This window comes from Boleophthalmus pectinirostris, unplaced genomic scaffold, assembly GCF_026225935.1.
Source record: "Boleophthalmus pectinirostris isolate CB_2022bp ecotype Guang Dong unplaced genomic scaffold, ASM2622593v1 HiC_scaffold_14, whole genome shotgun sequence".
Taxonomy (NCBI): domain Eukaryota; kingdom Metazoa; phylum Chordata; class Actinopteri; order Gobiiformes; family Gobiidae; genus Boleophthalmus; species Boleophthalmus pectinirostris.
In genome coordinates, this window is record NW_026571047.1 from 28553042 (window position 1) to 28690351 (window position 137310).

Genomic DNA, 137310 nt, shown 5'->3' on the forward strand with positions numbered 1-137310 from the left:
ACATTAGCAGTGTTGGGAAGGTGACTTTTAAAATGTATTCCCCTACAGATTACAGATTACATACAACAGAATGTAGTTTGTAACATAATCCATTAAATTACTTCAAGTGAGTAATGTAATCTGATTACTTTGGATTATTTGATTTTCTGTAGAGAAGCAAAGACGAGGAAATCTTCACTTAAGATGTTTTGTCTGATAAAAAGTAAAATCTGGGCTTTTTATTTTCTAACAGTATTAAAAATATTATTGATAGAAAACAAGGAGACATTGTTCATGCAGCATGATCTAGTCCTGTTAAATCCTGTTTTAGACCTGGTTTAGTTCTGGTTTAGACCTGGTTTTAGTTCTGGTTTAGACCTGACTGGTTTACCTGGTTTAGTCCTGGTTTAGTTCTGGTTTAGAACCTGGTTTAGACCTGGTGGTTTAAGATCTGGTTTAGACCTGGTTTAGTTCTGGTTTAGACCTGGTTTTTTAGATCCTGGTTTAGACCTGGTTTAGTTCTGGTTTAGACCTGGTTTTAGTCCTGGTTTAGTTCTGGTTTAGACCTGGTTTAGTTCTGGTTTAGACCTGGTTTTAGTCCTGGTTTAGACCTGGTTTAGTTCTGGTTTAGACCTGGTTTTAGTCCTGGTTTAGTTCTGGTTTAGACCTGGTTTTAGATCTGGTTTAGACCTGGTTTAGATCTGGTTTAGACCTGGTTTAGTTCTGGTTTAGACCTGGTTTTAGATCTGGTTTAGACCTGGTTTAGTTCTGGTTTAGTTCTGGTTTAGACCTGGTTTTAGATCTGGTTTAGACCTGGTTTAGTTCTGGTTTAGTTCTGGTTTAGACCTGGTTTTAGATCTGGTTTAAACCTGGTTTTAGTCCTGGTTTAGTTCTGGTTTAGACCTGGTTTTAGATCTGGTTTAGACCTGGTTTAGTTCTGGTTTAGACCTGGTTTAGTTCTGGTTTAGACCTGGTTTTAGTCCTGGTTTAGTTCTGGTTTAGACCTGGTTTTAGACCTGGTTTTAGATCTGGTTTAGACCTGGTTTTAGAGACCTGGTTTTAGTTCTGGTTTTAGACCTGGTTTTAGACCTGGTTTAGTTCTGGTTTTCTGGTTTTAGACCTGGTTTAGACCTGGTTTAGACCTGGTTTTAGTTCTGGTTTAGACCTGGTTTAGATCTGGTTTTAGACCTGGTTTAGTGTCCAGCAATGAGTGGATTTACGAAAAAAAGAAAAAAGGGGGATATAGCCCAAAATGTGAAAACAGGAAAATCCCTCTGTGTAATCCATTTATTTCAACAAAGTAACTGTAATCCAATTACCACTCACTGAAACAGTAACTGTAACTGAATACAGTTACTCATAATTTGTACTCTGATTACATAACTCCGGTACATGTAATCTGTTACTCCCCAACACTAGACATTAAACAGTTTTATTTTACATTTATTCAATTACAGGTGGTTTTATAGCTCAAAAATACCTAGAAAAACAAGGATTGTGACTGTGAGCGGGGTCGCCTCTCCACAGATCTCACCTGTAACTTGGTCTGGTTTGGTCTCCACAAAGATAGAAAGTTTTAATGCCGTACTGTGAAACATTCCAGACAAAGCAACAACATCTCTGTGGAGAAAACGTACACAATGAACGCACCTTTTAAAGGTTGTATGGAGGAATTATTTTTTTGTTTCAAATTGTCAGTGAAAGTTTAAAACACCATTACAGAGACGCAGCAGCTTTGTAATTATGATGACCAAAAAAAAAAGAATGAAAATCTTTCAACTATGGACGTAGTGACGCCAGATAAACATCAGCCAATAGAAAACGAGGCTCCCTCATTTTCTATTGGCTGTTAGATCGTCAATCAAACTTTTTACGTTTCTAGTGTAACTGCGCGGGGATTTCGTGGTTTATGTGACGGTTCTTGGCGGGTTTTTCAAACTGCCGCTTCCTCGCAGTTCGCACAAAGTTTATAGCGATGCCGGACGAGAATCCACGACCGGTTCGCCGCAAAAGAAAGTCCGTTTTTGAGGTCACCGAAAGAAGAAGAGAAGAAGGGGAAAAGGAGCGAAGCCAAACTGAGGTGATTCTTGGAGATCTCTTCCAGCGATTACGCAAACGAAGCAGACGAAGGGTCTAAAAACTGACGCGTCGGTCGCTAAATTATTTCTAGACAGGTCACTTCAACAGTAATTCTGAACGCACACTGGCTGTAAACAAACGTGATTTCTAGAGTAAAGAGGCGGGAGGAGGAGGTGTTTCTACTGAGGAGATGTGGAGGAGGAAGGTGGTGTCACGCATGCACGACATTTGAAAAAGGACTGTCGCTGGATTTGTTTTCCCTTAAAAAATCCTCCACACAACCTTTAACGTCAGAGCAATAACATCTCCATGGAGACGAGCGCACGTACGGAAAGGTTACACAATGCGGCTTTACGCGATCGTGATTAGTCCGTGTTTATTCCCGGCGTAGTTGCTGTTAAATCTTGGCTCGCGCTGAGTAAAAACAATGGTAAAATGTTGTGTGCGGTGGTTGGCGTGGGAACACTGTGGAAAAGTTCAGATTTGCAGCAGTGAGGAGAACCAGGGCCAGAGACACGTGTGCGCTGTTTTTCGTTTTAAAGACAAATGGTAGCTGGTCGGTTTGGCCCTCTCCTCCCTCCTCCTCCTCCTCCTCCTCTTCCTCCTCTTCCTCGTCCTCCCCCTCTTCTTCTCCTGCATCCCACAACTCCTCTGCCTCCACACGGTTACATAATGTGAACCCACACAGCTCCACCCGGCAGAGAAGAGAAGAGAGAAGAGAGAGAGAGAGAGAGAGAGGAGAGAGAAGAGAGAGAAAGAGAGGAAGAGAGGAGAGAGAGAGGAGAGGAGAGAAGAGGGAGGAGAGAGAAGAGAGGAGAGAGCAGACGAGTGAGGAGAGAGGAGAGAGAGAGGAGAGAGAGAGAAGAGAGAGAGAGAGAGAAGAGAGAGGAGAGAGAGAGGAGAGAGGAGAGAGGAGGAGAGAGAAAGAGGAGAGAGAAGAGGAGGAGAGAGGAGAGAGCAGACGAGTGAGGAGAGAAGAGGAAATAGAGAGGAGAGAGAAAGGAGAGGGGGAGAAGAGAGGAGAGAGGAGAAAGCAAAGAGGAGAGAGAAGTGAGGAAAGAGAAGAGGGGAGAAGAGAGGGCAGGGGAGAGAGAGAGAGAGAGGGAGAAAGAGAGAAAGAGGAGAGAGAAAGGAGGGAGGAGAGAGGAGATGGGGGAGAGGAGAAGGGAGGAGAGAGCAGACGAGTGAGGAGAGAGAGAGGGAGGAGAGAGAAGAGGAAATAGAGTGGAGAGAGAAAGGGGAGAGGACAGAGAGGAGAGAGAGAGGAGAGGAGGAGAGGAGGGAGAAGAGGAGAGGAGAGAGAAGAGAGGAAAGAGGAGAGAAGAGGAGGAGAGAGGAGAGAGCAGACGAGTGAGGAGAGAAGAGGAAATAGAGAGGAGAGAGAAAGGAGAGGGGGAGAGGAGAGGAAAAAGAGAAGAGAGGAGAGAGGAGAAAGCAAAGAGGAGAGAGAAGTGAGGAAAGAGAAGAGGGGAGAGGAGAGGGCAGGGGAGAAGAGAGGAGAGAAGACAGGAGAGGAGAGAGGAAAGAGGAGAGGAGAAATTAGAGAGGAGAAAGGAGGGAGGAGAGAGGAGAGGAGAGAAGAGGGAGGAGAGAGGAGAGAGAAGAGGAGAGAGCAGACGAGTGAGGAGAGAGGGAGGAGAGAGAAGAGGAAATAGAGTGGAGAGAGAAAGGAGAGAGGAGAGGGGAGAGGACAGAGGAGAGAGAAGAGAGGAAAGAGGAGAGAAGAGGGAGGAGAGAGAAGAGAGCAGACGAGTGAGGAGAGAAGAGGAAATAGAGAGGAGAGAGAAAGGAAAGAGGAGAGGGGGAGAGGAAAAAGAGAAGAGGAGAGAGGAGAAAGCAAAGAGGAGAGAGAAGTGAGGAAAGAGAAGAGGGGAGAGGGGAGGGCAGGGGAGAAGAGGAGAGAGACGAGAGGAGGGAGAAAAGAGAGGAAAGAGGAGAGGATAAATTAGCGAGGAGAAAGGAGAGGGAGGAGAGGGAAGAGGAGAGGATGGAGAGGAGAGAGAAGAGAGGAGAGGAGAGAGAAGAGAGGAGAGGAGAGAAGAGGGAGGAGAGGAGAGAGAGGACTGAGGAAAGAGCAGACAGCGAGAGAGCAGAAAGGAAAGAAGAGAGAGGATTGAGGAGAGAGGGAGGAGGGGGAGAGGAGAGAGAAGAAGAGGAGAGGAGAAGGAGAGGACAGAGGAGAGAGAAAAGAGGAGAGGAGAGAGCAGAGAGGAGAGAGGTATGAAAGGAGTGAGCAGGCAGGCCTAGAGGGAGGGAGGGAGGGAGAGAGAAAGAGAGACAGAGAAAAGGAGGAGGAGAGAGAGAAGAAGAAGAGAAGGGGAGCGGGCGATAGTGGGAAAGAGAGTGGTGAGAGCTAGTGAGAGAAAGGGGAGAAGAAGAAGGGAGAGGGAAGACAGAGAAGGGGGAGAGGAGGATCGAGAGGAAGAGAGAGGGAGGAGGGGGAGAGAAGAGAACGGGAAGAGAGGGAAGAGATGAGAAGGAGGAGAGGAGAGAGAAGGTAGAAGGAGAGATGGAGGGTGAGTATAGAGGAGAGATGTGATAGAAGGAAAGAGCGTGGGAGAGAGAGGGAGGAGAGAGAGTAAGAGAAAAAAGAGGAAAGAGAGAGGGATGATTTGGTTAACACTATTATAATAAGTACAATGTTTTTAAGTCAGTGTTTGTCAATCTGTGGCTCCCTCTAGTGGTATTTTGGTCCATTGCAGGAGCTTCAGATCAGGTCACCTTTATATTCTTACTGTGGTGATGCTGTAGTCCTGTTTGAGACCTGGAGTAGTCCTGGTTTAGATCTGGTGATACCTGCAAATCCAAGTATTTTTTTAAGTGGTACTGGGTTTGTAAAGGTTTTATTTTATTTTTTTTAATAATTTGCAATTTATTCAGTGCTTTTTTGTCCACATAAATCATAATATACATGCTCTATTCTATTATTTTTTTAAGCTTTAGTTTTTGTATTATTTTTTTTTAAATTGTATAATTTTTTTTTTTGCATAAAATTGTTATTTTTATATCTGACCTTATTTCTGTGAGACAGCAGTGCTAATATCCAAGTAATCCACCGTACCACTTTACCAATTGTCTGTTTCAGTCAAAAATTATTTCATCTTTTTTTCCTTGTGACGTCTTGTATTTATATTTGTATTATCGAGTGAGGGGAGGATGGAGCGTGAGATTGACAGGTGGATCGGTGCAGCATCTGCAGTGATGCGGTCGCTGTATCGGACAGTTGTGATGAAGAGGAGCTGAGCCGAAAGGTGAAGCTCTCGATTTACCGGTCAGTCTTCGTTCCTACTCTCACTTATGGTCATGAGCTCTGGGTAATGACCGAAAGGACGAGATCATGGACATCCTTCGCAGGGTGGCTGGGCGCTCCCTTAGAGACAGGGTGAGGAGCTCAGTCACACGGGAGGAGCTCGGAGTAGAGCCGCTGCTCCTCCACGTCGAGAGGAGCCAGTTGAGGCTCGGGCATCTGTTCCGGATGCCTCCTGGGCGCCTCCCTCGGGAGGTGTTCCGGGCATGTCCCGCCGGGAGGAGGCCCCGGGGAAGACCCAGGACACTCTGGAGGGACTATGTCTCTGGACTGGCCTGGGAACACCTCGGGATTACCCCTGGAGGAGCTGGAGGACGTGTCTGGGGTGAAGGAAGTCTGGGAGTTCCTGCTTAGACTGCTGCCCCCGCGACCCGGCGATAAGCGGAAGAAAATGGATGGATATTTGTATTATTATATTTCTATATTTTATTTTTACTTGTACATATACATTTATAATTATGCCAATTCTTTTGCTGCTTATTTTGAATTTATTATTATCATTTCCATGTTTTCTCTTTGTTATTATGTTATATTGACATGGGTGAGCTTCTGTGTCCAAATAATTTCCCTTGTGGATCAATAAAGTTTGTCTAAGTCTATGTTTCTTAAGGTCTTATTATAGCATTTTATTAGATTCCTTTAAAATATAAAATAAAAGATGAATGAAAGAGACTCTGCAGGACACTTTTGCTTTCACCATTTACATTTTAATACTCCATGACTTGGCACGTTACATTGAACAGTGGATGTAAAAGCAGTTCCCCAAACATCGCCGACTTTTCAATCCTTTTTATCTCCAGTATTTACAGTTTTCATGGCAAAACATCAAAAATACCGACCAGTATTTACACGAGTTTAACGAGAGTCTCTGAAGAAGCAGATCACGAGATGCAGCACGAGACGACGGGGCACAGCCAGACGAGCACTAAAGTCATTAACAAAAAAAAAAAAAAAAAGGAAGGAGGAGGAGGAGAATAGGAAGAGAGAGAGAGGAAGAAGGAGAGAAAGGGGAGAAGTTTGTAGAACGGGAGAGAGAGAAAAGGAAAACTGGAAGAGCGAAGGAGAGAAAGATGAACCGGGGAGAGGATGAGGAGCGAGAGAAGTGGAGGGAGAGATGGAGGAGAGCGGGAGGGGGACAGAGAGCAAGAAGAGGGTGGAGGAGAGAGGGAGGGAGAGAAGAGAGACAGAGAACGATAAGAGGAGGGAGAGAGAAAAGGGAGAGAAAGGGGAGAGAGTGGGTAGAAAGGGAAAGAGAGAAAAGGAGGAGCGGAAGAGAGAAGAGGTGAAAAGGGGGAAGATGAGAAGTGGAGGAGGAGATGGAGGAGAGAGGGAAGGGGATAGAGAAGAGTGGGAGAAGGAGGGAGGGGGGGAGGGGAGAGAAGGAGCGCTTAGGAGAGAGTGAAGGAGAGAGGGAGGGAGAGACAAGGAGAGGAGAAAAAGGGAAGGGAGGAGGAGGAGGAGAGAAGGAGAACAGGAAGAGATGAAGGAAGGAGAAGGAGTAAAAAGGAGGAGAGGGAGATAAAGAGAGAGGGGGAGGGAGAGACAGAAAGAGAGGAGAGAGAGGGGGAGAACGAGGGAAGGGAGGAGGAGAGAGAAGAACAGGAAGAGAGGGAGGGAGGGAGAGGGAGATATATAGAGAGAGGGCGGGAGAGAAAGATAGAGGTGAGAGAGGAGAAGAGGGTGCTAGACAGAAAGAGGGAAGGATGGAGAGAGGAAAAAGAAGGAAAGCGGAGAGTGGGAGGAAAAGGAGAGAGAAAGAGGAGAGGGAGATAAAGAGACTGGGAGGGAGAGACAAGGAGAGAAGAGAGATAAAGATAGAGAAGGAGGAAAGGGGAGAGGGTGGTAGAGCGGGAAGGGAGGAGAAGAGAGGAGAGAGAAGGAGAACCGGAAGAGAGGGAGACAGATGAGGGGAGAGAAAGAGAGAGGAAGGAGAAACAGGTAGGAGAGAGCAAGGTGTGAGCGTGGAAAGAAAGGAGAAGAGGAAGAAGGAGAGAGAGAGAAGGAACTGGAAGAGCAAGGGAGAGAGATGAAAAGGGGGAGGGATGAGGAGCGAGAGAAGTGGAGGATGAGAGAGAAAGAGATGATGATGAGCGAAGGGAATGAGGGAGAAGGGAGACAAAGGGAAGTGAAGAGGAAGAGAGAAGTTGGAGAGAGAGGGGAAAGAGAGAAGAAACGGGGGAGGGAGCGGAGAGAAAGAAGGACGTCATAAAAATCAAAATCATTCATCGTCCTGACGCAGAAGTAGCCCTCAAAAACAGAGCAATGTCGCCACCTTCTGGTCACGTACGGCTAATGCATGATTCACGCGCACAATCTAAGGACTTCAAATGACCTAAAACCTATTCTCTATCGTATCTAAAGCCATGTGTCGAGTCGAGTACAAAAAGAGACATTTTCAACTTCCAATGGCTTCGGAAAATGTACAATTTAAAGGACCGTGTCTGATTTTTTGCATCGAAAAACCCCAACTACAAAACAACAAGAAATACTTTTGAAATTCTGGTGATTTTACAAGCAGGGCTGTACTTACGGAGGGGAAAAAAAGACTTGAAAACCTATGTGGAGCTATTTTTAAAGTTCCACCACGTAGCTTTTCTGGTAGAGAGTACGCCGTCTGTTTTTCTCCGTAAAGATGTAGTAGCTTGGCCCGGAATATTCCACAGTACGGCATTAAGCGCATTTCTAATAATGGAGCAATGCTGTGCTTGTTTACAGAAAAAAAATACTCATGTGGATGTATTTTAAAGCTCCACTACGTAACTTTTCTGGTAGAGTGCCGCCACACGCATGCTTGTTTCCATAGTGATGTTGGTTTGCCTGAAATATTCCTCAGTGCGGCATTAAACAGGTTTAATAAAGGAGACAAGCGACGATGTAGTGATTTAGTTTAGAAATAGAGTAGGAGAAAACCTGCAAACCTGTGTGGACCTGTTTTAAAGTTGTACTACGTAACTTTTCTGCTCTTCTCTATAGAGATGTGGTAGCTTTGCCTGGAATATTCCACAGTACGGCATTAAGAGCACCTGTAATAATGGAGCAAAGCTGTACTTCTTTAGTAAATAGATAGATTAGCAATAAGTATGAGAATAAAAGAAAGGCTTACGTGGACCTATTTTAAAGTTTCACTATGCAACTTTTCTGGTAGAGTGCTTCCACTTGCATGCTTGTTTCCATAGCGATGTTGCTTTGCCTGAAATATTCCTCAGTGTGGCATTAAACATGTTAAATAATGGAGACAAGCAATGATGTAATGGTTTAGTTTATAGATTAACAATAGATTAGAAGAAAAAAAGACTCATGTGGACCTATTTTAAAGTTGTACTATGTAACTTTTCTGGTAGACTGTTTGCCACCTGCTTGTCTCCATGGAGATGTTATTGTTTTGCCTTGAATGTTCCACAGTATGGCATTACTAGGCCTATATGTACAGTATCTATGTCCATTCATGAGACAAGCAGGTGATGCTGAATGGCAAAGTTACAGGTCAGATCTGTGGAGAGGTGACCTCGCTCACAATAACAATGCATGAATAAATGCAAGATAGATAAGTTAAATGCCATACTGTGGGACATTTTGAGGAAAGCAAAAACATTACTAAGAAAAACAATAACACCATAAATGTTACACAGATCACTTTTCAATTGAAGCAAATCTTGAGACATAGATCAGACATGTCAAACTCAGGCCTGGGGGCCAAATTTGGCCCGCAATATAATTATATTTGGCCTGTGAGATCATGTGAGATGTATTAGAGCTGCCTGCCGGCTACAGATAGACTATAGAGACATTATTTATTTAAAATTGTGTTGTTATTATTTTATATTTAGCTTATTCTGGATTCAATGTTTAATCAAAACTATTATTAAACATTTATTTTAAAAAGAAAAGGTTTAACATTACATATCTCGAAAGAAGAGAAAACATGCAGATTTTTCAATAAATATTTAGTTTGGCCCACAACTTAGTCCCAGTTTTTAATTTTGGCCTCTGTGTGTGTTTGACACCCCTAAGACAGAGGGATAAGATCAACTGTTTTTGATGAACTTGATGACAATAGTCATCAGTAGTGTGTCTTAAAATTTGCGTTTTTTTTTTTTTTTTTTAACTCTTTAAATTGCATTGTCATAGGCCTGTGTGTGCTTTAAAAGATTTTAGGTACATTTTAGGAGTACAAGTCGTTCCAAAACATCGTGATTGTCCAACTACATTTGGTTTTCATCCTGCCCTCTTCTCTCACTTAATGTCTCTTTCGTTTTTTTTAATTTTATGACTATTTATGTTTTGATTTATTTGTGCCGTGACTTTAATGTACAGTATTTCTTACTCTGTAAAGCACTTTGAATTATTTTGCGTACAAATTGTGCTCTACAAATAAACGTGCTTTGCTTTGCCTTACATGCATTTTTTTACTTATTCAAACCAACAACTTAACTACTAATATTTTATCTCTTTATAGCTTTATATTTTAATTTTCACAATCCATCACCAGTAGATAAAACGACTTAGTAACTGTGCTGTTTCTATCGAACTCCATTGGCTTTGAAATCAGCGTAAACTACTGCACATTCTTACCGATAATGCACGAATCAGCTCCTCTCATATCAAAATACAATCAAAACAAGAACATTCTAGTAATTTATCAACTCTATTAAGTACACCGCTGCTTGTAAAGTCATCCTCCATTTTGTATAAACACAAAATGCACTAAAATATGCACGATAATTCCCAACTTCAGTGGCCTTTTTGAAACTATCTACGCTAAGAATCACTATGACTATTGTCTCTATGGGCCTTACATAACATGGCTTTGAATACTGCGTCACCTATGGGGCAGAGTCTATGTACAAAATATTACAATTTCAATCAGGAAATGCTTCGTTAGATGAAATTAAGACGTTTTAAAGCTGCACTGTGTAGCTTTTTTCCGTTGGGGGTCTGTCGCCTCCACCGGAAAACGACGACAACGCAGCTTTAAGTGAAATCAGCTCATCGTCCAAGTACAGTTTTTTTGTTGAATACGTTATTTTCGAGAAACAGCATGCCAAAGTTTTTAAGCACCACTCAATAGCAAAAATGCAGTGTCCAGTATTGATCAGAAAATTCAAAATATAATATAAGACTGACAAAAGGCGACCAAAGAGAGCAGATTTTGGGCCAAGAAAATAATAGGCTTTGTGCACAGTAGCATGTCTAGCTCGAGGCGGCTTTCATTAAAATCGTAAAACATGAAATAAAAGCCTATTAAAATTCAAATTCATTATAGTCCAAAAGTTTGGACATTCGCTCATTCAGTGATTTCAATTGTTTATAAGATTTGTCGTAGTTTTTGTTGGAAAAAGTCGACAACAAATCACTTTAGCTGGTTAGTATCCGATAATAACAGCATACAACAAGTTTAAAAAGGTTAAAGCCGCACTATGTAACTTTTCTTGCGGAAGGTGGAGGTCAATCGCTTGCTAGTCTCCTTGGAACTGTTGTTGCTTTGTCCAGAATGTTCCGTAATGTGGCATTAAACTGATCAATCTTGCATTTATTAATTTACAGATGTTTGTGTCACTAAAACAATTGGAACAACTTACAAGCAGGCTCACTTCTCCACAGATCTGACCTATAACTTGGCCTAGTGGCGCAACCTGCTTGTCTCCATGGAGATGCTCCTGCTGCTTTGACTAGAATGTTCCACAGTGTGACATTAAACTTATCAATCTTGGATTTATTAAGACATACAGATGTTTGTATCACTAAAACAATTGGAACAACTTACTATCAGGCTCGCCCCTCTACAGATCTGACCGATAACTAGGCCTAGTAGCACAACTTGCTTGTCTCCATGGAGATGTTGCTGCTGCTTTGCCTAGAAGGTTCTGCAGTGTGGCATTAAACTGATCAGTCTTGCATTTATTCATTTGCAGATGTTTGTTAAATGGCTAAAATCTTGGAAAAACTTACTAGCAATCTCGCCTCTCCACAGATCTGACCTATAACTAGGCCATGGCTGTCTCCATGGAGATGCTGTTGCTGCTTTGTCTATAATGTTCTGCAATGTGGCATTAAACTGATCAATCTTGCAATTATTCATTTACAGATGTTTGTATCGCAAAACACCTTGGAAAAATATATTAGCAGGCTCGCCTTTCCACAGATCTGACCTATAACTTGGCCTAGTGGCACAATCTGCTTGTCTCTTTGTCTAGAATGTTCCACAGTGTGGCTTTAAACTGATCAATCTTGGAATTATTCATTTACAAATGTTTGTTAAATTGCTAAAACTTTTGGAAAACCTTCCTAGCAGGCTCGCCTCTCCACAGAGCTCACCCATAACCTGGTCTCCATGGAGATAGAAAAGTTTAATGCCTTGTGTAACATTCTAGGCAAAGCAATAACATCTCCATGGTGACAAACATGACAAACATCTCCCACAGAAAAGTTACACAGTGCAGACTTTATATATTTTCGTTGACATCTGCATTAGCTGGTACTTTTATTTTTTTATTTTTTGCTGCAATTTTTTGTTGCTATGGTCACAAAATGGCTTAGTATTCAACAAATTTGGTATTTTTTTTGCTCATACCGAATACAAAAAAAATCACGTTAGCTATTGTATCTAAACTATAACTTTACCCAATTATAATGACCAATTTCTCTTTTTTTTTTTTTCTTTACGCTATCCACTAAATACCTCTACTTCCTGTCTACGGAACAATCCAAACACCGATATTTAAGCACCTTTGCCTAGCTCTTCCATGATTGGTCACATGGCACAGGTGACCGGCCAATCACGTCGCTTCGTCAGACCTCTTCTTTGACGTTTGTGTGTTGCTTGTGGCGACTGTGCGCGCTCTTCAAATGCGAACGACGCGTCAACTTGGCCTCCCCCGCTTGCGTTTCGTCTCGTTTCAGGTCCACGTTTGAATCCTCGACTTTAAAATCATTCTCCGTGTCTTCTTGCGTTTGGACGTCGATCACGTCGTCGATCCAGCTCCGGAAACGCCCGATCCGCGTGTATATCGACGGCGAGGAGGGTTCGCGGCACCCGTTTCCCCCGGCGACGACCCCGGACAGCACCCATCGGCCGGAGTCGTTGAGGCAGACCAGGCCCCCGCCGGAGCTGCTGTCGCACCCTTCGCCGTGCGCCCGCGTGGTGTTGGGGGGGCTGCCCGCGCAGATGCTGTCGTGGCTGTAGAAGGAATCGCCGTATTGTTTTTTACACTGCCAAGACGACATGAGAGGGACCCAGGTCGCAAAAACTGGCTCTGGAAGAAAGAAAGGAAGATTGTCGAGAAATTATAAAACCAAAGAGAAGACGAAAATATTATCGGGGTCGGGTCGGCCGTATAACAGAACTGTTTGACCCTAACGATGCAGATTATATTCTTTGAGAACTGCCACACTTTCTTTACATATCAGACAAACCGCATGCTCCTTACACTGAACAAAAAAAAGATTGGTCGTCCACTGTTCTTTGAAAACTCGACACTCTCTGCCAACTTTTCGTATTTTAACACTTGACATTTTGCTCTCCTTAACTGCACTACAGAACTCTGCACGTGCATCGACTCTCACCGTTCGATCTCGAGTTTTTCAGGTGATGAAAATTTTGAGGCAAATTTGACAGCAAATGTAAATACTTCATATAATTATTTTAATAAAGGGAATGTGCAATAATTATAACTAAAACTGCACATAGGCTTAGGGAATGTGCAATAATTATAACTAAAACTGCACATAGGCTTAGGGAATGTGCAATAATTATAACTAAAACTGCACATAGGCTTAGGGAATGTGCAATAATTAATAGAACAGAAGAATGCAAGGGTTTGCCTGTTAAGGATAATTTAAGGGTCCTGTTGGTGCATCACTCGTGGTCATACTGGTCTCATATTTATTTTTTCATGTTTTATGGTGTTTGTTTATGTGCTGCTTTGTGTTGTGTTGTCCTGTTTTTTGATAAAACATGTTACCCCCTGTCCCAAGACAAATTTCTCCCATGGGAGACAATAAAGGATTATCTTATCTTATCTTATCTTAATATAAATCAAATAAATATAATTAAAAGAAAAGAAAAAACAACAAAATACAAGATGCATATGTGTTATTATTTGCCAAAAAGTAATTTAAAGAAATTGGCCATGACAACTTTTGAGGATTGCCTCATAGGGCCAGGTGAAGTGACTGGGGTCAGCCCTTGGACCTTAGTTTAATGAACCCTGATTTACACAATGCATCTCCAAGCTGTGTTATAACGCTGTTGCGTCATTAAAAACATACCTGAAGTTGTCTTTTGTTTCATTCATACATCCTTTATTATTAGTCTGTCTACATCTCCAAAGCTCAAAATGCTCTGTTCCACGTTGTGATGTCACGAAGCTGTTATCAGCTACTTTTACCTTTTGTTCCATAGAGATCGGCAATTCCAGGTCTGAAATGATCCAAACGATTCTAATGAAGGTGTATAGAGTTTAAAAGTGCTTCCTGTATTACCACATGACATCACAAGGTGGAACAGAGTGTTTTCAGTTTGAGAAAAGAAATCAAAACACAACTCCAGGCATGTTTGTGATGAGTAAACAACATTATAACATCAGAAATTAGATGTGGGGCCTTTTTAATCCGAGATCTTCACCTGGGCTGTTCCACGCGGCCGTCACAGTCACCACACACGAGGAGAGGCCGTTCTTCTCCGCCGTCTCCACCGGGGGGAGGCAGGCGGCGTTGGAGTTCGGGTCCAGGGACATGCAGCTTCCTTTGGGGCTGAGCAGTCGGATCAGGGCCAAGTCGTGTTTCCCCCGGTGACCTTTGAACTTCCTGTGGACCACCACCTGCTTGGGGATGAGGGTCTGGACGGTGGAGCCGACCCGGACCAGAAGACGGGAGGAGTGAGGGATCGCCCTAAAAGAGAAAGAAACAGAGACAGAGAGAGGTGGATTTTATTAAGTTTATTAAGCGTTCAGTAAAATTTAGGGTCATAATTATACTGTTGTGCGCCGTCTGCATGTAATTATAAATCTTTTACAAACCGTGAACAAGGAAGCAAGACTGGTGCACTGTTGAAGGGCACATATTTTTTCTGATCTATGTTATAATGTTGTTTCCTCATCACAAACAGACCTGGAGTTGTGTTTTGTTTCATTCACACCTAGTGCCTCCGCTCAATTTCATTTCTCTCCAGCGTCTAGGTCAGGAATCAGTCAGAATACACGTTTTGCAAGAACCCCGGAAGCTGTAGACCGCGCACCAGCCAATCAGAGAAGAGCGGTGAAGCCATGACGTCAAACTCAAACATCTGTCTGAGTCCCTTTTTTGGAACAGCACAACAGTAAACAAAGCGGTCGAGACGGATGTAGACGAAAACAGATATTCTGTGTTGGCAATGAGATCGAGGATTTAAAGACGGAACAAAGAGAATGTTTGGATGAATTTTATCAAGAGGAAAGACGTTATTGCCCTTCTTCTTAGGGGATTTGGCGCATTACATACGTCACGACCAAATAGCAGCGACCGGTTAAATAAAAAAGTACCCCTCTACCGTCGAGCGCAGGAATCCTAATGCTGCGAGGTCAGACGGTTTCTACGAAGTGAAACCGGCTGATGAATCAGACTAGCCCTATGTCTCCTTGTCCCAGAAGATTTATACAAAACCAATGATTTGTCCCAGTTTTATACAAGACACGTCCCAGTTGTCCCTATTTTGGACCCATTTGATCTAAACCAGGGTTAAACTAGGACTAAACCAGGACTATATCAGGTCTATTTCAGCTCTAAACCAGGTCTAAACTAGGGCTAAAATTAGGACTAAATCAGTTCTAAACCAGAAGAGCATAAATTGCATTTGTTTAGCCAAAATACAGAAGACTTAATTTCTGTATTTTGTCTTTCAGATTATACAATGACCCACATGTGAGTCGAGATTGGACAATGCTACAGGCTTTTTTCACAATTTTATTTATACCTGCTGGTACCACCTAGTGCCTCGGTCAGGAATCAGAATAAACTAGACGGTTTGCAAGAACCCTGGAAGTTGTAGACCGAGTTGTGATAGCAGACTGCATACGTTCTCCTCCTCTGGACTTTTTTTTGTGAAATACAAACTTTGCATTTTTTATTGCACCTTTAATTTGCAAGTTAATCTCGCAGTAACAATAATGATCGTTGACAGACATGTTCACTCTCTGCTTTGTTTGCTGTTGTGCCGGAAATTACTTGGACACCAATGAGCGTTCCGGTGCTACATACTGTGTACATCACGACCAAATAGCAGCAATGGGTTAAATAAAAAAAAGTACCCGCCTAAAGTTGAGCAAACGAGTCCTAATGCTGCGACGTCAGACGGTTTCTACGAAGTGAAACCCGGGTGTGTCACTGTTTTAATTTTGAAAATCTGGTCACCCTAAGACAGACTAATAATAAATTGTTACTCAGACATGTGTGAATGAAACAAAACACAACTCCAGGTCTGTTTTTGAGGAGGTAACAACATTATAACATGGATAAAAGCTCACAAGAATCCATTTTGCGTAATATAGGACATTCTGGGCAAAGCAAAAACATGTCTGTGGATACATCTACGTCTAAGGAATAACTTATTTTTCTATTATATTACACATGTTATATAAACCGCATGGTGTGTTTGTTGAATATAAGTGTTCCCAGACCTGGTGAGGCAGGAGGCGGAGGTGAGGGCCCAACAGGAGCTGACCAGAGTCCCGCTGCAGAGAGGAGTGAGCCCCTCCTGCGACTGTCTCCACACAGACACCTGCCAAGGCCAAGTGTTCCTGAACAAAAACAGAGCAGAGAACTGACGTCAGGGGCTGGAGGACGGACTGGGCAGAAGAAATTATTGCTGAAGATCTGCAAAATTAGAACAGTGAATAAAGCGTGCGTAAAAAAAAGCTGCAAAAATATACATTAAATTCCACTTGGTGCAGATTGGCAGCCTTGATTCTGTTAGTCTGCACCAGGGCAGCTGTGGCTACAATAGTATCTTACCACCGTGAGTTTGTAGTGAATGAATACAGCTTTGAGATGCTTTGTCGAGTGTGTAAATGTAAGGATTTATAAACCAGAACTGTCCACAAAGTGCCACTAGATGGTGCTGTTGTTCTGCTCAACATCAGCGCACATCCACAGCCGTTCATTCCTGTTAAGACTTCATTTTTGTTCTCAGGAAATCCTCCAAAATACCAAGATATACATTTTTGCCCATGTGTTAGAGTTCACTTTTGTCTGCATTGCTACCATACATAAACATTTTCCTCTTTGTTGCATCACTCGAGGAAAAACAAAAACTCAAACACAACTCTGCCCATCTTTCCACAGTGTGAGTGTGTGAGTTTGTATGGTTCTGCTATTTTGAAACTTGATTCTCTTGATACATTCACTGCATTTATTGCTTTTTCATCCAACACGCCCGCTGGCTTTTAGTGAACAGTTTTAAAAGCCCTTCTGGGGACTGGTGCTGGCTATAAACCTTGTGATACCTGCGCCAGATTACTGCATTATTAATCTAAGTTTGTGTATCTCTCCGCGGGCAAATAAAGAGTACATTTCATATCACAAGTTATTTCTATACACTTCTATACACATTATATTACACATTATACACATTATTAAAGATAAATAATATATATAGTGCTGTCATGCGATTAAAAAAATTGAGAGATTAATTAATTATGATCTGTAATTAATTAATCTAATTAATCTCATTTTAATCTCACCTAAAAATTGCTGAGAAAAGCTTCAATTTGAGGTATTTTCATTTAAATTCATTATTACATTATTGTGGCAGATCAAAAGACTGATATAGAAAAAAAAGTGACTTTATAAAGTCATTTATTATTTAACAAATCTCTACAAATTGGCTGTTGAGCCCAAGTCTCCATGAATAAGAAACTGTTTGCTGTAAAGTAGCAAAGACGAGGAAATCTGAACATAATAACTTTTGTCTACTTAAAGACAATAAAAAGTCCAGTCTTTCCTTAACCATATTAAAAATATTGATAGAGAAATGTTTTATATATGAGATCACTGGTTTTAGTCCTGGTTTAGACCTGCTTTAGTCCTACTTTAGTCCTAGTTTAGTCCTGGAATGGATTAATCCTGGTTTTAGTCCTGGTGTTAGTTCTGGTTTAGTCCTGGTTTAGTCCTGGTTTAGACCTGGTTTTAGTTCTGCTGCCTCTGTTCTACTGGCTCTTCGACCTGACGCCGCCAACGTTAACATGACGTTTATATCGCTCTTATGCGCGCGTTTTGTGTGGGTTTCCGGCAATGAGTGGAATTACCGAAATTAAAAAAAAATGTATAAATGTGTTTTTTTGTGTGTGTGTGTGTGTGTGTTGTTGTCCCAACAACACATAAAAACAGATTTTATAATAAAGCGACTCGCATACAGAAACACTAAAGTTAGAGATTAAAAATGAGATTAACGCGATTAAAAAACAACGCGCTAAATATGACTGTAATTAATTAATCGCAATTAACGCGATAATTTGACACCCCTAAATACATAACACTTGTACAGAGTTTTCAGGACCCTCAAAAGACACAAAGAAAGAAACAGATAAACAGGAGATCCGGTTATTTAAAGGCAGTTTTGAGCAGGTGAGTTTTCAGGGGCTTTTTTGAAGACAGTCAGGCTACGTTTACACATCGCTGTTGAGAAACGAATATTTCCCTCCCTCTGATTTCCAAAATAACATCGTGCACACAGCATTGTTTTCAGAAAGGTTTTTGTTTACATCGACCCACATAAATACGCCATCGAGCGCCGTCATAACTACACCAAACCTCTGGGCGACGCCTGGATTAGACTCAAACCTGTAGCTTTTATTTCATTACAGTTGTACGTTTTACTCAAAAATACCTTGAAAAAAATGCATTACTCTCCATAGATCTGTTAAAGAAACGGTAAAATCGCTGCCCTCTGACCTCGTTCGTCTCTGGTCATAGACATGATACATCAGAATTCTTCATGGTCATCATCAGAGCAAAAGGTAAACACTGGACGCACTTTTGGCGCGTCAGTTGCATAAAGCTCCGTTCACCTCACTTTACACGCAAACGCCAAACGCCAACGCCAAAGTTTTCCAGAATCTCCACTCTAGCTGGAGTTTTTAGAAAGACTTGTTTTCAGAAGTGATTTTGCCGTTTGCGTGTAAAAGATGGGTACAGACGAAGGGAAATGTCTCAGTTTTTAAAAATACCATGTACGTGTGAATGGGGCCTGAGAGTAGATGAGTCTCTGATGTCCCCCCAGGTCGTGTGTTTAATCCTCAAGGTTGGCATCAGCTGATCGGTGGCTCAGAACGGTGGGTGGGGGCCAGTTTATGGAGGAGGACCAGGGATGTAGCACTAAATTCTGGGCTTATGGCCTATTTACACGAGAAAGTTTAAAGGTAAAAACGTCAAAATATTTTATGGGAAGTGCCTTTCGCTTAGACGTGATGGCGTCAAAAAATCTGAAACCACCCTCCAGAGTGGAAAAGTTGAATACGCTCCGCCGTAGCGTTTCCGTCTACACTGCCCAAGACGCAAAACTCTGGTCAGATCTGCTCACATCACTTACGCTTGGCCTGCATGTCCAATCGAATTCCACACACTTTTGCGTCACCGTATCCACACCGATTTCCTCCTTAAAATGCTTGTCTAAACGCGGAATAAAAAGTGAAGACGCGACGCCACTTTTGCGTCTTCTGTTCAGACTGTCATCTTATAAACTTGGCCTCAGAGTACAAATCATCTTGTTGAGCCCGCACTGTATGTTGTCTAATGAAAAATGCTCGTTGCAGACTTTGAAAAGGGCCCCTTATTGCACTTGGCCCTGGGTAAACAGCACCATTTACCCCCCTCAGTCCGACACCTCTGTAAAAGACGCTTCGCTTTCCTCTCACCTGATGATGTTGCCCTCTCCGGTGTTGGCGTTGCCCTCGAGTTTGCGGAGCCCACAGCTGGCCTCCTCTCCCCGGGGCAGCTCCGCCTCTTGAGGTTGAACGTCACAGCGGACCCCCGCGTCCTGCCTCCGCCTGCAGCCCTGTGAACTCTGACCCAGAGACGGACACTCCCCCAGGAACTCCTCCTTCCCCGTGCACCTGACCCGGTCCAGGTGCACGGGCCCTTTGCTCTGCCCGAACCCTGCGGCGGCTACTGCTCTGCCACTGAGAAAACAAGAAAGACGAGAAAGAAACAAGGGTGAAAAACTGAAACAACTATTTTTATTTTTATTTATTTGTATTGTTTTATATATATTTTAATTTGCCCTTTACTAAAAACCTAACCCAGTGGTGGCTCTGCTCTGCCACTGACAAAAAACCAAGAAAGATATAAGCACAAAAAACAAACTATTTAATTAATTAATTAATTTATATATATCATTTTTATTTTAATTTGCCCTTTTCTCTGCGTAAACAGCGGGGCGACTACTGCTCTGCCACTGAAAAAACAAGAAATATAAGAAAGAAACAAGGGTGAAAAACTTCAACAACAAATATTAAATTTTTTTTTTTTATTTGTATTTATTTATATATTTTTTAATTTGCCCTTTACTCTAACCCAATCTCTGTTCTGCCACTGACAAAAAAACAAGAAAGATATAAGTATGAAAAACAAATTATTTTATTTATTTATTATTATTATTTTTTTTAAATAATTTAAATTTAAATTTGTCTTTTTCTCTGCCCAAACACCAGGGTGACTACTGCTCTGCCACTGACAAAACACAAAAGACGAGAAAGAAACAAGGGTAAAAAACTGAAACAACGAACTATTTTTATTTTTATTTATTTGTATTTATTTATATATTTTTAATCTGCCCTTTACTCCAACCCAAACCCAGTGGCGGCTCTGCTCTACTACTCATACAAAAACAAGAAAGATATAAGCACGAAAAACAGACAATTTAATTAATTAATACATTTTTTTTTTATAATTTAAATTTAAATTTGCCCTTTTCTCTGCCTAAACACCAGGGTGACTACTGCTCTGCCACAAAAAAACAAGATAAGAAAAGAAAGAAACAAGGGTGAAAAACTTCAACAACTATTTTTATTTTTTTCATTTATTTACATTTATTTATATATTTTTAATTTGCCGTTTACTCCAACCCAAACCCACTGGCGACTCTGCTCTGCCATTGCCAAAAAAAACAAGAAAGATATGAGCACGAAAAACAAATAATTTTACTTATTTATTTATTTATCTTTTCATTTTGATTTACATTTGCCCTTTCCTCTACCCAAACTCCACGGCGGCTACTGCTCTGCCACTGAAAAAACAAAAATGACAAGAAAGAAACATGGATAAAAAACTTCAACAACTATTTTTATTTATTTATATTTTTTCAATTTGCCCTTTACTCTAACCCAAAATCTGCTCTGCCACTGACACGAAACCAAGAAAGATATAAGTACGTAAACAAACAATTTTATTTAAAACACAACGGATTCCAGACACTCCAAAAAAAGTAGAAAAAGTAAAAAAAAGTCACACAAAACACCTGCAGCAAACAGCCACATTTTTGTTCTTTCTAAACTATTGTATTTATTTATTTATTATTTATTTTAATAATTTGAATTTGCCCTTTTCACCGGGGTGGCTACTGCTCTGCCGTCTGAAAAACGTCTTATTTCAGCGCTGCAGGCAGGGTTTTTTTTCATTTATTTTTCATTTGTGCCAATTTGGTTTCGCAACACTGCCGAAAATAATACATGAATAATCAACTAAGAAAAAAAAATAAAGAGAACGAATTAAACGCTGAGCAGAAGGTGTGTGCGTGGAAGGTAGGGGGAACTGTTTTCTGAACATTGGTGTCTTGATTACAGGAGAATAAGGATTAATCAAACACGCATGAATCACTCGAGGTGCGACGGTGACGCGGTTAAAAGCTCTTAAAGGTGATTTTGCATAATACGTCTCCTTTAAGCTGCGCAGCGGTGGCCCCCGGCTCCTGACAAACTGTCTCAGGGTGGATTAGAGGACATTTTCTATACGCGAAGCTATAAATTATACATGATCTCGAGAGTTTCTTGAGTAGAAGAACAGTCAGTTAAATCGATTCATAACTCCAGCGCTTTAGGATGTAGAGCCGATTATCTCTTACCGAAGGTTATTGGTCCAGTGTCCGTATAAAAAAGCAATTGTTACTTCGTGTAAAATATGAAAGAATGAGAACTTCGCACATCAGTTTCTTGAAACAGGTGCGTTGGAGGAGAAAAATCCCAGACACAATCTTTCTTGCAAAATGTGAGATTTATTAGGATATACAACGTTTCGGCACTAGGCCTGATTTGCCAGATGGAGGCCTAGTGCCAAAACTTTCTGTGTCCTAATAAATCTTCTGCAAGTAAGACGGCGTGTGTGATTTTTCTCTATGTAAAATGTGAAAAAAAATCAAGGTAAAGGTGTCAAATGTAGGTTATCTCCACACAACGAGGGTTAGAGTTAAAAAAGAAAATGAGTTAAGAAATGAGCTCATAAAGTATTGGGCTACAGTCAGTGTTGGGAAGGTGACTTTTAAAATGTAATCCCCTACAGATTACAGATTACATATCCCAAAATGTAGACTGTAACGTAATCCCTTAAATTACTTAAAGTGAGTAACGTAATCTGAATACTTTGGATTACTTGGTTTGCTGAAGAGAAGCAAAGACGAGGATATTGTAACATAAGATGTTCTGTTTGCTAAAAGAAAATAAAAAGCCCAGACTTTATTTATCTAAATAAAAAATAGTATTGATAGAAGAAGTTTAGTCTTGTTAAATCCTGTTTGAGACAGAGTTTAGACCTGGTTTAGTCCTGGTTTAGTCCTGGTTTAGTCCTGGTTTAGTCCTGGTTTTAGACCTGGTTTAGACCTGGTTTAGACCTGGTTTAGACCTGGTTTAGACCTGGTTTACCTGGTTTAGACCTGGTTTAGACCTGGTTTAGACCTGGTTTTAGACCTGGTTTAGACCTGGTTTAGACCTGGTTTAGTCCTGGTTTTAGTCCTGGTTTAGACCTGGTTTTAGACCTGGTTTAGACCTGGTTTAGACCTGGTTTTAGACCTGTTTAGACCTGGTTTAGACCTGGTTTAGACCTAGTTTAGACCTGGTTTAGACCTGGTTTAGACCTAGTTTAGACCTAGTTTAGACCTAGTTTAGACCTGGTTTAGTGTCCGGCAATGAGTGGAATTAAAAAAAAAAAAGGGATATAGTCCAAAATGTGAAAACAGGAAAATACCTCTGTGTAATCCATTTATTTCAACAAAGTAACTGTAATATAATTACAGCTCACTTCAACAGTAACTGTAACTGAATACAGTTACTCATAATTTGTACTCTAATTACGTAACTCTGGTACATGTAATCTGTTACTCCCAACACTGGCTACAGGTATAATTACCATAATTTCCGGACTATAACCCGCTACTTTTTTCTCACACTTTGAACCCTGCTGCTAATAAAACGATGCGGCGAACTATATGGACGGATTCTTTGTTTGGCACATTGTCCATTCATGTACATGGTCTATGGTTTGGCAACACAGCGGATACGGGTAAGTGCAGAAAACGCGTGTCTAGTGTTAACATGAATGTGCAGCATGAGTTAGCGATGTTGTCAGTGCACTCAAACAGTTTATCTCCGTGTGATAAAATAAGTTATGATGCTAAATTAACATTAGTGAGGGGGTTAAATGCAGGTGAGTGCGTAAATGATGAGAAGAAACGTCTCAAAGTTCAGTAGCCGGACGTCCACTCATACCTGATCGATGCGACTAACCCCGCCCCCCGAGAGAGCCCGAAATCTGCTGAAATCCTACGAGACACTGACACGATACAGACAGGACAGAGACTCTTTCTGCAGGAGACGTGTGCAGCAGAGCGTGGAGAGAGACGGGGGTGATGCGGCGAGGAAGATGCTCATTTGATTGTGTTTTGAGCAGTTATTTTGCGCTTCATACACACACCCTCCTCATGGAAAACACACGAAGAAATGCAGATGACGCAGCATTTAAGTTAAAGGCAAAGGCTGTGGAAGAAGGAAACAGAGCTGCTGCACGCGAGCTCGGCATCAGTGAGTCGATGGTGAGATTTTGGCGACGGCAAGCGTGAGGAACTGTCTCAACGCAAAAAGACGACAAAAGCTTTCAGAGGCGACCAAACTTGAAAACGTTCTTGAAGACGTGGACACCTGCGGCTTATATTCAGGTGCGCTCAATAGTCCGGAAACTCTGGTATATTGTTTTAACATGCACTTCTAAAAAAAGAACAAGACATTTTGTATAAATGTAGTGTAAATTATCATAAGGGACTTCGGGAATGGCTGATCTAGAGGTACTTTTTCACACATTTTCACTAATTCAACCGGAAATACCAATGATATGGCGTTGAATTTAAGCCTGTATAATAAATTACGTGTCCTTTAAAGACTTGTACCTGTGCCCGAGCTGTCTGCAGACCACGGCAGCGTTGAGGTCGTTCCACCCCGAGTCACAGATCCCGCCCCAGTCGCCATGGAGATACACCTCCACTCTGCCCTCCGCTCGAGTGCTGCCCCCGACCAGGCGCACCAACGGACCTGGAAATCACAGTTTTAGGTTTGTGGATTTACACAGACACAGGATAAAAGCAAAACAATAAGACTGATTTGAAAGATTGAAATATGAATGAACAGAACATTTCAGAACCAGCTAGTAATTTTAGTTTTTTCCTCCATAGCAGCAGTCAAAATCAGATTATTGTGTTTTTTGCATTTAATATTTAAGTTTTTATTGATCACAAACCCATAAGAAAAGGCTGCAGTTGTTTCTAGAATTGAAGTCAGACAGATTTAAAGAGCCTGTACCCAATTTTTTCCCATCTATTTGACTAAAATGTGTCTTGTCTATGTACAGATATATTGAACAAGCAGCTCTTGAGGTCAAAATAAAACTGTCTGCAGCTAATTTGAAATTTTTTTATCGTCCGACACATCACGTCTCTGAGAGTTGTGAAAAGCGCGCATGAACTCATTTTGGTGAATAATTGGGACGCTCAGAATGCATAAACTAAGTGAGTAAGTGAACTTTGGATCACTGCAAACTGTTTAAAATGAACAAGTTCTGTTTTTCACATTTTTAAGAAAGAAAATGAGGTGCTTTAACGGTGCACTGTGTAACTTTTCTGGTAAAGATTCCGTCAAATGCTTTTCTCCATGGAGATGTCATTGCTTTGTCTGGGATGTTTCACAGTGTGGCATTAAATCTCTCTACAGGGTTCTTACTCTTTTTCACTGACAAAATTTCAAAACTTTTCCACGACCTAAAGTGAATTTTCCATGACTTTACAGCACCTACATGTGTAGAATTGATCAGACTTTTAGGGCTAAATATGAGATATTAACCCTTTCCACTCACTTCATTGCAGGAGTTATCAAACTAAGGCTCGCGGGCTGACTCTGGTCCTCCCTGCCGCTTTGACCGGCCCCCCAGCCCCTATGCCCCCCCACCACTTGAACTGGCCCTATGAAGCAATCCTCAAAAGTTGTCATGACCTATTTTTTTTTTATTTTTTTTTTTTTTCAAATTACTTTTTGGCAAATAATAACATGTTTGCATCTTGTATTTTGGTGATTTTCAATTTAAAAAATGTTACTTATATGAAGTATTTATATTATAGTATTAAATAATTATATGACGTATTTACATTTGCCGCCGAATTTTTGTCACCTGACAAACTCGAGATCAAACAGTGACAGTCAATGCACGCAAAGTTCTATAGTGCAGTTAAAGGTTGTATAGAGGATTTTTTAAGGGAAAAGAAATACAGCGACAGTCCTTTTTCAAATGTCGTGCATGTGTGACACCACCTTCCTCCTCCACAGCTCCTCAGTAGAAACATCTCCTCCTCCCGCCTCTTTACTCTAGAAATCACGTTTGTTTACAGTCAGTGCACGTTCAGAATTACTGTTGAAGTGACCCTGTCTAGAAATAATTTAGCGACCGACGCGTCAGTTTTTAGACCCTTCGTCTGCTTCGTTTGCGTAATCGCTGGAAGAGATCTCCAAGAATCACCTCAGTTTGGCTTTGCTCCTTTTCCCCTTCTTCTCTTCTTCTTTCAGCGACCTCAAAAACGGACTTTCTTTTGCGGCGAACCGGTCGTGGATTCTCATCCGCCATCGCTACAAACTTTGTGCGAACTGCGAGGAAGCGACAGTTTGAAAAACCCGCAAAGAACCGCCGCATAAACCACGAAATCCCCGCGCGCCGACGAGTCAGTTACACTAGAAACGTAAGAAGTTTGATTGACGATCTAACAGCCAATAGAAAATGAGGGAGCCTCGTTTTGTATTTGCTGATGTTTATCTGGCGTCACTACGTCCACAGTTGATAGATTTTCATTCTTTTTTTTTTTTGGTCATCATAATTACAAAGCTGCTGCGTCTCTGTAATGGTGTTTTAAACTTTCACTGACAATTTGAAACAAAAACAAAAATTCCTCCATACAACCTTTAAGGACGGCAAAATGACGAGTGTTAAAGTACGAAAAGTTGACAGAAAGAGCAGAGTTTTCAAAGAACAGTGGACGACCGATAATTTTTTTGTTCAGTGTAAGGAGCGTGCAGTTTGTCTGATACGTAAAGAAAGTGTGGTGGTTTTCAAAGAATATACCGTATTTTCCGGGCAATTTGACGCGCTCTTTAAGCCTCTAACCGCATCAAAAAACGACCGCGCGCCCCACAATCCAGAGCGCCCCATACACGAATCCACTCGGGTGTCCCAGCACGACTTCAGTAAACTATAAAGCCGCACCACCCGCAGCGCACGCAAAAACACACACGGAGCAGACAGCGACCGCACAGAGAAAAAAACCCACAGACACACTCATCACTCCACGCCGACGAGGAACGGAACGAAGGAACGAACCGAAAAAGCGAGTCCAATGTGCCTGTCTGAGTCACAACTGAACAATTGAGTCATCGCGACCGATCCGTTGGTCCCAGACAGCACCCTCCCTACGTGCCACAACTGAACAAAGCCCAGAGTCACCGTGAACAAAGTCCGACTGACCCATCGAACTGTTGTGTTTCGTTTAAAGTCCAGTGTGGTTTATTTGTGAAAAAAGTTCATAAATAAACCATTTAATGACAACGCGTCTTATAATCCAGAGCGCCTAATCGTGCGTAAAATAAGGTCATCTGCGTCATCAGGGTCAAACTATTGTGTTACACGGCCGACCCGAACCCGACCCAATCACACTCAGGAGCAAAAATGTGGCCCCCAGAGAAAAAAGTTTGGTGACCCCTGACTTATGGTTTGGTATTATAGTTTTTTAACATTCAAAATACCGTCAGAACACTGTAGTTGTGTGAATGAGATACTAAAATTCCAGGATTTTCCCAGGATTTTCCAAACCAGACGAAGTTACAGGTCAGATCTGTGGACAGGCGACCCCGCTCACAGTCAGAATATTTCAGTGGTTTGAAAATTAGGCAGTGTAGCTTTTAGTGAAGGACTTTTTGGTTTATGCAGTTATAAAAGGGTACATTGGTTTTATTATGAGCTGTAACTGCTGCTATTGCCGAGTACTGAATCTAAAAGAAATACAGGCTTGTTATTCTTTATACTCGGACATCTACAAAGTGTGGTCAGATCTCTAGTAGCAGTGGGTAAATGTCATGTATTTCCAGTCTTATTCTTATTCTAATGCGTCTCAAACATTCACGGCTCGGTCCAGTCCGCTGCTGTACTTGGCCTTTCTACCGTGATGTTTACACAAATAGATGTAGATAACAAAAGGAGACAGGAGACTTCATTTATCATACTGAGAGGACAAAGAAAGGTTTATTTTAGCTTTATGTCGTACAATGTGACCTTTATATGAAGAACAAAGCAAACTATGCAGGCTTTGGTTCAAAAAGGTTCAAGCAATTTAGAAAACCAGAGCACAGGGCTTTGTGGTGGAGCTAGATCATGTTTAGACCTGGTTTAGTTCTGGTTTAGTCCTTGTTTTACTTGGTTTATGTTGAGTGTATGCAAGGTGGATTAAGTTACAGACAAGCCAAATAGATGCTTTCCGAGCCGATCAAGCCAAAGCTAAACAAACCTACATATACACTACCGGTCAAAAGTTTTAGAACACCCTCATTTTTCCAGTTATTTATGGTAATTGAAGTCGTGCAAGTCCAGTGAAGAGCTTGAAATGGTACAGAGGTAAGAACTGAACAGACAGAGGTTAAAAAAAGATAAAAGATACAAAACACAAGTCCAAGCTCTGCCAAAACTACCTCAGGAAAAAAGAACAAGATGGTGAATCTTGAAAACATGGAGTGTCCAGCACAGTGTCCAGACGTAAACCCCATCGAGCTGGTTTGGGATGAACTTTCTGAAGAATATTTGATTTCTATTGTAAAAAGAACGAGCCACGAGTGTGTTCAGCTGTTATATCTGCCAAAGGTGGACACTTTGATGAATTAAAAGTTTAGAATACGTTTTGGTCAACAGTAAATGGTAAAAAAAATGGAAAAAAGTGTGGTGTTCTAAAACTTCTTATCGGTAGTGTATGTTTGTAGTCAACAAACCCAAATTAAACTGGATGGCCTTTACACTTTGCAAAGTATGAATAAAGAGCTATACAAAAATAAGCAAGTCTAAACCTCTTGCGAGCTGGTTTTTATTCTATAGATCGATATATATGATCTACTTGATTAAATCTTCATTACTCAACTTTTATCTCTCAATAAACTATATTATGAAAGCTGTACTTTGTGACCACTCTGCTTCTAATTGTAAAACATTATAACATTTACTAAACAAACCAGATTAGTCACTACTATATGATCAGGAGCTGATGAAGATCAGCTCCTCCAAATCCGAGGCCATGGTCCTCGACCGGAAAAAGGTGGCTTGCCCTCTCCAGGTGGGTGGAGACTCTCTGCCTCAAGTGGAGAAGTTCAAGTATTTCGGGGTCTTGTTCACGAGTGAAGGGAGGATGGAGCGTGAGATTGACAGGTGGACAGGTGCAGTGTCGGCAGTGATGCGGTCACTGTATCGGACCGTTGTGGTGAAGAGGAGCTGAGTCGAAAGGCGAAGCTCTCGATTTACCAGTCAATCTATGTTCCTACTCTCACCTATGGTCATGAGCTCTGGGTAATGACCAAAAGGACAAGATCGCGGATACAAGCTCTCGAAATGAGTTTCCTCCGCAGGGTGGCTGGGTGCTCCCTTAGAGATAGGGTGAGGAGCTCAATCACACGGGAGGAGCTCGGAGTAGAGCCGCTGCTCCTCCACATTGAGAGGAGCCAGTTGAGGTGGCTCGGGCATCTGTTTCGGATGCCTCCTGGGCGCCTCCCTCGGGAGGAGTTCTGGGCATGTCCCACCGGGAGGAGGCTCCGGGGAAGACCCAGGACACGCTGGAGGGACTATGTCTCTCGGCTGGCCTGGGAACATCTTGGGATCCCCCTGGAAGAGCTGGAGGACGTGTGTGTGGAGAAGGAAGTCTGAGAGGCCCTCCTCAGACTGTTGCCCCCGCGACCCAACCCCGGATAAGCGGAAGAAAATGGATGGATGGATATATGACCTGCAGATGGCGCTCTTACAGGAAACTCATTGGGCATATGATACTTTGTTTTAAACCCAAAGAGCGTGCTAGAACTGGAATCTTTCTCTGGTTTAGAACAATGGAAATATACCTCAAAATTACAGAAGAAATGAATGATAAAGCTCTTTGTCACCCATAGATGGCGCTATCACAGGCTGCTCATTGGTCACTTGATATACCCTGATTTAATTCATACTAAAATCTCCTTTATTTTCTCATTAGTCACTTTCTCTATTCTAGTAAATACACTGTAAATACACCTGAAAATACTAAAACCCATTCAAACTGAAATAACCCCCGTCTCACCTGTAGATGGCGCTATCGCAGGCGTCTCATTGGGGTCCGGGCTGGTAGTGCGCCCCCTGCAGCGGACCCCCACGTCCTCGCTGTGGGCGCAGTCCGTCCTGCCCCAGATCCCGTGAGGACAGTCGAGGAGAGACGTCTCTGAGCCTTCACAGCGAACGTCGTCCAATAGGATCAGACCGACGCCTTCTCCGAACGTCCCGTCAGACACCACCTCCGCATGGCCCCTGCACGAGGTCAGAGAAGAATTTGTTCTGAATCGTTAACTGCTTTGTGTACATTTTTATCACCCACAGATACAGCATACGTCTTAATGACTATTCAAGTTGACATTTTCAAGGGGCATTTTGTAAGTTTTTAGGTAAATGGTAACACACACATGCACTCACTCACCAGTACGTAACACTAGCGTCGAGGAGGGTTACGAGTCTTGTTAAGATAAGATATGAGAGTATTTGTATTAGTACCTGTATCCGAGCTGTCTGCAGACCACCTGGGCGTGCTGCTGGGTCCAGTGGTCATCACAAACCGTCCCCCAGTCTCCGTTATGGAAAACCTCCACTCTGCCCTCCCACGGTGTGTCCCCCCCAACCAAACGCACCACGCCATCTGAAAACACACAAGAACGATGTGGATCAATAAAGTTCGTCTAAGTACAAGTCTAACCATAGACTATGTATTGCTATTTTTGCTGCTATTTAGAATTTATTTATTTACCATTTATATTTTTCTCTTTATTATTATAATACATTGTGATGTGTGAGCTACTGTGTCTGAGTAATTTCCCAGACTAATGGACTGTGACGTGATGCATAGCGTTTTATATTAGGAATAGGAACTGATTTACAGACAAAATACTGGAATAAAAACACCAGGATTTCTGGTGGAGGGAGATGTTATTGCTTTGTCTGGAATGTTTCACAGTAGGGCCCGACCTGTATATATTGGTTGGCTGATATTATCGACCGATATGGGCACTTGAAGACATATCGGCTACTGGCCTAAAGCTTACCGATATGGGCCGATAGTCCACTAGGCATGTTATACCTCATTATAAAGCTTAGACTCTATATTATGTCCATTTAATCCAATTCACAGACAGATAAATGTCCTAATATGTGGCAGTGCATCAATATTTATCCGCGGAGTAATTTGTCTGTGTGTGTGATGCCGTACTGCCCCTGAACACACCTCCAGGGTCATGTGTGCTTGTTTACACCCGTGCACAGCCACAGATCCATGTGCAGAATACTGAGGCACTACTTTAAATGCTCTTGTGTCTGATCCATGATACTGACTATAAATAAAATTGAACTTCAGCACAGTTTAGGACAGCAACAAAACTACTGCTTGTTTTTAGCAAAGTGCGAGTGCAGAGCAGACAGGACTGTCCCACAGACAGAGGACACACAGCTGTCAACATGCTGGATTATATTATTTTTAAGGACGATCATTTTGAGTCAGGATTAAAAAGACACTAATTAGTGAAGACTTGTGATCTGAGAGGAACCTGTGTGAGCAGTGAGTGTTGCAAATGTGTAAGTTTTTGAAGCTACTTTTCATTCGTTCTCATTGGTTAGCACTTAGCTGTTAGTCTGTTTTCTCTTATGTTGTCCTACTGTAAAGTGACTGTAGTGGCAGTGTCCCTATTACAGGACCTACCCTGATATGTAAATGAGCTGTGAATAGAGGTGTGAATGATCCACATTTACACACATTATTAATTTCATTGTGTCCTTAGGCAAGACACTTCACCCACATTGCCTAGTATGAAAGAGGTGTGAGCGTGAGTGATGGTGGTGGTCGGAGGGGCCGATGGCGCAGATTGACAGCCTCACTTTCGTCAGTCTGCCCCAGGGCAGCTGTGGCTACCATAGTATTTTACCACCACTGAGTGTGGAGTGACTGAATAATGAACTGTAAAGCACTTTGCATTTATATAGCGCCTTTCAAGATACCCAATCAATCAATCATTACCGCAGCGTGCACGCATTTACCACTAAAGACTAATAGCAGCAGATTTTACTTTCTTTACTGGCTAAAATGCCATTAGGCCAACCTACTGTTTTTAAATATGACTGTAAAGAGGCTGAATAACAATAAACGTTGCCAAAATAAACCCAATTTAAAATCCAGTAGAGTTTTATAATCAACTGAAGATTTACAGTGAATTTTTACATCACTAAATATATCGACATTTATATCGGCACCTCCAGCTCCCTTTTTATCGTATCATATCGGCCACAACAAAATCTATATCGGTCAGGCCCTTTTTCACAATTATGGCATTAAACCTTTCTGTCATCACAGAGACCAAATAGGTCCAAGTTACAGGTCAGATCTGTGGAGAGGCGACCCCACTCAGAATGCTATAAAACCACATGTAATTGAATAAACGTAAAGGAGAGCTGTTTAATGTCATACTGTGGAACATTCCAGACAAAATAAGGATATATACATAGAAACAAGCAAGTGAGGGACCCCCAACCAAAAAGTGACACAATGAACCTTTAATATGGCCTGTATTGATATTTTGCTTGTAATTTCCCACTAATGGAAACTACCGCGTTGTGTTTAAAATACGTCAAACTACATGTGCTCTATGAATGATAAAAATAAATAAACTAAACTGTAAGATTAGCCCAGAGACACACACTTAGCGCCGCGTTACACTGTCAGACGTAATGAAGGGTTTACTGTCGCTAATTAGCACTAGCAATTAGCAATGCTTAGTTACAGCTGTTAGCAATTAGCTTAATTGCAGCTAACACCCCAGAACACAGGAGAAACGACAAAAAAACTACATCAACTTGAAAAACAAACACCTTTTTTTTCTATTTTGCCTAAATAAAAATGTATCTGTGTATCGCCTCAATCCACAGCGACTAACTGTTCAGTACAAAAGACAATAACAATAAAACAGCGCTTTGAGAAAAGATCCTGGAAAGCTTAAATACGTTGTTTTGTTGAACTATAAACCAATACAACAAAATGGACTATTATCAAACTATATTTCAATTAATTTGTTTTATATTCAGTTAGAAAGAAGTAGAAATAGTAAAGTTTCAAAATAAAAACTATGGCACCTCTGGTTTTTGGTTGGTAATAATAAAATAGTGAAACAAATGCGTCAGTATAGTCACGTTTTCTTTGTGTTTTGGTGATTTTTAAGCAGCTTTTCTGTAGTTTACCTAAACAAATGACAATATGTGCCTCTCTTTACTGTTGGCAGGGATCAAATTGGTCAAAAATAGGGAAAACAGGGACATTTCTTGTATAAGTGCCTGCTTACACGAGAACACTTGCCGGTAAAAACGACAAAATATATAAATATTTTATCGGAAGTGTCTTTTGTTTAGAAGGTTATGGCGTTTTGGGGGCTTAAAAACACAAAAATCTGAAACCACCCTCCAGAGTGGAAAAGTTGAATACGCTAAACTGTAGAGGTTCTGTCTACACTGTCCAAGACGCAAAATTCTGGTCAGATCTGCTCACATTGTGTACGCGTTTACGTCACATACAGCACCACTGAGCGTCACCACCGAGCCGCCTGGCATGAATACCCAATCGAATTCCACACACTTTTGCATCACCATATGCACGCACATTTCCTCCCGAAAACGCTCGTCTAAACACGGAATAAAAAGTGAAGATGCGACGCCACTTTTGCGTCTTCTGTTCAGACCGTCATCATATAAACGTAGCCTTAAACTGGGACAAATCACTTATTTTGTATAAATCTGCTGGGACAGGCAACACAGGGCTCAAAACTGGGACTGTTCCGGGTAAATAGAAACGTGTGGTCACCCTATTTTTCATTTTTAAAAATGTCCCACGTGTCCCTATTTTTGACCAGTTTGATCTAAACCAGGACTAAACTGAGGTTAAACTAGGACTACATCAGATCTAAACCAGGACTACAACAGGACTATCACAATTTGACTACTCTGATTCCCGCCAACATTAAAGAGGAGCATAAATTGTCATTTTTTTAGCCAAAAAAACAGAAATACGTGTTTGCGAATGACTGTAAAGCAAAAAAAAAAACCTCAAAAAACAAAAAACGTAATCAAAGTCCTTCAGGTTACAACTGACACGAGAATGCACAATCTTACACGCTCTTTTCTTAATTTTATTTAACCATCCCAACTCAGGTGTGTCCCAGTGTAGAATTTTGAAAAATGTGGTCACCCTAGTTTTATATTCAATCAGAATTAGAAAGAAGGCCAGTTAGCATGTTAGCATATGTTAGCACGGGTGCCGGCAGATTTATCAAAACGCACTGATTTGTCCCAGTTTTATACAAGAAATGTCCAAGGTCTTGCTATTTTTGTCCAATCTGATATCTGACAACTGTAAAGACAGACATAAATGGTCATTTGTTTAGGTAAAATACAGAAAAGCTGCTTAAAAATGACCAAAACACAAAGAAAACATGACTAGGGTGACCAAACGTCCGTTTTTCCCCAGACATGTCCGTGTTTTTTTTTATAAAGTGATGCAAATGTCCGGGTTTTCAGTACCGGTTCATTAAACTGAGCGTCTCTCGTAGCGTCTGTGACTCAGAAGGAGCGAGACACAAACAGTCGGTCAGTCTGCAACATGCTGAAGCACAAATGCGCATTTAACAATGACTTGTACAAGAAATTCTCCGTTTTCCATCCCGGTCGGGACAAGTGTGAGTCCGTGTGCACAGGTTGAAGGTGAGAGTGCAGTGTCCCTCGTTTATCACGGGGGTTACATTCTAAAAATAACCCACGATAGGTGAAATCCGCGAAGTATCAACTTTATATTTTACAATTATTCTATCTGTTTTAAGGCTGTAAAACCCCTCAGCACAAACTTTATACACTTTTCTCACACAGGACAGTTACAACCCTTTTTACTTCCTTCTTAAAACTTATTGCTGCTGTCGTCCTTGTGTTATTTTCCTCCTTCTTTATGTAACGAAGTGAAGATTAATTTATTCCGTAATGGAGCCCAACAGCGCAGAGTCCCGCACGTGTCCATTTTTGGAGACCCCCAGTACAACACCGCACCCACGCAGGACAGGACCGCACCTGCCCGTTATCCAGAGATTATATCAAACTTTTGCGCTGCCTACGCCACGGACTGAACCAAGACTAAACCAGGACTGATTCCAGGACTGAAGAGGAGGAGTAATCCACGACTGAACTAGGACTAAAACAGGACTAAATCAGGACTAAATCAGAACTGAAACAGGACTCACCGTCAGGACGGGCTCGGAAGGTCACCCTAAACGTGACTATACTGACTCACATTATAGCCCAGTGCAGAAGAATTTTCCATAATTACGGACTTGTTTCACAATTTTATTATTATCAACCACCAAAACCAGCGACGTCCCTGTTTTTTATTTTGAAAGTCTGGTCACCCTGAGCCAGGTGTGTTTGCTCCTGCAGAGTTTAGCTGTGTCAGAGGAGGAGGAGGAGGAGGAGGCTGCTTCACGCTCTGATGACTTATTGATGATGAGGCCGATAATAGCAACACTGTGAACTCCCCCTGTGCATTTTATATGAACCTGGGCCAGCGCTGCACAGTATGAGAAAAACATCAAAACATGCCATATGGGAAAATAAGGTTATATACCGCTATTGCAATACATTTTATATTTTAATTATGAATGACCTTTTTCCAGTTTAATTGTAATGGAAATTTGGAAAATTAAACATCTCCTTGGGAATTCAATAAGGGACCCTGTTTTTAGAGCTGAATAGGGGTGTGTGCAAATTTTCTAGCCAGAATTTAATGCTACCATCTGTACATCTATTTGTTTTTTAATCAGTAGATGGCAGATGTAAAAACTGCTCCCCTGCACCGGGTCGGGTATCCACAAATACGGGCGGGTTTTAACGTTCTGGATTTTTACGGGAGGGTATGCGGGCAGGTAGCGATTACACACGGGAGTTCAGGTGAATTAAATGAACGGCGAACGGGAGAAAAATACTTGACGCGCATCCAGGACGTCCACTGACCTGGAAACAAGCGCCATTTCCCAGAGTTTTCCTGGAAAGATGGACCAGGCTGAGAGAAAATTTAGTGTATTTATTACATAAAATCCATCAGCGGAGGTGATCGCCTTGCCGGCTGCACTCCTGGTTTAATCCTGATTTATTCCTGGGTTAGTCCTGGTTCAGTACTGGTTTAGACCTGGTTTAGTTCTGGTTTAGACCTGGTTTAGTCCTGGTTTAGACCTGGGTTAGTCCTGGTTTAGTCCTGGTTTAATCCTGGCGACTGGTTAGACAGTTGCAACGTGTATATATTTATGCTAATGACACTGGTTCAGTCCTGGTGTAGTCCTGGTGTAGACCTGGTTAAGTCCTGGTTTAGCCCAGGTTAAGCCCTGGTCCAGTCTCGGTCCAGTCTCGGTCCAGTCCTGGTGATCGGCTTTGTGGTTGCAGTGTGTATATGTTTATAATCCACTAATGACACAGCGTAGGTTAAGTCCTGGTTTAGCCCAGATTTAGACCTGGTTCAGTCCTGGTGTAGTCCTAGTGTAGTCATGGTTTAGTCATGGTTTAATCATGGTTTAGTCCTGGTTAAGTTCTGGTTCAGACCTGGTTAAGTAATGGTTCAGTCCTAGTGTAGTCATGTTTTAGGCCTGGTTAAGTCCTGGTTAAGTCCTGGTTTAGCCCAGGTTTAGACCTGGTTCAGTCCTGGTTCAGTCCTGGTTCAGTCCTGGTTCAGTCCTGGTTCAGTTCTGCATTACTGAGCTGTCGGACTAATGGGCTGACTCTGATTTGTCACGGGCGGTAACAGGTGGAATGTTAACAGGTCTAGGCGGGTGCGGATTTAACTTTGATATAATCACGGGTTAACGGGCGAGTCTCCAAAAACAGACCCGTGCAGGACTCTGTGGACTGCAGCGACACAGGCGGCACCTAGTGGTGACATGTGAGAACACAACAGGAGCGGGCAGGCCAGTCTAATTAAGAATTAATTCAAAAAGCCTGAGGATTTGACCCGTGAACCTTTTGGCCGTGGTGCATTTGAGCGCGTACCTGTGTAGGGGCTGCAGGAAACGCCGGCGTCCTCCATGTGGTCACAGTTGTGTTGTTCCCAGTCTCCATGGCGACACTGACCCAGGAACAGCTCGTTTCCGCTGCACTTCACCGCGTCCAGGAGGATCGGCCCGGTGCCCTGCCCGAAGTGTGCCCACGACCACGCCTTCGCCACACCACTGAGGAGACAAAATACACACCGTGAAATCTGATATTTATGATGAGAAGTGGGTTAAAGGTGCATTACGGAACTTTTCTGGTGGAGCGTCCGTCGCATTAAACACATCTATCTGGCATTTATTCATTACGAGTGTTTCTGTTGCTCAAAAATACAGTAATTCTCTCTATGAATAGCATCGCCTCTCCACAGATCTTAGTATCATAGTGTGGCATTAAATTTATATATCTCTATGGATACAAGCAGGTCAGATCTGTGGAGAGGCAGCCCTGCTTACTAACAGAATGCATGTTTTTCCAAGTAACTTATCAGCAATAAAACACCTGTAATTGAATACATACAAAATAGATATATTTTATGTCATACTGTGGAACATTTCAGGAACATTCAAGCCAAGTTATGGGTCAGCTCTGTGGAGAGGCGACCCTGCTGCTCACAGTAAGAACGCACCTTTTCTTCAGCGATTAAAACAGCTACAATTGAATGAACGCAAGATAGATGTAAAAATGCCCTACTCTAGAACATGAGCAAGGAAATCTCCATGGAACCAAGCAGGAAGCGTACACTCTTTTAGAAAAGTTACACGGTGTGCCTTTAAATACACTGTTCTAGTCCATATTAAAGGTCTAATATTACATAAAAAATGTACTCTTGTGAGTTTTAAATCTTGTTATATTACTGTTACCTCATCAAAAACAGACCTGGAGTTGTGTTTTGTTTCATTCAGACATGTATGAGTAAATATTATTCTCCAAATTTCAAAATGCTCTATTCCACCTTGTGATGTCATGTAGTGATAGTTTTTAAGTTAACAGCTATGTTTTACCTTTAGTTCATTAGAGCAATTCCAGCTTTGAGATGATCAAAACTGATTCTAGTGAAGACTAACTGTATTACCTAGGGTTCATGGAAATCCTGGAAAAGTCATGGAAATTGAAAATGTAATGTTCCAGGCCTGAAAAAGTTGTAAATTCAACAAAAGTTTTGGAAAAGTCATGGAATTTTTGTAATTCTTTCATGCAACTACAGGGTTCTGTTAAGTTCTCATTAGGCTATTATGATTATTTCTGAACGTCTGCGCCTTTTGTTTAAAAGAGACGACAATAAACGCACTGACAGGATTTTGAATGTTAAAAAACTATAAAACCAAACCATAAGGTCATATTTAGCCCTAAAAGTATGATCAATTCTACACATGTACACAACAAAAAGTGGAGTGTTAAACTGACTCTCACAGAATCAACTTTAACATTTTCTCAGAGTTTATTTGAGTCCAATCTGTTCTAGAGTTAATTTAACATTTTTGTAAATGTTAATTAAGTTACACTGGACCAAAGTTCCTGTTTAACCCCGAAATCCAGATTTATATTAACGTTTTGACAGTAAACAAATAACACTTTATAGAGTTATCCTGATTTCGCTAAACAACACACAGAGTTGTTTTATTTTATTTTTACTTTATTTGAGTTAATTTAAGATGAAATCATGTACAAAACTGGTCCAAACTGGTCTTCTCTCACAAGAGTTTGAAGTGGTGAATGGGAGGAACCAAATTAACACTAGAGGAAGTTGAATTAACCTCAACCACATCAACTCTGACAAATAACCCCAACTCAAACCTCCATTTAACTTTTAAAGAGTTAAAATAACACTTTTGGTGTTAAAAACAACTCTGAAATATTTTACCCTAAAATTGTAACCCTCCAGTTTTTGCTGTGTAGGTGCTGTAAAGTCATGAAAAATTCACTTTAGGTCATGAAAAAGTTTTTAAATTTCGAGAACCCTGATTATCACATGACATCACAAGGTAGAATGTATTGTTTTCAATTTGAGAGAAGAACTCAGCCTAAATATGCAGGGTTTGTGTGTTAAACATGTGGGAATAAACCAAAACACAACCCTAGAGGAAACAAGGACACAACATTATAACATAAATCAGAAAATGTCGTAATATGGGCCCTTTAAATCCAGGAGTTAAACCAAAGGTGGCATTTCATTTGCTCATTACAACCTCCTCCATCTGTGCTTCTGAATTATAGATGTAAACGCCACAGAGCGCACATCGCCAAAACACGCAGCTCCAGTTTGTTCTACTGCACGGGAAGAGGAAGTCATTTGTTTTTTGCCTACGTTTCCCACAATGCACCAGTCGGGAGAATTGTGTCCGCCCCAGGCACAGTTCCCATTTACTGCGAGAGATTGTTATTATTCCCAAACTTCACAATAGCAGAGCTTGAAATCCAGCTTCAAGCATCTGAACTATTTATCTGCTGAAGTAGTCAAGGCACACCGTGTAACTTTTTGCTTTTTTCTGTGGAAATGTCATTGCTCTGCCTGGAATGTTCCACAGTATGGCATTAAAAAGCTGTACCATTTTACAGCAATTACAAATGGTTTAATAGCTCAAAAATACCTCAAAAATTCTGACTTACATTTACATTTCATACTTACATTTAGAAGTTGCCGATACGATATACACCTCGATACAGTGAGCTTTCGATTCAGTACAATATATTTCAAATCGATTCGATACAGTTCAATAAAAATAATCGCAAAATCATGTGCTGTGATTCTGAAAGTCTTTGTTAAACCACTTCTTGTGCAAAGTGATTATGAAACACAAACATTTTAATCATCAAATCAGTGAAAATGTCAAATGTGTCGCATAAATGAGTTTCCTTCCTCTGATCAAGCAACAAAACTGTAGCTGTAACAAAATAATTTAGTAAAATAAACCAAAAAATACTCTTTGCGATATATCGATACAGCAGACCATGATATCGATACTGTATCATCAAATTAAACATTACGATATATCGATATTTCAATATTTTTGCACACCCCTAATTCTGACTGAGTCTCCTCTCCACAGATCTGACCTGAAACTTGGTCTAGTTTGGTCTCTGTGAAGATAGAAATGTTTAAAGGTTGTATGGAGGAATTTTTTTTTTGTTTCAAATTTTCAGTGAAAGTTTAAAATACCATTACAGAGCTGCAGCAGCCTTGTAATTATGATGACCAAAAAAAAAAAAAGAATGAAAATCTATCACCTGTGGACGTAGTGACGCCAGATAAACATCAGCCAATAGAAAACGAGGCTCCCTCTTTTTCTATTGGCTGTTAGGTTATCAATCAAACTTCCTACGTTTCTAGTGTAAATGACTCGCCGGCACGCAGGATTACGTGGTTTATGCAACGGGTCTTAGAGGCTTTTTCAAACTGTCACTTCCTCGCAAATCGCACAAAGTTTGTTGCGATGGCGGACAGGAATCCATAACCAGTTCGCCGCAAAAGACAGTCTGTTTTTGAGGTCGCCGAAAGAAGAAGAGAAGGGGAAAAGAAGCGAAGACAAACTGAGGTGATTCTTGGAGATTCCTTCCAGCGATGGCGCGACTGAAGCAGATGAAGGGTCTAAAAACTGATGCGGTCGCTAAAATATTTCTAGACAGGTCACTTCAGCAGTAATTCTGAACGCGCACCGGCTGTAAACAAACGTGATTTCTAGAGTAAAGAGGCGGGATGAGGTGTTTCTACTGAAGGAGCTGTGGAGGAGGAAGGTGGTGTCACACATGCACAACATTTGAAAAAGGACTGTGTCTGTATTACTTTTCCCTTTAAAAAAATCCTTTATACAACCTTTAATGCCATACTGTGAAACATTCCAGAAAAAGCAAGTAAGTAGGGAGTAAATTAATGATATTAAAATAATGCTGCCATGTCAAAAGAGTGGTTAGTTGCTTTGTGGCTCCCTGCCTCACACACTGAGCAGTTTTGTAACTTTGTGTTTCTTGAACTCTTGAAGTTTTTAACATCATATCATGGAATTTTAACCAACTAAGAAGTGCAGCATGTGCAGTTCAAAGGACACAAGTAATGGACTGTGGGATTTTGTGAAATGAGCTATGAGCTGGCTGTGGGGCAAGCTTTTTACACCATATGTAGCAGCAAATGTGGCAGAAGAGCTTCCAGAAGAAATACTTTGAGCGAATGAACCATTTCATCACCAACTGAAACACCCGAGCGGAGTAAAGCCCAGTTTACGGTCCAGTGTCAAATTGTTTGCGTCAGGACTTTCTGCGTCGACATGAACCTCCTACACAGAGCGTCTGTGTCAACCGATGTGCACCTCCAGAATTTTCTAACTATGTGTCGAATGGGGGCGACAGCAGGGGAAGGTGCTGACAATAAGGGCTGTGATTGTTCTTTTCCTGTACTCCTCTTTGCTTTCTTTCAATATACATTGAGCAATAATATGTTTAATGCAGTTTTACGCAAATTTGTTTATGTTTTACAGAAATGAAACTTCAAACCACAAGGCTAATTTGCATAAACTGTAAGAGCTGAAAAAAAGAGCTGATGCATGAGTTTCTGTCAGCCTAAAGGACATGACTCAGTGGAATATGAGTGTTTTTTCTAGGGCTGGGTATCATTCAGAATTTGCCGATACAATACATATCTCGATACAGGAGCTTACGATTTGATATAATTCAATACAATATATTTCAAATCAGTTCGATACGGTCCAATAAAAAATAAAGTCTAAATCATGGCTGTGATACTAAAGTCTTTGTTGAACCACTTCTTGTGCAAAGTTCATATGAAACACAATTTTAATCATCAAAATGTCAAATGTGTCGCATAAACAAATTTCCTTCCTCTAAACAATCAACAAAACTGTAGCTGTAACAAAATAATTTAGTAAAATATACCAAAAAATACTCTTGGTGATATATCGATACAGCAGCCCACAATATCGATACTGTATCATCACATTAAATGATACGATATATCGATAGTTCAATATTTCTGCACACCCCTAGTTTTTTCTGTGACCGAGGGGTGTTCTGCTGATGGTGAGTCTGTTCTGTGCTTCTATCGCGTTGGAGATGGTTCATTTTAAACTTTACACGAACGCCAGGTTTAAATCCTCGCCTCCTAGCGTTGTGGCGGTGAATTACGTCGCAGCGCACAGACCTCGACTTCACCAAAAGTCATCATGAAAAACAACAGCGACAAGGCAACGAGAACAAAGCCTTTCCTGTTGTGTTCAACTGGCACCCTCTGGAGGCTGCTTTGATGCTGCAGGACATGGAGGAGAGACACTTTTGTCCTGAGGGCTCTTCATCTCCTCAGACTGCCCTGACACAGATCTGCTGACCCTCCCTGACCAGTCGTCCTGTTAAACTGACCTGAGACCTTTGACCGGGACATGAAGGAAACTGAGACTACATTTACACTGAAAGAATCTGTGTATCACCGTATCACCATATTGGAAACGATCTGCGTCCAGACATGTCGTTTCTGCGTCGGCAATCCTTCCCTATCCACACAGCTTTGAGCATAGTTGTTTACGTTTTAGAGAAGCTTAGAGAACTTAGAACCGCATGGCTATTTTGCATAAACGAAGAGCTCAAAAAACAGCTCGCTCCTTGTGCGCTGATGCGGTTCAGCTTCTGTCGGACTAAAGGACACGACTCAGTGGAATATGAGTGTTGTTTCTGTGACAGAGGGGTGTTCTGCTGATGGTGAGTCTGTTCTGTGTTTCTATCGCGTTGGAGATGATTCATGTTAAACTTTTCAGAGATTATACGTCTGCAGGTCGTACACACAGACCGTTTACATGAATGGACATATATTCCATTGTTTCATTCACGTTTCAGTAACTTTTTACTATTAGTCTGTCTACATCTCCAAAGGTTAAATGCTCTGTTCCACCTTGTGATGTCATCAAGCGGTAGTTTTCAAGTTAACAGCTCCTTTTACCTTTAGTTCAACAGAGATCAGCAATTCCAGGTCTGAAATCGTCCAAATGATTCAAGTGAAGGTGTATGGAAAAAAAAACCCACAGTTCCTGTATTACCACATGACATCGCACAATGGAATGGTGGAGTGTTTTTAGTCTACGTTTACTCTGAAACGAATCCACGTATCACTGTATCAGAAACGATCTGCGTCCAGACACGTTGTTTCTGTGTCCGCAATCCTTCCCTATCCACACAGCTTTGAGCATATTTGTTTACATTTTACAGAAATTAAACGTAAAACCGCATGGATAATTTGCATAAACTAAACGCTCAAAAAACTGCTCGCTCCTTGTGCGCTGATGCGGTTCAGGTTCTGTCGGACTAAAGGACACGACTCAGTGGAATATGAGTGTTGTTTCTGTGACAGAGGGGTGTTCTGCTGATGGTGAGTCTGTTCTGTGTTTCTGTCGTGTTGGAGATGGCTTATGTTAAACTTTTCAGAGATTATTCGTCTGCAGGTTATACACACAGACCGTATATATGAATGGACATATATTCTAGCCTCTTAGTGTTTTGGCGGTGAATTACTTCGCGGCGCAGAGACCTACATCAGCGTATCAGCGTTTTCAGGTGTCCACACAGTGCCGGATCATTCGTGGGAGCTGGCGGCACCAGATCGTTCCGTCTCTGGAGCCGTTTTCAATCGGATTAGTGTGAACGAACTCTACATCTGAAATGAAAACGACTCGAATACGAACTAGTGTGGACGGAGCCTGAGAAGTGCGGTTTAGATGTTGCTCCAGCAAAACTTGAATTACCCTCAGGATCAATAAAGTATGTCTCTCTCCGTCTCTAATGTTTTTTTAGAGATTCTAATTTCAAATGCCAAACGCAGCCAAACATATAAACTTTCTCTCTGATTAGTTTTGTTGGATTCTTTGCTATTTTGGATGACACATTTACTACATTGAGAAAAGAGCTGGAGCGTCAGTGTAGGTCTGGTGCCTCTTCAATAAACCTACCTAAAACATCATTATTTTCCATTAGTCGCTTTTCTAAATTCAATAATGTTTCTAATTCAGGGCGCCCACTTTTCTCTGCTCTCTTGCTCAGACCACTTAAAGTTTGCCGCTAAAAGCACTGGGAAAACTTTGTCCTTGAGGTAAACGTCAATAGTCTTTTGGGGCTTTTATGCAAACGAAAAACGTCACATGAATTATGAAACCGTGGAGTGGAGATGGTTTATTCATGACGATAGAGAAAACCACTTTTTTTTTTTGCTGGTATGTTCTGCTATCTGAATACTAATGCCAAGAGTAACTTTACATGTGAAGGGGAGGATAAACAAAAACATAAGACAACATCGGGGTTTGTTTTGCAAGTTTGGAAGCAACAGGTAGTCTGCTCATTTTATTATTCCACCTCTGCTTCTTTTCCACAAATAATAATAGTGTTGTCAAGATATTAAAATCTCAAACTCAATGTTGAAACGAAGAAAAAGACTCAATACACATTCTGAAACCACGATGATAATATGTTATTAGGTTCTTTTTTTCAGACCTAGAGTGTTATTTCATACCTGACAGTTTCGACTGCTCACTACCGTCTTCCTCAGAGTCACGTGATGTTGCTGTGACGTGTTGCTCAGCTGATTTAAACAGGTTTTGGCGCTGTCTTCTTACCGGTGGAGGCAGGACGACAGCGCCATCTGCAGTCCGACTTCCTCAGGACAGTATCCCAGGTGTGTGAGAGTAAAAAAGCCCCCTCGTCCCGGTTTACAGTCCTGTGGGCACGTTTCCGTATTTCGTCCTGCCTCCACCGGTAGGAAGACAGCGCCAAAACCTGTTTAAATCAGCTGACCAGACACGTCACAGCAACATCACGTGACTCTGAGGAAGACGGTAGTGAGCAGTCGAAACTGTCAGGTATGAAATAACACTCTCAGTCTGAAAAAAAAGAACCTAATAACATAGAATATTGGAAGACCAAATGAATCTCATTGGACTACCAAGATGATAATTTTGAAAAACACACTCTTTATTTAAACATTACAATGTGATTTTCAATATTAAATCGTCGTACTTTCTTCCCTCATGTTTACTAGTCGATGTGCTCTTATACTTGTTCTGATGAAGCTTCAGGAAAGGTTCATTTCTGTCCTGAATGTGACTTTTTTAGGATCGAAACCTTCTCAAATATATATCTGGTTTTGATACTTGTTTTAGTATCGATGAGTGTCTGATTTTCGATACCCTATTTCCTTGTATATTTTTAACTATTGCTCAAATAAATAAATAAATTTCCTTAAAAATGGCATCAAGATAGCTTATATTGCAGTAGACTTGTGAAAAATCCCTCAGTCGTCCTCATTAGTCCTGGTTTAGACCTGGTTTAGTCCTGGTTCAGTCCTCGGTTCAGTCCTGGTTTAGACCTAGTTTAGTCCAGGTTCAGTCCTGGTTCAGCTCTGGTTTAGTCCTGGTTCAGCTCTGGTTTAGTCCTGGTTTAAGCCTAGTTTAGGCCTGGTTTAGTCCTGGTTTAGGCCTGGTTTAGACCTGATTTAGACCTGATTTAGTCCTGTTCAGTCCTCCTGGTTCAGTCCTTAGTTCAGCCTTGGTTTAGACCTAGTTTAGTCCTGGTTCAGTCCCGGTTCAGCTCTAGTTTAGTCCTGGATTAGACCTGGTTCAGTCTTGGTTTAGACCTGGTTTAGTCCTGATTCAGTCCTGGTTTAGACTTAGTTTAGTCCTGGTTCAGCTCTGGTTCAGCTCTGGTTTAGTCCTGGTTTAGACCTGATTTAGACCTGATTTAGACCTGCTTTAGACCTGCTTTAGACTTGGTTTAGTCCTTTTCAGTCCTCCTGGTTCAGTCTTTAGTTCAGCCTTGGTTTAGACCTAGTTTAGTCCTGGTTCAGCTCTAGTTTAGTCCTGGTCTAGACCTGGTTCAGTCTTGGTTTAGACCTGGTTTAGTCCAGGTTCAGTCCTGGTTGAGCTCTGGTTCAGCTCTGGTTTAGACCTGGTTTAGACCTGATTTAAACATGATTTAGTCCTGTTCAATCCTCCTGGATCAGTCCTTAGGTCAGCCTTGGTTTAGACCTAGTGTAGTCCTGGTTCAGTCCTGGTTCAGCTCTAGTTTAGGCCTGGTTTAGACCTGGTTCAGTCCTGGTTTAGACCTAGTTTATTCCTGGTTCAGTCCTGGTTCAGCTCTAGTTTAGGCCTGGTTTAGACCTGGTTCAGTCTTGGTTTAGACCTGGTTCAGTCTTGGTTTAGACCTGGTTCAGTCTTGGTTTAGACCTAGTTCAGTCTTGGTTTAGACCTAGTTCAGTCTTGGTTTAGACCTGGTTCAGTCTTGGTTTAGTCCTGGTTCAGTCTTGGTTTAGTCCTGGTTCAGTCTTGGTTTAGTCCTGGTTCAGTCTTGGTTTAGACCTGGTTCAGTCTTGGTTTAGACCTGGTTCAGTCTTGGTTTAGTCCTAGTTCAGTCTTGGTTTAGACCTGGTTCAGTCTTGGTTTAGTCCTGGTTCAGTCTTGGTTTAGTCCTGGTTCAGTCTTGGTTTAGACCTGGTTCAGTCTTGGTTTAGACCTGGTTCAGTCTTGGTTTAGACCTGGTTCAGTCTTGGTTTAGTCCTGGTTCAGTCCATATATGGTGCAAATGTAATTCTTTCTGGATATTTTGCTATGGAACCTATTTAGACAACGGACATTACAATGCAGTAACATCTGGCAGCGATGGATCCTCCACCAGAAAAGTTACACACTGCACCTTTAAAGCTCATTTAATTGACCAAACATGCGCACGTACCTGAACCCCAGCTGTCTGCAGACCACCTCCGCGTCTCTGTCGTCCCACTGATCGTCACAGATGGAGCCCCACTTTCCTCCGTGAAAAACCTCCACTCTGCCCTCGAAGTCCTCCTCTCCTCCCACCAGGCGCAGGGGAGGGCCGTCACCTGCAGGGGGCGCACGCACGCAGCAGCATTAATGAGGTTGACAGCTGCACAGTTACATAGACGAGACAGACTGAGTTTTCATGTTTTTTGTTCAAGTTTGTCAGAGAATCTACTTCACAACACCTCAAACTTTAGTGGGAAGGATTTAAAGCTGTGTCAAATCTTTTACTACTACTTCTACTACTACTACTACTACTACTACTACTGCAACTACTACTACTACTACTGCTGCTACTACTACTGCAACTACTACTACTACTACTACTGCACTACTACTACTGCTACTACTACTACTACTGCACTACTACTGCAACTACTGCACTACAACTACTACTACTACTACTACTACTACTGCACTACTACTACTGCAACTACTGCTAACTACTGCAACTACTACTGCTACTACTACTACTACTACTACTACTACTACTACTACTACTACTACTACTACTACTACTACTACTACTACTACTACTACTACTACTACTGCTACACTACTACTACTACTACTACTACTACTACTACACTACTACTACTACTACTACTACTACTACTACTACTACTACTACACTACTACTACTACTACTACTACTACTACTACTACTACTACTACTACTACTACTACTACTACTACTACAGCACTACTACTACTACTACTACTACTACTACTACTACTACTACTACTACAGTACTACTACTACTACTGCTACTACTACTACTACTACTACTACTACTACTACTACTACTACTACTACTACTACTACTGCAACTACTACTACTACTACTACTACTACTACTACTACTACTACTACTACTACTACTACTGCAACTACTACTACTACTACTACTACTACTACTACTACTACTGCTACTACTACTACTACTACTACTACTACTACTACACTACTACTACTACTACTACTACTACTACTACTACTACTACTACTACTACTACTACTACTACTACTACTACTACTACTACTACTACTACTACTACTTACTACTACTACTACTACTACTACTATTACTATACTACTGCACTACTACTACTACTTCTACTACTACTGCTGCACTACTACTAATACTACTACTACTAATAACTACTACTACTACTACTACTACTGCTACTACTACTACTGCAACTACTGCAACTACTGCTACAACAACAACTACTACAACTACTACTACTACTACTACTACTACAACTACTACAACTACTACTACTACTACTACTACTACTACTACTACATTCTCTGAGAATCTACTTCACAACACCCCAAACTTTATTGGGAAGGATTTAAAGCCGTGTCAGATCTGTACTGCTAACAAGTTTATCTGTTCAAGAGAAACTGCAGTCTCTCCTCTGTAACTGGCTGCTGTCTGGCTTCTCAAAGGATCCCAGATTATCAGATTTCTCCAGATTAAGGCTGCAGCGATTAATTAACAAATCGTGACTTGTCGACTTTTCTCAATAACACCCTTAGAGAAAAATCCCGCACACCGTCTTACTTGCAAAATGAAAGGATGTATGTCCTAATAAATCTCACATTTTACAAGTAAGACGGTGTGCGGTATTTTTTTTTCTCTATTGATGTGCGAAGTTCTTATTCTTTTATATCAATAACGCGCTTAAATTGTAAAAAATTCACTGTTTAGAATCATTCAGTCACCATATTTCAACCTTTATTTGGTTGATAATGTACCGTATTTTTTGGACTATAAGACGCACTGGATTTTAAGGCGCAATATCAATGATGGCGAATTCTCTCATCTGTTTTCATACATAAGGCGCCCCAGATTATAAGGCGCATTAAGAGAAACAAATAGACGACACTTGAGACTGATCCTTAGTCCAGGCGTCCACGATCCATCGGCAGATCGTGGTGTAATTGACCTATTGTTGCCTCTCTGTCTTCGTGAATGTGTATTATGAATGTGAATGTGGGTGGATAATTTAAGTTTGTTTTTTTATTTCCCACGAGGATGACTCAAATATACATTGAGTAATAATGTGTTTAATGCAGCTTTGCGCACATTTGTTTACGTTTTACAGAAATGAAATTTAAAACCACATGGCTCATTTGTATAAACTATAAGGACTGAAAAAAAACAGCTCGCTCCTTGTGCGCTGATGTGGTCAGATTCTGCTGAACTAAAGGACATGACTCATTTACTCTGTGAGGCTCCCGACTACAGTAGCCATAACTCTTCGATAATCCATCAAGCAGTGAGGCTTTGTAGTTTACCAAAGTCGTACTAAAACATTTTGACAGAGTTTTGAGCGCCGTGTACCACAAAAAATCAGTCCAAGGTCATTAAACACTAGCTAGGTTGGTGCCACCTAGTGCCTCCACTCAATTTCATTTCTCTCCAGCGACTAGGTCAGGAATCAGAATACACTAGACGATTTGCGAAAACCCCAGAAGTGCAAGTTCGACCCCCAGCCAATCAGCGAAGAACCATACATTCTGTGTTGGCAACGATTCCCTGAGTTCGAGGATTTAAAGAGAATGTTTGGTGAATTTTATCAAGGGTAAAGACATTATTGCCCTTCATCCTACGGGATTTGGGAAAAGCTTAATATACCAGTTAGCCCCGTTAGCGGCGCATTACATACATCCTGACCAAATAGCAGCGATTGGTTAAATAAAAAAAGTACCCGCCTACTGTCGAGCGAACGAATCCTAATACTGCGAAGTCAGATGGTTTCCACGAAGTGAAACCTGCTGATGAATCAGGCTAAGTAACCATAATCAGAAATATAGCCGCAAGCGGCAATGATCGGCCCTCGCGCGTGCTTACGCCGCGCTCCGCAAACGCCGCACCCCGCAAACGCCGCGCCTCACATTGACCCTAAACTAAAGGTTTAAGCCTAAACTCAAACCTTACCCTAATCATAATCCTAACCATAGCCCCAACACTAGCCCTAAAAATCTTAATCTAACTCAGCAATTTTCAAAATTTGGCAAAAAAATAATAAAAAAATCCAAGATGGCGGACTTCCGGTTTGTAAAGGGGCGTGGTCACAATATACATTTTTGTTCTTATTGCCATGATGCATCTGGCTACCAAATTTGGTTTGGCTACACCAACGTTTGTATAAGGACGTCCCATTGGCAAGGATACAATTTTGGCTTGTTGCCATGGCAACACAATGTAAATGGGGTGTGAGAATCATTGAGTTTTTTAATCAAGAACATGTCACACATGTGGATACCAAATGTATATCTGTGACAAATAAAACCTTATTTTTACATACAAATTTTCCAGGGGGCGCTATTGCACCCATTTTTGTATTTTCGTACATCAGTCTGTTCAGGGTTGAGGTGTGAACTCATGATTCAAATTTGAGTGAAATCGGCCAAAGTTTGTGCAAATTATCACTGGTTGAAGTTTGATGGTGAGCCCCATGTCACGCCCCTGCCTGTGACCTGAGTCTTCCTTGTGTGGACGTGGGCGGAGTCTGCTGGGAGCACCTGCTCTCCATCTGCAATCAAGCCTGCTACAAAGGCCCAGCTCTCCTGCCAGACTCTGCCAGATTGTTTCGTCTACCTGATGGTGATCTACCAGTCGGCTCAGTTTGTGTTTCTACGTCGCTTCCTGTAACTTACCTGCATTTTTGTATTTCCTAGTTCCCGCTGTGGAAGACTCCGGCATTCCAGCTCCTGGCTCCTCGCTCCTCCACTGCCTATCCTGCCTCGTCAATAAACCTTTGTTTCTTTTTTTTGCATTTTTTGCCCTCGTTCTGAGTCTGTTTTTTGGGCAACGCCATAAAAAATATGACATGGGTGTCATTGACTTTTAGATCAGGATGCCAAAATGGAATTTTGTGCAAAATTTCAGAAATTTTTGAGCAACTATTTGGGAGCAAATTAATTTTTTCCATATTAAATTTTGTTTCAATCTATAGGGGGCGCTAATGCACCAAATTAATAATTTTCACATGAAGTCGCTTCAGGGCAGAGAGTTTAACAAATGTTTCAAATTTCATTGAAATCGGAGTTCGTTTGAGCAAATGGGAGCAATTTGTAAATGTCCAAAATTGTGTGCATTTTTTGTTGCTTCACTGCTCAGAGATCGTAAGACGTGTGTGAACAATTTGGATAACTTTTATTGTTCTACGTCTTGAGATGATGTGGACCAAATTTGAGCTCGTTCGGGTCAACGCCCTCGGAGGAGTTCGTAAAAGCTTAGCAAACTTTAAGCCAATATTGCTGCCCCCTAGTGGAGCACACGGTGTTGGCGTAACAATATTTTTTCCTTGTCTTGACATGATCGACTTCTGTGTCAAATTTCATGATTGTACGTGCAAGTTTTTTTTTGTGTCATTCGTATTCCCTAATGCATTTTTGAGTCGTTTGGTGGCGCTGACGAGCCATTTTATTTATGTTTGGAAAATGGAAATAGCCAAAACGTAGGGAAGCGCGAGTTTTACCAGATGGCAAAATTTCAGGACTTTTCGTCATTGTTTAGTGGGTGAAAAATGGGTGAGTTGGTTAGGAGGAAAATAATAATAATAATAATAATAATAATAATAATAATAATAATAATAAGAAAGAAGAATATTCTCCTTCGAGAATAATGTTCCGCTTTTTTTTGGCCGACAAACTATACATTTTCGGAAACCTCAGGCGCATTGCTACGTGATGGCGAGGGTCCCTGGTCACTACGGGCGAGTCACGTCGCGCCATGCCATTTTTCGGCCACTTGGGCGTTTCGCTATGCGAAACTAATAGCCCCTCGCCGGCCGGTCGGCGCTCGGGCCTAATAAGAAAGAAAGAAAGAATAATATTCCGGTACGAGAACAATGTTCCGCTTTTTTTTGGCCGCCAAACTATACGTTTTCGGAAACCTCAGGCGCATTGTAACGTGATGGCGAGGGTCCCTGGTCACTACGGGCGAGTCACGTCGCGCCATTCCATTTTTCGGCCACTTGGGCGTTTCGCTGTGCGAAACTAATAGGCCCTTCGCCGGCCTGTCGGCGCTCGGGCCTAATAATAATTCGAGCAAAAACAATATTTCCGAAAATTTTAGAACAACATATTATACATTTTTTGAAAGCTCTCGACCTTCCCCACGTCACCGTGGGGTCATTGGTGAGTGACGGGCGCGTCTGGACCATCTCGCTGGGGTCACCCTCTGACCTTCCATTGACTTCCATTCATTTTAGCAGTAGTAAATATGAGCCAGGCCTTGGGCGTGGGTTACTGGGATACTGCTGTGTTGTGCCGGGGGCGACCGTGGACATAGTTGCATGTCGTCTTGTCGCATTCGGACATGCGCACGTCCCTTCCCATTCGCTCCGCTGAGCGGAAGCAATAGGCCCTACGCCCTGTCGGGGCTCGGGCCTAATAAAAATAATAATAATTCGAGCAAAAACAATATATCCGAAAACATTAGAACAACATATTATACGTTTTTTGAAAGCTCTCGACCTTCCCCACGTCACCGTGGGGTCATTGGTGAGTGACGGGCACTGAGGCGCTCGTCATTCGCCATCTCGTCGAGGTCACCCATCGCCTTCCATTGACTTCCATTCATTTTTAGCAGTAGTAAATATGAGCCAGGCCTTGGGCGTGGGTTACTGGGATACTGCTGTTCGTGCCGGGGGCGACCGTGGACATAGTTGCATGTCGTCTTGTCGCATTCGGACATGCGCACGTCCCTTCCCATTTGCTCCGCTGAGCGGAAGCAATAGGCCCTACGCCCTGTCGGGGCTCGGGCCTAATAATTCGAGCAAAAACAATATATCCGAAAACTTTAGAACAACATATTATACATTTTTTGAAAGCTCTCGACCTTCCCCACGTCACCGTGGGGTCATTGGTGAGTGACGGGCACTGAGGCGCTCGTCATTCGCCATCTCGTCGAGGTCACCCATCGCCTTCCATTGACTTCCATTCATTTTAGCAGTAGTAAATATGAGCCAGGCCTTGGGCGTGGGTTACTGGGATACTGCTGTTCGTGCCGGGGGCGACCGTGGACATAGTTGCATGTCGTCTTGTCGCATTCGGACATGCGCACGTCCCTTCCCATTCGCTCCGCTGAGCGGAAGCAATAGGCCCTACGCCCTGTCGGGGCTCGGGCCTAATAATAATTAAAGCCGCAAGCGGCGTCGAACGGCCCTCGCCCGCCGCGTCCGCCGCGCCCGCAAACACCGCTCCAACAAATGGTGCGCCCCGCCAACACCATACCCTAAACGCCGTGTCCGCAAAGTGTGTGCCTGCAAACAGCAAAATGACATAGTGCGCCTTTAGATGTTCTTTGCACCCCCTGCTGGCCAACCTTGAAAAATTCCCATGTCAGTAATATATGTTTTTTCTTCTAGTCATTAATAGAATTTGAATTCCCAAATTTGGTGCAGATCCGACAATGTTGATGTTTCATGTCTATGGTAGGGGGCGCTATAGTGTTTTTTCATATGTTTTATAGTGTATTATATTCAGACTGAGATCACACATTAGTGATTCAAATTTCAGCACGATCGGACTAAGTCTGTGCGAACAGGAGCAAATAATGTCACCTTGAAATTAGGCAAAATTTTGATCGAAATTTGCGGCTTCGCCGCACGTAAACCGTGACAGTTATCAAAAAAAATCAGCTAACTTTAGATGTTCCACTTGTCTAGATGATGTACGGTGATTTTCAGCCCTGTGGGTGAAGCGCCTTCAGAGGAGTTCGTTCAAACGCAACGTCAGCGAAAACGCGGACTGAAATTTCAATCCAAGATGGCCGCCTTCTGGTTTGTCAGGGGGCGTGGCCATAATAACATTTTTTGTTTGTCTTCACATGATGAATGTGTGTACCGAATTTCGTGGCTCTATGACAAAGTTGACCGGGACGTCTCCCATAGGCGCCAAATTTTTGAGTCTTTGCGCCCCTGCTGGCCAACAGTGAAAATGGTATCATGTCCATAATATAATTTTTTGCTCGTAATCATATATAGAATGTAATTCCCAAATTTGGTGCAGATCCGACAATGTTGACATTTCATGTCTATGGTAGGGGGCGCTATAGTGTTCACTTTTCATATGTTTTATAGTGTATTATATTCAGACTGAGATCACACATTAGTGATTCAAATTTCAGCACACGATCGGACTAAGTCTGTGCGAACAGGAGCAAATAATGTCACCTTGAAATTAGGCAAAATTTTGACCAAATTTTGCGGCTTCGCCGCACGTAAACCGTGACAGTTATCAAAAAAAATCAGCTAACTTTAGATGTTCCACTTGTCTAGATGATGTACGGTGATTTTCAGGCCTGTGGGTGAAGCGCCTTCAGAGGAGTTCGTTCAAACGCAATGTCAGCGAAAATGCGGACTCAAACTTCAATCCAAGATGGCCGCCTTCTGGTTTGTCAGGGGGCGTGGCCATAATAACATTTTTTGTTTGTCTTGACATGACGAATGTGTGTACCGAATTTCGTGGCTCTACGACAAAGTTGACGTCGGACGTCTCCCATAGGCGCAATGTATTTTGACTTTTCGAGGTGGCGCTGTGTCGCCATTCATTTTTTATGCCCGTGCACGAAACCTATATTTTATCGAATTTTTCGCCACTTCTGAATTTTGGGCAAAGTTTGGTGAGTTTTTGAACGTGTTTAGGGGGTCAAATTAGGGTTTAAAGAGCAGAAGAATAATAAAAATAATAATAATAATAATTCGAGCAAAAACAATATATCCGAAAACATTAGAACAACATATTATACATTTTTTGAAAGCTCTCGACCTTCCCCACGTCACCGTGGGGTCATTGGTGAGTGACGGGCGCGTCTGCACCATCTCGTCGAGGTCACCCCATGACCTCCCATTGACTTCCATTCATTTTAGCAGTAGTAAATATGAGCCAGGCCTTGGGCGTGGGTTACTGGGATACTGCTGTTCGTGCCGGGGGCGACCGTGGACATAGTTGCATGTCGTCTTGTCGCATTCGGACATGCGCACGTCCCTCCCCATTCGCTCCGCTGAGCGGAAGCAATAGGCCCTACGCCCTGTCGGGGCTCGGGCCTAATAATTTTAGCAAAAACAATATATCCGAAAAGTTTAGAACAACATATTATACGTTTTTTGAAAGCTCTCGACCTTCCCCACGTCACCGTGGGGTCATTGGTGAGTGACGGGCACTGACGCGCTCGTCATTCACCATCTCGTCGAGGTCACCCATCGCCTTCCATTGACTTCCATTCATTTTAGCAGTAGTAAATATGAGCCAGGCCTTGGGCATGGGTTACTGGGATACTGCTGTTCGTGCCGGGGGCGACCGTGGACATAGTTGCATGTCGTCTTGTCGCATTCGGACATGCGCATGTCCCTTCCCATTTGCTCCGCTGAGCGGAAGCAATAGGCCCTACGCCCTGTCGGGGCTCGGGCCTAATTAATACATAAGGTGCACCGTTGATTTGTGAGAAAATTTAACGATTTTATGTGCGCCTTATAGTCCGAAAAATACGGTATTTTAAAAGGTCCATATGATGCTAGTTTCTGATCTATAATGTTGCTTCCTCATCACAAACCGGAGTTGAGTTTTGTTTCATTTACACGTTTTACACACAAACCTGCATATTTAGAGTTCTTCTCTCGAACAGAAAACACTCTGTTCCACCTTGCGACGCCATGTGGTAATACAGGAAGTGCTCCACTGTGTTTTTAAACTCCACACACCTTCACTAGAATCATTTGGATCATTTCAGCCCTGGAATTTTCAATCTCTACTGAACTAAACATAAAAGTAGCTTCATAACATCATCACAAGGTGGAACAGAACATTTTGAGCTTTGGAGATGTAGACAGATATTAAATAAAAGATTACTTAAACATGTGTGAACGAAACAAAACAACTCCAGGTCTGTTTTTGAAGAGGAAACAACATTATAACATGACTTAAAGCTCATCAATCTCAATATAAAACAGAAATAAAGGTTTGACTATTGGAATAATTGAAAAAATATGTGTTAGTTGCAGACCTATCACAGATTAAATCATCATATATCGTTTATTTTTTATTTATTTTGAAGCGGTCATGTGATTCTAGTATTGCCGATCCCTCCTCTGGACGTCCCGCTGACCTTCAGGAGGGGCACAGACGACCCCCGCCTCGTTTCCGTGGCTACAGTCTCCGGTGACGAAGGTCCGACTGCGACAGGCGCTCACGCCGTCCTCGTCTCCGCGGCAACCCAGGCGCTCGAAATGGAACAGGCCCGAGCCGGACTCTGAGGAGCCGGGGTCCGAGCGCTGCAGGGCTGTACCTATGTCACTGCGGCGAGAGGGAGGGGGAATGTGACGTAATGAAGCTTTAAAACACACTGTAAAATCTAACACTAGGGTTGAAAATGGTGAAAACAACCTGGTTCAGTCCTGGTTCAGTCCTGGTTCAGTCCTGGTTCAGTCCTGGTTCAGTCCTGGTTCAGTCCTGGTTCAGACCTGGTTCAGACCTGGTTTAAACCTGGTTTAGTCCTAGTTTAATCCTGTTTAGTCCTGTTTTAGTCCTGGTTTAGTCCTGTTTTAGTCCTGGTTTAGTCCTGGTTCAGTCCTGGTTCAGTCCTGGTTCAGTCCTGGTTCAGTCCTGGTTCAGTCCTGGTTTAGTCCCGGTTCAGTCCTGGTTCCGTTCTAGTTCAGTCCTGGTTTAGACCTGATTTAGTCCTTGTTTAGTTCTGGTTTAGTCCTAGTGTAGACCTGGTTTAGACCTGTTTTAGTCCTGGTTTAGTTCTGGTTCCATTCTGGTTCAGTCCTGGTTTAGACCTGATTTTGTCCTGTTTTAGTCCTGGTTTAGTCCTGGTTTAATCCTGGTTTAGTCCTGGTTTAGTCCTGGTTCAGTCCTGGTTTAGACCTGATTTCGTCCTGGTTCAGTCCTGGTTCAGTCCTGCTTCAGACCTGCTTCAGTCCTGCTTCAGTCCTGCTTCAGTCCTGGTTTAGTCCTGGTTTAGTCCTGGTTCAGTCCTGGTTCAGTCCTGGTTCAGTCCTGGTTCAGTCCTGGTTTAGTCCTGGTTCAGTTCTGCTTCAGTCCTGCTTCAGTCCTGGTTCAGTCCTGCTTCAGTCCTGCTTCAGTCCTGCTTCAGTCCTGCTTCAGTCCTGGTTTAGTCCTGGTTTAGTCCTGGTTCAGTTCTGGTTCAGTCCTGCTTCAGTCCTGGTTTAGTCCTGGTTTAGTCCTGGTTCAGTTCTGGTTCAGTCCTGCTTCAGTCCTGCTTCAGTCCTGCTTCAGTCCTGCTTCAGTCCTGCTTCAGTCCTGGTTTAGTCCTGGTTCAGTTCTGGTTCAGTCCTGCTTCAGTCCTGGTTTAGTCCTGGTTTAGTCCTGGTTTAGTCCTGGTTCAGTTCTGGTTCAGTCCTGGTTCAGTCCTGGTTTAGTCCTGGTTCAGTCCTGGTTCAGTCCTGGTTCAGTCCTGGTTCAGTCCTGGTTTAGTCCTGCTTCAGTCCTGGTTCAGTCCTGGTTTCAGTCCTGGTTTAGTCCTGGTTTAGTCCTGGTTTAGTCCTGGTTCAGTCCTGGTTCAGTCCTGGTTTAGTCCTGCTTCAGTCCTGGTTTAGTCCTGGTTCAGTCCTGGTTTAGTCCTGGTTCAGTCCTGGTTCAGTCCTGGTTCAGTTCAGTCCTGCTTCAGTCCTGCTTCAGTCCTGGTTTAGTCCTGCTTCAGTCCTGGTTCAGACAATAGCCATTATCTCTACACTGTTCTTGGTCTTACCTCAGTCCCAGTTGTCTGCACACCACACTGGCGTCTCTGTGTGTCCAGTGAGAGTCGCACACTGCCCCCCACTGGCCGTTCAGATAAACTTCCACACGACCGCTGTGAGAGGAACCGCCCACCAAACGGACCGCACCTAAAAACACAAAAAGTTGATGTTAAAAAGACACCGCAAGTTATTTTAAAAGAACACATATACATCCTTGTGGTGTTATTATTATCTTCTAAACTTGCATTTGTCGCCTTGAGATAAGTATTTCACGCTGTCTAAAATAATGTCTGCATTTGAAAAACATCATTTATAAGCTACACTTCTGATTCCAGTGAGGCATTAGGGAGTTGGAGCTCCCTCTGCTGTCAGAAAAGAGAATTAACAAAGGGAATTAAAGGTCCTGCATTATACAAAATTCATTCTTTTGAGATTTAAGTCATGTTATAATGCTTTTACCTCCTCAAAAACATACCCGCAGTTGTGTTTTGTTTCCTTCACACATGTTTCTGTAACTTTTTATTATTAGTCTGTCTACATCTCCAAAGGTCAAAATGCTCTGTTCCACCTTGTGATGTCATCAAGCGGTAGTTTTCAAGTTAACAGCTCCTTTTACCTTTAGTTCAACAGAGATTGGCAATTCCAGGTCTGAAATCGTCCAAATGATTCTAGTGAAGGTGTATGGAGTTAAAAAAAAACTAGTCTACGTTTACACTGAAACGAATCACCGTATCAGAAACGATTTGCGTCCAGACACGTCGTTTCTGTGTCCGCAATCCTTCCCTATCCACACAGATTTGAGCATATTTGTTTACGTTTTACAGAAACGAAACGTAAAACCGCATGGATAATTTGCAGAAACTGAGCGCTCAAAAAACAGCTCGCTCCTTGTGCGCTGATGCGGTTCAGCTTCTGTCGGACTAAAGGACACGACTCAGTGGAATATGAGTGTTGTTTCTGTGACAGAGGGGTGTTCTGCTGATGGTGAGTCTGTTCTGTGTTGGAGATGGTTCATGTTAAACTTTTCAGAGATTATACGTCTGCAGGTCGTACACACAGACACACGTTATATATGAATGGACATATATTCTAGCCTCTTAGCGTTTTGGCAGTGAATTACTTCACGGTGCACAGACCTACATCAGAGTATCAGAGTTTTCAGGCGTCCACACTGTGCCGGATCAGATCTGTACTCAGATGAATTCGTGGGAGCTGGCGGCACCACATCGTTCCGTCTCTGGAGCCGTTTTCAATCAGATTAGTGTGAACGAACACTGCATCCACAACGAAAATGACTCAAATATGTACTAGTGTGGACGGGGCCTGAGAGAAGAACTCAGCCTAAATATGCAGAAAAACAACTCCAGGTCTGTTTGTGATGAGGAAACAAGGCAAAGGAGGAATTCAATTTGTCAACTGGATAAATGTTTATTTTGGTCGAAAACATTTCGCAGCTCATCCAAGCTGCTTCTTCTGTTCTGGTCAGAAAGCTTTTCGACCAAAATAAACATTTGTCCAGTTGACAAATGTAAATTTCTCCTCTGCCGTAGACTCTACCTGGACGACTGAGGGATTTTACACACATCATGAGGAAACAACAGAGATCAGAAAATAGCCTAATATGGGCTCTTTAAACTGTGGAGTCTATATCCTCTGTGAACGCTTTCTAACTGAGCCATGTGTTTGTTGTGAACAAAGTTTGAGCAGTGGATAAGTCTAGTGATGAACAGTGTTGGGAAGGTTCCTTTTGTATTCCCCTACAGATTACAGATTACATACACCAAAATGTAGTTTGTAACGTAATTCATTAAATTACTTAAAGTGAGTAACGTAATCTGAATACTTTGGATTAGTTGATTTTCTGTAGAGAAGCAAAGACCAGGATATTGTAACATAAGATGTTTTATCTGCTAAAAGAAAATAAAAAAGCCCAGATTTTACTCAACCAAATTAAAAATATTATTGATAGAAGAGGAGACACAGTCTGCACGGCATGATTTAGTCCTGTTAAATCCTGTTTAAGACATAGTTTAGACCTGGTTTAGACCTGGTTTAGACCTGGTTTAGACCTGGTTTAGACCTGGGTTAGACCTGGTTTTTGGTCCTGGTTTAGACCTGGTTTTAGTCCTGGTTTAGTCCTAGATTAGACCTTGTTTAGACCTGGTTTTAGACCTGGTTTTAGACCTGGTTTTAGACCTGGGTTTAGACCTGGGTTTAGACCTGGGTTTAGACCTGGTTTAGTTCTGGTTTAGTTCTGGTTTAGTCTTGGATTAGTTCTGGATTAGTTCTGGTTTAGTCCTGGTTTAGTTCTGGTTTAGACCTGGTTGAGACCTGGTTTAGTTCTGGTTTAGTCTTGGATTAGTTCTGGATTAGTCCTGGTTTAGTCCTGGTTTAGTTCTGGTTGAGACCTGGTTTAGTTCTGGTTTAGTTTAGTTCTGGTTTAGTCTTGGTTAGTTCTGGATTAGTTCTGGTTTAGTTCTGGTTTAGACCTGGTTTAGTTCTGGTTTAGTCCTGGTTTAGTTCTGGTTTAGACCTGGTTGAGACCTGGTTTAGTTCTGGTTTAGTCTTGGATTAGTTCTGGATTAGTCCTGGTTTAGTCCTGGTTTAGTTCTGGTTGAGACCTGGTTTAGTTCTGGTTTAGTTTAGTTCTGGTTTAGTCTTGGATTAGTTCTGGATTAGTTCTGGTTTAGTTCTGGTTTAGTCCTGGTTTAGTCCTGGTTTATTTCTGGTTGAGACCTGGTTTAGTTCTGGTTTAGTTTAGTTCTGGTTTAGTCTTGGATTAGTTCTGGTTTAGTTCTGGTTTAGTTCTGGTTTAGTCTTGGATTAGTTCTGGTTTAGTCCTGGTTTAGTCCTGGTTTAGTTCTGGTTTAGTCCTGGTTTAGTGTCCGGCAATGAGTGGAATTACCGAAAAAAAAAAAAGGAAAAAAAAGGGATTTAGCCTAAAATGTGAAAACAGGAAAATACTGCTGTGTAATCCATTTATTTTAACAAATGTAACTGTAATCTAATTACCACTCACTGAAACAGTAACTGTAACCGAATACAGTTACTCATAATTTGTACTCTGATTACATAACTCCGGTACATGTAATCCTTTACTCCCCGACACTGGTGATGATTTATGGTCTTAAAAACTGAGTAGGAGAAGTTTGGAGTTTTATCTATGACGTAACTAAACGAGCAATATGGGAACGGAGTATTTTTAAGTGCTCACAGAAGACAACTTTGGATTTGGTGGAAAAATGAAACAAGCATGAATGAAACTAAATACAACTCCAGAAATATTTTTGATCAGGGGAAAAGAAGATATATAGTAGGGATGTAGCAATAACTGAAATATCGTGAGACTGTATTGTCATAAATTTCACAATAATCGTGGGCAATCACAATATATTGAATTAAATTAAGTCTCTTTGCTTAAATTCGTTATTTTGGTGCAGCAAAAACAGAGGGAACTGCATAGACCATGACCCTTTGCTCTATTTCAGTGCAGACTACATGAAGAAATACGTGTTATGAAACTATTTTAAACCTTAATTCTTTGTGTTCTGACAGTAATACAGAACCAAAGGCTTGTCAAGGCATTTTAAGAGGAAAAATATTCACAATTTTGTTAACCTCCACAAAATCTTGCAAAAAATATAGAACCATGAGATGCATATCGTGAAAATAACCCCCCAAAAAAGTAAGTTATGTATAATATTTAATCCGTGTTTCATTCGATTTCAATATAAAACCAAAAATAAGAAAAAAAAAAAACAGATTTTCTTCATTTTTTGTCTCCAAAATGAAAAAAACTGATAATGATTTGTTTTTTCAGTTTTGAATTTTGTGTTTAAATGAAGAATGGAAAAAATTGATAATGTCTGTTTCCCGTTTATGTGACTTAAACTGTGATGCCGGACTGAACCAGGACTGAACCAGGACTAAACCAGGACTAAACCAGGAATAAACCAGGACTAAACCATTTTCAGTCCCGGTCTGGTCCCAGTCTCAGTCCTGGTCTCAGTCCCAGTCCCAGTCTGATCTGGTCTCAGTCCCGTCTCAGTCCCAGTCTGATTTGGTCTCAGTCCCGGTCTCAGTCCCAGTCTGATTTGGTCTCAGCCCCGGTCTCAGCCCCGGTCTCAGCCCCGGTCTCAGCCCCGGTCTCAGCCCCGGTCTCAGTCCCAGTCTGATTTCAGTCTCAGTCCCCTCAGTCCCGGTCTCAGTCCCGGTCTCAGTCCCGGTCTCAGTCCCGGTCTCAGTCCCGGTCTCAGTCCCGGTCTCAGCCCGGTCTCAGCCCCGGTCTCAGCCCGGTCTCAGCCCGGTCTCAGCCCCAGTCTCAGTCCCAGTCTGATTCGGTCTCAGCCCCGGTCTCAGCCCCGGTCTCAGCCCCGGTCTCAGCCCGGTCTCAGTCCCGGTCTCAGTCCCGGTCTCAGCCCCGGTCTCAGCCCCGGTCTCAGCCCCGGTCTCAGCCCCAGTCTCAGCCCCAGTCTCAGCCCCAGTCTCAGCCCCAGTCTCACCCCAGTCAGTCCCAGTCTGATTTGGTCTCAGTCCCGGTCTCAGTCCCAGTCTGATTTGGTCTCAGCCCCGGTCTCAGCCCCGGTCTCAGCCCCGGTCTCAGCCCCGGTCTCAGCCCCGGTCTCAGCCCCGGTCTCAGTCCCGTCTCATTTGGTCTCAGTCCCGGTCTCAGTCCCGGTCTCAGTCCCGGTCTCAGTCTCCCGGTCTCAGCCCCGGTCTCAGCCCCGGTCTCAGCCCCGGTCTCAGCCCCAGTCTGATTCGGTCTCAGCCCCGGTCTCAGCCCCGGTCTCAGCCCCGGTCTCAGTCCCGGTCTCAGTCCCGGTCTCAGCCCCGGTCTCAGCCCCGGTCTCAGCCCCGGTCTCAGCCCCGGTCTCAGCCCCAGTCTCAGCCCCAGTCAGCCCCAGTCTCAGTCCCAGTCTCAGTCCCAGTCTGATTCGGTCTCAGCCCCGGTCTCAGCCCCGGTCTCAGCCCAGGTCTCAGTCCCGGTCTCAGTCCCGGTCTCAGTCCCGGTCTCAGTCCCGGTCTCAGTCCCAATCTGATTCGGTCTCAGGCCCGGTCTCAGGCCCGGTCTCAGGTCCCGGTCTCAGTCCCGGTCTCAGCCCCGTCTCAGCCCCGGTCTCAGCCCGGTCTCAGTCCCGGTCTCAGTCCCGGTCTCAGTCTCCCGGTCTCAGTCTCAGGCCCGGTCTCAGGCCCGGTCTCAGTCCGGTCTCAGTCCCGGTCTCAGGTCCCGGTCTCAGTCTCGGTCTCAGTCCCGGTCTCAGTCCCGGTCTCAATCACAGTCTGGTCCTGGTCCTTATATTGAAAAACAAATGAACGAATGATATTGGGATTAAATCTTTGATCTAATCTTCTACTCGCTCTGGCGTCTCTCTGTATCCTCGCTCACCCTGGTGGCAGTCGCAGTAGGCCCAGCCGATGGCTCCAGAGTTCTGCCTGAAGAAGCACCAGGGGTTGGACTCTCGGTCGGGGTTTCGGCAGAAGCTGTGGTCGCCCAGGCCCCTCCCCGGATACTGCATCACATAATCAGGAAACTCCGTCCACTTCAGACAGGGGGCGCCAGAGTCCGTCTGAGACACTGTGCCATTGTAATAGCCCAGCTCAGTGAAGCCCTCCGAACACGACAGGGGCACTGCAGAAGAAAAACACAGAGAAAGGGTTTTGAAAAGTGTAATATATTTTTCTAATTATAACTTTTTGGTTGGGGGTTCGACGCCTGCTTGTTTTTATGCCTGGAATGTTCCACAGTGTGACATTAAACACCTCTACTTTACGTTTACTCAATTACAGGTGTTTTTTGATCCCCAAAATACGTAGAAAAACAGACATTCTGACTGTGAGCGGGGTCGCCTCTCCACAGATCTGACCTGTAACTTGGTCCGGTTTGGTCTCCGTGAAGATAGACAGGTTTAATGCCACACTGTGAAACATTCCAAACAAAGCAATAACATCTCTATAGTACTTATAGTCTCCAAAGAATATAATATATACAGTGTTGGGGAGTAACAGATTACATGTACTGGAGTTATGTAATCAGAGTACAAATTATGAGTAACTGTATTCAGTTACAGTTGCTGTTTCAGTGAGTGGTAATTGGATTACAGTTACTTTGTTGAAATAAATGGATTACACAGCAGGTATTTTCCTGTTTTCACATTTTGGGCTAAACTAAACCAGAACTAAACCAGGACTAAACCAGGACTAAACCAGCAGACTAAACCAGGTCTAAAAACTAAACCAGGACTCTAAACCAAGACTCTAAACCAGGACTAAACCAGGTCTAAACCAAGACTAAAAAGACTAAACCAGGACTAAACCAGGACTCTAAACCAGGTCTAAACCAAGACTAAACCAGGACTAAACCAGGTCTAAACCCTAAACCAGACTAAACCAGGACTAAACCAGGTCTAAACCAGGACTAAACCAGACTAAACCAGACTAAACCAGGACTAAACCAGGTCTAAACCTAAAAGGACTAAACCAAGACTAAACCAGAACTAAACCAGGTCTAAATCAGGTCTAAACCAAGACTAAACCAGGACTAAACCAGGTCTAAACCAAGACTAAACCAGGACTAAACCAGAACTAAACGAGGTCTAAAAACCAAGACTAAACCAGACGTAAACCAGGTCTAAACCAAGAGACTAAACCAGAACTAAACCAGGTCTAAACCAGGACTAAAAAAAGGTCTAAACCAGAACTAAACCAGGAACTAAACCAGAACTAAACCAGGACTAAACCAGGAACTAAACCAGGACTAAACCAGGTCTAAACCAGGACTAAAAAAAGGTCTAAACCAGAACTAAACCAGGACTAAACCAGGACTAAACAATATGACACTAACAGTAGGATGGGCGTAACTGAAGGCAGCAGTGATCTCATATAGAAATAATTTCCCTAAAAAATAATATTTTTAATCTGGTTAAGGAGAGACTGGTCTTTTTCTTGTCTTTTAGCCGATAAAACACCTTCATCTTTGCTTCTCTACAGCAAACAAAAGTCAGTTCATGGAGACTTGAGCTCAACCAATTTGAAGAAGAACAAACATGAATTTTCAGGATGTGTTTGCTACATTCATGTAGTTTTAAAAAGCATGACAATATCAAGTAATCCAAAGTATTCAGATTACGTTACTCAATTTAAGTAATTTAATGGATTACGTTACAAACTACATTTTGGGGTATGTAATCTGTAATCTGTAGGGGAATACATTTTAAAAGTAACCTTCCCAACACTGAATATATAATATAACATAATATTGTCAGAGCAATCAACTATTTGTAACTTTTGTCTGCTTTTCACCATTTGTTTTTGTCTGTTTTTTACCATCCATTCTTTTATCTACACGCAGATTTGCCTGAAGCGTCTTTGGCTGAGGTCCCTTATTCAAAAGACGGCACCCAAACTAATGTGGGCTTCGTGTTTGTTTTCTTAATTACTTTCACAATGACCGCACAAAAATATAAAGTCTCGAGTATAGCACAAAACGCGAATGGACCATGAAATTAACCACCACAAGATCGACACTTTATACCCTCTTTTGTGAGATTCCATTAGTTTTGAGATCGTTTTAAAGAAGACCTGATGCTTGTGTCTGCTATATAGTTATAATCGACATTTTAAGTCACAATATTCATCTAAAATGACCTAATAAAGAAAAAAAAGTCAGCTGAATTGTGCCCAGTAGGAGCTGACGCCGGTGTAAACGTCATCACAACAAAGAGCGGTGAGGTTGTCAGCACCTCCGATGGATCGCTGCAGATCACACAAGCCAGATGTAGGTTTTGTTTTTGTTTTCGTTTGTACCAAAAGGACAACACGACCCTGCTGAATCCTATGAGTATCACGGCTGAAGAAAATTAATTTGGAGAAGAGAGAGATTATGAGAAGAGAGGGAAGAAAGTGAGGGAGAAAGAACAAAAGAAAAAGCAGTGGGAAACAGGAATGGATAAGGATAATGCCGTCTTGAAAATAAGCAATTAATACCCTTAATTCCTGATAAAAATGATTATTCGGAATTAAATTTCATTCCGAAGTAAGCGGGTGGTTTATTCAGATTTTAAAGCCTAATTAATGTATTCCTCGATCATGTAAATGTTTAGCCAGGCTGTCCTCACCTAGTGCCTCCACTCAATTTCATTTCTCTCCAGCGACTAGTTCAGGTATCGGAAAACACTAGACCAGAGGTGCTCACACTTTTTCAGCGTGCGAGCTACTTACAAAATGACCAAATCATAAAGATCTACCTAATACAAAACCAAGCAAACTGCACTGAAACACTCTGTGCCCCTTTTTTGGACCCTCACCCACAGTTTGAGAACCTCTTCTTTAAGAGAACTTCCTCTGGCACTTTACACAAAACTGTGAAAAAAGTGAAGGAAGATTTTTAAACCTGTTTTTTAAAGTTCCAAACTGGAGTTGCATTCTTTTCTGGTTTTGCAGTGATATTTACCAGCCTCTGCACGTTTACCAAACCAAACGCACATCGTGACAAACACAGATGCATTTGTGCACTTTTGTTAGACAAACTTCAGCCAAATGTGGCAGTAGGTCTGTTCTGTAGATCCGCTCTATGCTGTAGACCTGCTTTGTGCCAACACTGTAACACAAATTTAGACTGGTTTTTGCTTCACGTTTGGTCTTGCTCTTCTAATCAGCCGCACTGTGGGAGGGGCTTGTGTTGGCTGTACGCAGGAAGGAGCGAGAGCGTGAAAAGGCGAGGGGCGGCGTGCTGACGTGAGGCAGATGGACAGGTAGGATGTTTAGGAAGTTGAACCTGCCCTGTGATGCACGCTGGTACACGAGGGCACACGCTGTCGCAGACGAGCCGTGCATAGGGAGCGTGTGTGTGTGTTTGTGATGCGCCGTAGAGTCTCCGCGGGTTTCAAATGAGCGCACAGGCTGCACTGAGACGCCCCACACGCTCCTGCACCCGCTACAAGTTTATTACCAACAGCAGCGGCCGTAATGAAATATGATCGCACTTGTTGAGTGTCAGACCTCGAGTGAGAGACAAGACCGAGTCCAAACGCGAGTCCGAGACGAGACACGGCGATCTACCCACACGACCTTGGCGATTGACTGGTAGATTGCGATCGACGTATTGAGCACCCCTGCACTAGACGGTTTACATGAACCCCGGAAGTTGTAGACCGCACACCGGCCCATCAGCAAAGAGCTGTGAAGCCATGACATCAAACTCAAGCGTCTGTCTGGGTCCCTTTTTTGGAACAACACAACAGTAAACAAAGCGTCGAGATGGATGTAGACGAAGACAGACATTCTGTGTTCGCAACGATTCCCAAGATCGAGGATTTAAAGACGGAACAAAGAGAATGTTTGGTGAATTTTATCAAGGGGAAAGACATTACTGTCCTTCTTCCTACGGGATTTGGTGCATTACATACATCACGACCAAACAGTAGCGATTGGTTAAATAAAAAAAGTACCTGCCTACCGTCGAGCGAACAAATCCTAATGCTGTGAGGTCAGACGGTTTCCACAAAGTGAAACTGGCTGATGAATCAGACTATCAAAATATAACTTTAGTGAGTAACTACAACTATAACCTAAACGTCCATTTAAGTCAATAAACCTTTTTCACAACGTCCAGAAGTACCGTGCTGTAGTTTTGAGGAACTTCCTGTTAATTCTTTTCTGCGGCAAAATGTTTGTGCAAATGTCTTGTGTATTTTCCACCAGCTTCATAAATCTGCCCATCACCAAATCTTCATCCAACAAGGTCGACAAAGGATAAACATTTTTCCATGAATGTGGCAAAAAAGGAAATTCAATTTGTCAACTGGACAAAAGTTTATTTGGTCGAAAAATCAATTAGTTTTTCTCATAAATACACTACCGGTCAAAAGTTTTAGAACACCACACTTTCATAGTTTTCCAGTTTTTTGCTGTTTACTGTTGACCAAAACATATTCTAAACTTTTGATTCATGAAAGTGTCCACCTTTGGCAGACATAACAGCTGAACACACTCATGGCTCATTGTTTTTACAACAAAAATCTAATATTCTTCAGAAAGTTCTTCCCAAGTCTGTTGCAGAAGTTCCCATAAATGTGTGGCACTTGTCGGTTTCTTGGCTTTTACTTTTCTGTCCAGTTCATCCCAAACCAGCTCAATGGGGTTTAAGTCTGGACACTGTCAAGTTTTCAAGCTTTACCATCTTGTTCTTTTTTCCTGAGGTAGCTTTGGCAGAGCTTGGACTTGTGTTTTGTATCTTTTTTTTTTTTTTTTTACCTCTGGCTGTTCAGTTTTTACCTTTGTACCATTTCAAGCTCTTCATTGGACTTGAATTGCAATAAATAACTGGAAAAATTAGGATGTTCTAAAACTTTTGACCCAGTTCACCAATGCTTGTCTTTGTTCACCTTTAAGCTTTTGTCCTTCCTTTGTCGATCTTGTTGGTTGAAGATTTGGCGTTCGGGCAGATTTATGAAGCTGGAGGAAAATATGCGAGACATTTCCACAGATGTTTTGGCACAGAAAACCATTAACCAGAAGTTCCACAACCCTACGTCTATTTGTCCGCTTTAATTGTTAAAATTTTGCGTATCTCCATAACGCGATATTGTCAGTTTTTCTTTACGTATCTCCACGTTATGTTTAGTTTACAGCAGGCATGTCCAAACTACGGCCCGTGGGCCAAATGCGGCCCTCGGACAAATTTTTCTTGGCCCTCAGGCTTCCAGGTGATTTGGCCCAAATGACCTTGCATCAATTAAAAATGAACTTTTCACTGCAAGTTTTTTGAAAATCTACTCTGATAAAGCCAATATTGAAGTTTTAATGTGTGGTTTGAGGATTTTAGAATGAATAAAGACTGATGGCTCATTCTAACATGTTAAACATGCACATATTTCAATTATTCACTGTATTGAGCACCAGTCTACGGCCCTCGATCGGCCCTCTGCTTCATCTGTGTTTAGAAATGTGGCCCTTGATGAAAAAAGTTTGGACACCCCTGGTTTACAGTCTTCGCATGACTTTTCTTTTATTTCCAGGTTACGTGTGTTTGTCGGCGCGGCTAAAAGGAAATTATAATGTTAAAAATAAGCGGTGGACCGGTCCTTTCAGCCCTTGTTATCCCCGTGTCAGTATTTAAGTGAAGTGAGAGGCTTAGAGCAGCTCTCTGGGGCTGGACTAATGCATTTCCTCTGCTCCAGAAAGAGAGAGGTTTAAATCTGACTCAGACGACGAGAGGAGTCTGTAATACTGCTACAGAAAGAGAGAGGGATGAAGAGAGAGGAGAGAGGAGGAGAGGAGTCTGTAATACTGCTACAGAAAGAGAGAGGGATGAAGAGAGAGAGGGAGAGGAGGAGAGGAGTCTGTAATACTGCTACAGAAAGAGAGAGGGATGAAGAGAGAGAGGGAGAGGAGGAGAGGAGTCTGTAATACTGCTACAGAAAGAGAGAGGGATGAAGAGAGAGAGGAGAGAGGAGGAGAGGAGGCTGTAATACTGCTACAGAAAGAGAGAGGGATGAAGAGAGGAGGGAGAGGAGGAGAGGAGTCTGTAATACTGCTACAGAAAGAGAGAGGGATGAAGAGAGAGGAGGAGAGGAGGAGAGGAGTCTGTAATACTGCTACAGAAAGAGAGAGGGATGAAGAGAGGGAGAGGAGGAGAGGAGTCTGTAATACTGCTACAGAAAGAGAGGGATGAAGAGAGAGAGAGAGAGAGGAGGAGAGGAGTCTGTAATACTGCTACAGAAAGAGAGAGGGATGAAGAGAGAGGGAGAGGAGGAGAGGAGTCTGTAATACTGCTACAGAAGAGAGAGGGATGAAGAGAGAGAGAGTAAGAGGAGGAGAGGAGTCTGTAATACTGCTACAGAAAGAGAGAGAGGGATGGAGAGAAAGAGGGAGAGGAGGAGAGGAGTCTGTAATACTGCTACAGAAAGAGAGAGGGATGGAGAGAGACGGAGTACGAGAGAAGAGGGAGAGAGAACAGATAGGGAGGGAGGAAGACAGAGAGAGTGAGGAAAGAACGGAGGGAGAGAGAGAACGCAAGGGGAAAGAGGGAAGAACAGAGGGAGGGAGAGAGAGAAGAAGGGTGGTGAGAAGAGAGAGGGAAGAAGGTAGGGATGGAGAGGGAGGGAGAGAGAAAGAAAGTGAGAGAAGAAGGGAGGAGAGAGAAAGAGAGAGGGAAGAAGGGAGGGAGAGAGAGAGAGAGGAAGGAGAGGAGAGAAAGAGAAGAGGGAGGGAGAAGGAGGAGAGGAGGAGAGAGGGAGAGAGTGAGGGTAGAGAGGAAAGAAGGGCAGGCGGGAGGGAGGAGAGAGAGGGAAGGGGAAAGAGGGAGGCAGAGAAAGAGAGAGGAAAGAAGGGAGGGAGAGAGAGAGAGAGAGGGAAGAAGGGAGAGAGAAAGGGAAAGAGGGAAGAAGGGAGACCGGAGAGAGAGAGAGAGAGAGAGAGAGAGAAGGGAGGGAGAGAGAAAGGGGAGAGAGGGAAGAGATGGAGGGAGGGAGGGAGAGAGAGAGAGGGAAGAGAGAGAGAGAGAGGAGAGAGAGAGAGAGAGAGAGAGAGAGGAGAGAGAGAGAGAGAGAGAGAGAGAGAGGAGAGAGAGAGAGAGAGAGAGAGAGAAAGAGAGAGAGAGAGAGGAGAGAGAGAGAGAGAGAGAAGAGAGAGAGAGAGAGAGGAGAGAAAGAAGGGAGGGAGAGAATGGAGGAGAGGAGAGGAGAGAAGAGAGGAGAAAGAGAGAGAGAGAGAAGAGAGAGAGAGAGAGAGAGAGAGAGAGAGGGAAAGAGGAACAGAGAAGAGAAGAAGAGAGAGAAGAACAGAGGAGAGAGAGCAGTGAGAGAGAGAGAAAGAGAGAGATAGAGAGAGAGGAGAGAGAGAGAAAGAAAGAGAGAGAACAGAGCAGAGTGAGAGAACAGAGAGAGAGAGAGAGAGAGAGAGAGAGAGAGAGAGAGAGAGAGAGAGAGAGAGAGAGAACAGAGAGAGAGAGAGAGAGAGAGAAAGAGAGAGAACAGAGAGAGAGAGAGAGAGAGAGAGAGAGAGAGAGAGAGAGAAAGAGAGAGAGAAGAGAGGAGAGGGCAGGTGTCGTTAACCACTGACAGGGGAGTTTTGAAAGGAAGAAACTAGGGCAGGAGTAACATACAGTCTGTTCTGAAAATACACACCTGAGCTGATTTAAAGCCGCACTACACAACTTTTCTGGGTTACACGGCGCCACCTGTTTTACTCCATGGAGACGAGCTGCTGCGTCAGATCTGCGGAGAGGCAAGCTCGCTCACAGTAGGAATGAGAGTTTGTAGGGTATTTTTTTCTCCGCGCAAAGTAATAAAATTAAACAAGCAAGAAATAAAATAAAAAAAACATATTGGAGAACATTAAAGGGCACAATTTACACTATTTTCTGATCTATGTTTTAATGTTTTCTCATCACAAACAGACCTGGAGTTTTTCTCTCAAACAGAAAACACTCTGTTCCCCCTTGTGATGTCATGTGGTGATCCAGGGAGTGCTCCACCGTGTTTTAAAACTCCATACACCTTCACTGGATAATTGGATCATTTCAGCTCTTGGAAAAGCTAATCTCTACTGAAATAAAAGTAAAATGTAGCTGCGGGCCGCCATTTTGGCAGTAAAAATGGATAGCGCCACCGCTGAATTTTTCAAGCCATCGGAGTACTCACTTTAATTCACAAGACATTGAGCTTCAGATCAAAATTAAATGGATTAAACATTGACCGTATAATGCCCCGGGGGTGTTTTTTAAAAATATTTCCGCTGAAGAAGACGTCCCAGATCCGCAGTACATCGCCAAATGAACCAAAATTGGTCCGATTGACATGCCTCTGTTTCCTGCTAGAACAGCAATACCTCCAATTATCAACACAGATGTTCCCTGTTAAGACCACGGGACATCCTCATCTCAAGAGTCATCATGAACTCGTAAAACACAAAAGCACGGGTAACAGCAGCAGCAACAGCGATAAAGAGGAGCCCTCACCGCAGCTCAGATCCCTCAGGACGGGGTCTGCGGTCTGGTCCTTGGTCCGGAGGCCCCGTCCTCCATGTGCTGGTTCCAGACGGTAGCGAGCAAGACCAGTGCTTGATGGGCTGGGTCTGAGCTGTTCCGTGTCATCGTCTGCACGCTGGTTCCGTGCGGGAAAAGCGAGAATGCACTGTGGACTACAGGTCTGGACAGTTCGCTCCGGCGGTCAAGAACTGCGGCTGGTTCCGAGGTGATGCAAAGCATCCGGACAGAAGCGTGAATAGTTTGGTGGGTTATATGTTGTTCTGAGCGTCCGACCTCCGCGCTCTTTGTTCCTGGGGAACGTTCTTGTCAGGCCAAGGCTCCTGACACCACTCCCCGCTGTAGCTCCTCTGAGCCCGGCCTGAACCGGAGCTTCTCCCGCTGGTTCAGGACTCTGGTTTGGATCTAGTCCGACTGTAGCATTTCTCACACTAGGCTAAAAGCAGGACATTTTTAAAGTTGAATCAATTGAATAAGCTATTGCCTATTTCCATAAAATTATTTGGTTAATTATAAGCCTAAAATAACAAATGCTGTTTGCTACTTTGGAGTCACACGTTCGCACATTGGTTCTTGCTCTGATCTTTGTGTATTACATTATCTGTATTGGAAAATTGTTGGCAAAATAATTCGGAAATGAATCGCGGCTGCGTCTGGAGAACAGTCTGTTATTGCGCTGGAGTCGGATCTGCCGATTACTGCCAAAATGGCGACACCTTGTGCCTGACGAGCCGGTATGACATCAGCTCCCGGAGCTCTATAGCGTGGAAAATACGGTAATAATAAAGGATTACTCAAAACAAGTATGAATGGAAAAAACAGAACTATATATATGTTTTACAACATTATACCATGACTTAAAGCTCACAAGAGTCTTTATGTGCCATCTAGGACCTTTACACTAGTTACTGTGTTATGTAATCTTATCTGGGAGGTGCGTGTGTGTGTCTCTTTAAAAGCCAAACAGGAAGAGCAAGTTTGAGAATCTGGTCAAACCACATCAGACCTCAGGTGAGAGCTGCCGAAAAATCCACCTCGAAGACGTTTGAGCAGGTAATTTTTAAACGTTTATTTATACAGTACTGAAGGATTTGTAGTTTAGTTGGAAAGAATTAACAGTGTCCCAATTAAAACAACGGTAATTTAGACAGGTAAACAGATCGTCTTAAATGGCTTAAAGCTGCATTATGTAACTTTTCTGGCAAAGGGCACGTCACCTGTTTGTTTTTATAGATTTGTCATGTGTTGCTCTGCCTGGAATGTTCCACAGTATGACATTAAACAGCTCTACTTTACATTTATTCAATTAGAACTAGTTTTATAGCTTAAAAATACTAAGAAAAACAGATATTCTGACTGTGAGCGGGGTCGCCTCTCCACAGATCTGACCTGTAACTTGGTCTGGTTTGGTTTCCGTGAAGATAGAAAGGTTTTAAAGTCGTACTGTGAAACATTCCAGACAAAAACGATAAAATATTTACAGAAAAGTTACGCAATGCACCTTTAAATGTCATGTATACAGATTAAAATACTGTGTTTTTTGTATCAGTGTGTGTTTTTGTGTTACACTGGGCATGAGGTGTAAGAAAGTAGAGATTAGAGTTGTCAAAAGTGTCGAAAAATGAGAGATAAGAGAAAAAACTGGACAGGAAGTAGTGACGTTAATAACGAGATTGACAGGTGAGCCTATAAACTCGATACCCAATACCAATTCTGATACCACGATGATAATAAAATGACAATAGAATGTGATTTTCAACATTAAATCATAGTATTTTCTTTTTAAAAGGTATTCAGGTTAATTTCTGTCTTTCTGTGACTTTTTTTAAAATGTTAAATGGGTACCTAGTTTCGATAAAATTTTTAGTATTTGACTTTTTCTTAAGGATTTGTGCTTTGACTTAATGTTTTGGCGGCCACACTGGAGGTCAAGGTTGGGGCTGATCGGGGAGGTTTTATTCAGTTACTACAATATAATCAAGGCGACTTTAAACAGCGCAAACAACATAAAACTGTCCAAAATCACCAGCTCGTTAGATCAGCCGTCATTAGAAAGATATAACGCTGAAGTCGTCCTCCTGGGTTGTGGAATAGGTCCCGATCTAATTCCGACGCACGCTTTGCCCGACCTCCAATTTCCAGATATTTACAACTACTTCATTCATTCTGCATCGTTCTACACCAACCAAGAATAGAAAAGTTACAAGTGGACAAAGGGTTAGAGGCTTGTAAATATTTTTTAACGGGATGCGTGAGATCTTTGTTGATCACCAAGACGTCACGCGTTCCTGGTCAAAATCAGAACCGTGGCTGCCCCGGGCGGTGGAAATTGAGGGTGAGATTCCGTGACGGTGAAAGTGAGGACCACACAGCGCGTCCTTCTTATTTTATCACACAAAAATACTACACGATGGTCCAAACAGATAGTCTAACCTCCAGTACGGCGGCATAAACAACAGGTCATGTGCTTTTGTGATGTAGATGCAAAAACTTAATACTTTTGACAACCCTAAACTGAACGGGGTCAGACTTATCATCAGAAGAGCCTCTAGTCAGAAAATCTATGCTCAGGTAGTGTTACAAATTGTTACAAATGAAATTGTATTTCAAGTTTTAAATATTTAAAAAAGTAAATATTAAAAGTAATAAATATATTAAACCTTTAAAATACAGCAAAAATGTTTGAGGAAATAATGATTTGGGTGGAAATGGTCTGTCTTAAGTGTAACAGGGTTAATAATTGTCTGATTTTCAGGCAACAACTTGCAAAATGTTCAGTAATTCGAGCTCTACAACCTTCATTTCAATTTTATTTTAAATCTTTTTCTTTTAATATAGCATTGGTGGGTTTGTAAACCAACAAATTAAGTAATGTTGGCTTAGCTAATGCTGTTATGCATGATTATGCGTTTTCCTGTCAATATCTCGAAAAATTTTGATGTTGCAGCCATTTTTAATTGGTAAACATCCAAAAGTTTACTAATTCTTCCCTGATATCCAGGGATTATTCCCTGTTGCTTTCATCAAATATACATTCAATTGTTCAAGAGAAATGTTGCTGACAAACCAAGAGAAGAGGTAATGATTTTCTGACTCGTGGGACTTCTGATGATAAGTGTGTAACCAAACTGAACAGCTGCTTTTGCAATCTGCACTAGGCCAAGACACATGTTACTATATTACATGCTTTTGTTTTGTTGCGTGCAGAGATGGCATCGGCGCCCCCTCTTTTGTCGGAGGAGCAGCTGATGTGCCCCATCTGTCTGGGGGTGTTCGTGCGGCCGGTGTCCACTCCCTGTGGACATAACTTCTGCATGACGTGTCTGTCGTCGTACTGGGACCAGAGCCCGGTGACTGTGTGCCCGGTGTGTAAGGAGAGCTACAGCCAGCGCCCACAACTCAGAGTCAACACCTTCATCTCAGGTACACGGGCACAGGGGCAGGGCACTGTTAGGGTTAGGGTGCTGTTGGTGGTTTTCAGATTCTTGCATGTGAATTCTGTCATGAAATACCCCAAAGGTTTATTCACAAATCTTTAATGTCATCTTTTCTATTGAGTATTAAACCCATTCACTTGCTATATTACAACAAAAATGCATTTCTTTCTTTCTTGGAATTCTGTCATTGTTTAAAAGGGTTTGGCATTATAAGTACTTTTTTTAGACCCGCACCCGCCTGCACCTGCACAGTCCAGCACCGCACCCGCCCGTTAAACTGTGATTATATCAAAGTTAAACCTGCACCCGCTTGAATCTGTTAACATTCCACCCGTTACCCGCCCGTGCCCGTAATCAATCACACACAAATTAAAACCATTCTCACTGAAGCATCCATCAGAATATGAACTGAAAAATTACGACTTCAAGAATTATAATAACGAAATTAAATGATTACACTTTCTTCAGCAGGAACACGAATTCACAGACGCGACTCGACTGTCATTTATTTACTGAGCAGAAGAAACACTGATCGAGATGCTCAAACTTTAGTGCCGCACACGGACACGGATTGAACCAGGACTAAACCAGGACTAAACCAAGACTGAACCAAGACTAAAACAGGACTGAACTAGACTACTAGAACCAAGACTAAACCAGACTAAGACTAACAGACTAAAACAGGACTAAACCAGACTAACAGGACTAAAAGGACTGATTCCAAGACTAAACCAGGGGGACTAAACCAAGACTGAACTAGGACTAAAACAGGACTAAACCAGGACTAAACTAGGACTGAACCAAGACTAAAACCAGGAGGACTAAACCAGGACTGAACCAGGACTAAAACAGGACTAAACAGGACTAAACAGGACTGAACCAAGACTGAACCAGGACTAAACCAGGACTAAACCAGGACTAAACCAAGACTGAACCAAGACTAAAACAGGACTGAGACTAAAACAGACTAAACCAGGACTAAACAGGACTAAAACTAAAGGACTGAACCAAGACTAAACCAAGACTGAACCAGGACTAAAACAGGACTAACCCAGGACTAAACTAGGACTGATTCCAAGACTGAACCAAGACTGATTCCAAGACTGAACCAAGACTGAACCAAGACTAAAACAGGACTAACCCAGGACTAAACTAGGACTGATTCCAAGACTGAACCAAGACTGAACCAAGACTAAAACAGGACTAAACCAGGACTAAACTAGGACTGATTCCGAGACTGAACCAGGAGGACTAAACCAGGACTAAAACAGGACTAAACCAGGACTAAACTAGGACTGATTCCAAGACTGAACCGGGAGGACTAAACCAGGACTGAACCAGGACTGAACCAGGATTGAAGTAGGACTAAAACAGGACTAACCCAGGACTAAACTAGGACTGATTCCGAGACTGAACCAGGAGGACTAAATCAGGACTGAACCAGGACTCACTGTCAGAATGGGCCCGGAGGTGCGCCCGCATAGACCATCGAGTGACTGCAGGCGAAAGGATCGGCGTAGAGTTCTAAGCGCAGCCGTCGCCCGATCGCACTTTGCAGACACCCTGCTCCACGGGCTCAGGGTTCTCTCTCACTTAAATCCAAGATTAGTCCTGGATTAAACCTGGTTTAGACCTGGTGTATTCCTGGTGTAGTCCCAGTTTAGTCCTGATTTAAACTTGATTTAGTCTTGATTTAGTCCTGACCCACCTGTGTATAATTACTACCGCCTGCATATCCCCCAGTAAAATTCCAAAATGTTAAAACCCGCCCGTTTCAGTAACTAATTGCCCACACTCGTACTATTGGTGCAGGACTCTGCCATGGGATTGTAGTCTACGTTTGGTTTTGTTTTGTTTTGTTTTGTAGTGCTGCAAAAATAAAACTACTACTACTAAAAAAGTACATTTTAACTGTATTTACTTTTGCTGCTCCCCATCTCTATTAAATATTATTGGCCTCTAGAACGCTCTGATGCCAACTGAGACCCCGAAATTCATTCATTTTACCTTTTTTTTCTTGTCCCGTGTCTGTAAAAATGTCCCTCAGATTTTACCTCTTGTGCTCCGGTAGCAAACCCTCCACTAGATGTTGCGCAGTGTACCTTTAAAGTCATATTCTTCGTGACATTTAAAATAGTAATTGCTTATAAAACTGACTCATCCTGATTTTTTATTTTTACATTTTTCCTCAGGACTGTCCCAGAGCTTCATGAACAAGCCCCTCACTGCGGAAGAGACAAAGTCCAGGGGGCTCAGAGCAGAAGTGGGAGGAACTGACGCCAAAATCTCCTCCATGATCCAGGAGAGGGTCCAGAAAGTCCAGTCGATCAGGCAAGCTCTAGCCCAACGACAAACCCAAACCGGGTATTTGACCAAAACCATCCAAGATTTAACTCCGCTGGTGAAAAAGATGGAGGAGAAGCAACAGCAGATGGACTTTGAGGTGGCGGTAGTAGTTGGAGAAATTGAGAAAGAGATTAAAGATCTTACGGAAACTCAAATGAAACTACGGGATGTGAATTTGAACGAAGATGCGCAGTTTTTGCAAAGGTACACGCACAATTTCGCTCAAAAACCACCAGAAGTCAACTTGTATTCTGAGATAGAGATGCAGCAGCTAAGAACAGCTCTAGGCACTACTCTGTCCAAGCTGCAAGTTTATCTAGACAACATGGGAGGAGGGTTTATGTCCGATATCTCTGCTTTAAAATACGCCCAGCAGTTCGCGATGGATGTAACGCTAGATCCGAAAACCGCTCACCACCGCCTCATCCTCTCTCGAGATTTGAAACAAGTGAAATTCAACCCTGACGCAAACGCTAAACCAAGCCCAGTGAGCAATCCGGCGAAGTTTACAAAACATTTAGCCGTGTTGGGAGGGCGTGGAATCCAGTCTGGCAAGTTTTATTTCGAAGTTCTGGTTGGTACAAAAACAGAGTGGATCGTAGGCGTGGCGTTGGCGTCATTGGAACGAAAAGGAAAGATCCCGCACGCTCCAGGCTGCGGAGTTTACGCCGTGTGTTTTCGAATGAGCTACTTCGAGACGTTTTCCCAACCCAATGTTCCAATTCACCAAGGTAAAATAGAGAAAGTTGGGGTTTTCGTGGACTATGACGGGAGGGAAGTTTCGTTTTATGACGTAAACGGGGCCAAATTGATCTACACGTTTGAAGATTGTGCGTTTTCTGCAAAGGTACATCCCTATTTTAATCCCTGTAACAATGAATTTGGAAATAACCTCGGGCCATTGGTGATCGTTCCTGTCAATCTGTGAAAAAAAAATATATATATGATGTATTAAGAAAATGTTTGTATGTTTTTATTTGTGTAATATACATTCATATTTTGTAATTTGTCCATTGTGTAACGAATAAAGGTTCACTTATCTTCCCATGAGCTAAAACAATAAAGTCCAACAATAAAATTTATTGAGTCAGTGATTTCACTAGGGCTGTGCAAAAATATTGATATATCGCTATATTGTGTCATTTAATGCAGGGGTGTCCAAACTTCTTTCATCAAGGGCCACATATCTAAACACAGACGAAGCAGATCCAGGACCGTAGACTGGTGCTCAGTACAGGGAATAATTGAAATGTGTGCATGTTTAACATGTTTAGCAAGTTTTAGAATGAGCCATCAGTCTTTATTCATGATAAGATCCTTAAAATCACACAGTAAATATTAAATAATAGCTTTATCAAGGTAGATTTTCAAAAAACTTGCAGTAAAAAAAAAAAATAAAAATTTATTGATACAAGGTAATTTGGGCCAATTCATCTGGAAGTCTGAGGGCCAAGTAAAATTTGTCTCAGGGCCACATTTGGCCCCTGGGCCACAGTTTGGACATGCCTGATTTAATGTGATGATACAGTATTGATATCGTGGGCTGCTGTATCAATGTATCAAAGAGTATTTTGGGGTATATTTTCACTAATTATTTTGTTACAGCTACAGTTTTGTTGCTTGTTCAGAGGAATGAATCTTTTTTTATGCGACATATTTGACATTTTCACTGTTTTGATGATTAAAATGGGCATTTTTTACATTAACTTTACACAAGAAGTGGTTTAACAAACACTTTTAGTATCAGAGCCATGATTTAGCTTTTATTTTTTATTGAACCGTATCGAATTGATTTGAAATATATCGTATCAAACCAAAAGTGCACTGTATCGAGGTATGTATCGTATCGGCAACTTCTTAATGATACCCAGCCCTAGATTTCACTCTCCAGTTATGGTTGAACCCCACACTTTGAGAAGTCCTGCATAAGGGAGATTTAAGTCAGAATTTTGAAACTTTCTTTTCTCTCTCAAATTCTGGAGGTATTGTGCAAATTATTATTAGTATTTTAGCTTTCTGCCATGTTATAATGTTGTTCCTTCATAAAGAAAAACATGCCTGAAACGGACTTAGATGTCATAAATGCATGTGTCACCCATGCTCCCACACGACAATTCTCCAAAAATATACAAAACTACAGGAGAGGTCAGTTGAAACTTATATACATTATATGCTGTTTTTGAAAACACTAAAAGGCAACATAGTGATCTAAATGTTATGTGATAGTAGTTAATACCCCATAGAAAAAAAAATCAAATAACACTTTACTTTATCCTAAGTTTTACTGCCATTATCAGTGAACAAAATTCACAAACTGGAACTTATGGTGCAACATAAAATTATGAATAATGAATAATACATTAATAATGAAGTTAATTATTGGCTGCCCTCTGCCTTCCATATCCACCATCTACAACTCCCACTGTGTCAGCAGGTCTAGGGACAAAGGACAATACACACTCCGGCTTCCACCTCTTCAACCTGTTGCCTTCTGCCAGGTGCTTCAGGTCCATACCAGCCAGAACAAATAGACTTAGGGACAGCTTCTTTCCCAAAACTGTCACCATATTTAACTCAAGTTTGCACTGAGAACTGTTAATTTGTGTGCACTTTTACAGGAGCAGCTCTGCATCTCATTATACTGTATATAATGACAATAAAGACTTTCTATTCTATTCCATTCTGTTCTATTCTAATTACGTGGACAAGACAGAATACCTTATAGTGGCTGAATTTCTCTGTGCTCTTCTGTCTGCTTTAAATTGGGACACTGTCTCTTTAAGAGAATGAGCCATGACGAAAGCGAAACTTACGTTGTGCCTGTGTTTGAGTAAACAGCAAAACACTTCTCAAATCTTCTTCAACAAACAGAAGTAAGTATTTAACTCAAATGCAATGAGGAGAATGAGGAATAATGTAACGTTTGGTGTTGGTGAGGAGGATTATTGATCAGAGGACAGGGAGTTGATCATTGTTGACTCCTAGAATTTAAACAGGAAACAAAACTTCCTTGTCAAATCCTGATCCTAGTCAGTAGTATTAGTAGTAGTAGTAGTAGTATTAGTAGTAGTAGTATTATTAGTAATAGTAGTAGTAGTAGTAGTAGTAGTAGTAGTAGTAGTAGTAGTAGTAGTAGTAGTAGTAGTAGTAGTAGTAGTAGTAGTAGTAGTAGTAGTAGTAGTAGTAGTAGTAGTAGTAGTAGTAGTAGTAGTAGTAGTAGTAGTAGTAGTAGTAGTAGTAGTAGTAGTAGTAGTAGTAGTAGTAGTAGTAGTAGTAGTAGTAGTAGTAGTAGTAGTAGTAGTAGTAGTAGTAGTAGTAGTAGTAGTAGTAGTAGTAGTAGTAGTAGTAGTAGTAGTAGTAGTAGTAGTAGTAGTAGTAGTAGTAGTAGTAGTAGTAGTAGTAGTAGTAGTAGTAGTAGTAGTAGTAGTAGTAGTAGTAGTAGTAGTAGTAGTAGTAGTAGTAGTAGTAGTAGTAGTAGTAGTAGTAGTAGTAGTAGTAGTAGTAGTAGTAGTAGTAGTAGTAGTAGTAGTAGTAGTAGTAGTAGTAGTAGTAGTAGTAGTAGTAGTAGTAGTAGTAGTAGTAGTATTAGTAGTAGTAGTAGTAGTAGTAGTAGTAGTAGTAGTAGTAGTAGTAGTAGTAGTAGTAGTAGTAGTAGTAGTAGTAGTAGTAGTAGTAGTAGTAGTAGTAGTAGTAGTAGTAGTAGTAGTAGTAGTAGTATTATACTCTTTGGAGCTGTTTTCAGGTCACTAGGCGTGTGTGATTGTGTTAGTCCACATGAAACCACCAGGGCAAACACATGATTCATTTATTAAGGGAAAAGGCTACAGTGGTCAGGCAAAAATACCCCTGCGCTGGCACCACCTCACCACACGGTGTACAGTCTGAGCCAGGGGTTAGTCAACAGGCCTGAAGAAGTCTGCAGTATTTATTAGCGTGTGCTTAAAACTGTGCCTGTGTCTCTGTGCAGAAATGGCATCGGTGCCCTCTCTTGTGTTGGAGGAGCAGTTGCTGTGCCCCATCTGTCTGGGGCTGTTTGTGCGGCCGGTGTCCACTCCCTGTGGACATAACTTCTGCATGACGTGTCTGTCATCGTACTGGGACCAGAGCCCGGTGACTGTGTGCCCGGTGTGTAAGGAGAGCTACAGCCAGCGCCCACAACTCAGAGTCAACACCTTCATCTCAGGTCTGACCCAGAGCTTCTCCAGTCTGCAGCTGACAGAGGAGCCTCAGACACAGGAGCTCCAGACTGGAGTCCTGTGTGACGTGTGCACAGCCCCACAGCAGGGGGCGCTGAAGTCCTGTGTGGAGTGTCTGACCTCGTTCTGCTCCCTTCACCTGGAGCCTCACCACAGGGCCCCGGGGCTGCGCAGACACACACTGGTCTCTCCTGATGCAGGTCTGCAGAGCAGAGTGTGTCCTGAGCATCAGCAGCTGCTGCAGTCATACTGCTCTGAGGAGAAGGTCCTGATGTGTGCGAGCTGTGAGGGTGCACACCACAAACACAGGACCCTCCCTCTGAAGACCGCCTACAGAGAGATGAGGTCTGAGCTGGACTCCACTGAGGCTGAAATCACTGTTATGATCCTGGAGAAGGTCCAGAGAGTCCGCTCCATCAGAGAGGCTGCAGCCCAAAGACAAGAGGAGACCAGGCAGGAGATTGCTCACAGCGAGAGGGTCCTCCAGGAGCTTCTGTCCAACATTCAGAGAAGCCACAAAGAGCTGGTCCTAAAGTTGGAGAAGAAGCAACAACAGGCTGATTCTGAGGCGGAGGCTCTCGCCCAAGAGATAGAACTGAAGATCTTAGATCTGTGGGAGGCTCAAACTAAACTCCAAGAGCTCAAACAGACAGAAGACCCAGTCAAGTTCATCCAGAACCTCCCACACATGTCCCTGCAGCAGAGCAGAGCACAGCCCCCTCTGAGCCTCAGAGAGGAGAAGCTGAAGGAGAGGGAGACTTTGAAGATCTGCACATCTCGGCTCCAGGACTTTCTGAAGAAACTGGACAGAGAAATCCGTTTGTTTTCAGATGAAAAGTGGTTGGCTCTGAGACGTGTGCAACAATTTGCCGTTGACTTAAAGCTGGACCCTGAAACTGCTCACCCCAAACTCCACCTGTCCCAGGATCTGAAACAGGTCAGGTTCAACCCAAGAGGAAGACTGGCCCCTGAGTCAGACAACTCCAGGAGGTTCCTTGGTTCCTATGATATTCTGACAGACAGAGGGTTCTCCTCTGGGAGATTTTACTTTGAGGTGTTCGTGGGGCAGAAGGATGAGTGGGTTCTAGGAGTGGCAAAAGAATCAGTGCCAAAAGTTAAAAGCATTCCCCGAAGAAAAGGCTGTGGGGTGTGGGCTCTGTATTTTGAAGTTGATGAGTTTACCCTCTTCAATTGTCCTGAAGTGACGGTGCACAATGGAAAAGTGGAGAGGGTTGGAGTGTTTGTGGACTATGACAAAGGTCTGGTCTCATTCTTTGACGTGAAGACAGCCACATGTATTCACTCATTCACTCGATGCGTCTTCAACTGAGAAGTTGTATCCATTTCTTGGTCCCTGTGATGATGAGTTTCCTTTTAACTTGGGTCCAATGATCCTTGTTCCAGTCGGTCAGGAATAGAGCTGTGCATTTTCTGCAAAGGTTACATCCTTATTTTAACCCCTGTAACAATGAACTGGGACATAATCTCGGGGCAATGGTGATTCGTTCCTGTCAATCAAAAGTGAAAAAAGAAGAAACTGACGATGTATTATGAAAAAGTTTGTATGTTTTTACTTGCTGCTAAACTGTATTTTCTGTAATACACATTCATACTTCGTAATTTCTCCATTGTGTAATGAATAAAGGTTCACTTATGTTTCCTTGAGCTAAAACAATGAAGTCCATTTTTTTGAGTCAGTGATTTCACTCTCCAGTTATGGTTGAACCCCACACTTTGAGACGTCCTGCATGAGGGAGATTTAAGTCAGAATTTTGAAACTGTTTTGCTCTCTCAAATTCTGCTTCTACGAGGGGAAATTATGCACATTTTTTATTCATTTATTAATTTAAAATGTTTAGCGTTCTGGCTTTCCCCCATCAAAAACATGCCTGAAGAGGACTTGGTGTCATCCATCGATCTCTTTAAATTGGGACACTGTCTGAGAAGAAGTCATGACAAAAGTGAAACTTGCATTGTGCCTGTGTTTGAGCAAACAGCAACACACTTCTCAGATCGTCTTCAACAAACAGAAGTAAGTATTTAAGGAGAGTGGGGAATAGTGTAACATTTGGTGTTCGTTGATCAGAAGACAGGGAGTTGTACATAAAGTCTCCCATGTTTTTTCTGATAATTAGCAAAATATAAACTCCTAGGATTTAAGCATGAAACAAAACATTTTTAAAAATTACAACATGACAGCTATAAAGTAGGAATGTAACAATATGCAAATCTTACAGTATGAAATTGTCACGATATTAATTTCACAATACAATATTTATTGAGATATTTTAGAGATGCAAACAGAATTGAGGAAATGCTACCTTCACTGAGACGCTATACCCGTTCTTTAATCCCTGTGATGAGGAGTTTCCTTCTAATTTGGGTCCAATGATCATTGTCACAGTTGGTACGGAATAGATCTCCACAATACATCGCCTTTGCTCAGTATATGGAAAAAATCGGGTCCTAACATTTCCTGATTTATGAGTTATACAGTTAATTTCACAATCGCACATATTCTAACTCTCTCCTCCACATCCAACGTAAATTAGAGCAGCACCGGTCTGCATCCTGTCACCACTGCCACACATGCACTCTGGTCCAATTATTACCACGACATCACCACTCTGCCTATCGCCATGGGAACGCTCTGCAGCCCCCCAGCTCCCATAATCCCTTTCACCGGCACAATGAGTATTTGACACGCTTCACTGTCGGAGGGAGGCGGAGCGGGGGGTGGGCGGCTGGCTGCGTTTTGCATGTTACTGTAAGGCCAAAAAAAGAAAAAATAAATAAATAAATCGAACAAAAGAAGAAGAAATTAGAACATGAAACTGTAAATAAAGCTGCATAAAATGGTTTGCAATCGTATTGTATTTTATTAAGTCTGCAAAAAATACAAAAAAATGCAAAATTATCTTGTAGGATTGTCAAAAATATCAGAAAAGACCATGAGAGACTACGACTGTTACTATAACAATATGAAGTAATTAATGCAAGTCTGTTATTATTAATTAACCTATGAGCTGTGTATTGTAACTTGAGTTGAATTTGAAGAATTGTATTTTGTTTTTCACTGACCCCTTGTGGCCGGAGTGTTTTTGGACTAACAAATATCTGCATGTGTGTAAAATTCTATAAAAAAAAGTACCAAATTCCAGTTTTAAAGATAGAAATTGAATTAATCCATAACTAAACTAAGTATTACACTGAACTGAACATTGTCGCCCATTAATTTTATTTTTAAAGAATTTGTACTTTCAATTTAAAATCAAAACAGTATTAAAAAGTGTATTGTTCATGTACTATTTAAAAGGAGCAATGTGTAACTTTTCAGGAGAGGGTCGATCAAATCCGTGTCACCATGGAGACGTAATTTCTTTGTCTGTAATGTTTCATAGTAAACCTTTCTATCTTCATTTAGACCAAACAGACAGAGTTATAGGTCAGATCTGTGGAGAGGCGACCCCGCTTACAGACAGAACGTCTGTTTTTCTAGATATTTTTTAGCCTGTAATTGAATAAACCAGATCTTTGGCATTTTTTATCCTAACAACATGAAAAATGGCACTGCACACACCCGTCTCATTAGGATGACACCCTCTGAATTTGAGATCGGACGGATGAGCGGTTTGAGAGTTATGCATGGAACAAACAAACAAACAAACACACACACAGACAGACGTTCTTTGAATTAATAGATGTAAAGTATATCTGTTTTAATGTCATACTGTGGAACATTCCAGACAGAGCAATGACATCTCCGTAGAAACAAACAGATGCAACTAGGTGAGGAATCCGAATACACTAGACCACAGGTGTGAAACATACGGCCTGGGGGCCAGATTCGGCCCTCCAAGACCTTTAATCTGGCCCTCGGTTGATTTTTTGCTAAAATATTGTAATTATATTTTCTATTAAAATATTGTTAATTTTCTGTGGTGTTTATCATAGCAGCGTCTCCAGCGTCTCTGTACGTGGCCCCTCCCACCAGAGCAGCACAAATGAAGACTTGTCTCTTTCCAAACGCTCTTAAAGGACGATCGTTTTGACTGTTGACCGTGACACCCTCATCAGAAAAATGTCAAAAATGAGAAAAGTGGAGCCGAGTGCAGGATTTTCCAAGAAAAATTGACTTATTCCTATTTACATACAAGTTAATGTTAAAACATTGTGTTGAAATTGCATTTTCTTAAAGTTTCAGGTTGTTAATAATATTATAATATTTTGTAAAAGAAATAGTTCATCAATTAAAAAAGATTTCTGTAATAGATTTGTGTTTCTCTGCACAAATATTTGAACTTATTGATATTTTTGGGGTTTATATGACATGAGTTTTCTGATCCAGCCCCTTTGGCATCAAAGTAGGTTGGATACGACCCCCGGACCAAAATGAGTCTGACACCCCTGCACTAGACGATTTGCAAGAACTCTAGAAGTTGTAGACCGCGCACCGGCCAATCGGTGAAGAGCTGTGAAGCCAAGACGTCAAACTCAAGCATCTGTGTCCCTTTTGTGGAACAACACAACAGTAAACAAAGCGTCGAGATGAATGTAGACGAAGACAGACATTCTGTGTTGGCAACGATTCCCGACATCGAGGATTTAAAGCCAGTGTGAGATAGTATTTTGACCCCCATAGTATATATTAACCCCGGGGTCAACATACCGCTGTAGTAAAGTGACCCCCCCCCTACAGGATTTTGACTCCCCGTACTTTTTTCCTTTAGTAGTTACTTATCTGATCATTATTTCTCATGTAATTAAATTTAATTATATATTGCTACATATTCACTTTCTTTTAAGGTATTTTAAGGAATGTTTTGATGGATAACGACTTGGTATTTTGTGTAAACGTAACCTATTGCTAAAATTGAATATACTGTACATAGCAATCTTGTCACTTTTTATATTGTATTTCACATTGTCATGGTTTTTATTTTGCTATGTTCAGATAATCCTTAATCATAATGTCAATTTAGGCAATGGTTTGTAAGAATAACGACCTTGAATTTAGTCATGTTGTGTTATAATAAACATATTGGGAGGTCAGATTACTATAGTCATAGGATTTTGACCTTCTTTATATATAAATGATCATTGTCGACATTGTACGTCACGACCAAATAGCAGCGATTGGTTAAATAAAAAAAGTACCCACCTACCGTTAAGCGAGCAAATCCTAACTACTTTAAAATGTAATGTTAAAACAAATAAATAAATAAGCCGTATTGGTGAATATTGCAAACTGGAGTATTTCTGATAAACCTATAGTAATAGTAGTAATCTAAATATTAATATTGTTTATTTTCTAATTTATTCTTAAAGAAATGCGTTTTCCATTTCCATTCAACCTTGACACAGTTAAAGTGGATCTGGTTTGATAAATGAGGCTATAACAGCCGTTTAAAGGGGCCATATCTCAGAGTGAAGGATGGAGGAGCCGCGAAGAAAGGACTCCCCCCTCCTCTCGGCAAACTCCTCCTCTTCTTTCTCCTCTTCCTCTTTTCCTCTCACTCTCTCTATTGTCTCCTCCTGCCTCTCCTCGCCTTCTGTCTGTCTCCCATAACTCCTCTCTCTCCTCTTCTCTCCTCCACCTTTCCTCCTTTCTCCCTCCGTTCCTCTTCCTACTTCCTCTGCTTTCACCCGTCTCTCCCTCCTCTCCCTCACTCTCGATCGGCAGTTTCTCCACCTCTTTTCTCCCTCCCGTCTATTCCCTTCTCCTCTCCTTTTCTTCCTCTCTCGCTCCCACACCTGTACCTGCTCCCACGTCATCTCCCCCGCCTCTTCTCTCTCTCCTCTACCCTTTTCTTCCTCCTTTTCCTTATTTCCTTTCTCCTTTCGCTCCTTCTCCTCTTCTCTATCCTCTACCCTTTTCTTCTCTCTGTCCTCATCTCTCCTACCTCCATTTCCTCCTTTCCTCTTTCTCTCCCTCCTCTCTGTCACTCTCTCCTCCGCTCCCTCTCCTCATCCTCTCTTTCTCCTCTTCTCCATCCTCTATCCTTTTCTTCTCTCCGTCCTCATCTCTTCTACCTCCGTTTCCTCCGTTCCTCTTCCTCCTCTTCTTCCTCCCTCTTCTCTCTCTCCTTACCTTTTCTCATCTTCCTCCCTCTCCCCCTCCTCTCTGTCCTCTCCTCTCTTCCCCTCTTCCTCCACCTGTCCCTGCTTCCATTTTCTTATCTCTCCCTCCTCTCCATCGCTCTCTCCTCTTCTTCCTCTCCTCCTTCTTTCCCTCCCTCTATCGCTGTCCTTACTCCCGACTCCTTTCCTCCTCTCCCTTCTCGTCTCTTCTACCTCCCTCTCCTCCACTTTCTCCTCCTCCTCTCCTCTTCCTGTCCCTGCTTCCACTTCATCTCCCTCTTATCTCCCCCTCCTCTCCGCCCCCTCTCCATCCCTCTCTCTAGCTCCTTGCCCCCGTCTCCTGCCCTCCTTTCCCTCTTTCTCCTCTCCTCTTCTCCATCCTCTACCCTTTTCTTCTCTCCCTCCTCCATCTCTCTCCTCTCTTTCTCCTCCTCCTCCCCTCTTCTCTGTCCTTTGTCATCTCCCTATGATCTTCCCCTCCTCTCCGTCCCACTCTCTCCTCCATCCTCTATCCTTTTCTTCTCTTCCTCCTCCACTCCCTCCTTTCCTCTTTCTCTACTCTTTCTCTTCCTCCTTCTTCCACCTTTCCCCCCATCTCCTCCTCTTCCTACCTTTTCTCATCTCCCTCCCTCTCCTCCACATTCTTCTCCTCCTCTCCTCCACCTGTCCCTGCTCCCATCTCCTTTCCTCCTCTCCCTCTTTTTCCTCTCCCCTACCTCTCTCCTTCATCCTCTACCCTTTTCTTCTCTCCCTCCTCATCTCTCTCCTCTCTTTCTCCTCCTCCTCCCCCTCTTCTCTGTCCTTTGTCATCTCCCTATGATCTTCCCCTCCTCTCCGTCCCACTCTCTCCTCCTCTTCCTCTCCTCCATCCTCTATCCTTTTCTTCTCTCCCTCCTCATCTCTTCTCCCTCTACTCTCTCCTTTCCTCTTTCTCCTCCTCTCCCTCTTCTACTTCTCCTTGCTCCCATTTCCTCTCCTTCCTTCCCTCTCCTCCACTTTCCTCTCCTCCTCCCCTCTCTCCCTCCCTCTATAGCTATCCTTGCTCCCTTCTGCTTTCTTCCTCTCCCTCTTCCTCCTCTCCTCCATCCTCTACCCTTTTCTTCTCTCCCTCATCTCTCCTACCTCCACTCCCTCCTTTCCTCTTTCTCCACTTTTTGTCCTCTTCTTCCTCTCCCTCACCTGCTCCTTTGCCCTCCATCTCTCCTCCTCCTTTCGTCTCTTCCCCCTCTCCCTCCCACTCCTCTGCATTCTCCTCCTCCTCCTCCTCTCCGTCCCGCTTAAGCCATCCTTCCTCCTGTCTCCTTTCCTCCTCTCCTTCCCCCTCCTCTCCCCTTTTCTTCTCTCCCTCCTCATCTCTTCCACCTCCACTCCCTCCTTTCCCCTTTCTCCTCCACCTCATCCTCCTCTCCCTCCCTCTTCTACCTCTCCTTGCTCCCATTTCCTCTCCTTCCTTCCCTCATCTCCCTTCCTCTCTTCTCCTCTCCTCCACATTCTTCTCCCTACTTCCATTTTCTTATCTCTCTCCTCTTCTCTCTCCCTCTATATCTGTCCTTGCTCCCATCTCCTTTCCTCCTCTTCCTCTTCTCTCTCTCTCCTTCCCTCCTTTGTTATCGTCTTGGGGCAGAGCTGGTAAATGAAACGCAGAGGCCCGAGGGAACGGCAGACAGTGGCAGTTTATTGGCAGGGGACCTCAGCGGTGCGTTCAGGGTCTGGAGAAAATGTAGGTTAAAGAGATAGCGAGCGCCAGAGAGTCTAGTGCACGTAATGGATATACAGAAACTCATTAAGAAAACGTGTAATATTTGATAGTCGAGCGGCAAGGTTAATCGTAATAGAAAATAATTGGAATTTGATTAGAGACAATTAGAGCTCATCAGAAAGGCTGCACTCACTGTAAGTCCTATAATGTCCTCTATACTTCCCCCACGCGCAACGGGGGTTTAGTCCGGGTAAAAGCTGCGACCCCTGTAGTTTAGATTAGGGCTGGGCGATATGGATCAAAAAATATATCTCGATATATTTTGCTATATCTCGATATACGATATATATCGGAAAAAATAACCCCCTAAAACAAAAAACTGCAAAAACAAATCTGCCAAATTCCACAAGGTCCTTTTTTAAAAAATTGAAGTGTAAGAGGTCTGCAGTTCATATAGGAACATTTAAGATGACAAAAAACCCTAATTACATAAATAATAATTTAACTGTCAAATAAAAGAAATAAAACATATTTCTTTCGTTTCATTCATAAATAAAACAACTCAACACAAGCTCATCTTTGCATTAACTCTGTTATCCAGACCAGAACCAGAACCATGAGCTCATTTAACAGAAGAAGCTCAGGATGTTCCTTATTTTAACAGATCCATGTTCCAGCAGTAAGGAGCTATGAGGTTTAATCCCACAATCCACTGCAGATCAAACCCAATGTTTCCAAACACTTTTGTACAAGTGACACTGCAACAGATTATTAATTAAAATCTTCTGCATAAACAGAATTTACATTACTAAACTTTACAAGACATACAGCAAACTCAAGAGCCACATCAGCCCGTTTGAGATTATAGTGTTAATTATTTTATTTATTTATTTATTTTTTTGCAGCTTTGCGCAGACGTTGTTTACGTTTTACAGAAACGAAACTTAAAAAGTGGATGGTTAATTTACATAAACAGCGCACTCCACGTGCTGCTCATGCTGTTCAACTTCTTTTGGACAAAGGACATGACTCGGTGGAATGTGAGGATGTGCTGCTGAAGGTTTTGTCTGTAAATGGTGGAAAAGTTTCGTGGAGCTAGAAGCTTTTCACTGGCATCAACTTTCGGCGTTCACGGCGACAGTGACGAGTGAATGAGACACGAGCGAACAAAATCAGGGAGGCGGGGGCGAAGACAGAGAAGAAAAACAAGCAAAGCGGCGAAATCAAAATTGAATATAAGCATTATATCGATATATACGATATGTCAGAATTCATATTGAGTTTTTAAAAAATCTCGATATATTAAAAATATCGAGATATCGCCCACCCCTAGTTTAGATCTCTACAAACACGCTCTGAAACGCATGGGAATCTAGCCACTTTGGTTAAGTTTACATCAAAACGAATCGCAGTATCACCGTATCGGAAAAGATTTGCGTCCAGACACGTCGTTTCTGTGACCGCAAACCTTCCCCATCCACACAGCTTTGCGCACATTTGTTTACGTTTTACAGAAATGAAACTTAAAACCGCATGGCTAATTTGCATAACTAAGCTAAAAAAAAACAAAAAACAGCTTTCTATACACGCATCAAGAATCTTGGACTTGCAATGCATACTGGGAAGGATTTTCCAAAAAAGTGAGCACCAAACCGCCATGTTTGTTTTCCCAGTGGGATACGTCTATTATCAAAGTCGATCTTTTCAAGTCTTTTGAACCGTATCGCTTTTGTTTCTGGTTCTGATATTGTCATATTTTAGTTTTGGGATTCGGACATCGTTAATTGTGTGGTTGTTGGATCCTAACCGCTGGGGACGTTGTAACTAGGGATGGGCATGATTAGTCGATTAATCGATAATTGATCATTAAGAATTTCATCGATTATGTAAATTTTAATCGACAAATCGAATGTAGGTTGCTGTTCGTAGCCTGACCAAACAGGTCTGTACATGTGTCTCTCTGCATCAGAAGGAGCGAGACACAAACAGTCGGTCAGTCTGCAACGTACTGAAGTGCATATGTGTATTTAACGATGATTTGTACAAGAAATTCCACACTTTCTGTTCCGGTCGGGACAAGTGTGAGTCCATGTGCACAGTGAACAAAGCAGCACATATGTTTCAGTGTCCAGTGGGAAAAAGTTTTACCAGGTGAGAGTCGCGCAATGTCGATGACGAGTCCCCACCTCCCTCCCCCCGTACGGTGTCCTGGTTTTGACAAACGCAAATATGGTCCCACTAACCTGTATTCCACTGAGTCATGTCTTTTAATCCGACAGAAGTTGAACCGCATCAGCGACACAAGAGCTGGAGTTTTTATCTTCGCTGAGTTTATGCAAATTAACGATGCGGTTTTAAGTTTTGTTTCTGTGAGAATTGCGCAAAACTGAATTAAACACATTATAATGTCAAACGGGCTGATGTGGCTCTAGAGTCGTTACGGTTTATTTGTCGTAAAGTTGAATTTATTTATGCAGATTAGTAATGCAGATAGTAACAATAATGATAATCTTAATATAAAAACATTAATGATTAATCGAAAATCAACCGTTAATTCTCTCGACGATCGATTAAGAAAATTTCATCGAATGCCCATCCCTAGTAGCAGAGCTGTAGCAGAGTAAAAACCTGAATTCTACCTTCTGAGTTTCTTTGCGTTAATACCTCTGTTATTTTCTGACACACGTACACGTCGAATTTAACTGGAAATGTGAACGACCTCGCAAAAAATAAAAAATCAAATCGTATTTCACCAAAAAATCCAAATTGAGCGTTAAGCCCTGCAGTCTGAACGTCGCCTAAAACCTCACAAGAGTCAATTTACCATCATTTACGACCTTTAAATGAAGTTCATATTCACTTGGTGCATGTTGTTGAAACGTGATTCTGTCCCCAATTCATGGCTGACTGGGGAATCAGATCAGTATCTAGAATCAATACCCGATCCATTAAAGCAGACCTGGGACTTTTTAAAGCTTTTAACCGTATTATAGTTGTTTCTCCTTCTCATTTGTCCTCTGAAAGTTGTATTTAGAGTGATTCATGCGTGTTTGAGTAATTATTCTTCTCCTGTATTCGCCACCACCGCCAGCACACGCCCACTGCTTTGTATTTATTTTCTGAATCGGTGAGACATGTAGGATTCAGCCGTTCAGTTGTTTTTTTGCTGATCCTCTCTCCGTCCTTTCCTCCTTTCTTCAACTTATATCATGTTATATATTATCTTGTTTTCAGATTTATTATGTATTTACGTGTTCGGAGACGCTTAATTCTCGTCTAGAGGTCGTTTATTTTAAGATTTAACTTGTCAAGTAAAATGATCTTGCTGCACGGACAGATAATTTCACTACTTTTGAGTTATTTTCTCTTAGATTTAAGTGTTTATAATAATTTCTGGCTTCTTCTTATCTCCCGTCTCGTCTGAAAATAAGATGCGATCTGCAGTTATCCATCACAGGTGCCGACTCTTTGTTGTGATGGTGTTTACGGAGACCTCTGCTCCCATTAGACACCACAGTTTTCTAACACAGACGTAGTGGACTTGTTTCTTTCCTCCTTTCTCCATCTACTCTCTTTTTTCTTACTTCTTCTCTTTGTTGCGACGATATTCACAGAGTCGTCTGCTTCCACTGGGCACTACAGTTTTCTACAGTGAAAGTTACTGGATTTGTTTCTTTTATTAAGTCGTTTTAGATGAATATTGCGATTTAAAATGTCCAAATGATAACATAATGATTCACAGATGTTGTAGATTATAACGACACAGCAGACTTACATTTTCTCTATCCCTATACCTTAGGTCTAGGGATGTGAATATTTGGCAAAAACACTATTCAAAAATCAATGACAGCTATTCGAATATTATTTGAAAATCGACCCCCCCTTCCCCCGTCCGCATGCACACGCGCATATACAAGATGACAGATGGGGTATTTAAGCGCAAAAGTTTTAATCAAACAGCAACCTTCCAAATCAGAAATGAGCATCTTAATTGAGCAACCCACATATGAAACAATGAGTGCGTATACATGCACATCAGTAACCCGGTTATTAGCCATACCCCGGTTATGTCAGTATTCGTGTTACTGCGTTTACATGCGCACTGAAAAACCGGGATACTCATATCCACGTATACATGATCAAATGGAGTATCCTGGTTTCTTGACATAATCTTACAAATGCGCAGGCGCAAAAATGAACTTAAATCAATTTCATAAACCAGGAAAAATACAAACCGTGAGCTCCTTTAGCATAAGAAGCTAAGGAGCTACGAGATCTCCCACAATCCACTGCACAGATTCTTCATTAAAATCTTCTGCATAAATAAACTCAACTTTACAACATATAAACCATAAACACTATAGACACATCAGCCCGTTTGATCAGATAATTCAGCTCTGATCACATTTGTTTATGTTTTACAGAAACGAAACTTAAGACCGTTTGGCTAATTAGCATAAACTGTTAGCGGCGATAAAAACAACTCGCTCCTTGTGCCGCTGATGCGATCAGTTTCTTTTGGACTAAATGACACGACTCTGTGGATTATGTGTGTTATTTCTGTGACAGAAGAGGCGCTAATGATGGTAAGTGTGTTCCGTGCATATAGAGTATAGGAGATAGTTCATGTTTTAGCTTTTCAGTGATCACACGAGTGCAGGTCGCACGAGTGCAGATTGTACGTGTGCAGATTGTACGTGTGCAGGTTTAGCGCAGCTCTTTATTTTACAGTCATTTCACTCGTTTGGTCACTTTATTTATGTTGGTCAATTTATTTATGTGACTACTGTTGTGGTGAAAGGCTGGAAAGTGTCTTTTGGACGCATGCGCACTCAACTTTATGTTGCAGTAACCGGGGTACTGCGTATACATGCCACAAGTAACCCGGTTACTATCGGAATAAACCAGCTACAGTAACACGGTTTCTAATAACCGGGATACTGCCATAACCGGGTTACTGCGTATACATGCACCATCAAGAAACCGGGATACTCAAAAAACCCGATCATAACCGGGTTATTGATGTGCATGTATACGCACTCAATATGAAATTATATTCAAGGCTATGTCAATTTTAAAAACGCATGACCAAGCGCATACTGTAGCCCACTGCGCTACTTTCATTGAGCTGCCCGCTGCAGAGACTCGCTCCGATGGCACGGACGTCGCCGGCACACTAAGTAAGCGCTCGCTAACTTTGCCAGTCGGGGGTATTTCTGTTTGTTTGTTTTCCACCATGTCATCGGGTCAGTGTGGAGCGGGGGGCATATATCCTGGCAGTACTGAGTTCGTTTGCGCATGTTCCCGTGTTTCGGCGTGTTTGGCTCTCAGATGGCTCTGCGTGGTAGTGGTTGATCTATGGTTTACTAGCTTCACCTGACAGATTTTACACTGAACCTCTTTGTCATTTAACAAAGTAAATGACGACCATACGGAGCTTTTACTTGCTTTCTGCATCGCTAATGCCGCGCGATAAGTTTTCTTCTTCTGTTATTCCGGAGCAGCCTCTACACTCGGCCTAGTCTACCGCGCCTACAGGGAGTTTTACAGTCTGTTAGCGCCACCTTCTGGCCGAATGCCGTACATGAAATATTGGTTAGGAAACATCTTTATTCGAAATTACTATTCGATATTCGAACGTATGACGAAGATTCGACTATTCGAAAATCATGTCTCATCCCTACTTATGTCACCTGTCTTTTTTTTTTTTCAACATTTAACAAATTACAATAATCAACATAAAACAAAACACAAAAACATAAAGCAACACCCACAAAAAATAGAAAACAAAACCTGTCACCTGTCTTTGATTGTCTTTAAACAGATCATCTGAATGTCATACTACGGAAAATTCAAGACCAAGCAATAACATTTCCACATTTCCGTCTAACAAAAAATGATAAAAGGAGATAAAATATTCTGCAAGGTAGTGGAAAAAGTCAAAATAACATAAGATGAACTGTGTGTGAATATAACACAAGCCGTGTTTAGTGTGATCCTGTTCTTACCTGAGTTCTGCACCTCGTTCAGGTAGCTGTCGTCTGTCACCACCTGCACAAACACACAAACACACACACAGATGTTCAGTATTATAGAAGAGTTCACAGTAGGCCTGGTATCATTAGGAAGTTGCTGATAAGACACATACCTCGATACATTGGCCACGACATGATAGAGATTTAACGCTATCCAAAACTCTCGGTACTTTATTTTTACAATATGCATCTAACAATACAATATCGAGTACAGTAAAATATTTTGTGGAGGTTAACAAAACTGTGAATATGACACTTTTTCTTTTTAAAATTAACTGACAAGCCTTTGGTTCTGGCATAATCTAAAGAATTAAGGGGGTTTTCACACCGACAGTATTTGGTGCACCAAACGGTCCATTCGAACCAAAAGTGGTTAGTTCGGTTCGTTTGCGTTGGTGTGAAAGCGTCAATCGGACTCAGACCCGAACCAACTCAAGCGGACCGAGACCTCAAAAAAAGACGTGGTCTCGGTTCGCTTGAATCCGCACCAAATGACCAACTTTGGTGCAGTTCCTCTGGTGTGAACGCGAACCCGGGTCCAAACCATAGACAGCAGGTCCAAACGGACTATTCCAAATGCATCATGGAAGGAAACACGTCTCCTCTGCCTGAAATGACGCGCTGTACGACTCCAGCGCAGTAACAGATTGTTGTCCAGACGCAGCCGCGATTCATTTTAGAATTACTTTGCCAACAATGGCCAGTATAGAGAATGTAACACATGAAGATCAGAGCAAGTACCAGTGTGCGAACGTGTGGCTCCAGAGTGAGTCAAAAACAGAGGTCCCGGTGTTCCCCGTGTTCACATAGCAACCAGCATTTGCTATTTTAGGCTTTAATTAACCAAATAATTTTATGGCAATAGCCTATTCAATTGATACAACTTTAAAACGTCCCTGTTTTTAGCCTAGTGTGAGAAATACAGTCGGACTAGATCCAAACCAGAGTCCTGAACCAGCGGGGGCAGCTCCAGTTCAGTCCGGGCTCAGAGGAGCTGGAGCGGGGAGCCTCGACCTGAGGAAGAACTTTCCCCGGGAAGAACCAAATGCGCGGAGAACGGACGCTCAGAACAACATATAACAAACCAAACTGGACTCACGCTTCTGTCCGTATGCTGCATTACCTCGGAACCAGCCGTGGTTCTTGAGCGCGGAGAACCAGAGCAGCCCGTCCGGACCTGTAGTCCACAGCGCATTCTCACTTTCCCTGCACAGAAGCAGCGTGCAGACGACGGAACGTTCCCGCTTAAACCCAGTCCACTACGCACTGGTCTTGCTCGCCACCGTTTGGAACCAGCACATGGAGGACAGAGCCTCCGGACCATCTGACCAACGAACTTGTAACAGAAGACCAAGGACCAGACCCCAGCCCCGTCCTGAGGAGCGCTGTTGGCTGCTGCTGTTACCCGAACTCTGGACTGATGCGGTGAGTTTGTACAAAGTTCTACATGTTTTATCAGTTCATGATGATAATTTGAGATGAGGACGGCCGGTGGTATTAACAGGAACATCGGTGTTGGTAACTGGAGTATCGCTGTTTTACCGGGAAACAGAGACACGTCAATCGAACCAGTTTTGGTTTGTTTGTCGGTGTGAACGCGGACCACACTGGAGTGTATTTGCTACATAATAACAATTTTATTGCCTGGTGCGGACCAAAAAAATCGAAGTAGGGGTGTGAAAACGACCTAAAAGTGCTTATAACAGCTATTTCTTCATGTACTCAGCACTGAAACGGAGCAAAGGATCATGGTCTCAGTCAGGGGTGTCAAACTCAAAAGTAAAAACTGGGACTAAGTCATGGGCCAAACTAAATATTTATTGAAAAATTTGAACAACATCTGCATGTTTTCTCTTCTTTTGAGATATGTAATGTTAAACCTTTTCTTATTAAAATAAATGTTTAATAATAGTTTTGCTTAAACATTGAATCCAGAATAAACATATTATAAAATAAAAACAACATTTCAAATAAATAATGTCTCTATAGTTTATCTGTAGCCGGTGCTCCAGCTCTAATACAGTTTTGAGATGATCTCCCGGGCCAAATATAATTTATATGTCTGATCTAAGTAGTTTCCTCTGTTTTTTTAGCTATATTGCTGCACGATAACTATTAATTCAACCAGACAAAGTTGTATTTTCATATATTGTGAGTGTCCACGATATCAGTGTGAAACTTTTAACATTAACATAAAAAAGGGTTACATGTTGGTGAGTTGCATCTCTTACATTTCCAAAAAGCAGAACTAGAACAGAAACAAAAATATGAAATCAAGTAAATAAAAAAATTGCGAGACCAAAACTGGAAACTGAATCGTGAAATTTATATACTAAAAATTATTTGAAAATCTCATCTTGACTCATGCTCGTGTTTTGTCCCCAACTCTAATGACTATAACACTAAAAGTCTTTATTAAACCACTAAATTTGATAAAGTTAACATGAAAAACGCCCATTTTACTCATCAAAACTGTGAAAATGTCTCCCATAAACAAATTTTCTTTCTCCAAACAAGCAACACAATTGTAGCTCTTTCACAAAATAATCGAGTAAGATACAACAACAACAACAAAAAAAGCCCACGATATCGATACCGAAGTCATTAAATTAAACGATATATCAATGTTTCAGTATTTTTGCACACCTCTAGCTCACAGCACATCGTCTCAGATACTGTTCCCTCGACCAAACGCTCAAAATGAAGCTCTGTGTTTTTAGTGTTGATCCGGGAAGAGAACGGCCCTTTATAGACCGACTGAAGGATCCGCAATAAAACTCCTAATATGGTGAATTAATTATGTTTTATATCAGCCAAACCAGCAGCGAGAAATATATACAGAGACATTTAAAGGGCCTATATTATGTTATTTTTGGGACTACGGTGTGTTGTAATCCTGTTTCCTGAGCTGGAGTTTTGTTTTGATGCTTTTCTCTCCACTAATCTCGACAAAAAAGCTTGATTTCACCGCTCGCTCTTCGGACCAATCAGGACCAATAAGTGTTTGTCTGAAAGTCCCGCCCTTTCCCGATTGCTTTCAGAGAGAGTGCGATCCCAGATGGATAATGTGTAACTGGACTCAAGAGGAACATCAATATTGTGAAAGGTAAAGAGCCAAATGGACCACACTCTGATTGGTTGGAGTTACTGGAGATACTAAAACTTCAAACTCGCTTTCAACATTGAGGATAATATCAAATCAATAGACCAATTCCAATACCACAATGATAATAATAATAAAAAAAACTCTTTCTTTAGACAACAGAACATGATTTTCAACATTAAATTGTAGTACTTTCTTTTCTTTTCCCATGTGGTTTTATATCTGTGTAATCCCTCAGTGGTCCGTGGTGGGGATGGGCATGATTAGTCGACTAATTGATAACTGATCATTAAGAATTTCGTCGATCACGTTCATTTTTAATCGACAAACTGAATGTAGGTTTCTGTGTGTAGCGTAAGGAGACGAGGCCGAGTCCCTGGTTTGTTTAAACTGTTTTCCCGCAATAGCGTCACATGATCGATGTCACGAACCCAGAGAATCAGGAAGGCGTAAGTCACAGTGACGTGGTTCAATAAGGACGACAACTAAAGCTCCTACGACAGCGTATCAGCGTTTTCAGGCGTCCACACAGTGCCGGATCAGATCTGTACTCAGATGAATTTGTGGGAGCTGAGGGCACCAGATCGTTCTTTCTCTGGAACCGTTTTCAGTCGGATTAGTGTGAACTAGGGATGGGCATGATTAGTCGATTAATCGATAATTTATTATTAAGAATTTCATCGATTACATTAATTTTAATCGACAAACCGAATGTAGGTTGCTGTGTGTAGCCTGACCAAACAGGGGCCCGTACATGTGTCTCTGCATCAGAAGGAGCGAGACACAAACACAAACGGTCGGTCAGTCTGCAGCGTACCAAAGCACAAATGTGTATTTAACGATGATTTGTACAAGAAATTCCACGCTTTACGTTGCGTTCGGGACAAGTGTGAGTCCATGTGCACAGTGTATAAAGCAGGAACATATGTTTCAGTGTCCAGTGGGAAAAAGTTTTACCAGGTGAGAGTCGCGCAATGTCGATGACGAGTCCCCACCTCCCTCCCCCCGTACGGTGTCCTGGTTTTGACAAACGCAAATCTGGTCACACTAACCTGTATTCACCTGAGTCATGTCTTTTAATCCGACAGAAATTGAACCACATCAGTGACACAAGAGCTGTATTTTTATCTTCGCTGAGTTTATGCAAATTAGCGATGCGGTTTTAAGTTTCGTTTCTGTGAGAGTTGCACAAAACTGAATTAAACACATTATAATGTCAAACGGGCTGATGTGGCTCTAGAGTCGTTACGGTTTATATGTCGTAAAGTTGAATTTATTTATGCAGATTAGTAGTGCAGATAGTAATAATAATGATGATGATCATTTTAATATAAAAGCGTTAATGATTAATCGATAATCCATCGTTAATTCTTCCGACGATCGATTAAGAAAATTTCATCGAATGCCCATCCCTAGTGTGAACAAACACTGCATCCACAACGAAAACGACTTGAATACATACTAGTGTGGACGGGGCTTTATTCAGGTACAAAATGACGCAATATGTAATTCAAGACGTGTGTGTACAGTTAATATGCAGAAATGAGTTAAGTATTTTGGTCCTCCACAATATTTTCTGTTTCTCATGTGGCCCCGTGGAAAAAATAATTGCCCACCTCTGCTCTAAAGCTTCAGGAAATGTTCAGGAAAGGTTTTGTGCACAAAGCTGGGGGCGGCAGTAGCTCAGTTGGTAGAGCATTCGCCCACTGATCTGAAGGTTGGCGGTTCAAATCCAGTTCTTGACATAAACATCTCAGGTTGAGCGGTCAGATCCACTGACCCACAGGTTGGCTGATGTGATTCCAGCTCCCACAGATGAATGCTGTCATTGTGTCCTTGGGCAAGACACTTAACCCACCTTGCCCACAATGTCTGCGTACACTGGTGTGAATGTGTGTGTGAATGGGTGAGTGGTTCCTTGTTGTAAAGCGTTTTGAGTGCCTTGAAGGTGGAAAAGCGCTATAGAAAAATGTGACCGTTTACCAAGCTCTGACTCGTGTTTTCTACTCGATTCTTGTGTTGGTTCAAGGTTGAGGAACTGTCCACAAAGAGCCGACTCATTTAAGAACGTCACATCACTGCAGTCGATGGCACTTAATTTTTCACCTCCTTGTTTATGAAGACATTGCTGCATGCCAACGTTAATTCCAAAACATAATTCATTTCCCGGTCTCATACCATCACACGGTCTGCCTCATCTGTAGATCTGTCTGTGCACCTGCTCCTCTCTTCGTCTGTGTGTGTGTGTGTTTACGTAGGACTGGGGGCTCAGCTGTGAAGGCGTCGCATCAGATTATCGTGCTAATGCAGCCCCGTTATGGTCTGAACGCACAAATCATCGCACATGTTTGATTTCAGAGGTTACCTGTTCATAATGTAATGTCAGAGGAGAAGCAACAGTTTGTGAAGCGAAAAGATTTGTGTTTTTGTCAATACTGGCCACGTTTACATGAGGTTTTTTAAATTCCGAATTAATTGTTCTGAATTAAATAGTTCGCAATTAAAATATTCTCCTTGGAGTTTACATGGAAAACACGTTAAATCGTCTTTATTTAATTCCACTCAACGTTTGGGAGTCGGGAAGAGTTCTGATTGGACAGAGACACGAACGTATTTACGTCGACCGGAAGAAAACACACATTTCAGCTGTTACCGGCTTTTTTGTCATCTCGGTTTGTCGTTACGCCACGAACGCAAACATGATCCAAACTTTTTCCGCAGTCGTTCTGATAATAATTGCGCAGCAGCTGGAGAATTCTCTCATCACGCTTTACGTCTGTCGGCTGAGGAGGAGAAGGGAAGAGTGTCGGAGAAGGTGGAAGAAGACAAACTGAGTCTGAGGCTGCTCTACCTCAGCCCACTCCCGCATCCCTCACCACAATCCAAAGAGATGTGGAGGAAAGTCCGAATCCAGGACTGGTGGAGCCGGATCGAATAAACGAATAAACGAAGAATAAACGTTTACATGATCGAGGAATAAATTAATTCAGCTTTAAATATTTAAATTCAGAATAAACCACCCACATACTTCAGAACTAAGTTTCATTACGAATAATCATTTTCATGTTAAGTGTTTTTTTTTAAAGCTAAATACATTTTTATTCAGAATTAAATTATTTTTATTCGGATTTAAAGCTCTCATGTAAATGTGGCAACTGTGTATTTAAAGGTCCTAAATGACACAGTGTGTGTGAGTTTTAAGTCATGTTATAATGTTGTTTCCTCCTCAAAAACAGACCTGGAGTTGTGTTTTGTTTTATTCACGTGTTTGAGTAACTCTTTATTATTAGTCTGTTTACATCTCCAAAGCTCAAAATGCTCTGTTCCACCTGGTGATGTCATGTAGTGGTAGTTTTCCAGTTAACAGCTACTCTTAAAATTTTGTTCAGCAAAAGTTACCAATTCCTGGTCTGAAATTAACCAAATGTTTATGGTTCATATGTCTGTAATTATTGGGCCTATCCACACGAAATAAAAAAGTATCATTAAAGGTCCTTTATAATGCAAAACTCTGAGTAACCCTGAAATATTAATCCTTGTGATGTCAGGAAATTATAGTTTTCAAGTTAACAGCTACATTTGACCTTTTCTTTAGTAGAGATTAGCGATTCCAGGGTTGAAATCATCCAAACGATTCTAGTGAAGGTGTGCGGAGTTTAAAAACGCAGTGGAGCGCTTCCTGTATTACCATCACAAGGTGGAACAAACAAATATGCAGGTGTGTTTGCGTGTTAAACGTGTGAATGAAACAAAACACAACTCCAGGTCTGTTTGTGATGAGGAAACGACATTATAGCACAGATCAGAAAATAGCGTAATATGAGTTCTTTAATGCCATACTGCGGAACATTCTCTAAAAAGAAGGCACACACAATAATTATAGCGTCCCCAAAAATATTGTTTCAAACTCTAGGCCTGTCAAATATTGTACAATACGTTGATAAATCCTATTAAATATCATGACGGGCAAAGCAATAAAGTCTCAAAGAATGCAAACAGAAAAACATAATGCACCTTTATTTCCAGTTAAATTAAAGCTGCACTGCGTAGGTTTGTGGTTGGGGGTCTGTCACCTTTTTGTTTCCATGGAGACGTCATTGCTCTGCCTGGAATGTTCCACAGTGTGACATTAAACAGCTCTACTTTACGTTTATGAAATCGCGGGTGGTTTTATAGCTCAAAAACACAAAGAAAAACAGACATTCTGACTGTGAGTGCGGTCGCCTCTCCGCAGATCTGACCCGTAACTTGGTCCGGTTTGGTCTCCACGAAGGACAAAACAAAAACAACTGCACGGAGAAAAGCATTTGACGTATACCTCCACCAGAAAAGTCACACAATGCTGCTTTAACGGCCTTCATTAGACCCTGGATTGGGCCCAGCTTGTCCAGAGGTGATTTTATTTGTATTTAGACCCTCGTCGCGTCCCGTACTTGGCAGCACCGAACCAGGAAAGTGACGTCATTCCACTTCATGACATTGTAGTTTTGCTTAGTCAGGAAACCTTTCGATCTACGCTGCGTTCTTGTGTTATGTCCGGACTATTTGACTTTGAGAATCGGTTCGTACGGTAGGTCAAAGCCAGACACCTCTCCCTCATGGACTCACAGACACTTCTGCTGATTCCGAATTTATTTTTAAGTGTCATTCATCAAAAAAAAAACAGGGGAGACAACAAGAAGGGGGGCAAAGGGCTCTGTTGTCCCGGGCCCCTGGGTTTTACGTTCCCAAAATTGGCATCTCTACCTATAAATTAATTTGCCGACAAGCCTGGACCTAACAGAAAAGGTTGCTGTCCTGACATGATACGTTTGCGATTGATCCTTTGCAGAGATCTGACCCCTTCCTTACGCTTGGGGGTGTTCTTCATGTGTGTCTATGGCAGAAGGTTCAGCAGTAACCATAATATAATATATACAGTGTTGGGAGTAATGTATTATAAAAGTAATGTATTACAGTAATGCATTACTTTTTGCTGTAACGCAGTAATGTAAGGCATTACAGGGGGAAAAATTTTACTCGGTACAAATGTGAGTAACGCGCGTTACAATGCTTTTTTAACCTGGATTGAAGTGGTGGGTTTTTCTTCATAGAAATTCGCTAAAATCACCGTGAAATCAGCAGCGGTGAAACGCCGGAGACACGGCCGGACAGACCTTCAGTTAACCGCGGGTGAAAGGACCGACCCAGACAGAACTCTACGCTGTTTAGACCTGGTTTAGACCTGAGTCACTTCTGGTTTAGACCTGGCTTACAGTCGTCCCTCGCTCTAACGCGGTTCACTTTTCGCGGTCTCGCTGTTTTGCTGATTTTTAGAATTTTTTTTTTGTGCAATTTTGCAGCCTTTTGTTTTTAGTGTATGAACACGTATTGCGTTCCTCCCGCTGTGTCCTGATCGGCTGAGGGACTCCTGTCTCCTGTACAGTACAGAATATGTTCAGCTGCCAAATTTAAATAAATGTTCAATCTGTATCAGTGTGATTCTGAAGTGCTGTATGTCTGCAAGTTTTCTCTCCGACAAAATCCACAACGTCGACGAAACGTTCTGCACCGACAAAGTCTCCTGCGCTCACACCCAAAAGACAGAGGACCGATGAAACCATCACACAAAAAGTTGGACTTCTGGACACGTTGAAGGAAGGTAGAAGTTACGCGCTGTAACAGACTCTTGCACCGGGTCTTGTACCCGCAAATAGTTGCTGAAATCAGGACCGTGAGCCCGAGCAGCAGAGTCCATAAAGAGCGATCAGGCGACAGCTGCTCTTTCCTCCTTGAGGTGCGGAGCAAAGCCGCTCCTTCCTCCTGCGGTCACCTTCGAGCCCATCCTGACAGTGAGTCCTGTTTTAGTCCTAGTTCAGTTCTGGTTTAGTCCTCCTCTTCAGTCCTGGAATCAGTCTGAGGTTAGTCCTGTTATAGTCCTGGTTTAGTCCTGGTTCAGCTCTGGTTTAGTCCTGGTTTAGACCTTGTTTAGTCCTGGTTCAGTCCTTGTTTAGTCCTGGTTCAGTCCATATACGGCTCAAAAGTTCAGCTTTTTCGCAGTTATTTTGGTGAGAGTAACTTAAAGTAATGCAATAGTAATGTAATGCCTTACATTTTAAATGCAGTAATATTGTAATGTAACGAATTACTTTGAAATGACAGTAATAAGTAATAAATAACGCATTACAGTTTTAAAGTAACTTGCCCAACAGTGAATATATATATATAACCGAAAATATTTTGATGTATCGTCAAAAGTCTCACAATAATATCGAATCGCAAGTTCTTTTGCTTAAATGTATGGTTTTATAGTAGCAATAACTAATAAACATCAAAAACTACATATCCCATGATTCATTTCAGAGCAGACGACATGAAGAAATATGTTTTTTACTTGAATTCCTGGGATTATGACGGTAAGAGTTCACACCAAAATCTTGTCAGGGTATTTTAAAAACTAAAAAGCGTCCTATCTAAAGTTATATCAGCCTCTCCAAAAATATTGCAATAAATATCGTATCGTGAGATGAATATCATGATAATATCGTACCGAAATATGCCAAAAAAGTGTTAAGATATGCAGCTAGCATCATGTCCCACCCCCAGAGAATGTTGATGTTTACGTGGTGGCAAAACATTCTAAAGGATCTTTGATTTAAATTCCTAAATTCGTTAATTTCTCTGTTATGTTATGGCCAAAAAAAACAACACTTCCTTGGATACAAGCAGGAGGTGGCTCTACTACAGGCAAATACGAGTCACGTTTGTGGAGATGCAAGCCTGCTGCGTAAGGAATAGGGGTGTCAAAAGTATCAAAAGACAGATGCAAATCGAGACTGAAACAAGATACGAATTCACCAAACATTCTCTTCGTTCTGGCTTTAAACGCTCGATCTCGGGAATCGTTGCCAACTCAGAATGCCTGGCTCTTTACTGATTGGCTGGTGCCTGAACTCGCACTTCCGGGGTTTTTGCGAACCATCTAGTGTATTCCGATTCCTGACCTAGTCGCCGGAGAGAAATACAATTTTTCATTTTTCATTATTCTTTAGCCTCTTTCAATTTGGCTCTCAGGCTCTTTATTTTTTGTTAGAGCCGGGACTGCCTGTAGTTGCACTCTGCCATTTCTTGCTTTTCCTGCATTGACGAGAGTCCGAGGCTGACGTGTAGGTGGGATGAATGCGACCTGACCGTTCAGACTGAAGTCGCATGTCAAAAAGTCGGATATGTATCGGTTTTAGTACCACATATCCAAGTGGCCTGGGTCGAATTTGAAAAAAATCTGATCTGTCATTAAAAAAAATCAGATACAGGTCACATAAAAATCGGATTTGGGTCACTTCAGGCTGCAGTCTGAACGTAGACAATGTGATACAAAGATTGGGTCCACGAGAACGAGACAAAATGAGATTTTGACAAAATTTCTAATAAATTAATTTTACAGTTCAGTTAAAATTTTGGCCTCACAATTGTTTATTTATGTGATTTCATAGTGCTGTTTCCAATCTAGTGTTGCTTTTTGGAACTGTAAGAGACGTAACTCACCAACGTGCAGTGTTGGGAAGGTGACTTTTAAAATATATTCCTCTACAGATTACAGATTACAGATTACAGATTACACACCCTAAAGTGTAGTTTGTAACGGAATCCATTAAATTACTTAAGGTGAGTAACGTAATCTGAATACTTTGGATCACTTGATTTGTTGTAGAGAAGCAAACACTAGGATATCGTAACAAGATGTTTAGTTTGCTAAAAGACAATAAAAAGCCCAGATTAAAAAATATTATTGATAGAGGAGAAGGAGGAGGAGACACGGTCCACACAGCGTGGTTTAGTCTTGTTAAATCCTGTTAAGTCCTATTTTAGTCCTATTTTAGTCTCGGTTTAGTTCTGGTTTTAGTTCTGTTTCAGTCCTATTTTAGTCCTATTTTAGTCTCGGTTTAGTTCTGGTTTTAGTCCTGGTTTAGTCCTATTTTAGTCCTATTTTAGTCTCGGTTTAGTTCTGGTTTTAGTCCTGGTTTAGTCCTGGTTTAGTCCTATTTTAGTCCTATTTTAGTTCTGTTTTTTTTTCTGTTTCAGTCCTATTTTAGTCCTATTTTAGTCTCAGTTTAGTTCTGGTTTTAGTCCTGGTTTAGTTCTGTTTTAGTCCTATTTTAGTTCTGTTTTTTTTTCTGTTTCAGTCCTGTTTCAGTCCTGTTTCAGTCCTGTTTTAGTCCTGGTTTAGTCCTGGTTTAGTCCTGGTTTAGTCCTGGTTTAGTCCTGGTTTAGTCCTGGTTTAGTCCTGGTTTTGTCCTGGTTTTGTCCTATTTTAGTCCTGATTTATTCCTAGTTTAGTCTGGTTTAGTCCTGGTTTGAGTGGAATTACTGAAAAAAAAACAAAAAACGGATATAGCCTAAAATGTGAAAACAGGAAAATCCCTCTGTGTAATCCATTTAATTCAACAAAGTAACTGTAATCCAATTACCACTCACTGAAACAGTAACTGTAACTGAATACAGTTACTCATAATTTGTACTCTGATTACGTAACTCCTGGTACATGTAATCTGTTACTCCCCAACACTGCCAACGTGTAACCCGTTTTTGTCCGATGCAAATGTAAAAACACAATAATTTTTCTTTTTCTGTGCACAATTTTGTGGCAATTTTGTCTCGCAAGATCTGGAAGTAAAAATATAGCCGACTGTGGAGCTTTCCTGAACCACCGAGGGATTACACAGATATGAGACCACATAAAAGAAAGAACGATTGTCTAAATAAAGAGTGTTTTTATTATCATCGTGGTATCGGAATCAGTATTGAGTGTAACAAGCAGTTCGATAGCTACAGCCATAAATTATTGCCATTTCTGTTCACTATCGCACAAACTTGTCTCCCACTTGTCATTCCTTCAGACGAAAAAGCAGCAATTCCCAGACAGCCTGTAATTTCTCTGATATAGTGTATTAAATGTGCTCCCCCAAAATGAAATAAAAAATAAAAATTACCCAATTCGTCTTCAATATCCGGGAAACGGGCCACGGCGAGATAAGAGCCGTCACCACATCCAATATCTGTGTACGAACTGTCTGGGAGGCGCTGTAGTTTCCGATAAGGCTGAAATATCGTCTGGACTAAAGTCATATGGAAGTTACAGAGACTTTTATAGTTTTTATTGGGTCTTTCTTTTCTTTAGTTTGTTCAGCGAGCAAAAAATGTAGAATGTTGAAGAAAATACTCACACTATTTTCTGATCTGTGTGGAGTTGTGTTTTGTTTGTTTCATTCACACATTTTTAACACACAAATCCTGTATATCTGTGTGTTCTTTTCTTTAACAAAAGCAGCAGGTCTCACTTGACTTTGGATGTGGAAAAAAAAAACAGTTTCTCTTTGTTTTTCGGTGCGTACACAGACAAAAAACTGTGACTTTGAGTTGACTATTCACAATAAGAAAATTCAAGACATCGGCCTCCTTCTGGATGAAAATCTCAAATTTATCGGTCACACAAAACACTTAGCGAAGAAGATTAAAACTAGTCTCAATTGCTTCTGTTTTCAAAGATATTAGACTCCAGACTTCAAAACTATTCACGAACACAATGATCTTCTCTGAAACAAACTGACCCTTAAGATCCTTGACAAAAAAACCACAAACACTGGCACCACTGCAAAAAAAACATAACCTTTTTAACTTTGAATATTTTATCAATTTTAATAATCTTAAATTCTTTTCAAGTGTCTTAACTGTGAAATACCACTGTAATCTGAATTTGCCAGGACCATAAAATGTTCACACAGAGCGAACACAAGAGGTGATGCTCGTGGTAACTGTGTTGACATTTTCACTGTTTTGATGATTAAAATGTTTGTGTTTCATATGAACTTTGCACAAGAAGTGGTTTAACTCTTTCCCCCGTGAAGACGACATTTGACGACCCCCTTGTTTCCTTAATGACGTGTTTTGACACCTCCGCTGTGTCACTAAAGACGTGAGTTGACGACGAGTTGAATAAGTTAAAGGAGTTGAATAAGTTAAATGGAAAGAAATTTGGTGCACACAGGTGAACAACAGGTAAAAACAGGTGTACACTTGGCTATACTGTATCTGGTGATATGAAATCTGTTTAAATACTTTGACAAATATATTTAAAATTTTTTTTTTATGAATATAGTACTCAGAACATGCATATATCAGATGCTGAAAGTAGTTTTTTGTTTTCGATTTTGCACCTGACCAGGTAAACTCTCATTTTCAGTGAGCTGTTATACACCTGTAAATGAGATGAATCACATTTAAACATCCATAAATGAATAGTTCAGAGTCTAAGGCAGCATGTCCAAACTATGGTCCGTGGGTCAAATGCGACCCTCAGACAAATTTTGTTTGGCCCTCATGCTTCCAGGCGAATTGGCCCAAATTACTCTGCATTAGTGTTGGGAGGTAATACAGTATTACGGTAAACCGCGGTATCAAAAAATAACAACGGTATCAGTTTCATTACCGTCATTAAAAAAAATCTGCAGCACATAAGGACCTAATATAATATTATAATTTACTGATATCTAAATGTGTTTTCTCAGCACAAATTAACGTGTGGTTGTATTTTCAATTTAATGCGATCACGATTTAACTCTAATAGTGTCTATAATGTTTCTTGGGGAGACGACGTTCGATTAGTTTCATTCCGTTGTCACGTGACGCTCATGAGGGAGACCGAGACAAGACGGCAAGTCCGGCTGCAAGAGAGTTGGTCCTAGGGCTGGGCGATATGGATCGATATATTTTGCTATATCTCGATATCTGTACAGGAAAAAATAACCCCCTAAAACGGAAAACTGCAAAAACAAATATGCCAAATTCCACAAGGTCCTTTTTTTAAAAATTAAAGTGTAAGAAGTAGGCAGTTCATATAGGAACATTTAAGATTACAAAAAACCCTAATTACATAAATAATAATTTAACTGTCAAATAAAAGAAATAAAACATATTTCCTTTGTTTCATTCATAAATAAAACAACTCAACTCAAGCTCATCTTTGCATTAACTCTGTTATCCAGAACCAGAACCATGAACTCATTTAACAGAAGAAGCTCAGGATGTTCCTTATTTTAACAGATCCATGTTCCAGCAGTGAGGAGCTATGAGGTTTAATCCCACAATCCACTGCAGATCAAACCCAACGTTTCCAAACACTTTTGTACAAGTGACACTGCAACATTGATTATTAATTAAAATCTTCTGCATAAATAGAATTTACATTACTAAACTTTACAAGACATACAGCATAACGACTCAAGAGCCACATCAGCCCGTTTGAGATTATAGTGTTAATTAGTTTATTTTATTTTTTTGCAGCTTTGCGCAGACGTTTACGTTTTACAGAAATGAAACTTAAAAAGCGCATGGCTAATTTGCATAAACAGCGCACTCCACGTGCCACTCATGCAGTTCAACTTCTTTTGGACAAAGGACATGACTCAGTGGAATATGAGGATGTGTTGCTGATGGTTTTGTCTGTAAATGGTGGAAAAGTTTCGTGGCGCTAGAAGCTTTTCACTGGCAGCAACTTTCGGCGTTCACGGCGACAGTGACGAGTGAAGGAGACACGAGCGAACAAACTCAGGGAGGCGAGGGCGCGGGCGAAGACAGAGAAGACAAACAAGCAAAGCAGCGAAATCAAAATTGAATATAAGCATCATATCGATATATACGATATGTCAGAATTCATATCGAGTTTTTAAAAAATCTCGATATATTAAAAATAGAGATATCGCCCACCCCTAGTTGCCCCCCCCCCCAAAAACAATAGCACTTCTACAATTTGGCAGCATTTTAGCTTCAGGTGCACATTTCTTTACGGTTTACAGAAACAAAACTTAAAACTGCATGGCTAATTTGCATGAACTGTAAGCGCTAATAAAAACAGCTCGCTTCTTGTGCGGATGCTGCGGCTGACGGTGAGTCTGATCTGTGCGTGTCGCGTTGGAAACAGCTCGTGTTTTAACTTTTCAGAGATTCTGGACCTGGCTCCACTGCATGTGCGTATTGTAATAAAAACCGATGGCTCATTCTAACATATTAAACATGCAAATATTTCAATTACTCACTGTATTGAGCTTCAGTCTGCGGCCCTCGATCGGCCCTCTGCTTCGTCTGTGCTTAGATATGTGGCCCTTGATGAAAAAAGTTTGGTCTAAGGTTTCCAGATGTACCAAATATGTCTGTGTTTCAATAAAGTTCATGAGTGTGAAAATCATTTATAATCACTCGTGTAAGTCTGTTTTCTTTTATGCAGTTACGCTCTATGGGTGTAGCCCTAGAATATATATGTATGGGTTGTTCCTAGTGGGCGTCCAAGGGGGAAAGAGTTAACTAAGACTTTTAGGATTTAGATTTATTTTTTATTGAATCGTATCAAATCGAAAGCTCACTGTATCGAGATATGTATCGTATTGGCAACTTCTTAATGATACCTCAGTCCTAATTCTACATCTAAATATGTGTCGAATTTAGTCTAATGCGGCACAAATGTAAAAAACTGATTTGCATTGTGTATTCTCGCTCCTCGCTCGGACGCCCTCCCTCGCTTCTGGGTGTAATTGAATCGCACACGGAGCTGTTCTGATTCTTCTTCTGCAGGATTCCAGTGTAGCGGACCAAAGCCGGACCATATGTTCACACGCTCATCTGAGGACTTCATATTAATTCGTTATTACTCAATTATCGGCCAGGCAAAACGAACATTCATCGCTTAATTATGATTCTAACTTTCTAACTCTGCTCCGTCATCTCTAATATTTTACAAAATCCCACCAGATTGGAAGGTAAAGTGTAAGTCTCGATAAACTGCATTACAAGTGTGTTTCTGGAGCTTTAAAGGTGCATTGTGTAACTTTTCTGGTGGAGGAGGGTCCGTCAAATGCTTTTCTCCATGAAGGTGTTATTGCTTTGTCTGGAATGTTTCACAGGATGGTGTTAAACCTTTATATCTTCACGGAGACAAATGTAGACCAAGTTACAGGTCAGATTTGTGGCAGGAAGGTATTTTTGAGCTATAAAACCACCTGTAATAATTTCCCCGTGTCGTCTTCTTTGCACAGAATCCAGTACTTAAATGTAAAGTGTAAAAGGGCCCAGGTCAAGCAGAAGTAAACAACAAGGCCAAAAATTCAAGTTAATGCATCTGATATAAAAATGTATTGAACAGATACATATGTACTCTAGTTTATGAAACTGTTTACCTTTTTTCTGTACCATTTTTGGTTCTAAAGTTACATATGTTTTAAACAGACCATGTATGAAACATGGAACAAAAATTATTTCCCAAATTTCAAAGACCTGAAAATCATGTAAATAAATGGATGTATTTCATCATATCTTGTGTTATTCCATCTTTGAACTGTTGATGAAGGTACATGATTTTATTTTTTTTTTTATGTATTTAAAATGATAAAAATTTGCTTGGAAGGACTGACATATTTTATAGAAATAGTTTCCTTTCATTTTAAAGTAATATTAAAGTATTAGGAAGAAAAAAGCGACAAATTACACAAAATCATGCACCTTCTACTTGTTTGCACAATTTTCCCTCTGTTACTTTTCCCTCCGTTACCATGACCTTTCTTAATAAAAAATCTCATGACTCAAAAAGTAAGAGGTTTTTCAACCTAATCTTGTACCATATGGTAGAAAACTATATGAAGCAAATATTCAAACCAGTTTGTTAAGGATATGTAAGTGAGAACCAAGAGTTATCACTGTTTGTATTTATTGCCCAAAAAGTGCTGCATATTTCATTCCCTCCATTACTGACATGAGTTTTTTACATTTTTTTTTCCTACATTCTGATACTTTACTTATTTCAATAGTCCCTCTAGTTTCTGAATAAGAGACATTTGAATGTAAAAAATCTGCCCCTGTTTCCCTCCGTTACTGCTTTACCGAACCCAAATCATAAATCACATTGCAATATTTGTCAGAAAAATAGAAATTCCTAGGGGTATAACGGTACATGTATTCGTGACGAACCTTTTCAGTACAGGACGTTCTTACATTCTTACATCGTGTTTACATTCCACCACTACATGCGCAGCTCCACAGAAGACTCGGATCTTTAATATTCACAAGGAAACTCGTCTGTGATTGGGGTGGCAGTGGTTCCTGCAGCGCTTTATAGTTAGGGCGACCACCTCGACAACAAAACTACGCAAAACTACGGTCATTGTGCCGCGGTCTTCACTTTTGCCTTTCATCGGCACAGAATCTCTGCTCACCCCCCAACCGCTGGGGACGTTGTAACTAGGGATGGGCATGATTAGTCGATTAATCGCTAATTGATCATTAAGAATTTCATCGATTACGTTCGTTTTAATCGACAAACCGAATGTAGGTTGCTGTGTGTAGCCTGACCAAACAGGGGTCCGTACATGTAGCTCTCTGCATCAGAAGGAGCGAGAAAACACAGTCGGTCAGCGTGCAACATACTGAAATGCAAATGCGAACGATGCGCAACGATGACTTGTACAAGAAATTCCACGCTTTCCGTTCCGTTCGGGACAAGTGTGAGTCCATGTGCACAGTGAACAAAGCAGCACATATGTTTCTGTGTCCAGTGGGAAAAAGTTTTACCAGGTGAGAGTCGCGCAATGTCGATGACGAGTCCCCACCTCCCTCCCCCCGTACGCTGTCCTGGTTTTGACAAACGCAAATATGGTCACACTAACCTGTATTCCACTGAGTCATGTCTTTTAATCCGACAGAAGTTGAACTGCATCAGCGACAAGAGCTGTGTTTTTATCTTCTCTTAGTTTGTGCAAATTAGTGATGCGGTTTTAAGTTTCGTTTCTGTTGCGCAAAACTGAAAAACACATTATAATGTAAACGGGCTGATGTGGCTCTAGAGTCGTTACGGTTTATATGTTGTAAAGTTAAATTTATTTATGCAGATTAGTAGTGCAGATAGTAATAATGATGATGATCATTTTAATATAAAAACGTTAATGATTAATCGATAATCGATCGTTAATTCTTCCGACGATCGATTAAGAAAATTTCATCGAATGCCCATCCCTAGTTGTAACTGCAGCAGATCTGCACTTACTGCAGACAAGTGTGGACAAGTTGTTTTTTTCTGGCTAAAACTAAGAAGACTGAATAAAACTTGGTGCTGGAACTGTTAGTGCTGCCAATACGATACATACCTCGATACATAGGCCATGATACGATACATATTTCGATACAGTGAGCTTTCGATTTGATACGATTCAATAAAAAATAAATCAAAATCCTGGATCTCTTTCCCCCTTGGACATATATTTCTAGAACTACCCATAGAGCATAATTGCATAAAAGAAAACGGACTTCCACGAGTGATTATGAATGATTTTCACACTCATGAACTTTATTGAACCGTTAGTGTTAGTGCCTTACTTTTTGAAAAGTTTTATTTACAATGAATTTGTTTTTTATAATATTTCATTCATTTGTTGCTTATTTGAGAATATTTTATTTAACTTATTAGTATTACCAAGCAGCACTTTGCATTTATTTTATTTTCACGTTTGTATAATGTAAAAACAAATTGTTAGTTTAATAAAAACACAAATAAACAACAAGCAAATGGTTTTGTACTTTGTTCCCAAACTGTACCGAAAATGAACCGAACCATGATTTTTGTGAACCGTTACACCCCTTAGAAATGAGATATTTTCCCCAAATTGTTCAGTAATCAGGATTTAATGTAGCTCAAATCAGAACGTATGAACGCAGCCAAATACGTCAGAGGAATAACTACAAAGGAAGGGAGGAAGAAGGAAGGAAGGAAGGAAGGACGCTACATGGCAAGGATTTAATGGAATAATACGGCGGCCTTGTGATCGGGCTGTTTCAATATTGATTCCTCCACTGTCGTGCCATTAGTTTAGTTTAACTTACGGCTTTAAAAGTGCATTGTGTAACTTTTTGGTTTAGTTTCTCACCAGCTTGTTTCTGTGTTTCTATGTCATTGCTCTGTCTGGAATGTTCCACAGTGTGACATTAAACATCTTTACCTTACATTTATTCAGTTACAGGCGGTTTTACAGCTCAAAAATATCTCAAACAAAACTGACCTGTAACTCGGTCTGGTTCGGTCTCCAGGAGGATAGAAAGCTTTAATGCCACACTGTGAAACATTCCGGACAAATCAATAATGTGTCCTTGAAGAAAAGACATTTAATGCTCCCTCGACCGGAAAAGTTACAAAAAATACTTGTACAAAAAAGACATACAACATTCAGTTATTTTTCACAGTAAAGATCAATTTCTGTCATTTCTTTACAACTATAGACTTAACCTCCTCTGTATTTTCTACTACTGCAGCCTGGTGCTTCGCCAGTGTTTTCTTTTTTAGCTCCTATAATTTACTGTACCTGCTTAAAGGTTGTATGGAGGATTTTTTTTAGTTTCAAACTGTCAGTGAAAGATTAAAATACCATTACAGAGACGCAGCAGCTTTGTAATTATGATGACCAAAAAAAAAAGAAAGAAAATCTATCAACTGTGGACGTGTTGAGGCCAGATAAACATCAGCCAATAGAAAACGAGGCTCCCTCATTTTCTATTGGCTGTTAGGTTGTCAATCAAACTCCCTAGTGTAACTGACTCGTCGGCGCGCGGGGATTACGTGGTTTACGCAGCGGTTCTTAGAGGCTTTTTCGAACTGTCGCTTCCTCACATTTCGCACAAAGTTTGTCGCGACGGCGGACGAGAATCCACGACCGGTTCGCCGCAAAAGAAAGTCCGTTTTTGAGGTCGCTGAAAGAAGAAGAGATGGGGAAAAGGAGCAAAGCCAAACTGAGGTGATTCTTGGAGATCTCGTCCAGCGATGGCGCGACCGAAGCAGACGAAGGGTCTAAAAACTGACGCGTCGGTCGCTGAATTACTTCTAGACAGGAAACTTCAACAGTAATTCTGAACGCGCACAAGGACTGTCGCTGTATTTTCTCTTCCCTTAAAAAAATCCTCTATACAACCTTTAAATCCAAAGCACAGGTTTCAGCTTCCTCTATATCAGAACTGGGCTTTGTGCAGCTCCCCGACCACATAAGCCTTTTGTTTGACTTTGATCATCTCGTTTAAGCTCATTCGGGATTACAAAATAAACATATTTTATCATTTTACCTCATGCATGGACTAAAGCTGCATTGGTTTTATTTCAGACGTGTTTTTTAATGATGTTTTTTGTAAGGCAACGTTACTTTTTCATTGCTTAGTCTCACCAGCTCGTCAAAACAATTATATTTACTGCTTTTTATAAAGAAATACAATTAATATTACGCAGAATTGAGTTAAATATTTTGGCCTGGCCCTCCACAATATTTTCTGTTTCTCATGTGGCCCCATGGAAAAAAATATATATAATTGCCCTCCCCTGTATGTCTGTGCAATTAATTGAATTTTGATCACGATTTAGATTTTTGTGTGTCAAATGATCTCAACTCATATAACTGAGTTGAGTTAAAGCTTAAGAAAGTTTATTATTGGGGTAAAAATATAAATAAGTATATTTGTTTGATTTTTTTAAATACAGAGATTGTGGTTGTGAGATTATGGTTAACTCAGTTATCATCAACCATTCCCTTGGAAAAATTGACTTATGAACGAAATGGCAAACAAGATATGTTCTGGAAAATATGGACACCTGTACACATATATTTAAATATGTAATTTATACTTTTTTTTTTTTTATTGTTATTATTATTTTTTTATTTTTATTTTTTATTATTATTATTTTTTATTTTATTTTATTTTTTTATTTTTTCTTAATTTATTTATATATTTTTGAATGTATTTGTTATGGGTGAGTGTTTGAGTGTGTGCGTTTATGTGTATGTATGTAAATGTATGTCATTTGTATATATTAATGTAATTATGTTATTTTTTTTATTATTATTTTCTGGTCAATATTATTATCATTATTATTATTATTATTATTTTTTTTTTTTTCCTTTTTCTTTTCAGCGTCTGTTAAGGGTGGGTGTGGGGAGGTTGAATTGGGGTTTGGGAATGGGGAGGAGGGGGTTTAAATGTGGCATTTGCACACTTGTATATTTTGTGGCATTTTTGTGTGGCCGTAAGACCACAATATTAAAAAAAAAAAATCAAAAATTAAATAAAATATATATGAAAAAAAAATACAGAGATTGTGGAACAGCAGGATATATAGTTTATTTTGGATACATTTATGTTTTTCCATGTCTTATTTCATGTTCAAAGTTTATTTTATTTATTCATTTTATGTTTTATACATCGCAAAACTGCTCTAAGGTTCATATCTGTAGCCTGAATTTGTTTTCAATTTAAAAGTTTTGCGTAAATTATCAATAACAACGTGTTATTTTAGAGAGAAATGCTGAATAAATTCATCGTGTAACTAAAAAATAATCTTTTGAATAATCGTGATCATGATTTTTTTCCATAATCGAGCAGCTCTACACTCCTGCTCTCTTTATATATGCAACATTTTGAGAGTTTTGTTCCCATTTAAAATGTATAATATTTACTTTTAAATTATTAATCGCAGTGGCAGTGGTCTTAGTTTCTCATCATTCTCAAACTGTAAACAGCTAATATAGTTCTTAGGGTTGCAACGATATTCAAATCTCTCTGTACGATATTATCACGATATACATCTCACGGTACGATATTTCTTGCGATATTTTGAAGAAGCTGATATAATTGTAGATGGGACACTCTTTTTGCTTTTAAAATACCTTGACAAGATTTTGTTGTGAGTTATTTCCATCATAATCCCAAGAATTCAAGTCAAAAACATATTTCTTCATGTTGTCTGCGCTGAAATGAATCATGGGAGATGTAGTTTTTGATGTTTATCAGCTGTTACTGCGATTAATTGGCTGATTTTACACACAAGCTACAGCAAAAATACCTACGTTTAAATCATAAAATCGTCAAAATCGGTAAGAAATAAGCTGTAGAAACAATCTTACTTCATGTTCTCTGTAGTTTTTGATGTTTATCAGCTGTTTCTACTATAAAACCATGCATTTAAGCAAAGAAACTTATAATTCGATATATTGCGACAGCCCACGATATTATTGTGAGACTTTTGATGATATGATATCACGATATTTCGGTTATTGTTACATCCCTAACGGGGTTACGGGGTGCCCAAGACCGATACAGAGCTACAAATATGGGATAATTGCACAAAAGCGATTAATTGTCTGATTTTACGCACAAGCAACGTGGTCTTGGCTTTACCTTTGCACGCGCTACAGCAAAAATACCCACGTTTAAATCACAAATATGTCAAAATCGTAAAGAAATAAGCTGTAAAAACAATCTTACTTCATGTTGTCTGTAGTTTTTGATGTTTATCAGCTGTTTCTACTATAAAACCATGCATTTAAGCAAAGAAACTTGTAATTCGATATATTGCGACAGCCCACGATGTTATTGTGAGACTTTAGATGATACGATATCACGATATTTCGGTTATTGTTACATCCCTATTATTTCTACTGTGTGTGTATTAGTAGTTTTAATAACATTTGGGATTATATTTTAACTATAACATGGCCGATATTGCGATATTATCTAATCTATATATTATAATGTTTGCTCATAAAAAAACAGACCTGGAGTTGTGTTTTGTTTCATTCACACGTTTAACACAAAAATCTTGCACATTTGGGCTGCATTCTTTTCTTCGATGATAATTTCAGCCCTGGAATCACAAATCTCTTCTGAACTAAAGCTGCTAACTTGAAAACTACCACCACATGACATCACAAGGTGGAGGTTTTTTGCATTTTGAGCTTTGAAGACGTAAACAGACTCATAAACCAGGACTGTGAATGAAACAAAACACAACTCCGTGGGTGTTTTTGAAGAGGCACATGGCTTAAATCTCAATTCAGAGTCAATTTTGTGTCATATTTGACCTTTAAATAAGAAAATAAGAAACGTTTTACTATGAAACGTGAACACAACCAGAAAACTGGGTTAAAAAATGAAGCCAAAACCTGATCCAGACCCACGAAACGCCTCACAAAACACGAAACCAACCTGGATTACTCCCCTGCACGCTGTATTTCACGTGTTATTGATGATTTGGCGTTGTTTTTGCGCACGATAACGCTTCACTCCTTATAGAAAACCATATAGGAACTAGTAGGAGGCACCTGCTAGCTGAGCACAGCGCGCCCCCCCTTGGTTCTGAGTGACTGGTTTTGACTGTATCCAACCGCCCGTGTGGTGTCCGTGCCCAAACAACCACGGGGAAAACGCTCCAATCACGCCCTCCCGTCATGATACCCCACCGGGAGGGAGCCAAAGTGGGGTTACGGGGTGCCCAAGACCGATACAGAGCTACAAATATGGGATAATTGCACAAAAGCGATTAATTGGCTGATTTTACGCACAAGCAACGTGGTCTTGGCTTTACCTTTGCACGCGCTACAGCAAAAATACCCACGTTTAAATCATAAATATGTCAAAATCGGAAAGAAATAAGCTGTAAAAACAATCTTACTTCATGTTGTTTGTAGTTTTTGATGTTTATCAGCTGTTTCTACTATAAAACCATGCATTTAAGCAAAGAAACTTGTAATTCGATATATTGCGACAGCCCACGATATTATTGTGAGACTTTAGATGATACGATATCACGATATTTCGGTTATTGTTACATCCCTAATATTTCTACTGTGTGTGTATTAGTAGTTTTGATAACATTTGCGATTATATTTTAACTATAACATGGCCGATATTGCGATATTATCTAATCTATATTATAATGTTTGCTCATAAAAAACAGACCTGGAGTTGGGTTTTGTTTCATTCACACACGTTTAACACAAAAATCTTGCACATTTGGGCTGCGTTCTTTTTTTCGATGATAATTTTAGCCCTGGAATCACAAATCTCTTCTGAACTAAAGCTGCTAACTTGAAAACTACCACCACATGACATCACAAGGTGGAGGTTTTTTGCATTTTGAGCTTTGGAGACGTAAACAGACTCATAAACCAGGACTGTGAATGAAACAAAACACAACTCCGTGGGTGTTTTTGAAGAGGCACATGGCTTAAATCTCAATTCAGAGTCAATTTTGTGCAATATTTGACCTTTAAATAAGAAAATAAGAAACGTTTTACTATGAAACGTGAACACAACCAGAAAATTGGGTTAAAAAATGAAGCCAAAACCTGATCCAGACCCACGAAACGCCTCACAAAACACGAAACCAACCTGGATTACTCCCCTGCACGCTGTATTTCACGTGTTATTGATGATTTGGCGTTGTTTTTGCGCACGATAACGCTTCACTCCTTATAGAAAACCATATAGGAACTAGTAGGAGGCACCTGCTAGCTGAGCACAGCGCGCCCCCCTTGGTTCTGAGTGACTGGTTTTGACTGTATCCAACCGCCCGTGTGGTGTCCGTGCCCAAACAACCACGGGGAAAACGCTCCAATCACGCCCTCCCGTCATGATACCCCACCGGGAGGGAGCCAAAGTGGGGTTACGGGGTGCCCAAGACCGATACAGAGCTACAAATATGGGATAATTGCACAAAAGCGATTAATTGGCTGATTTTACGCACAAGCAACGTGGTCTTGGCTTTACCTTTGCACGCGCTACAGCAAAAATACCCACGTTTAAATCACAAATATGTCAAAATCGTAAAAAAATAAGCTGTAAAAACAATCTTACTTCATGTTGTTTGTAGTTTTTGATGTTTATCAGCTGTTTCTACTATAAAACCATGCATTTAAGCAAAGAAACTTGATAATTCGATATATTGCGACAGCCCACGATATTATTGTGAGACTTTTGACGATACGATATCACGATATTTCGGTTATTGTTACATCCCTAATATTTCTACTGTGTGTGTATTAGTAGTTTTGATAACATTTGCGATTATATTTTAACTATAACATGGCCGATATTGCGATATTATCTAATCTATATTATAATGTTTGCTCATAAAAAACAGACCTGGAGTTGGGTTTTGTTTCATTCACACACGTTTAACACACAAATGTTGTACATTTGGGCTGCGTTCTTTTCTTCGATGATAATTTAAGCCCTGGATTTGCAAATCTCTTCTGAATTAAAGCTGCTAACTTGAAAACTACCACCACATGACATCACAAGGTGGAGGTTTTTTGCATTTTGAGCTTTGAAGACGTAAACAGACTCATAAACCAGGACTGTGAATGAAACAAAACACAACTCCGTGGGTGTTTTTGAAGAGGCACATGGCTTAAATCTCAATTCAGAGTCAATTTTGTGCAATATTTGACCTTTAAATAAGAAAATAAGAAACGTTTTACTATGAAACGTGAACACAACCAGAAAATTGGGTTAAAAAATGAAGCCAAAACCTGATCCAGACCCACCAAACGCCTCACAAAACACGAAACCAACCTGGATTACTCCCCTGCACGCTGTATTTCACGTGTTATTGATGATTTGGCGTTGTTTTTGCGCACGATAACGCTTCACTCCTTATAGAAAACCATATAGGAACTAGTAGGAGGCACCTGCTAGCTGAGCACAGCGCGCCCCCCTTGGTTCTGAGTGACTGGTTTTGACTGTATCCAACCGCCCGTGTGGTGTCCGTGCCCAAACAACCACGGGGAAAACGCTCCAATCACGCCCTCCCGTCATGATACCCCACCGGGAGGGAGCCAAAGTGGGGTTACGGGGTGCCCAAGACCGATACAGAGCTACAAATCTGGGATAATTGCACAAAAGCGATTAATTGGCTGATTTTACGCACAAGCAACGTGGTCTTGGCTTTACCTTTGCACGCGCTACAGCAAAAATACCCACGTTTAAATCACAAATATGTCAAAATCGGTAAGAAATAAGCTGTGCAAACAATGTTCAGGAGGTTACGCACGGTTCTTACCTCCGCCAGCGACGGCATCCACAGACACACGCTCCCGAACAAAAGCAACATTTCCCGGCTGCAGCGACGCATCCTTCCCGCCCAGTGCGTGGTGGTTCCGGTGGTTCCGGTGCTCCCGTACGGCGCGTCAGAGTCCCGCTACTCCCATTTTCTGGTGCCTGGAAGCGGGTGGGGATGCTAAGGTAGTCCGGCTAGAGCTCCGTGGATGTTTTCGCGGCTGGAGGAGAGCGGGAGGTGGGTGGATGTTGGAGGAGAGGAGGAATAAAAAGGGTGCGGCACGAAAAAAAGAGCGACATAAACCAATCCTGTGAAATTGTTGAGGTTTGCAAAACGACCCCCCCTATCTCTCTCTCTCTCTTTCTCCTCTTCATTCACTCCCTCTCTTTCTCCCTCCTCTTCGTTCACTCCCTCTCTCTTTCTCAAATGTTATTGGATAAATGATGAATCACCGGTGCGCATTGGCTTAAGGAAATGTAAACCAGAAATGTTTGGTGTAAGGCTGGTTTAGTCTTATTTATTCATGTAGGCTTTTATTTATTCATGGACATATTTTAATATCTTAATAGTTATAGTTACAGCTTTTTCACTGCATAACTTCCTTGTGTCTTTATCAGTAGCTGCACTTTGTTTCACTTCATGTTTAATTTCTATCAAAATCTGAAAACAAATGCTACAAAAATGAGCAGTGTCATTTTCTTAAAGGGACAATATTACACTATTTTGTGACCTGTGTTATAATGTTGTTTCCTCTTCACAAACAGAGCTGGAGTTGTATGAGCAAAATGTTAGTCAGGCTGACGCCACCTAGTGCCTCCGCTCAGTTTAATTTCTCTCCAGCGACTAGGTCAGAAGTCAGAATACACTAGACCAGGGGTGTCAAATATATGGCGCGGGGGCCAGATCTGGCCCTCCAAGACCTTTAATCTGGCCCTCTGCTGATTTTCTACTCAAATATTTTATTTATATTTTCTATTAAAATATTGGTAATTTTCTGCATTGCTGAGCACAGCAGCGTCTCCAGCGTCTCTGTACGTGGCCCCTCCCACCAGAGCAGCACAAATGAAGACTTGTCTCTTTCCAAACGCTCTTAAAGGACGATCGTTTTGACTGTTGACCGTGACACCCTCATCAGAAAAATGTCAAAAATGAGAAAAGTGGAGCCGAGTGCAGGATTTTCCAAGAAAACTGAACTTATTCCTGTTTGCATACAAGTTAACCCATTGACGCAGGATGCTGCGCAGCGCAGCGCTGAGTCCCCTGTCCGGATTGTCTGGCAATCAGCGTAACTGGTAAAGGCGGGGCCACACCTGGAAGCATGGGGGGCGTGTCCTCCTCTCGCTTCCATTCACTCCCATAGAAAGACACAAAACTGCCAGAGCTGTACTGTCGTGTTAAACCTTCTTTATCGTGGCGTATTATTTCTCCATTGAAAAATAATCCAAATGTTTCCCGTACATGTTCCCATCAAGACCTGGTTTGAAGTAACAAACGTTGCTCTTTACTGCAGCGCATGAACGCGCTCAACCACTTGATCTGTTCGCTGTTCCAGACGCTCCTATAACAGGTGCCATATCACTATGTCGTGTAACAAATGAACATGGTCAAACACAAAAATGCTGACAGTGACAATGACAGTGAAGACACGGACATTGTGTTGAAATTGCATTTTTCTTAAAGTTTCAAGTTGTTCATAATATTATAATATTTTGTAAAAGAGTTCATCAATTAAAAAAGATTTCTGTAATAGATTCTTTGCACAAATATTTGAACTTATTGCTACTTTTGGGGTTTATATGCCATGAGTTTTCTGATCCGGCCCCTTTGGGATCAAAGTAGGCTGGATACGGCCCCCAGTTCAAAATGAGTTTGACACCCCTGCACTAGACGGTTTGCAAGAACCCGGACACCAGGCAGGCAGCAAAGAACTGTGAAGCCATGACATCAAACTCAAGCGTCTGTCTGGGTCCCTTTTGTGGAACAGCACAACAGTAAACAAAGCGTCGAGATGAATGTAGACAAAGACAGACATTCTGTGTTGGCAGTAATTCCCGAGATCGAGGATTTAAACCCGGACCAAAGAGAATATTTGGTAAATTTTATCAAGGGGAAAGACGTTATTGCCCTTCTTCCTACGGGATTTGGAGCGTTACTAGCCTGATTCATCAGCCAGTTTCACTTCGTAGAAACCATCTGACCTTGCAGTGTTCGCTCGACGGTAGGCAGGTACTTTTTTAATTTCACCAATCGCTGTTATTTGGTCGTGACGTATGTAATGTAACTGGTATATTAAGCTGAGTGTGCTGTGGTCCAAAGCAAGAAAAATATCTGATGAAGGCTTTTTTTTGCCGAAACGTTATTTTGAAAATAAAAAAGCTTTTGGACATCGGCCATCTGAGTGTGTTATGCATTTTTTCACTTTTGTCTTGGCTGCTCCTTGCATTTGCACCTCTACAAGAATTTTGGTGTGCGTTTTCTGTTTCTTTTGATATTAAGCTTTTCCCAAATCCTGTAGAAAGAAGGACAATAACGTCTTTCCCCTTGATAAAAATCACCAAACATTCTCTTTATTCCGGCTTTAAATCCTCGATCTCGGGAATCGTTGACAACACAGAATATATGACTCTTCGCTGATTGGCTGCTGCCCGAACTCGCCCTTCTGGGGTTTTTGCGAACTATCTAGTGTGTTCTGATTCCTGACCTAGTCACTGGTGAGAAATGAAATTGAGCAGAGGCACTAGGTGGCACCAGCCTGGTTAGTGCATTACATACGTCACGACCAAATATCAGCGATTGGTTAAATAAAAAAAAGTACTTGCCTAGCGTCGAGCGAATGAATCCTAATGCTGCGAAGTCAGACGGTTTCCACAAAGTGAAACCAGCTGATGAAAAGATAAAGAATGTAAAAGTGGGCAAGGTACAAACCTGAGGCACTCCGACTGAATATAGTAAAAGTCATGGAAGGACGGCAACGCGTTTCAACCAGCAAGATGGTCTTCGTCACTGCGTAAGGGTGAAACAGCACCCACAGGTGTCGTTAAATACAATTACATTTCAATCACATGACAAGATCACATGACTATAGGAAAAAGAAACAAAGAAGGTTGGCCAAACATGATGAAAGTGTAGGTGACGGACAGACCCGCAACAGCAACAAGACACATTTGGCACGTTGTAGATAAGTAGCTATGCACATGTGATGGATGCACCTATCAAATATGTATAAAAATACAGTAGGACACACTGGACCACAGATCAAAACATCAAATACATTAAGGAATTGTCAAGACAGTTTTAAAAGTTGTAAAAGCTTCAGAGGAACATGGAATAATCCCACTTGTCATTTAGGCCCAGAGGTCGTGTGGCCTTTAATGTTGCAATCCAAAAGGTTTCTTTTTGAGACAATTGGCGGAGAGACTACCTCAATTAGCATGACTTTTAAGAGGCCGACTTTGCACTGAGTGGAGGAGTGAAAGTGTAGAGCCATTGGGTGATTGGGGAATTTTAGTTCTAATGGCGTTTTTATGTTCACAAAAGCTGGAGTTGTGTTTTGTTTCATTTGTTTTGTTATATATTTGACAGCGATGCATTTGTGATGGACACGCCTACTCTACAACACGCCATATGGGTCCAGTCAAGTGGTAACGGAGGGAAACGGACAGATTTTTTACATTCAAATGTCTCTTATTCAGAAACTAGAGGGACTATTGAAATAAGTAAAGTATCAGAATGTAGGAAAGAGTTACACTCCAACAGGGTCAAGTTAAACCTGTGATATTCTTTCAAGTTGTTGACAAAAAATTTAAAAACTCACGTCAGTAACGGAGGAAATGAAATATGCAGCACTTTTTGGGCAGTAAATCCAAACAGTGATAACTCTTGGTTCTCACTTACATATCCTTAACAAACTGGTTTGAATATTTGCTTCATATAGTTTTCTACCATATGGTACAAGATTAGGTTGAAAAAAATCTTTAAAATTACTTTTTGAGTCATGAGATTTTTTTTAAAGGTATGTAACGGAGGGAAAATTGTGCAAACAAGTAGAAGGTGCATGATTTTACATAATTTGTTGCTTTTTTTCTTCTGAATATTTTAATATTACTTCAAAATGAAATGAAACTTTTTCTATAAAATATGTCAGTCCTTCCAAGCAAATTTTTATCATTTTAAATCAATTAAAAAAAAAAAAATCCTGTACCTTCATCAACAGTTCAAAGATGGAATAACACAAGATATGATGAAATACATCCATTTATTTACATGATTTTGCAGGTCTTTGAAATTTGGGAAATAATTTTTTGTTCCATGTTTCATACATGGTCTGTTTAAAACGTATGTAACTTTAGAACCAAAAATGGTACAGAAAAAAGGTCAACAGTTTCATAAACTAGAGTACATATGTATCTGTTCAATACATTTTTATATCAGATGCATTAACTTGAATTTTTGGCCTTGTTGTTTACTTCTGCTTGACCGGGCCTATATGTGTCTTGTTGCTGTTTTGTGGGTCAGTCCGTCACCTAAACTTTCCTCATGTTTGACCAAACTTTTTTGTTTCTTTGTCATTCCTTGTCATGTGATTGATACGTAATTATATTTAACGACACCAGGGCCTCTTCCAGGTCTGAGGCCATGGTTCTTTACCGGAAAAAAGTGGTTTGCCCTCTTTGGTCCCTGCCTCAAGTGGAGGAGTTCAAGTATTTCGGGGTCTTGTTCAGGAGTGAGATTGACAGGCGGTTGTGGTGAAGAGGGAGCAGAGCCAAAAGACAAAGCTCTCGATTTACCTGTCAATCTTCGTTCTTACCCTCACCTATGGTCATGAGCTCTGGGTAATGACCGAAAGGACGAGATCGCGGATACAAGGACTATTTTCTCAGCAGCAGCGGAATTTTACTTTGCCGGTAAGATAGGTGCTAGGTGATATCAGTCCGCCCCTGCTGAGTTTTCTATCAGGAAGTACAACTCGCTGCTGCTGCTCAGACATAAATCCTTCAAATTGTAACGAACTCGGGCTAACGATCTGACTGCGGCCTAGGGCGATCAAAAGAAGGTCCGGCAGGAGTGAAAGTGTGTGAATAACTCAAAAGACACAAAATCCAGTTCAAAATTATATATTAATAATATGAATTCAGAGTAGATATAAGAGGTATGAATAATAAAAATGTATTTATATTATTATTATTATTATAGATATATATATATATAGGTATAGTTTAACGAAAACAAAACAACACACACACACAAAAATGACACAACCAGTAATTGTCTCTCCAAAGTCTGAGTCCAGTTTATAGGCAGTGGTAGAAGGTGATATGGTCCATTAGAGTTATTGTAATCCAAAAAGAGTAGGTTCCGATCAATGTTGGGAAAGTTACTTTTAAAATGTATTCCCCTACAGATTACAGATTACACACCCCAAAATGTAGTTTGTAACGTAATCCATTAAATTACTTAAAGTGAGTAATGTAATCTGAATACTTTGGATTACTTGATATTGTCCTGGATTTAGTCCTGGTTTAGTCTTGTTTAGTCCTGTTTTTTTTTTTTGTCTTGGTTTAGTCCTGGTTTTAGTCCTGATTTAGTCCTGATTTTAGTCCTGGTTTAGTCCTGGTTTAGTCCTGGGTTTAGTCCTGATTTTAGTCCTGGTTTAGTCTTGGTCTAGTCCTGATTTTAGTCCTGGTTTAGTCCTGATTTTTGTACTGGTTTAGTCCTGGTTTAGTCCGGGTTTTAGTCCTGGTTTAGTTCTGGTTTAGTCCTGGTTTTAGTCCTGGTTTAGTCCTGGGTTTAGTCCTGATTTTAGTCCTGGTTTAGTCCTGATTTTTGTACTGGTTTAGTCCTGATTTTAGTACTGGTTTAGTCCTGGTTTTAGTCCTGGTTTAGTCCTGATTTTAGTCCTGGTTTAGTCCTGGTTTAGACCTGGTTTAGACTTGTTTTAGTCCTGTTTTAGACCTGGTTTAGACCTGGTTTAGTCCTGTTTTAGCCCTGGTTTAGACCTGTTTTAGACCTGTTTTAGTCTTGGTTTAGTCCTGGTTTTAGACCTGGTTTAGACCTGTTTTAGACCTGTTTAGTCCTGGTTTAGTCCTGGTTTAGTCCTGTTTTAGTCCTGGTTTAGACCTGGTTTAGACCTGTTTTAGTCCTGGTTTAGACCTGTTTTAGACCTGTTTTAGTCCTGTTTTAGACCTGGTTTTAGACCTGTTTTAGACCTGGTTTAGACCTGTTTTAGACCTGTTTTAGTCCTGTTTTAGACCTGGTTTAGACCTGTTTTAGTCCTGGTTTAGACCTGTTTTAGTCCTGTTTTAGTCCTGTTTTAGTCCTGGTTTAGTCCTGGTTTAGTCCTGGTTTAGTCTTTTTTTAGTCCTGGTTTATATAGTCCTGGAATATAGCCCACAATGTTTAAAGAGGAAAACAGGAAAACACCACCATGTAATCCATTTATTTCAACAAAGTAACTGTAATCCAATTACCACTCACATTGAAACAGTAACTGTAACTGAATACAGTTACTCATAATTTGTACTCTGATTACTTAACTCCGGTACATGTAATCTGTTACTCCCCAACACTGGCCATAAAACACTTTGCAACTGCATAAATACAAGGCAGTTCGTAGTGGAAGTAGCCTGAAAGAGTCAATAAATAAAGTTTAAAAAAGAAATGTATATTGTTTTCCATGATACAGAAACAAACACAAACACCGCAAACCTTCATAACTCAAATGTGATTCTAAACATGAAAGCTGCTGCTGCCTGTGCCTCGTGTCCATTTGCCGCTGCCCGTTTTAATTGAACACTTAAATATAATGAGTTTAATGGAAGAACAGAGCAACAAAAGCGTTTGGCATCTGCTGCTGCTCAACAGAGACGACTGAATTTCACCTCCGCTCCAAAGGAAAAGGAAAAAAAAACATGATAAAATATTTGAAGTTTGTGGTTTTTGACAAAGCCGTCCAGATGCATTCTTCACTGTCGTCTCTTAAAGCTTATGTAACGCGACCACAACACTTCAGATAAAACAAAACACGGAGGATTGGGTGTGACAGTTAGACTAAGGCCTGGACTGGTACGGGTTTGCTTTTATAGCTCAAAAATACCTCGAAAAACTGGAATTCTGATTGTAGCGGGGTCGCCTCTCCACAGATCTGACCTGTATCTTGGTCTGGTTTGGTCAGAAAATTCATGGCATATAAACCCCCAAAAATAACAATAAGTTCAAATATTTGTGCAGAGAAACGCAAATCTATTACAGAAATCTTTTTTAATTGATGAACTCTTTCTTATTATAATATTATAATATTATGAACAACCTGAAACTTTAAGAAAAATTCAATTTCAACACAATGTTTTAACATGAACTTGTGTGCAAATAGGAATAAGTCAATTTTTCTTGAAAATCCTGCACTCGGCTCCATTTTTTCATGTTGGACATTTTTCTGATGAGGGTGTCACGGTCAACAGTCAAAACGATCGTCCTTTAAGAGCGTTTGAAAGAGACAAGTCTTCATTTGTGCTGCTCTGGTGGGAGGCCACGTACAGAGACGCTGGAGACGCTGCTGTGATAAACACCGCAGAAATTACCAATATTTTAATAGAAAATATAATTAAAATATTTTAGTAGAAAATCACCCAAGGGCCACATTAAAGGTCTTGGGGGGCCGGATCTGGCCCCCGGGCCTTATGTTTGACACCTGTGCTTTAAAGGGATAGTTCAGGATTTTTGACATGAATCTGTGTGTCATCCCCGTCAGCAGTGTGATGCGTCCACACTGACTTTACCTCCAAAAGCGTCCGGTGAGCCGAGATCCTGGCCGGTTTTGGTGCTCAGAAAGTAGTTCGGCAAGTTGGCTGGGGACTGTATAATAAAGCGTTTTTTCTTCTCAAACAAATATGTGTTAAAAAGAGTGACATTTGCACCACAAACCATCGTCCTCCAGTGATACGTACGGAGAGAAAATAGCGCCAAGCGATTATGAGGTCTGACTTTTTAGAGGACGGAGGTTTTGTGGTGCAAATGTATCACTCTTTTTAACGCATATTGTTTTGAGAAGAAAAACGCTTTATTAGACTGTCCCCAGCCAACTTGCCGAACTACTTTCCTCACACCACCAAAACCGGCCAGGATCTCGGCTCACCGGACGCTTTCAGAGGTAAAGTCAGTGTGGATGCATCACACTGCTGACGGGGATGACACACAGATTCATGTCAAAAAACCTGAACTATCCCTTTAATACCATAATGTGAAACATTCCAGACAAAACAGACAAAGCATTTGACAGGTCCTCCACCAGAAAAGTTACACAATGGACCTTTAAATGAGCTCATTCTGAATTTACTGTGAGTTTACAGGCCCTGTATTAGTGATGTAACAATATCCAAATCTCACGGTACAATACTATCACGATATGCATCTCACGGTACGATATTTATTGCAATATTTTGGAGATATATATGCTAGTTTTTCCCTTTTAAATACCTTCATATTCCAAAGAAATACGATTTAAAAGTGCTTAATAACAGTTATTTTATTGTGTAGTAAATTATGTAAAGGATAATTTTCCGAGAATCAGGAAGTGAGTGGTTAGCATGTTAGTTGTTGTCCGCTTTACTGTCACAATAAACTCTACTCTGACTTGTAACATATGTGAAATGCACTTATAAAGTCGTCATTGTGAATAATTAGGATGTTCTGAATGCATAATGTAACCGAGGAATAACTTTGGAGTGAGTTGTAGTTCTGTTTTTCACATTTTTATAGGTCTAATCTTATAGAAAATTGACTCTTGTGAGCTTTAAGTCATGTTATAATGTTGTTACCTTATCAAAATGATGTCATGAAGCAGTAGTTTTCAAGATAACAGCTCTTTTTACCCTCTGTTCATGAGAGATTAGAAATTCCAAGACTGAAATCATTCAAATGATTCTAGTGAAGGTGTGTGGAGCAATAGCCTGAATCATCAGCCGGTTTCACTTTGTAGAAACCGTCTGACCTCGCAGCATTAGGATTCGTTCACTCGACGGTAGGTAAGTACTTTTTTAATTTAACCAATACCTGCTATTTGATTGTGACGTATGTAATGGGAACAGGTACATTAAGCTTTTCCCAAATCCCGTAGGAAGAAGGGCAATAACGTCTTTCCTCTTGATAAAATTCACCAAACATTCTCTTTGTTCTGGCTTTAAATCCTCGATCTTGGGAATCGTTGCCAACACAGAATGTATGTCTCTTCGCTGATTGGCTGGTGCCCGAACTCGCACTTCCGGGATTTTTTGTGAACCGTGTAGTGCAGGGGTGTCAAACTCATTTTGGTCCGGGGGTCGTATCCAACCGACTTTGATCCCAAAGGGGCCGGATCAGAAAACTCATGACATATAAACCCCAAAAATAACAATAAGTTCAAATATTTGTGCAGAGAAACAAAAATCTATTACAGAAATCTTTTTTAATTGATGAACTATTTCTTATTATAATATTATAATATCATGAACAACCTGAAACTTTAAGAAAAATTCAATTTCAACACAGTGTTTTAACATTAACTTGTATGCAAACAGGAATAAGTCAATTTTTCTTGTAAAATCCTGCACTCTGTGTCCACTTTTCTCATTTTGGACATTTTGCTGATGAGGGTGTCACGGTCAACAGTCAAAACGATCGTAAAAAAAAATAATAATAGAAAAAATAATTAAAATATTTTAGTAGAAAAATCACCCAAGGGCCACATTAAAGGTCTTGGAGGGCCGGATCTGGCCCCCGGGCCTTATGTTTGACACCTGTGGTCTAGTGTATTCTGATTCCTGACCTAGTTGCTGAAGAGAAATGAAATTGAGTGGAGGCACTAGGTGGCGCCAGCCTGACTAGTGGAGCAAATGGTCACCCATTCAAGTCAATGGGCTGAGCTCAATCGCACATGACGCCAGATTCGTTTTTAGCCCGGCGAGGTATTTCTGGTGGCGCGGTCTTGTGTATCACATGATCACTTTGACCAATCAGAGCGAGAGGAGCTAGAACCAGAGCCAGTGATTATAAAGCATTTTTTAACACAAGTGAAGGATTTTGAGCTGAGAAAAAGTTTATGATTTAAATGAGGTAAAATTGCCACAAAATCCGACATTTTTGAAAGTTGTAGGTGCCCTGTCAGACGAACACGAGCAGTTTGTGATTACGTTGTGCTCCATGAGAAAAATCCTCTCTCAGCCCAGGGGAGTTTTTCCGCTGAAGTTCCAATGAGTGTCCACAGCTACAAGCAACAACACTCTATCCAGTTATTTTAATAGATCCGTGGTGTGGACTTTAAAAACGACGTTGGAGCACTTCCTGTATGACCACACGACATCACAAGGTAGAACGGCGTGGTTTCAGTTCGAGAGGAGAACTCAGCCTACAGTAAATATGCAGATTTGTGTGTTAAACATGTGTGAATGAAACAAAACACAACTCCAGGTCCGTTTGTGATGAGGACATTATCAGAAAATAGTGTAATACGGGCTCTTTAAGACACTAAAAGGAGCATCTTTATATTTTAGTTCCACCAGATTTTGTGGTCGCTACATTAAATCATGTAGGTCTTAAACTCACGAACCTTTTAACTTCAGCTCTCCCTTTAGACGCTGTTCTGTTCTGTGATGTGTAAAAGATTCTCGTCCATTTAACTGAAGCTGAGTCAGGACCTTGGACAGCTCCTTCTGCTCTGGTCCAGCTCCTCCGCCGACAGCTGTCACTCACACCTCTGTCGTGTTCAAAGTGGAGGAGACGAGACTTTCATCCTCCCGTAGGCTCCACTGTCCAAGAAAAGAGGAGCATAAGAGGAGTTTTACTTACTTCTTTACTCTTAGTACTTAAAAACCTACTCAGAGGACAATATACGGAGCTATAAAAACGAATGAATCAAAGTTTGGCCCAGTTCTGCGCACTTCATACATTCATACATTGCATTTTTGGAGAAGTGTCTTGCTCAAGGACACAATAATAGTGTGTTCCATTTGTGACATGACCCACTAATAAGAAAATATAACACAATGTAGGCTATAATAACAGAAAAATAATTTAAAAACATACAATTGTGCCTGATTTTTCTCGTGTGTTTCAGCAAAATTTGATGAAGGCTACGTTCAGACTGCAGGGCTTAACGCTCAATTCCGATTTTTTTGTGAAATCCGATGTTTTTGCGAGGTCGTTCACATTTCCAATTAAATGCAGTGTGAACAGTAAACGGCCCGAAAGTGTTCCCGCATGTGCACTGGAGACATGATGACGTCAACCGCAGCGAGCGTCTCTGTGTTTACGGAAGTTGTCCAAACATGGACGCAGCATTGAGCACCTGGAGATTTTAAAGTTCCTCTCGTACCGGAGCCAGAACATGAACAACTTACTTGTTTTAAGGAGGAGATTGAGAAGGAGAAGGACGAGGTTTTTGGTCGTGGTGTTTTGTGGGACAGCGGCAGCGACGTCCGTTGAAAGGAACGTGTGGATGTGGAGACGGAGCCAAGAGTGGTGAGTGGTGATGTGCTTCACTTCAGTGACACGGAGTCATTAACAATTTTCGCCTACTTCAGCGCAGAATAGTGATGATTGTGGCTTGTTGATGTAGGTCGGATGGATGCGGTTTGACCGTTCACACTGAAGTCGCATGTGAAAAGATCAGATATGTATCGGTTTCAGGAACACATATCCAAGGCTGCGTTCAGACTGCAGCCTGAAGTGACCCAAATCCAATTTTTTGGCCCCCATGTGACCTGTATCCGATCTTTTAATGACACAGATCAGATTTTTTCAAATGTGACCCAGGCCACTTGGATGTGTGCTCCTAACAGATACATATCTGATCTTTGACATTGTGACTTCAGTCTGAACGGCCAAAGTGCATTCATCCACCTACACGTTATCAACAAGAACAAACGTCACTATTCTGCACTGAAGTAGGAGAAAATTGTTAATGAACTCTGTGTCACTGAAGCGAAGCACATCACCACTCACCACTCTTGGCTACGTCTCCACATCCACACGTTCCTTTCAACGGACGTCGCTGTCAGACGGAACTTTACTGTCAAAAATACGTCATCACTTCACAGACATTATTCATCGAGCAGAAGAAACATCGATCAAGATCAAGACTGCGCAGCTCAAGTTTGTAGCAGAGTAAAAACAGAGTAATGGCACAAGTAAAGTTCCGTCTGTGAATTCGTATTCGTACTGATGAAAGCGTAATCGTAAATTTTCATTTCGTGATTGTAATTCATGACGTCGTAATTTTTCAATTTCGTATTCTGATGATAAATACACACAATTATTTTATGTACGACTGGACTCATTTGAGATTACAAATATTTATTTTATGCTCAACTACAGCCAAATATGCACGGATTTCTATTTTATGCGCACGAATATTTTTGACAGCTTTCTTACTCCATAGGAGGAGCTTATTTATAGGCCCATGCACCAATGAGCATGGGCCACTGAAAACAATACAACTAGATCTTGGGCTCACCTTCCACACCACCCTGTTTAGGTGATTCCAACACCTGTTTGATTTGATTTGATCTGAAAATGCGTTTTAATTTTTTAATTTTTTTTGTGACTTTTCACACGATCTTAAAGCGTTTTGGCAGTGTTTCCTAATGCATTGTTTCTCAAAGACTGGGTGAAGAATCCCTCCGTCGAAGAAGCAGCAGCTTGAATGAGCTGCAAAACGTCTTCAAACAAACTAACTTCTGTTCAGTCGACAAACTGAATTTTCTCCTCGCCTCCCAAAGCCTGGGTCACGACCCTCAGGTGGGACGGAAGAGACTTTTTTTTTTGGGGTCACCTCATCACAATCTGCATGTAGGTCAGTTGAATGTCGAAAAGAAAAAGAAATGGACTACATTTAATGTCCAAATAGGCGACTTATGGATCCTTTTATTGCTGCTTGAATGTACTGTATATATGGTGTTGGGAAGGTGACTTTTAAAATGTATTCCCCTACAGATTACAGATTACACACCCCAAAATGTAGTTTGTAACATAATCCATTAAATCACTTAAGGTGAGTAACGTAATCTGAATACTGTGGATTACTTGATCTTGTCGTGCTTTTTAAAACTACATGAATGTAGCGACCACATCCTGATAGAGAAATGATTTTTATATGAGACACTGATGCCTTCAATTATGTCCACCTACTGTTAAGTGTCATATTGTTTAGTCCTGGTTTAGTCCTGGTTTTAGTCCTAGTTTAGTCCTGGTTTAGTCCTGGTTTAGTCCTTTAGTCCTGGTTTAGTCCTGGTTTAGTCCTGGTTTTTATCCTGGTTTAGTCCTGGTTTAGTCCTGGTTTTAGTCCTGGTTTAGTCCTGGTTTAGTCCTGGTTTTAGTCCTGGTTTAGTCCTGGTTTAGTCCTGGTTTTAGTCCTGGTTTAGTCCTGGGTTTAAACTTGGTTTAATCCTAGTTTAGTCCTGGTTTTAGTCCTGGTTTAGTCCTGGGTTTTAGTCCTGGTTTTCCTGGTTTAGTCCTGGTTTTAGTCCTGTTTAGTCCTGGTTTTAGTCCTGGTTTAGTTTTAGTCTGTTTAGTCCTGGTTAGTCCTGGTTTTAGTTTAGTCCTGGTTTAGTCCTGGTTTAGTCCTGGTTTTAGTCCTGGTTTAGTCCTGATTTAGTCCTGGTTTTAGTCCTGGTTTAGTCCTGGTTTAGTCTTTTGTCCTGTTTAGTCCTGTTAGTCCTGGTTTAGTCCTGGTTTAGTCCTGGTTTTAGTCCTGGTTTAGTCCTGGTTTAGTCCTGGTTTAGTCCTGGTTTAGCCCAAAATGTAAAAACAGGAAAATACCTCTGTGTAATCCATTTATTTCAACAAAGTAACTGTAATCCAATTACCACTCACTGAAACAGTAACTGTAACTGAATACAGTTACTCATAATTTGTACTCTGATTACATAACTCTGGTACATGTAATCTGTTACTCTCCAACACTGTCTATATAAAATACTAACTGTTCAGAGACACGATCACTCAGTCAACAATAAAATATCCTCATTAATGTTCAATAATGGTCAAATCCACTTTTATTTTGTGATTTACAAATAATGTTTATTGACTTGGGTCGTGAAGGTTTGTGACTTTTAAAATACGGGTCCCCAGAAAAAAAACTTTGGGAAACACTGATCTAATGTGTGCATTGGGTCGCCATAGTAACTGCTGAACACTTCACCATAGACACGCAGAACCCGGAACACCGAAAAGCACTAATAAACAGCTCTGGCGGTCAAAACATATCAGCTGCACGTTGCCCAATAATCAGGAAGTACGTGTAAACATGCTAGTTGACGACAAAACTTCGCTCTGGCCTCTGAAAGTTCTGAAAAGCACTTAAAAATGAAATAGTTAAGATGCTCTGAATGCATACGGTGAGTGAGGAATAACTTTGAACCACTGCAAACGCGATTTTAAGACTGTAAAATGTAAAAAATGTAAAGCGCCTTTTATTAAACCTGGGCCTTTTCTTCGTATAAATGTAAACAATGTGAAGATTTAATTACTCGTCGATCCTCTCTGTGTATAAAAGTAAAAACGAGTGTATAGGTAGAGAGTTTAAAGCCGGTTTCATAAAGCAGTTTTGTTTAAATGGGGCGTCTGTGCCTTTGATCGCCTCGAGCCCCGGAGAGAAAGAGATTAGCTGAATTCATCTACTCCACACTTTAGTTTTACCCACAAGCCCACGGCGAAAGGGATTACTCACAAAATTAAACTTGAAACAGCCAAACTTGTTTTCAAACCGTCTGAATATTCTTTGATGTCTGTTTTCGCCGATAAGAAAAAAAAAAAAAAATCCATTTATCATTTTTCATATCTGTCCCTTCCGCTTATCTCTGCCCTTCCGTTTCTGCCGTAATCTGATCATTTTGAGGCGTGTTTCTCGGCTTTAATGGTTTTTGGCGGCGGCGGCGGCGTGTATCGTTCTTCGTAAATGGACCCCAAGACGAACAATGCGACGGCGGTAATCTATATTGATGGAAACGTCGGGCTAATGAGAGACGGGCTCCAGCGGTTCGTCGTCGTCGCCGCCGTCGTCACGAAAGATAAATAAAAGAGGAGCGATGGAGTGGGATGTTGTTGTGTTCAAGGACTTAACCCTCTCAGGCTCAAATTAAGTTTTAGTATCAGGAAAAATCTGATATTTGGGGAAAATTATCATATGGGGCAGTGATATAAATCTGTGTATCATTCGTTCATTCATTTTTCAATATAAAACCAAAAATAAGAAAACGAAAAAACAACAGTTTTCTTCATTATTTGTCTCCAAAACCAAAATGAAAAAATGCATAATGATTTGTTTTTTCAGTTCGATTTTGTGTTTAAATGAAGAATGGAAAAAACAGATAACGGCCGTTTCCCGTTTATGTGACTTCCGTGACTGTGATGTCGAACTTCTGCACCGCGTACGGACTGAACCAGGACTGATCCAGGTCCAAGACCAGACCGGGATCAGAGCGGAACTGAGACCGAGACCAGTGGTCTGAGCGGTTCCGTGTCATTGTCTCCACGCTGGTTCTGTGCGGGGAAAGTGAGAATGCGCTGTTGACTCCAGGTCCGGACGGGCTGCTCTGGTCGTCCGCGTTCAAGAACCACGGCTGGTTCCAAGGTGGTGCAAAGCATCAAACTGACGCTTTCACACCAACGAAAACGAACCGAACTAAGAGCTTTTGGTTCAAATGGACCAGGTCCGGGACCAGACCGGGACCAGAGCACTACTGAGACAGAGACAAGACCGAGACCAGATCGGAGGCTCAGAGCCCACGGCAGGACCAAAGCTCCAAGCTGAGGCTTGGACCCCGCGGAGGCTCAGAGTCAAAGCTTGGAGTCCGCCCCAGTCCTGCTCTGGTCCCGGTCTCAGTCCCACTCTGGTCCCGGTCTGGTCTCGGACCTGGATCAGTCCTAGTTCAGTCCGTACGTGGTGCAAAAGTCCGGCATCGCAGTCACAGAAGTCACGTAAACGGGAAACGGCCGTTATCCGTTTTTTCCATTCTTCATTTAAACACAAAATCGAAAACTGAAAAAACTAATCGTTATCTGTTTTTTCATTTTGGTTTTGGAGACAAATAGCGAAGAAAACTGTTGTTTTTTCGTTTTCTTATTTTTGGTTTTATATTGAAAAACGAATGAACGAATGATACACGGATTGATATACAATCCTGACATTTTTTTTGAGAGAGACCTTCACATGTAATGCGTTCTGGGATGTTGCAGATTTGCAGCATTGGCTCGGTGTGGTAACTTAACACTGAAGACTGAAAATGAACTTTATTTGTACACCGTTTTTCATAACAATGAAAACAAAACGCACAGTGTAACAGTGTTTCCTACGGAAGCCGAGAGGGGCCACAACAAACGCCGCAACAAAAACAAACGCGACAACACAACAAAAAGCCACAACGCACCAAAAAAAGCCACAACAGAAATGACCGCGGGACTCTATTTTAATGCAAACGCCGCAACACAAATGCAAATGCCACAACACATTAAAAAGCCACAACATATTAAAAAGCCACAACACATTAAAAAGCACACACACATTAAAAAGCCACAATGGAAATGACCGCGGGACTCTATTTTAATGCAAACGCCGCAACAAATACAAACGCCACAACACAAACGCAAATGCCACAACACATTAAAAAGCCACAACACACTAAAAAGCCACAACAGAAATGACCGGAGCGATCAAGCGGCAAGTGAAGAAGAAGAAGAACTACAACGTGAAAAGTAAAGGAACGGGGAAGTTGGAAACGTAAGTAAAAGTAATTTATTGTTTTTATCATTATTTGTTT

General features: G+C 41.4%; 2 protein-coding genes and 1 pseudogene across 2 annotated transcripts; 2 read left to right on the forward strand and 1 right to left on the reverse strand.

The window, feature by feature from the left end:
- Nucleotides 1-11961: 11961 nt before the first annotated feature.
- LOC110170674 (neurotrypsin-like) lies at nt 11962-120745 on the reverse strand (annotated as a pseudogene).
- On the forward strand, nt 71727-77586 carry LOC110174676 (E3 ubiquitin-protein ligase TRIM39-like). The gene is made up of 3 exons (XM_020940777.2): nt 71727-71791; nt 73946-74161; nt 76368-77586. Exons 2-3 carry the CDS (start codon nt 73948-73950, stop codon nt 77447-77449), a joined length of 1296 nt encoding a protein of 431 aa, XP_020796436.2. The 5' UTR covers nt 71727-71791; nt 73946-73947; the 3' UTR covers nt 77450-77586.
- LOC110174674 (E3 ubiquitin-protein ligase TRIM7-like) lies at nt 79314-82392 on the forward strand. The gene is made up of 2 exons (XM_020940776.2): nt 79314-79394; nt 80489-82392. The coding sequence occupies exon 2, from the start codon at nt 80491-80493 to the stop codon at nt 82045-82047; it is 1557 nt and encodes a 518-aa protein (XP_020796435.2). The 5' UTR covers nt 79314-79394; nt 80489-80490; the 3' UTR covers nt 82048-82392.
- Nucleotides 120746-137310: the final 16565 nt, after the last annotated feature.

What these genes read in the sequence shown, in the direction of transcription:
- LOC110174674 (XM_020940776.2), top strand. Translation starts at nt 80,491, where the DNA reads ATGGCATCGGTGCCCTCTCTTGTGTTGGAGGAGCAGTTGCTGTGCCCC.
- LOC110174676 (XM_020940777.2), top strand. Translation starts at nt 73,948, where the DNA reads ATGGCATCGGCGCCCCCTCTTTTGTCGGAGGAGCAGCTGATGTGCCCC. An exon ending in AGTCAACACCTTCATCTCAG is followed by an intron (nt 74,162 to 76,367) that starts GTACACGGGCAC and finishes ATTTTTCCTCAG; the next exon opens with GACTGTCCCAGAGCTTCATG.